Source organism: Babylonia areolata, chromosome 31 (genome assembly GCF_041734735.1).
Source record: "Babylonia areolata isolate BAREFJ2019XMU chromosome 31, ASM4173473v1, whole genome shotgun sequence".
Taxonomy (NCBI): Eukaryota; Metazoa; Mollusca; class Gastropoda; order Neogastropoda; family Buccinidae; genus Babylonia; species Babylonia areolata.
Window position 1 is genome coordinate 12,472,438 of NC_134906.1, and position 127,933 is coordinate 12,600,370.

The 127,933-nt window shown below is 42.3% G+C and overlaps 5 protein-coding genes across 6 annotated transcripts in view; 4 read left to right on the forward strand and 1 right to left on the reverse strand.

Annotated features, from left to right (window-relative positions):
• Positions 1-7,424: 7,424 nt before the first annotated feature.
• On the forward strand, positions 7,425-33,819 carry LOC143276157 (dipeptidyl peptidase 2-like). Its single transcript, XM_076580578.1, has 12 exons — positions 7,425-7,593; positions 8,519-8,658; positions 9,115-9,278; positions 10,678-10,813; positions 14,117-14,204; positions 15,195-15,367; positions 16,864-16,924; positions 21,902-22,011; positions 25,154-25,310; positions 28,086-28,150; positions 30,028-30,098; positions 32,624-33,819. The coding sequence occupies exons 1-12, from the start codon at positions 7,434-7,436 to the stop codon at positions 32,718-32,720; spliced, it is 1,422 nt and encodes a 473-aa protein (XP_076436693.1). The 5' UTR covers positions 7,425-7,433; the 3' UTR covers positions 32,721-33,819.
• Positions 33,820-39,170: 5,351 nt separating this feature from the next.
• On the forward strand, positions 39,171-69,344 carry LOC143275873 (eEF1A lysine and N-terminal methyltransferase-like). 2 transcript variants are annotated; one of them, XM_076580174.1, is made up of 14 exons: positions 39,171-39,280; positions 41,252-41,360; positions 42,863-43,088; positions 43,975-44,183; positions 47,511-47,634; positions 48,630-48,748; positions 51,066-51,200; positions 52,973-53,159; positions 54,754-54,943; positions 58,066-58,197; positions 59,931-60,007; positions 62,775-62,910; positions 63,569-63,697; positions 67,185-69,344. In XM_076580174.1, exons 2-14 carry the CDS (start codon positions 41,269-41,271, stop codon positions 67,586-67,588), a joined length of 2,160 nt encoding a protein of 719 aa, XP_076436289.1. In that variant the 5' UTR covers positions 39,171-39,280; positions 41,252-41,268; the 3' UTR covers positions 67,589-69,344. The 2 variants fall into 2 exon arrangements, with proteins under 2 accessions (XP_076436289.1, XP_076436288.1); XM_076580173.1 differs by having other exon boundaries at positions 39,181-39,280; positions 41,247-41,360.
• A 492-nt stretch (positions 69,345-69,836) lies between these two features.
• Positions 69,837-80,978, reverse strand: LOC143275943 (ribosome-recycling factor, mitochondrial-like). The gene is made up of 7 exons (XM_076580288.1): positions 80,882-80,978; positions 78,594-78,903; positions 77,683-77,832; positions 77,061-77,179; positions 74,313-74,404; positions 72,395-72,554; positions 69,837-70,723 (listed from the first exon to the last, which is right to left on the reverse strand). Exons 2-7 carry the CDS (start codon positions 78,895-78,897, stop codon positions 70,640-70,642), a joined length of 909 nt encoding a protein of 302 aa, XP_076436403.1. The 5' UTR covers positions 78,898-78,903; positions 80,882-80,978; the 3' UTR covers positions 69,837-70,639.
• A 5,789-nt stretch (positions 80,979-86,767) lies between these two features.
• Positions 86,768-92,064, forward strand: LOC143276125 (uncharacterized). Its single transcript, XM_076580534.1, has one exon. The coding sequence runs from the start codon at positions 87,225-87,227 to the stop codon at positions 88,545-88,547; it is 1,323 nt and encodes a 440-aa protein (XP_076436649.1). The 5' UTR covers positions 86,768-87,224; the 3' UTR covers positions 88,548-92,064.
• Positions 92,065-123,310: 31,246 nt separating this feature from the next.
• The window catches only part of LOC143275974 (uncharacterized), a 76,191-nt gene continuing 71,568 nt past the window's right edge, over positions 123,311-127,933 (forward strand). Inside the window, exon 1 of the mRNA XM_076580333.1 lies at positions 123,311-123,455. Coding sequence (XP_076436448.1) covers positions 123,362-123,455 — 94 coding nt within the window. The 5' untranslated portion in view covers positions 123,311-123,361. The remainder of the gene's footprint in view (positions 123,456-127,933) is intronic.

Genomic DNA, 127,933 nt, shown 5'->3' on the forward strand with positions numbered 1-127,933 from the left:
TAAACAGTAAACAGAGCACGTGTGTGTGTGTGTGTGTGTGTGTGTGTGTGTGTGTGTGTGTGTGTGTGTGTGTGTGTGTGTGTTTTTGTTTGTGTGTGTTTGTGCGTGTGTGTGTGTGTGTGTGTGTGCGTGCGTGCAAATGTTAATCTGGACATTCATACAATTAAACTGATGCTCCCATTTTGGCCTGATTATTCACAAACTATGATTTATGTTTCCTCTCTCTCTCTCCCCTCTCTCTCTCTCTCTCTCTCTCTGTCTGCTTTTCTCTCTCTTTTTCTTCCTCTCTGTCTCTCCCCCCTCTCTTAACTGAGATCATATAGGTATTTAGATATTACATGCACGCACACAAATACTACACACACACACACACACACACACACACACACACACACACACACACACACACACACATGTACTCAATATTTATAATAATCAAAAATCATCTGATATCAATTTACTTTTACGATTCAAACTTTATCAATACTTACATTTCATTTTCAAGATATAAATTTCCTTTGAAATCTGTCAAAAACATACAAACATAACACACCCGTGATTTCCCTGTTTTGTTACTGTAATGTGTAGCAATGATGACGATTGTAGAAGATTTCGTTATTACATGGATACAGTGACTGCATTAACTCTCTCCATACGAACGGCGAAAGAGACGACGTTAACAGCGTTTCATCCCAGTTACCATCATCAAAATATTGCAAGCGGAACGCTCTTATACTGAAGACGTGAATGTTGACAAAGAATACCACAATTCTGACGACGGAAGCTAAAGGTTGGGTCATTCAGACACCCACTGGACATCCGAGGGGTCTGTGTAGAGGAGAAGAGAGGACTGGCCGTACTGAGTGAGTTGAAGAAATATGTAAACGGGCAAACTGTGTCACACGCTTTTGTGTATATTTATACGAGTGTCTGTGTAGTGGTTCATTTAGGGACTTTTTTTTTTAACTCCTGGACAAACTTTGATGTTGGTTCGCCCATAGGATATATCGTTTGAATCTACCTGAAAAATGAAAGATCCTTTTCACTTCAAGGTAACAACACTAGTTTTGCTTATTTTCTAAAAACAAATTTATAAACCAAAAAGTCCAGAGAGACACAGCACTGAAACTTCATTGTGTGACTGAGAGGAAGGGTCAAAATCTTCAAAAATTGTCATGTGGAGTGATGGCCTAGAGGTAACGCGTCCGCATAGTAAGCGAGAGAATCTGAGCGCGCTGGTTCGAATTTCCCCCTCCACTCGACCTTGAGTGGTGGTCTGCGCGCTAAGTTATTCGTAGAGATGATAAACCGAGGTCCCGTGTGCAGCATGCACTTAGCGCACGTAAAAGAACCCACGGCAACAAAAGGGTTGTTCCTGGCAAAATTCTGTAGAAAAATCCACTTCGATAGGAAAAACAAATAAAACTGCACGCAGGAAAAAATACAAAAAAATGGGTGGCGCTGTAGTATAGCGGCGCGCTCTCCCTGGGGAGAGCAGCCCGAATTTCACACAGAGAAATATGTTGTGATAAAAAGAAAAACAAATACAAATACAAATGATGGCATGGTCTGATACGGGTACTTGTTCAGTGCCTCTCCTCGGTCAGAGACCAAGCGCTAAGCGCTTTACAAACACAACAGAAACGCCTTTCGGGTCGTTACTGCTGCATTTAATTTCAATTTGCATGCTTGCAAAGGTCCCCGTTTTCGATCACAGACATTTGTTATAAAGAGTTGGATGATTCATTACATCCCGATGACCTATGACCTATATTCCGTATATCTGTTAACGAAATAAACAGATGCACAGAGCAGGGTAATCATTGTAAGACCTAAGGTCGTACTTAATGTTAAGAAAAGTTGTGTCAGCTCAGTGTTGAAAAAAAAACTACTGAAACTTCAAGTGACGGGTCAGGACCAAAGATGGCAACAGTGACGGGTCTGAAGTCTTCATGATAATCAGGAAAATGTATACCTGTAGTTTTTTCTACACTAATAATAGTTGGGTCCTTGATCACAAGTTCTCAGCATACAACCACCGTAATGTTTAATTAAACAAAACATTTATTCCTCCATGTATTCACGACAAGACCGGCTGGGGTGAGTGTTCCCATATTCCCCTCCGTCGGACCCGAATATCGGAAATGACGGCAATGTATTCCAACGCGAACGAATGCGATTGACAAAGGCTCCAAACGAACCACGCTACAAACTATGGTGACTGCTGTGAATTAGTGCCGTTGTTAAAAGGCTTAATATGTTTCTTTCTGCTGATAATGTAACACAATAATCGAAAATATTGATTGACCTTTTTTCTTTTGGTGTATCTTCTTGATATGTTTAACAGCGCTTTTTTGTGTATTTCGGTTCAAAGTAACATTCACTGACAGACATAATTTCGTCTACATTAATAAAAAATTAAAATTAAAATTAAAATTAAAAAAGTTATTATACTACCACTACGACTTGTGATACGTTTTCAGGTGAATTGTTTTTGTAAATTATTCCAACGCGAACGAATGCGATTGACAAAGGCTCCAAACGAACCACGCTACAGTCTCCCCTCCTAGAACTGGGTACTGAAACAGGCATGCTAACGGAAATCAATAAAGTGGACAAAAGAGACAGAAAGAAATCGTTCAGATGTGATCATTGCAGATGACATGGTTGCCCTTGCTGGAAGCACTAAAGATCTTCAGCGTCTGTGTCAGCAATATTTGGTCCTACCACCAGAGTGAAAAACACTAAAAACATGCTCATTGCTGAACATCAAACGGCAACATATGCCTTGATGAGGACAAAGAAAATGGAGAGGCAAAATGATTGACAGTCTTTTTTGTAATGATGGAAATACTGACCATGGACTGAACTCCTGGATTAGGAAGTAGGAAAATCAATCTCAGGATGACAACTTCAATGTGTTGTCCAAGCTCCTTTAGAGCTGTGAAACGTAACAACTGAAGACTAGCCAAGAGTAAAATTGAATACCTTTGCCACCAGATGCCTGCACACACAAAAAAATCCTTGGTATCAAATGCAGCGAGATTAGACAGAAATCGAAGAGAATCCCTGTGTCAGCCATCATCTGCAAGAAGTGTCTCCACCGGACGGGCCCAGTACTGAGACCTCACACAACAACTGCTCACCAAGCCCTACCTGGTGTCCAGCAGGTCAAAGTGGAAGGAGAGGTGGACCCAAAATGACCTGGTGCTTGACATTGAAGAATGACCATGACCTTGTTAACGGACATTAGACCGACATCAGGAGACTGACAGAAAAGAGACCACAGCCAAGTTCTTTCGTCCACCGACACGGGAGAACCTGTATCAAGGTAAATGATTAAATCAAACACTGACCAATGATTGTGATTACACAAAATACTGGAAAACCTTGCTACGTCGAGCTAGATAAATGTTCTGTGAATGAAAACTGAAATCAAAGAGAAATCTCAACTTTTCTGTGCCCAGATTTTATCTGTACGAAACCAGCTTATCGTATTCTCCTTCACGTCTGTGATAGGGGAAATTCTTCTTTGCCCATTAACAACCACATCCCCAACTCGCCTTGGAACAAGACAAGGGGACAGTGACAGTGTGATCGACATCGCTCTAACATCTCCAAAATTCAGAGCAGGAATGAATGCAGAGACGCTTCCACACTAAGGCAGTGATCACCTCCCGGTAGTTTTCAGTCTACAGAAACTATCAGATAAACCCAGTATGAAGCCGCGTGATCCATTTCAGTATGAAACCAAAGAGACAACCATCATCGAAAAATTAAGACGCAGAAGAAACAAAAGAACGGCACCGAACCGGATGCAAACTATTCAGCCCCCATGGTGGAATACCGATACAGAGAGAGCTTGGATAGAAAAACATGCGGCCGTCAAACTTTGGCAAAAAGAAAGAACAAAACCTTCTCCGGACAAAGAAATTGAAACAAAAATGAAAGAAAAAACAAAACAGTTTGAAGTCATTGCTCAAGAGGCTAAAAATGACAAGTGGAAACAGTTTTGCGAAGCGCTCAGTTATGACACAACATAGACAGAGTGCTAGCAATTTTATCGTCGCATGGAAGGGAAAACGTGCACAACAACAGCCCCAGACATGTTAGATACTGACTGAACCAAAAGACAAATGAAGAATCTGCCGTGCTCAAACATTTCATACAACAGAGCGATCAAAGAAACTAAGATGATGAAAAAAAAAGTATGTTGAGGTGTTAAACCAAACCCTTATGCAGACTGGACCTGATGATGACTTGACAATAGATTATCTAAACGAAGCAATAGCTAAATGCAAGAAAGGATCGGCTCCTGGCCCAGACAAAGTTGGCTACTCGGACATCAAGGAGCTATCGGAAGAAGACAGAAGCAAATTTTTCAATCTGTATCAAAGAAGCAAACTTTTCAATCTGTATCAAAACAGTTTCCACAATGGACATGTGCCGGAGGACTGGGCACACAGCTTCTTAAAACCCATACCAAAACCAGGAAAGGACCATCGTCAGGTAAGCGGCTACCGGATCCTAACCATGCAAAACATTGCTGGGAAGCTCATGGAACGCATGATAGCCTGCCGGGAAACTTGCAAGGGATCTTGAACACAGGCACATTCTCCCTTCAAATCAAGGTGGTTACAGAACAGGTAAGTCCACATGGGAAAATGCGGCTGCTTTCGCATATGAGGTATATGAAGGATTTCAAAGAAAAGAAGAAACACTAGCAGTAGCAATCGACCTCGAATATGCCTACAATAAAGTCCAGTTTGCGCACCTCCTGGAGCTGCTACTAAGGTATGGAGTAAGTTTGACACTGACAAGATGGTTAGCAGCAGCGCTTCAGGAAAGAACCGTCGTCCTACGCCTCGGAGATTGGATGTCTGCACCTTCTAAACTATCCATGGGACTGCCACAAGGGTCCCCGCTCTCTCCTGCCCTCTACAACGTCTACACGAAAGGCTTTGCAGACTTAAACAACAATGGAAAAGCTCGGGTGCTTACTCTTGCGGTTGATGGCCTGGTCTTCAAAACTTCGAAAGATGTTCAAGAAAGAACTAAAGCCATCCAGAAACAACTGAACAATATCGCTCAATGGTGCAAAGACACAGGATCTTCCATCAATCCAGCGAAAGCTTAAACGTTGCTGTGCACCCTCAACAACAGAACCGCGAGCAAATCACCACCACCTGTGTCATTCGACGGAATTCCGATCGAGAAAACCGAATACATACGCTACCTAGGAATACAGTTCGACAGGATGCTGACCTTCAGAAAACATACGGAAAATACTGTTCTCAAAAGCAAAAAGAGTCTTTCAGTCTTAAAAGCAATGGCAACCAAAGGTATCGAACAACGCCACCTCTTCCTGCTATATCAATCACTCGTTCTCAGTGTGATCGACTACGCACTTGGGCTAACAACACCGTTTCAAAGCAGCCTCCTAAAATTAGAAAGAGTTCAAAATGAAGCTATGAGGCTGATCCTTGGAACAACAAAAGACACGCCCACGGAAACCATGCGATACCTGCTTGACCTTCCTTCAGTGCAGACCAGAAACAAGTTAAAACAGGTTAATACCTATTCAGAGCATTAGAAAATCTGTGTGTGTGTGTGTGTGCTCTTGCATCATTTATTGCTTTGTAGACAGCATGCTCATGGTTCATTTAGGCCCTATACACAATGATAAACTTTGATAAACACAACTTTTCCTAAAATTATGACTTTTTGTGGCATATCCCTCAAACTGGGCTAACATGATATTGTGTAATTAAAGTATTGTCACTAATTTCAGAAACCTGCTTAGACACACTTCCCTTTTTTTTTTTAATTTCTAAATGTTCCACTTATGATAGTTTCAATGACTCAAACAGCATCCCAAAATGTCATGGGTCGTACCTGAAAGCTTCTTTCAGGAGAAAACAACACTATGGAGAATGCCCAGTGACGATTTCTATTTTACACACATGTATTGACTGATTGCATAAAGTATTATTATCGATCGTCACATAGATTAGAAAGTTGACACATCCTCATTCATCTTCTGTCATATGCTTTTCGCGGATAACGTCAGGGCCGATATTTACTACAGTATTTTTTCAGTTTCGCTTTAAGATAAGGTTATGATCGTAACATGGATTTTCTACACCCTCATTAAGCATTATGTTTATTTATTTTACTGTCGGAAGAACCATGTGCTGAACGATGGTGACTACCACTGCCTACCGCATTTTCATCATTATCCGTTCATGTTGTCAATGTAAACCGGAACATGCCTGCATGCGAGCTATTTTTGTACGGGCTATGCCGCAGCGCCCTTTAAACCGGCCGAAAACGGCCTATACAATCGTGAAGTTGTGAATACGTCCGTGGATGGACTACATAGCGTGAAGAACGTCAGTGTCCTCTCTCTCTCTCTCTCTCTCTCTCTCTCTTGTCTCTCTCGGTGTCTCTCTCTCTCCCCTCCCCGGTCTCTCTCTCTCTCTCTCTCTCTCTCTCTCTCTCTGGGCTCTGTCTCTCTCGGTGTCTCTCTCTGGGCTCTGTCTCTCTCCGAGTCTCTCTCTACCCTCCCCGGTCTCTCTCTCTCTCTCTCTCTCTCTGGCTCTCTCTCCGGCTGAAATCCTCTCTCCAGTCATTCTCCTCTAGCTGTGTAGCGTTGTAAATGCCAAATTACCATTCATGTAGCATGTGATTATATGATTATAATGCGTATACTGTATTGATTTCCCACTTTGTTTATGTTTTAGTGTTTCCCCCGGTCCCGGAGGGCTGGATGTGGAAGAAAGCGTCAGTTGTCTTGCTTCCTCTACTGATTCCCCTCCGAAAATAAAATGATTTTAATTCAGTTATCTTCTCTTTCTCCACCTCTCTCTCTCTCTCTCTCTCTCTCTCGTGCACAAATTCACTGATCGTGCTGCACACGGGACCTCGGTTTATCGTCTCATCCGAACACGGAGACTGCCGGCGAGACTGACGCCGCGCTCAGTTTGATTTTCCAGTCAATCAAACGTGGGAGAAAGGGCGATAGCGGGATTCGAACCCACACCTTCTGCATTAGCAGATGAGCATCTTAACCATTCTGCCACCTTCCTCCTGTCGTGCAGCATAAAATAATGGACCAATCAATCCGTACTTTCTTCCACCTTGAATCTGATTCTGAACCCTGTCTCTCGGCAGTATCAGGCTCCTGTCTGTCTCTGTTTGTCACTGAGTCTCTGTCTTTCTCTGTCTGTCTGCCTGTCACACACACACACACACACACACACACACACACACACACACACACACACACACACCGCACCACATATTAAAGAGACCAGGAGATCAGGAAAAGGGCAAAATTATGAACGGTCTTCCCGTTGCCGCAAGTCACGTGACTTCACCCCATCACCATCACGTGATATCACATGACTTTGAGAAAAAAAAAACTTTGCAAAATGGCGACGACTTTCGCTCTTCTGTCGTGTATTTTGTGTGTGAGTGTGACTCTGGCTGACGTACCTCCTTACGAAGAGAAATACTTCAATCAGACCATCGACCACTTTAACTTCAAATCGTACGGGAATCAAACTTACCTCCAAAGATACCTTGTGCAGGGTAAGTGGATACATATACAGAAACACAATCTCTTCCCTTTCAATTACACACTTACGCGTTGGCTTCTCTCTCTCTCTCTCTCTCTCTCTCTCTCTCTCTCTCTCTCTCTCTTTCTCTCTCTCTCTCTCTCTCTCATATCCAAACCTTGGAGACGAACGACTGAAAAAAAGGCAAATTACCCCCTGTCACATGTACTTTTAAGCTAATGACAATGTGCCAAAGTGTCGTAAATCTCTTATCAGTTTCTGTTGTTTCAATTCTGGTTTTGTTTTTGGTTGTTTTTTTCTGTTCCATTTCATCTGTTTGCACCATTTTGTTCTGATTTGTACCTACTACGTCACCAGAGCTTTTCAGCTAATGACATTAAACATTTCAGTGTTCAGTGCTCTCATGCTCTCTCTCTCTCTCTCTCTCTCTCTCTCTCTCTCTCTCTCTCTCTCTCCCTCCCTCCCCAGGGCCCCCCCCCCCTTTTTTTTTCATGATGTGATCTATTTCAATAATAGTATGTGTCATATTTAATTAGTACATACTTCCATTTATGCCTCTGTTTTCATGTGTATGTGTGTGTGTGCCTGTCTGGTTGTCACTCTGTGTGTGTGTGTGTGTGATCGTACAGCACTGTTTGTCAGATTCAGCATTCCAAGATAAATGTAAATGCATATTATGGGATTATAAAATGTCAGAAATTTATAATTGTTCTAAGTGCTGCTGGCACTCGGAAGTAATTAACATGCAAACTATATTATATATGTATATGTGTGTGTGAGTGTATGTATGTATGTATTTATGTGTGTGCATGTTTTTGTGTGTGTGAATGTGTCTGTACACGTATGTTTGTGCATGTGTGAGTAGATGTGTGTGTATGCACATTTGTGTGTGTGTGTGTTTGTGTAAGATTCTTGAACTGATTATGAAATTTTTTCAGACAAATGGTGGAGTGTGGGGAAAGGCCCGATATTCTTTTACACTGGAAATGAAGGGGACATCACTGATTTCTGGGCAGCGACAGGATTCGTGCATGACATTGCGCCACAGTTTGGAGCCTTGGTCATTTTTGCTGAACATGTGAGATCATAATCATTTTATTATAGCATTTACAATAATCATTGTTATATATCTGTTCTCTAGAATTACGGGAAAATTTTGTTTGGTCATTTTTGCTGAGCTTGTGAGACTACAATAATTTTATTAACATGTCTGCAATGATGATTATATATTTATTCCACAACATTGCATGAATATTATATTTAGTCATTTTCGCTGAAGGTGTGAGATCATGATAATTTCATTGAAAATTTTAATGATATTTACAATAATCCTTATTGATATTATATTTATTCTGAAAGATTACTTGAAGATTTTGTTTCATTTTTGGTCTTTTTTTTCTGAATGGGTACATTGATTCTACAGTGTGCAATACTAATGATAACGGTAGAGCTGTACTGCTGAACATACTGCAGTAATGCATATAAACTGATTTTTTTTTCACCCCCCCCCCCCCCCCCCCCCTTTCTGTTTCAGCGATATTATGGGAAATCTTTGCCCTTTGGAGACAAAAGTTTTGAGGGGACAAACGTGGGTTTGCTGACGGTGGAACAAGCCCTGGCTGATTATGCTGTTCTGCTGACCACCCTGAAAGCTGAGCTGTCTGCCCCTAATGTGCCAGTCATCGCTTTTGGGGGAAGGTGAGGGCATGGAGGGAAAAAGACTGCTTTGATATAATTTACTGCTGCTGTGTATCAGTGTCAATGCTCAGCTGTATATTAATTGATTGATTGATATGGATACTTATATAGTGCCTATCCTCAGTCAGAGACCAAGCTCTAAGCGCTTTACAAACACGGAGTCATTTGCACAACAGGCTGCCTACCTGGGTAGAGCTGACTGACAGCTGCCATTGGGCACTCATCATTAGTTTCCAGTGTCATTCAATCAGATTTCAGGCATACATACATACACACTCAGACAAACATGTTAACATTTACTATTTTGCATGTATGACCGTTTTATTTGTTGTTGTTGTTTATTTACCCCGCCATGTAGGCAGCCATACTCCATTTTCAGGCGTGCGCATACTGGTTCTTGCTTCCCTAACCCACCGAACGCTGACTTGGATAACAGGATCTTTAACGTGTGTATTTGTGTATACGCACGAAGGGGGTTCAGGCACTGGTAGGTGTGCACATATGTTGACATCGGAAAAATCTCCACCTTTTACCCACCAGGCATCACCGAGATTCAAACCCAGGACCCTCAGATTGAAAGTCCAACTCTTTAACCACTTGGCTATTGCGCCTGTATCTATAACATAACATAACATGGTAATGTAGTGCAGTACTTTACTGTGCAGTACAATACAATACAGCACAGAACTTTCTCTCTTGCCCTTTCTCCAAAGTTTGACTGGAAAATCAAACTGAGCGTGTGGTCATTCGGAGTGGATGATAAACCAAGGCCCTGTGAGCAGCATGCACTTGGCATACTGAATAAGAACCCATGGCAAAATTCTGCAGAAAATATCCAGTCTGATAGGTACACAAATGTATTTGTATTGTATTTTGTATTTCTTTTCATCACAACAGATTTCTCTTTGTGAAATTTTGGCTGCTCTCCCCAGGGAGAGCGCGTCACTAAACTACAGCGCCACCCATTTTTTTGTATTTTTTCCTGCGCGCAGGTTTTTTGGTGTTTTTTTTCCTATCGAAGTGAATTTTTCTACAGAATTTTACCAGGAACAACCCTTTTGTTGCCGTGGGTTCTTTAACGTGCGCTAAGTGCATGCTGCACACAGGACCATGGTTTATCGTCTCATCCGAATGACTAGCGTCCAGACCACCACTCAAGGTCAAGTGGTGGGGGAGAAAATATCGGCGGCTGAGCCGTGATTCGAACCAGCACGCTCAGATTCTCTCGCTTCCTAGGCAGACGCGTTATCTCTAGGCCATTACTCTACATGCATTCAAGACCTGACTTAGCACGTTGAGTTATGCTGCTGTCAGGTATATGCTTAACAAATGTGGTGTAACGTGTATGGATTTGTCCGAATGCAATGACGCCTCCATGTGAAACTGAAACTGTTTTCAGCTACGGGGGTATGCTGAGTGCCTACATGCGTTTCAAGTATCCCAACGTCATCGCAGGAGCCTTGGCCGCCAGCGCTCCCATCTTCATGCTGGATCCAGACTTTGACCGCTCCTTTTTCTTCAGCCTGGTCACCAAGGTGGGTTAAGGTCTGAGGTAGTTTAACCCTTTCACCGCCAAGCTCACATTTATGCACAGGCATGGTAGAGGACCCATGTCACTGAAAGGTGACCCTTCATTGGTCTGTTATACAGGAACCTACTGCTCTTAATGTTCGGTGGTAGGATAGGCCATATTTTCTATACATCACAGGGGGAATGCCCAGCTATTCTTAGCCACTATCTTTTTTGTGTTTATACTCTAAATTGACTGGCGGTGAAAGGGTTAACTCACTCGGGACAACAAGTTTTCTCCCTTGCTTTTCCCCACAGATGGCCCATTCATAAGGGTTTGGAAATTGCAAAAAATACAAAATACAGAGTAAGAAAATGAAACTTTCAGAACTGGTTTATCACGTGTTTGACTATTACACATAAAAAAAATCAAATTTCTCATCTTATTTTTACAGTTTTGCCATTATGTAGAAAATAATGCAAATTTTTCACCCTGAATCACCATTCCTATGCTCGATTTCTCCACTAAATTCACTTTTTTCTTCTTTATCATCCGCCTCTTCAATGTCCGACTCTTCAGTTTGTAGCATTTCAAGTACTTCGGCAACACTAAAACGTTGCCGTGGCTGCCTTGTTTGCTCCAAAACATTTTGAGAAGAACCCTCTTTGCTAACAGGCTGGCACGGGAGCAGACGACCATTCAGTGACTTTGTCAGCGTGTGTGTGAGACAGGCCACACATGGCAGGCTGGCCAATCATACCATTCGGTTGTGGAGTGACCCAGAATAGCACACTCTGCTTGGCTAATCACAAAATCAAGTGTACAGCACGTGATGGATTTTTATTTTTTGAAAATGCTATTTCATTCCTTTGTCCGATTTTATGTAGAAATGTTCACGCATTCCGTCATCCGGAGAGAGTTAATCCTTTCAGTGCCAAGGCTATTTTATGCTCAGTGACAGCCATTTGCCAAGGGATTTTTTTGGTCACGCAGGGTAATAGAAAAATATTCTCTTCTGTCTGGTCACCAAGGTGGGTAAAGGTCTGAGGTAGTTTAACCCTTTCAGTGCCAAGGCTATTTTACACTCAGTGTCAACTATTTGCCAAGGGATTTTTGGTAAAACAGTGTAATAGTTAAAAACAAATTTGGCATGCAAACTTCTGAAAGGAAGTACACATAACCAGTGCTTTTCTTAAAGGAAAAAGAACACACTGTCAGTAATGATAATTTCACATGAATTCAGTGATTTTGTGATAAAGCAAAATATTTCTACAATGATGTGGACGGAGATTGCCGACCTGGGGCACTTTTTTGTACACCAGAAGGGGGTGGAAACTTCCATCCTGGGGCACTCAAGAGGTCAACAATTTGGGTTTTATTGTAGGTAGGGGGTGAGGGGGGAGTCTAGGGCGCCTCTAGTCTAATTGGTTTTTTCCCCCCATTTTCTGTTGTTTTTTGTTTTGTTTTTTTGGGGGGTGGGGCTCGTTTTTGTCATTCTGGTTGGGCCTCAAACTTCCTATATTTTCCCTCACTTTCTGTGTTTGTTTTTTGTTGTTGTTGTTGTGGAGATTTCAACCTCATATTCTGTCCTACTGTTGTTGTTTGTTTGTCTTTTGGTTAGGCCTCCAAACTGCTATTCTTTCCTACGTCCTGTTGATTTTGTTGTTATGTTGTTGTTGTTTTTTTATGGGGGGGGGTTCCTACTTCATATTATTACAACTTTCTTATGTTTTTTTTATGCATGTTCAAATATGTAATGTCTGGTCCTCTCTCTCTCTCTCTCTCTCTCTCTCTCTCTCTCTCTCTCCTTCTCCCTTTTTTTCTTTCCACGTTTTACTTTTTCATTCCAGCGCAATTCATAGATATCTTGGAGATAAAGATGAAACTGAGTGCAAAGAACAAGGACACTGAGGTGGATTAACTGACATAGGCTTTAAATGTTTTAGTTTTTATTCAAAGATATTGTTTAGAAGAGGGACATTTTTCAGATTAGCATTAGTGTACCCAGCTTTGCCCATTGATGTCACATGCAGTGTGACAACCAGCCAATGAAATTTTCCAGCTCAGAATTTGACCTTGACCTCAGCGTTGTGTATTTTCATGACTGATTAAATTTCTTAACTCACTGAGCCCTGCTCCCGAGCATTGCTCTCATCTCATTAACCCTTACATCACCAGCTGTGTTAAGTCTGCCAACATCTGCCAGCCAGCTAAGTCAGCTGCACAGTGCAACTGAAAGCCAGCTGTGCAGCAGAGCAGCTAGTAGGAATGTGGGGTACTCGTTTTTTTCACTGCCATGTGGCACGAACTCTTCTCCACTGTCACTGTCAGCAGCAAAATCATTTTCTGCCAAATGTTTTTTTAATTAAGACTTGCAGTTTGCTGTCCTGTAGAGCATAGTCTAAAGCGAGACTGCTGGTTACAATCTGAACTGGTTGAAGATCTCGCCATAGTTCAAACAAAGTTTTAAAAAGCTGCTGAGAATCGCTCCAAACCACACGAGAGATGGTTCAACAATGAGAAGGATGTTTTGTGTGGCAGGAAGTGCTGACTAAGTTTTGTGTTGTTTTAAGAGTAACGCAAGTTTGTTAACTCTGATGCACAAGTCGCCAACTGGTGACAGCAGTATTCTCCGTACAAGTCACCGTGCGGTGACTGTGGTGTTCTCACTGCAAGTCGCCAAGCGGCGACTACAGCAGCCAAAGGGTTAAAAACAGTTTTTACGTTTCTACATATGCATAAACTGCTCAGAAAGGGAATTAACATGTGCAGTATTTCCGGATGTGTCCACATGTAATTCTGAGAAGAAGAAAAACTGTATATTTTCTTTTCTTTTTTTTTCTTTTTTTTTTTTCACCCCACAGTGGAGTGATGGCCGAGAGGTAACGCGTCCACCTAGGAAGCAAGAGAATCTGAGCGCACTGGTTCGAATCACGGCTCAGCCGCCAGTATTTTCTCTCCCTCCACTAGACCTTGAGTGGTCATCTGGATGCTAGTCATTCGGATGAGACAACAAACCAAGGTCCTGTGTGCAGCATGCACTTAGCACACGTTCCTGGCAAAATTCTGTAGGAAACCCCACTTTGACAGGAAAAAACAAATAAAAACTGCACGCAGGAAATAATAAAAAAAAAAATGGGTGGCGCTGTAGTGTACCGATGCGCTCTCCCTGGAGAGAACAGCCCGAATCTCACACAGAGAAATCTGTTGTGATAAAAAGAAATACAAACACAAGTACAACTCAGTATAGCATGGAAGCTTGCTGGGGCTGTAAAGTTCCCAGGGGTTGAATGGGTTAATGCTTCAACTCTTTTTGTGGTGCCGGCAGGATTTTTTCCAGGCCGGTGTTGACTGTCTGGGAAAGGTGGAGGAAGGCTTCAGTGCAATGGATCAGCTGGCGAAACAGGGACCAGCAGGTAGTGATTCCCTTTTTTTTCTCTCTCTCTCTCTCTCTTCTTACCTCAAACCAAAGCTCATTTTTTTTCTTCTTTTTTTTTTTTTTTTTTTTTTTTTTTTAGGTTTGCAAATGATGACAAACTGCTTGAACCTGTGCAGAAAAAGCACGCTCACATGTACACATGCATACACACACACACACACACACACACACACACACACACACACACGTATGCACGCACACACACACACACACACACACACACACACACACACACACGTATGCACACACACACACACACACATATACACATGCATTTACGCTTACACATGCATGCATGCATGCATGCACGCACGCACGCACGCACGCACGCACACACACACACACACACACACACACACACACACACACACACACACAACCAAACACACATACACACACACACGTCTTTGCAGTGCAGCGTCACTCATTTTTGTGGGGTTTTTTTCTGTCTTTAATCTGTCTTCTTCTCTTTTTATCACAACATGGTTTCTCTGTGAGAAATTGGAGCTGCTCTCCTTTTGGGTAGAGCATGTTTTGTTTTACTTCATTTTTAGTAATTTTCCCTCAAGGCCTGAGTTAGCACTTTTGATAAATTAGTTTTAGTCATTTATCTGTTTAATTGTCAATGTACCTTGTTTTACTTCATTTTAAGTTGCTGTTTTCCCTCAAGGCCTGACTAAGTGCTTTTAATTAATCAGTTTTAATTATTTATCTGTTCATTTATTTATGTATCTTATTTCGCTTCATTTTAAGTTATTTTCCCTCAAGACCTGACCAAGCTCGTTGTTTTTAACAATTTATCTTCATATCTATTTATGTATCTTATTTTACTTCATTTTGTGTTTTAAGTCATTTTCCTTCAAGGCCTGACTAAGCGTGTGTGTTTTTCGTGGGGTTTTTTGTTTGTTTGTTTTTTTCTTTCTTTCTTTCTTTTTTTCCTTCTTTTATTATTTTTATTATTTTACAGGTTTGCAGAAGCTGTCAGAGTTACTCCAGCTGTGCTCGCCGCTGGCCAACAACGGCAGCGCCTACCAACAGCTGCAGGGCTGGGTCCGGAATGCCTTCACATTCCTGGCAATGTTGGATTACCCTTACCCCACTGACTTCCTGGGAACAAAGCTGCCGGCCCAGCCTGTCAAGGTGGGTGGGTGTTGATGGGCGGTCGGTCGGTCGGCATCGTTACGTTCTCATCCTGTTCAGTTCCAGTTCAGTTCAGTTTTAGTGATTGGTCACGGAGGCACACCACTGCATTGTGACTAATCCATATTATTATGAGGCTACGTCACGTATCCTGGGCTAGATACCTGAGCAGCAGCCTGACACAGTATCGTCAGGTTTTCATTCAGTTCAGTTTCAGCAGTGATTGCTTAAGGAGTCGTGTCACTGCGTTTGGACATATCCATATATATTTATACGCTACACCACGTATGCTAGGCTAGATGCCTGAGCGGCAGCCTGACCCAGTGTGGCCATGTTTTCATTCAGTTTCAGTTTCATTTTCAGTGATTGCTCAAGGAGTCGTGTCACTGCATTCTGATATATCCATATATATTTATACGCTGCACTATATATGCTAGGCTAGATGACTAACCAGCAGCCTGACCCAGTATCAGGTTTTCATTCAGTTTCAGTTTCAGTGATTGCTCAAGGAGTCGTCACTACATTCGGACACATACATATATATTTATACGCTACACCACATATGCTAGGCTAGATGCCTAACCAGCAGCCTGACTAATGTCGCCACGTTTATATTCAGTTTCAGTTTCAGTTATTGCTTAGGGAGGTGTCACTGCATTTGGACATATATATATATATATGCTACACTGAGTTCAATTTCAGTTATTATTCAGGGAGGCATCACTGTGTTCTGATATATCCATAGATATAGATAGATATATATATTTATATACATACACTACACCACATATGCTGGGCTAGATGCCTCAAACCAGCAGCCTGATCCATCCTGCTTTCGTCAGGCCTTGAGGGAAAAATGGATTGAAATAAAATGAACCTCAACCCCTCCCCCACGACCCCCTGATCCTTCTCGTCCCTGTCCCAGCACACGGCTGTACCCTGAAGACAGACCCCACCCAACCATGACAACAAACAATAGTAATGATAAAGATAATGATACTAATAATAATGATGATGATAATAGTGATAGTATTGATAATAATGAAAAAAAAAATATAACAATAATAATAATAATAATAATAATGACAGTAATAGTAATAATAATAATAATAATCTATCAACAACAATAATAATGATAATGTTGATAATGATAATGAAATAATAACAATGATAATAACAGGAATGATAATACTATAATAACAACAGCAGCAACAACAGCAACATTGATAATAATAATAGTGGTAATGATGATGATAATAATGATAACAAAAACAACAACACCAGTGATAATATTAATAATGATGATGATGATGATGATAAGAATAACAATAGTAGTAAGTAAATAACAGTAATAGTAATAACAAGAATAGTAGTAATGATGATAACGACGATGATGATGTGACAGCAACAACAATAATAATGATACCAATGATGATTATGATGATGATAATAATAACAATAATGTTCATGAAGTGTTATGGATTGTTGTTTGACAGGCAGCGTGCCGTGTTTTGATGAATGCTACGAACCCTGTCGTTGGTCTTGCCGAAGCATCAGGTACTTGTTCTCTGTCTGTCTGTCTGTCGCTCTGTCTGTCTGTCGCTCTGTCTATCTGTCTGTGTGTTTGTATGTCTCTCTTCTTATATCTTCATCACAGAAAATTAACGGAGATCCAGTTTCTCAAAAATAAGTGTCTGCACCATTCCTGGTAAATAATGCTCACCTTGAGTTGAAAATCACATATGTATGCTCGTACATGTGTGTGCACTCACACACACACACACAGACATACACAGAGATACACACACAGACAGACACACAGACAGACACACACACGCGCGCACGCACGCACGCATGCATGCGCGCTTTATTGGGTTTCATGCATCACACCACACACACACACACACACACACACACACACACACACACACACACACACATACATACACACACACACACACACACTCACACACATACATTTCCACACAAACACAAACACACACACACACACACACACACACATACATTTCCACACTCGCACTCACACACACACACACAAACACACACACACACACACACAGTCACTCACTCACTCACTCACACACTCACTCACAATACATATGCACTGAGAAAATAGATAATGAGAAGGGTTTATTTTGATTTAAAGGTCAAGACGTGCCGTATTATACCAGTCATGATGAATCTCTTGTTTCCATAGATAGTGTTTAAAGATAACAGCAACCTTCATTGTCATCTAGTTTCACATCATCACCAAGCAAAGAACAGGCACATGAAGGTCAGTCTGTATTTGAAGATTTATATATGATGGTCAGTCGTGTCCGACTATGACCATCAAAACAGCAGAGGAGTGATGGCCTAGAGGTAACACGTCCGCCTAGGAAGCGAGAGAATTTGAGCGCGCTGGTTCAAATCATTGCTCAGCCGCCGATATTTTCTCCCCCTCCACTAGACCTTGAGTGGTGGTCTGGACGCTAGTCATTCGGATGAGACGATAAACCGAGGTCCCGTGTGCAGCATGCACTTAGCGCACGTAAAAGAACCCACGGCAACAAAGGGGTTGTTCCTGGCAAAATTCTGTAGGAAAATCCACTTCGATAGGAAAAACAAATAAAAGTGCACGCAGGAAAAAATACAAAAAAATGGGTGGCGCTGTAGTATAGCGACGCGCTCTCCCTGGGGAGAGCAGCCCGAATTTCACACAGAGAAATCTGTTGTGATAAAAAAAAAAAAACAAATACAAAATACAAATACAAACTTCTGTCCTGACTAATCTGGACTTGAATGAATTTGATTGTAGTGAAGAGTGTCTTGCCCCAGGTTACTTCCCTACTGTCTTGGCCAAGATGGCTGGAGGACAGTCGGTGCTGGGATGGTCTCCAAAGGCCAACTCGCCCCCTCCCCCCCCCCCCACCCCCCAGACCCCCCACAAGGTTGCAGCTCTAAGAGCTAGTGCAGTTTTGCCCCCTGGTTTTAGATTTGTCGTCTTTCACAGAAGACTAAGCTGTATATGAATTCCCATTTCAGTGGAGAAACCATTGATCGTATAGCTCTCACTTTGCTGCTAGCCCAGCTGTAACTGTTAATCTGTGATATTTGTATTTGTATTTCTTTTTATCACAACAGATTTCTCTGTGTGAAATTCGGGCTGCTCTCCCCAGGGAGAGCGCGTCGCTATACTACAGCGCCACCCTTTTTTTTTTTTTGTATTTTTCCTGCGTGCAGTTTTATTTGTTTTTCCTATCGAAGTGGATTTTTCTACGGAATTTTGCCAGGAACAACCCTTTTGTTGCCATGGGTTCTTTTACGTGCACTAAGTGCATGCTGCACACGGGACCTCGGTTTATCGTCTCATCTGAATGACTAGCGTCCAGACCACCACTCAAGGTCTAGTGGAGGGGGAGAAAATATCGGCGGCTGAGCCGTGATTCGAACCAGCGGGCTCAGATTCTCTCTCGCTTCCTAGGCGGACACATTATCTCTGGGCCATCACTCCATATAAAACCAAGCATTGAAGTTTCATAAGAAATGAGGGTTGGTTGTGGATGTTACTGTGGTAGGTGTGTGTGTGTGTGTGTGTGTGTGTGTGTGTGTGCACATTTTCATACATTGCAGGATTTTCACCCACACCTCTGAATTTTGAAGAGGTGAAGAGTGTGTGTTTTGCTTGTATGATGAATCTTTGTTCGTCCCATGCATTCGCTCACCTTTGTGTCATTTTTTTTTGCAGAATATTGGACAGCCTGTTTATTTAGGTAACGCGGTGTCATATCCCATTGTACTGCTCATATTGTGTCTGCAGAGGGGTGTTAGGAATAGAAGATTTAATGTCTCCACCCTTTTACACAAATAAAATGAACACACAGACACACACACACACACACACACACACACACACACACACACACACACACACACACAAAGAGAGAAAGAGAGAGAGAGAGAGAAATAATTGAATAAATAAGCAGACACACACATAGATAAACAATCAAATTCCTCAACAACAAAAGAACCTCACTGATGAAGCAAGCATACCACACATACATTGCACAGTAACACTTTCTGATGGACACACATGTACACAAATTTAAGCACAAACAAACTCTAAGAGAAAAATATTTCTCTAGACAGTATGTCCTGTCACCCAAGGTGAAGTGCACAGTGAGTTGTGACAATTTGCCAGCAGTTCCTAGTGAGTTACAATATTTGTCAGCAGTGAATTATGTTATTAGAATCATCAGCAGTTTCTAGTGAGTTACAGTACAGTATTTGCCAGCAGTTTTTAGTGAATTATGTTATTAGAATCATCAGCAGTTCCTAGTGAGTTACAATATTTGTCAGCAGTTTCTGGTGAATTATGTTATTAGAATCATCAGCAGTTCCTAGTGAGTTACAGTATTTGCCAGCAGTTTCTGGTGAATTATGTTATTAGAATCATCAGCAGTTCCTAGTGAGTTACAATATTTGTCAGCAGTTTCTAGTGAATTATGTTATTAGAATCATCAGCAGTTCCTAGTGAGTTACAATATTTGTCAGCAGTTTTTAGTGAATTATGTTATTAGAATCATCAGCAGTTCCTAGTGAGTTACAGTACAGTATTTGCCAGCAGTTTCTAGTGAATTATGTTATTAGAATCATCAGCAGTTCCTAGTGAGTTACAATATTTGTCAGCAGTTTCTGGTGAATTATGTTATTAGAATCATCAGCAGTTCCTAGTGAGTTACAATATTTGTCAGCAGTTTCTAGTGAATTATGTTATTAGAATCATCAGCAGTTTCTAGTGAGTTACAGTACAGTATTTGCCAGCAGTTTTTAGTGAATTATGTTATTAGAATCATCAGCAGTTCCTAGTGAGTTATACTATTTGTCAGCAGTTTCTAGTGAATTATGTTATTAGAATCATTAACAGTTCCTAGTGAGTTACAGTACAGTATTTGCCAGCAGTTTTTAGTGAATTATGTTATTAGAATCATCAGCAGTTCCTAGTGAGTTACAATATTTGTCAGCAGTTTCTAGTGAATTATGTTATTAGAATCATCAGCAGTTTCTAGTGAGTTACAGTACAGTATTTGCCAGCAGTTTTTAGTGAATTATGTTATTAGAATCGTCATCAGTTTCTAGTGAGTTACAAAATTTGTCAGCAGTTTCTGTGAGTTAACAAAATCTATCAGCATTTTCTAGTGAGTGAGAAAATCTGTCAGCAGTTTCTAGTGAGTTGCAATATTGGTCAGCAGTTTCTAGTGAATTATGTTATTAGAATCATCAGCAGTTTCTAGTGAGTTACAGTATTTGTCAGCAGTTTCTGGTGAGTTATGTTATTAGAATCATCAGCAGTTTCTAGTGAGTTACAGTACAGTATTTGCCAGCAGTTTTTAGTGAATTATGTTATTAGAATCATCAGCAGTTTCTAGTGAGTTACAATATTTGTCAGCAGTTTCTAGTGAATTATGTTATTAGAATCATCAGCAGTTCCTAGTGAGTTACAATATTTGTCAGCAGTTTCTGGTGAATTATGTTATTAGAATCATTAACAGTTTCTAGTGAGTTACAATATTTGTCATCAGTTTCTAGTGAGTTATGTTATTAGAATCATCAGCAGTTCCTAGTGAGTTACAATATTTGTCAGCAGTTTCTGTGAGTTAACAAAATCTATCAGCATTTTCTAGTGAGTGAGAAAATTCGTCAGCAATTTCTAGTGAGTTGCAATATTGGTCAGCAGTTTCTGTGAGTTAACAAAATCTATCAGCATTTTCTAGTGAGTGAGAAAATTCGTCAGCAATTTCTAGTGAGTTGCAATATTGGTCAGCAGTTTCTAGTGAGTGAGAAAATTTGTCAGAAGTTTCTAGTGAGTGAGAAAATTCGTCAGCAATTTCTAGTGAGTTGCAATATTGGTCAGCAGTTTCTAGTGAGTGAGAAAATTTGTCAAAAGTTTCTAGTGAATTATGAAATTGGTCAGGAGTTTCTAGTCAGTTTTGTTTGGTGAATTGTCAGCAGTTTCTAATGAGTTGCAAAATTTGTCAGCAGTTTCTAGTGAATTATGAAATTGGTCAGGAGTTTCTAGTCAGTTTTGTTTGGTGAATTGTCAGCAGTTTCTAATGAGTTGCAAAATTTGTCAGCAGTTTCTAGTGAATTATGCCGTGAGAATCATCAGCAGTTTTTAGTTAAATATGTTACAAGAATTGTCAGCAGTTTCTAGCGAGTTACGAAATTTATCAGCAGTTTCTGTGAGTTACAGAATTTGTCGACAGTTTCTAGTGAGTTACAAAACTGGTCAGCAGTTTCTGGTGAATTTTGTTATGAAATTTGTTAGCAGTTTCTAGTCATTTTTGAAAAATGTCAGCAGTTTCTAGTCCATTATGTTTGGTAAATTGTCAGCAGTTTCTGTGAGTTACAAAATTTGTCAGTAGTTTCTAATGACTTACAAAATTTGTCAACAGATGCTAGATAGTTACAGAATTTGTCAGCAGTAGCATACCCTCAGTTTTTTTTGTTTTGTTTTTTTGTTTTATTTTGCAGCGGTGTATTATGGGTCACCAAAATGTAACAACATCACGGCACAGTTCATCGAGTGTGCTGACCCTACCGGCTGTGGGCTAGGACCTAACGCCTGGGCCTGGGACTATCAGGTCTGCCTGTACCTTGCTTTACAGACAACAAAGCCATGCATTGTTTCCTCAACTTCAGTCCAAGCTCTTTTCAAGTCAACAACTTCTCTTTTAGGAAGTCAGCCCATTAATCCATTCTTCTTCTTCTTCTTCTTCTTCGTTCGTAGGCTTCAACTCCCACGTTCACTCGTATGCACACGAGTGGGCTTTTACGTGTATGACCGTTTTTACCCCGCCATGTAGGCAGCCATACTCCGTTTTCGGGGGTGTGCATGCTGGGTATGTTCTTGTTTCCATAACCCACCGAACGCTGACATGGATTACAGGATCTTTAACATATGTATTTGATGTTTTGCTTGCATATACACACGAAGGGGGTTCAGGCACTAGCAGGTCTGCGCATATGTTGACCTGGGAGATCGTAAAAATCTCCAGCCTTTACCCACCAGGTGCCGTCACTGTGATTCGAACCCGGGTTCCTCAGATTGACAGTCCAACGCTTTAACCACTCGGCTATTGCGCCCGTCTAGAAGTTAGTTCCCTTGCAGTTTCTGCATGTGTAGAAACGAGAAAAGCGTTTTGATTGGAGGAAATTTTATGCCAGAGGGATACTTGGTTACAGGGCTTAATGAGTTCAGTAATTTTCTTTTATTGTACTTTGGTATTTATATCAAATATTCATCTGAGAATCCACCGCTCTTCTATCTGCTTTTCCCTGACGTACCATTCACTCCCACCCTGTTCTCCTTGGTAAAAGACAATATTCAAATGTGAAAATTAATACTCTAACAAAATGTCTGCGATCACCAGTATGTATCACTGGACATGAAACAAAAAATTCCACTCCACTCTGCAGTGTATAACACAAGTGTCCCTAGTGCATGGTTAAAATCTGTTTGAACTATTTGAACAGTAACATTCAAAAGTGAAAAATTAATGCTTTTAACAGAATGTCTACAACCACCAGTGTGTGTCAAGAGACATTAAATGAAATTCTTCCTCCTCTGTAAAATCTGCCAAAACATTATCATCCTCTTCTTCATTCTTCATCGTCCGTTGACTGTGACTCCTACGTTCACTCATTTGTATGAGTGGGCATTTTGAATGTATGACTGTTTTTATCCCTGCCATGTAAGCAGTCATACTCCATTTTTGGGGGTGCGCATGCTGGATATCTTCTCGCTTCCATAACCCACCGAACGCTGACATGAATTATGGGATCTTTAACATACGTATTTGACCTTAAGCACATGTTTGCACATGAAGGGGGTTCAGGCACTAGTGGATCTGCTCATCTTTTGAACTGTGAGATTAGAAAAACCTCCATCCTCTATCCATCAGGCGCTCGGTTGTTCTGCCTGTCAAACATTGTCATGAATCTGGAGACCCTGCGACGGGCGCAATAGCCAAGTGGTTAAAACGTTGGACTGTCAGTCTGAGAGTCCCGGGTTCGAATCACAGTGACGGCGCCTGGTGGGTGAAGGGTGGAGATTTTTATGATCTCCCAGGTCAACATATGTGCAGACCTGCTAGTGCCTGAACCCCCTTCGTGTGTATATGCAAGCAGAAGATCAAATACGCACATTAAAGATCCTGTAATCCATGTCAGCGTTCGGTGGGTTATGGAAACAAGAACATACCCAGCTTGCACACCTTTGAAAACGGAGTATGGTTGCCTACATGGCAGGGTAAAAACAGTCATACACGTAAAAAGCCACTCGTGTACATACGAGTGAACGTGGGAGTTGCAGCCCACGAACGCAGAAGAAGAAGGAGACACTGCACTGGTGCTGAGTCACTCTGATAATGTTAAGTTGTGCCTGTTGTGACTGAACACAAGGAGACCCTGCATTGTTGCTAAGCCACTCTGATAGTCTTCAGTAGTGCCTGTTCTGGTTTAAAACACACAGGATACCACCTACTAAGCCCCCTTACTGATAACAATTATCGCTTGGTTGCAGAGCCAGACTGAGTAGAGATGTTCCCTCAGATTTTTTTTTTTTGGAAGGGGGTGGGGGGGTGGTCTGTGTTGTTGTTTTTTTTGGGGGGTTGGGTGTTGTTTTTTTTATGAGTAAGATTCAGATCTTTTTGTTATAGTATCAAATGAATAAGGATTTGTGTATTTGATTGACAGCATTCCTTTTGTGTGTTATTATTATGTAATGCTGTTTGCTTGTTTGTGGGATAAGGGTTTTTGATTTTTGTTGTTTTTGATTGATTGATGTGGATACTTATATAGCGCCTTTCCTCAGTCAGAGACCAAGCTCTAAGCGCTTTACAAACACAGAGTCATTTACACAACAGGCTGCCTACCTGTGTAGAGTCGACTGACGGCTGCCATTGGGCGCTCATCATTCGTTTCCTGTGTCATTCAATCAGACTTCAGGCATGCACATATTCACGCTCAGACAGACATGTAACGTTTAACATGTTGTCTTTGTTGTTGTTGCTGTTGTTGTGGGAGGAGGTGGGGGTGTTGGGGTGGTCTCTGGACAACCAGGTTTGTCTGCGATGTCATGAATGGAGCAAGGGTTCGAGTCTCTTGCCAGTATTCGTTGCATGTATAATTACTGTTGTTGGTGTGATACCATGCATTTAGGATCAGTATTTGTATTTGTATTCCTTTTTATCACAACAGATTTCTCTGTGTGAAATTTGGGCTGCTCTCCCCAGGGAGAGCGCGTCGCTACACTACAGCGCCACCCTTTTTTTTTTTTTCCTGCGTGCAGTTTGATTTGTTTTTCCTATCGAAGCAGATTTTTCTACAGAATTTTGCCAGGAACAACCCTTTTGTTGCCGTGGGTTCTTTTACGTGTGCTAAATGCATGCTGCACACAGGACCTCGGTTTATCATCTCATCCAAATGACTAGCATCCAGACCACCACTCAAGGTCTAGTGGAGGGGGAGAAAATATCAGCGACCGAGCCGTGATTCGAACCAGCGCGCTCCAATTCTCTCACTTCCTAGATGGACGCGTTACCTCTAGGCCATCAAACATAGATATTGCTTTTTTTTTTTTTGGAGGGGAAGGATGGGAAGGGTTCATGGAAATCACATTTATTTTTGTCGCTCTCCTTTTTTTTGTGTGTGTGTGTGTGAAAACAAGAAATCAACAAAATAATAATCCGTGTTCATTAATTCACTCACCATCATCATGACCAGGCCTGCACGGAAATCACGCTGCCGTCAGGAAGCAACGGGAAGACGGACATGTTTCCGGACCTGCCCTTCACGCAGGCGATGCGGCGCGACTACTGCCTGAAGCGGTGGGGCGTGGCGCCCAGACTGCAGTGGCCCTCGGTTCAGTTCTGGGGACGGAGTGAGTGCTGGCTGTTTGCTGTTTGACTTTTTGGTCGTTGTGTTGTTATATTGTATTTGTATTTGTTTTTATCACAACACATTTCTCTGTAAGAAATTCGGGCTGCTCTCCCCATGGAGACTGCGTTGCTACACTACAGCGCCACCCATTTTTTTTGTATTTTTGTCCTGTATGCAGTTTTATTTGTTTTTCCTATCGAAGTGGATTTTTCTACAGAATTTTGCCAGGAACAACCCTTTTGTTGCCGTGGGTTCTTTTACCTGCGCTAAGTGCATGCTGCACATGGGACCTCAGTTTATCATCTCAGCTGAATGATTAGCGTCCAGACCACCACTCAAGGTCTAGTGGAGGGGGAGAAAATATCGGCAGCTAAGCCGTGATTCGAACCAGCGCGCTCAGATTCTCTCGATTCCTAGCCGGACGCGTTACCTCTAGGCCATCACTCCACTCCATTGTAGCATCATCAGTGGTTGTTTTATTCGTTTGTTTGGGGTTTTTTTTTAATGTTGGACACATGCTTCTGCCAAAAAGCAAATCTCTGTACTTAAGTGTAGACGATGAAGTTTGTGTACATGTGTCTAGTGGTGGAGTAGTCGCCTGCCCATGTGGTCAGGTGACCCGGGTTCGATGCTGAGTCGACGCACATATTATGAGAAGTAAGGTGGCAGAGTGGTATAGACGATTATCTGGTAGCACAGTGTTACCAGGAGGGTCTGGGTTCGAATCCCTCTCTTGCACTTTTCTCCCAAGTTTGACTGGAAAATCAAACCTGAGCGTGTAGTCATTCGGATGAGACAATAAACTCAAGGTCCTGTAAGCAGTACGCACTTGGCACAATGAAAAAGGACCCATGGCAACGCAAAAGCTGTCCTCTGGCAAAATTCTGTAGCAGAAATCCACTATGATTGGTACACTGGTATATATATATATGTGTGCATACATGCACACAGGGGCTGACAAAGCATGTTGGGTTACGCTGCTGGTCAGGCATCTGCCTAGCAGATGTGGTGTGGTGTATATGGATTTGTCCGAATGCAGTGACGCCTCTTTGGGAAACTGGAGCTGTTGTGATTACTGTGTGATGATTTTTTTTTTTTTTTAATCATCAAAGTTGTTGTTCTAATAACTGTTTCAGTTTCAGGAACTCGGTTTATCTCATCCGAATGATTAGATGCTCAGTTTTATCAAACTCAAGATGTCTTTTTGTTTTGTTTTTTTATCATTAATGTCGTTGCGGTTGTTATGGTAACTGTTGGAAGATAAGTGATATGTTTTTATCATTAATGTTGTTGCACTTGTTATGGTAACTGTTGGAAGATAAATGATATGTTTTTATCATTAATGTCGTTGCGGTTGTTATGGTAACTGTTGGAAGATAAGTGATACTAACTGTTGGAAGATAAATGATATGTTTTTATCATTAATGTTGTTGCAGTTGTTATGGTAACTGTTGGAAGATAAATGATATGTTTTTATCATTAATGTTGTTGCGGTTGTTATGGTAACTGTTGGAAGATAAATGATATGTTTTTATCATTCACTCACTCAGTACAGCCAGTCCTCTCTTCTCCTCTACACAGACCCCTCGGATGTCCAGTGGGTGTCTGAATGACCCAACCTTTAGCTTCCGTCGCCAGAATTGTGGTATTCTTTGTCAACATTCACCTCTTCAGTATAAGAGCATTTCGCTTGCAGTATTTTGATGATGGTAATTGGGCTGAAATGCTGTTAACGTCGTCTCTTTCGCCATTCGTATAGAGAGAGTTAATGTTGTTGTTCTTATTGTTGTGTGTTACTGTACGAGGAAGAGAAATGCACACTGGGTGCAGCGGCCTAGTGGTAAAAGCGTCAGACTTTCAGTCTGAGGGTCATTGGTTCGATCCCTGGTTTCAGTGCCCCAGGTGGATTAACTCTCTCCATACGAACGGCGAAAGAGAAGACATTAACAGCGTTTCACCCCAATTACCACCATCAAAATATTGCTAGAGGAAGGCTCTTATACTGAAGAGGTGAATGTTGACAAAGAATACCACAATTCTGATGACGGAAGCTGAAGGTTGGGTCATTCAGACACCCACTGGACATCCGAGGGGTCTGTGTAGAGGAGAAGAGGGGACTGGCCGTACTGAGTGAGTTAAAGGTGGAGATTTTTTCCTACCTCCCAGGTCAGTGTAAATTGAGAACCATCCCCAGTGCCAACTGTCTAAAAACCCTCTTGGCCAAGACTGAGAGAGTGGGTGATATAACTTGGGCAAAGACATTCTCCACAATAATCAGATTCTAGTACAGATTGATGGTCAGGACAGCAGTTACTTTCTCTGCTGTTCTTGTGGTCGTAGTTGGACATAACTGACTATCAAACATACATACATACATGATCGTATCAGATGCTACAGATTTTTTTTTCTTTTAGTCATAAGCTAGATTGTGTGTGTGTGTGTGTGCTAACCAGTTATGGTCAGTTACGAAATAGATATGTTCCTAAAAAATATTTGTCTCCAAAATCGGTTTTTAATTTTTGTAATGTGCTCAAAGGAGGCAAAAAATCATTTTAGTTTGAAGTAAGATGATTAGATTTTGCAAATGTTGCTTAGCTTCACTTTTGGAGTTAAAAGACGTTTGTGTTTTCTCGACTTTTATGTGACATTGTTGTGTATTTGGAAATGTCTGTTATGGGCATGAAAAGATTATATTGCAGCAATCCTCCATACTCCAATAGGAGTGAAAGGATGATTAAAACTTGAAACTTGTGTGTGTGTGTGTGTGTGTGTGCAGGGATTCATGAGACGTCCAACATCATCTTTTCCAACGGAGACTTAGACCCTTGGAGGGGTGGTGGGGTAAGACTTTGTTTTCTTGTCCAGTGGTTCTTAGTTTTATGCTCAGACTTAGAGAGCTGGATTCCCACCTGAGTTTCCTGAGTTCGATCCCCGGTTCAGTGCACCCGGTGGGTAAAGGGTGGAGACTTTTTGGGACCTCCCTGGTCAACGTATATTCAGACCTGCTATAGTACCTGAACCCCCTTCGTGTGTACATGCATGCTGAAGATCAAAAGTGCACATTGAAGATTTTCATGATCCATGTAACTGTTTGGTGGGTGGGGTAAGGAGATTTGAAAATACCCAGCATGCACATGCATCGACCTTGACATAGTCAAGAACTGTATTAAAGTGAATGCTGTAAATGGCCACAGTTCATCAGATTCACACATCTCTCTTTTTTTCTTGGATTTTTTGTTTTTTGTTTTTTTGGTTTTGGTTTTTTTGTTTTTTCTTGAGGCCTGACTAAGCGCGTTAGGTTACGCTGCTGGTCAGGTATCTGCTTGGCAGATGTGGTGTAGCGTATATGGATTTGACCAAACGCAGTGACGCCTCCTTGAGCTACTGATACTGATACTGATACTCAGCCTGTCTCCACGATGAAGCGATTATTGTTACGTGCAGCCAATGAAAGAGGTGACGAGACAGAAAAAGGATAGCTCAACTCACAGTAATAGTTGACAGAGTTGACGGACGCAATAGCCGAGTGGTTAAAGCATCGGACTGTCAATCTGAGGGTCCCGGGTTCGAATCACGGTGACGGCGCCTGGTGGGTAAAGGGTGGAGATTTTTACGATCACCCAGGTCAACATATGTGCAGACATGCTAGTGCCTGAACCCCCTTCGTGTGTATATGCAAGCAGAAGATCAAATACGCACGTTAAAGATCCTGTAATCCATGTCAGCGTTCAGTAAGTTATGGAAACAAGAACATACCCAGCATGCACACCCCCGAGTATGCCTGCCTACATGGCGGGGTAAAAATGGTCATACACATAAAAGCCCACTTGTGTGCATACGAGTGAACGCAGAAGAAGAAGAAGTTGACAGAGCCCAGTCCAAGTCGCCATTTCCATTTCAGTTTATATTTCATCACGTGGTGACTTCTCTGACGTGATTCTACTGTTACGTCGTAACTCACATCACGTGACAATTATTGTGGTCATTTTGGGGGGCTTTTGTAGGTGGTGTCCTCTAAATACATTAGATCAGAACAAGCACTACTGAACACCACTGAAGTGACTCATCAGCAGTGCAGGATCTCCACCAGCGTGTGGCTTCCTGGCGTCCTGCCGTCAGTAGTTCCCTGTGGACTGCTGACGCTGGGGCTGGGACAGAGGATACCAAGATCAGGCAGCGTTCCGGGGGGGGCTGGGAATGAGTGGTGTGAAAGTAATGCCGCTGAAACAGTGCACATGATGGGGCAGCAAAAAGACAACAAAAAAAAGAAAAAAAAAAAAAAAGAAGCCTTGTTTATGAATTAGCATGTATTTGTATTTGTATTTCTTTTTATCACAACAGATTTCTCTGAGTGAAATTCAGGCTGCTCTCCCCAGGGAGAGCGCGTCGCTACACTACAGCGCCACCCTTTTTTTTTTCTTTTTTTTTCCTGCGTGCAGTTTTATTTGTTTTTCCTATCGAAGTGGATTTTTCTTCAGAATTTTGCCAGGAACAACCCTTTTGTTGCCGTGGGTTCTTTTACGTGCGCTAAGTGCATGCTGCACATGGGACCTCGGTTTATCGTCTCATCCGAATGACTAGCGTCCAGACCACCACTCAAGGTCTAGTGGAGGGGGAGAAAATATCGGCGGCTGAGCCGTGATTCGAACCAGCGCGCTCAGATTCTCTCGTTTCCTAGGCGGACGCGTTACCTCTAGGCCATCACTGTGTGTTTTCAGGTGTTGTCCAGTGTGTCTGACAGCGTGGTGGCCATACTGGTGAAAGGGGGAGCTCATCATCTGGATCTCAGGTAGGACCACGTTTGTTTTTTCGTCTTGTAAGTCTTTGTAAGAAAAAAAAAAGAAAGAAAATGCATTCGCACATCCAGATGTAAGTTGCAGAGACATGCAATGATTTGTGTGTTTCTTATTTTGTATTCATGCATGCACAGGCACGCAAACATGCACACATACACACACATACACACACACACACACACACACACACACACACACACACATCTCTTGACTTCTGTTGATGTCGTTGCAGCACCACTGAAGTCTGAAGACAGCGCCACCACTTCCTCCACCTGTCTGTCTCTGTTCTCTGCTGTTCTCTGCCATTCTGCCAGGTTCATACCTGTCCAGTTTTGGGGATATTGTCTTTCTACCACTTCCTCTCTCTCTTCTTTGTCTTTGGCTTCCTTTGACCTGTCCCTTGCAAGATGGTCAGACCTGTTGACACACAAAGACACGTACTGCTTGTTGTTTGTGTGCATTGGATGTGCACCACGCTGTGTTTAACTTTCACCGCCACAGGCGACTTTAGTTGACTAGACAATGCACCGCCATAGGCGACTTTAGTTGACTAGACAGTGCACCGCCATAGGCGACTTTAGTTGACTACTAGACAATGCACCGCCATAGGCGACTTTGCACCACCATAGGCGACTTTAGTTGACTAGAGAGTGCACCGCCATAGGCGACTTGAGTTGACTCTAGACAATGCACTGCCACAGGCGACTTTAGTTGACTAGACAGTGCACCGTCATAGGCGACTTTAGTTGACTACTAGACAATGCACCGCCATAGGCGACTTTAGTTGACTAGACAATGCACTGCCACAGGCGACTTTAGTTGACTCCTAGACAATGCACAGCCACAGGCGACTTTAGTTGACTACTAGACAGTGCACCGCCATAGGCGACTTTAGTTGACTAGACAGTGCACTGCCACAGGTGACTTTAGTTGACTAGACAGTGCACCGCCATAGGCGACTTTAGTTGACTAGACAGTGCACTGCCACAGGTGACTTTAGTTGACTACTAGACAGTGCACCGCCACAGGCGACTTTAGTTGACTAGACAGTGCACCCCCACAGGCGACTTTAGTTGACTAGACAATGCACCGCCATAGGCGACTTTAGTTGACTAGACAGTGCACTGCCACAGATGACTTTAGTTGACTAGACAGTGCACCGCCATAGGCGACTTTAGTTGACTAGACAGTGCACTGCCACAGGTGACTTTAGTTGACTAGACAGTGCACTGCCACAGGTGACTTTAGTTGACTAGACAGTGCACTGCCACAGGTGACTTTAGTTGACTAGACAGTGCACTGCCACAGGTGACTTTAGTTGACTAGACAATGCACCGCCATAGGCGACTTTAGTTGACTACTAGACAGTGCACCGCCATAGGCAACTTTAGCTGACACGACAATGCACCACCAAAGACGACTTTAGTTGACTAGACAGTGCACCACCATAGGCGACTTTAGTTCACTAGACAATGCACTGCCACAGGCGACTTTAGTTGACTAGACAGTGCACTGCCATAGGCGACTTCAGTCAACATCAAGGGGTCATGTTAAAAGGACCATTTCTCACACTGTAACAAAGCTTGACAAATGCCGCCAGTTTCTTGCCAATAGAACAATGACTAACTTCAGCCCCTGATGGAGTTTGAAGTGATCTAGTTCATTGCGTTCTTTTGACATGAACTGAAGTCTGTGACTGAGAGCATAGTATCTAAAATATTGTATTACTCTTTTTTGTCACAACAGATTTCTCTGTGTGAAAATGGGCTGCTCTCCCCAGGGAGATCGCTTCGATACACTGAGCACCACCCATTTTTCTGTATTTTTTCCTGCCTGCAGTTTTATTTGTTTTCCTATCGAAGCAGATTTTTTCTAATTTTGTCAGGGTCTACCCTTTTGTTTGTCGTGGGTCCTTTTACGTGCGCTAAGTGCATGCTGCACACGGGACCATGGTTTATCATCTCATCCGAATGACTAGCGTCCAGACCACCACTCAGGGTCTAGTGGAGGGCGAGAAAATACTGGCGACTATGGGATTCGAACCAGATTCGAGCTCAGATTCTCTCGCTTCCTAGGCGGACGCTTTACCTCTAGGCGATCACTCCACTTGACTTTGTGCTGGGAGCGTTTTTCACACAGACACTTGGCGGTGAAAGTAGTTATTAATAGCTCACCATGCCTGATGGCTCATTTCTTGGCGGTGAAAGTAGTTATTAATAGCTCACCACGCCTGATGGCTCATTTCTTGATGGTGAAAGTAGTTATTAATAGCTCACCACGCCTGATGGCTCATTTCTTGGCGGTGAAAGTAGTTATTAATAGCTCACCACGCCTGATGGCTCCTTTCTTGGCGGTGAAAGTAGTTATTAATAGCTCACCACGCCTGATGGCTCATTTCTTGGCGGTGAAAGTAGTTATTAATAGCTCACCATGCCTGATGGCTCATTTCTTGGCGGTGAAAGTAGTTATTAATAGCTCAGCATGCCTGATGGCTCATTTCTCACCTGTGTGGTTTCAGGGGCAGCAACAAGCTGGACCCGCCAGGTGTGATCGAGGCCAGAGAGAAGGAGAGGTTCCACATCCGCCTGTGGGTCAACAGTGCCATGACCCCATGAACTTGGTTCTGTGCGGGTGGTTTATTTGCACCCTCTCTCTCTCTCTCTCCATCTCACTCTCCATATGTGTGTGTTTTTGCATGTATTGTTCGGTGTACATTTTTTTTAAAGTTTTTTTAGTGTGCTTTCTTTTAGAACTCCACAGAATTTAAAGTGGTCATTAGTTTCATTTATTCAAGCATGAACTAGGTTAGATACCATTGTGCTCAAGAATGTGTATGTATGTGTTGTGGGGTGGGCGGAGGGAGGAGGGATGGAGGGAGATGCAAGTGCATGTGCCTGTGTGCATCTGTGCTGGGAAGTGTGCTGTATGTTTGTGAACAGGGAGGGGGGGAGGGGATGGGTGGGGCTGTGACTCTTCCCACATTATAAATGAGTCGGCTTTTTACGAGCATGACCGTTCTCACCCCTGCCTTGTAGGCAGCCATCCTTCCAGACTGCCTTGTTCCAGGAAGGAAGTGACCAATAAAAAGAGGGGGTTCTTCCTCTTTGTATTTTGGGCTGCGGCTCTCCCACATTATGAACGCGTCGGCTTTTTACGTGTGTGACCACTTTCTCTTTTCCCCGCCACGTAGGCAGTCATGCTCCATTTTGGGTGGGTAGAAAAAAACTGAAGGGATTTATCCCTAAGGCGTCTGAATACATCCAGTAGACTTGGCGGACACTTCTGGAACTACATAGGCGCATGAAAAGATTACACTTCTGTGATGGCATGACAGCTGTATTAGTACTTAGTACTCCGCAACAAGAAGGAAGGTGGCAGAATGGTCAAGACGCTTAGCTGCCAGTACAGAGATTCCGTGAGGGTGTGGGTTCACGCACTGTAAAAGACCCATCACAGCGAGAATGTAACATTATGTGAAAAAGAAATACACTCAGATAGGTATACAACAAATATATAAGCATGCACTCAAGGCCTGACAAGCCACGTTGGGTTATGCTGCTGGTCAGGCGTCTTGCGGTGGATTTGTCCGAACGCAGTGACGCCTCCTTGAGAAACTGAAACTATTAGCAGTGTAGACCCCCCATGAAGCTTCAGCTTCTGTATTTTCCTGTCTCTTCCCCCCGCCACCACCCCCCCCTCCCCCCCGCCCCCCTACACCCCACACCCCTCCTGCCACCACTTCTCACCCACTCCTGCCCCCCTCCCTGCCCCCCTCACCCCCTTCCCCGTCCCCTTGTTTCAAACCTTGTGTTTCATACATTCCTTTGACTGCTTGAACGTTGTTGTAGTTGAGTGGTTTGATAAACATCAACAACAACTGCTTTAATGTTGTTGTATTTGAGTGTGTTTTAATTTTTTTTTTTTTTTTTAACATACATGATGCACACACACATACACGTGCATGCACGCACACACACACACACACACACACACACACACTATTGCTTTAATGTTGTATTTGAGTTTTCTTTAAAACAAACGTGTTTTTTTTTAATTCACTCAGTGGACATGGAAAAAAAAAACCCAACAAATGATTACTTTATATTCAAACTTAGTTCACACATGGTTTTTGTCTGTTTGTTTATTTTTTACATATTTTTTTTTTATTCACTCTGTGCACAAGAAGAAAGTGCCTTATGACAGCATGTATACAACTGAACATATGTCACACAAAGCTCTTTTTTTTTTCTCTCTCTCTCTCTCTCTTTTTATGGGAGAGATGAGAGAGTGGGAGAGGAGGGTAGGGAACCATTCAAACTCTGTAGATATAGTCCTTGGTAGTGTTTCTCGTACAAATATAAATACAAATCTAGCTCTTTTAATGTTGGAAGGCTTGTATTTCAGGTTCGAAAGCCCCCCCCCCCACCCTTACCCCCATCCCCACCCACCCCACCCCTCCCCTCCCCCTTTGTGTGTGTGTGTGTGAGTGTGTTTGGGAGAGGGGTGTGTGTGTGTGTGTGTGTGTGTTTGTTTGTTTTTTTCTTTTTGTTTGTTTGTTTGTGTTTTTAATACTCTCTTATCAACTTGTTTGGGCCAATTTTTTTTTCTTTTTTTTTTCTTTTTTTTTACAGGTGAAATCTGCTTGGAAAGATCTTGTATGAATATCTAAGTAGCTGTATCTTGATAAAACGAATGGTTGGATATATGAATGAATGGAGTGAAACAGCGGATTGTTTAAATCCATAAAATGAGTACCTGATATATCTGATGATAATGAAAAAAAAAATATATATATATATATGTTTCTCTCAAATAAATTTGGTTTTATTTTCTATTGATTTTTGTACTCCATGTCATGAGGTCTTCATTGTCTCCACAATGCAGCTCCGCCTTTTTACTCTTTTTTTTTTCTTTTTTTCTTTTTTTTTCCTATGAAACTTGGATTTTTTTTCTGCTGAATTTTGTTAGGAACGACGTACCCTTTCGTGGCTATGGGTTCTTTTGCATGCTCCAAGCCAAACACGTGCAGCACACAGGACCTCCTCTGTTTATCGTCTCATCCGAATGACTTTGTGAAGGTGATCAGCGACTTTGTGTGCGGATGCTGATGAGAAATCTGTTTTTGAGGCGACACAGGGTGAATGAATGCTGTTGATACTCTGGTGGCTGATGCTCAATTGATACATGTACACACACTTTATATAAATATATGTAATGCATGTGCGTGTGCATAATGTATGCATGTGTTTATGAGGTGTATTGATGCAAACTCGGCCAGACATCTGTTTGAGAGTGTGAATGATGAACAAGAGAAATAAAGTAATCTTTTGCAGCTTCTGTTTCTCTGTGTGTATGTGTGTGTCTGTCTGTCTGGCTTGCTGGCTGGCTGGCTGGAAGTCTGGAGGGGCTTTTCCTTAACCTCACAATGAACCAGTATCTTCTTCTTCTTCTTCTTCTTCTTCTTTCTTAACTCTATAAAGAATCACTGGGACGCCACATAATGAGAACCGTTCACCAGATTCCACCAGGTCTGTCAGTTGTGTTTCAAAGCCTTGGTCTCTGCAAACGGTGTTCCTGTCCTTGGCATAGTTTCTGCAGTCTTTTTCTTCACGATGCCGCCTGTCTTGACGGGCACAATAGCCAAGTGGTTAATGTGTTGGACTTTCAATATGAGGGTCCCGGGTTGGAATCTCGGTAATGGTGCCTGGTGGTTAAAGGGTGTTATTTCTTTGGGGCTTTTTTTCCCCTACCGAAGTTGATTTTTCTACAGAATTTAGTCAGGGACAATGTGCCCTTTTGTTGCCATCAGTTCATTTACATGCACTAAGTGCATGTTACACACGGACCTTGTTTTATCGTCTCATCCGAATGACTAGTATCAAGACCAGGTCTGGTGGAAGGGGGAGAGAATACTGGTGTGGGATTCAAACCTGTGCACTCAGATTTTCTTGCTTCCTAGGGGGACGTGCTGCACCTCTTGGTCACCTCTATGGTAGGTTCATTGGGTGGACTGCTGGTGGAGAGGTGTGATGGCAGACATCATCATGTCCTTCCATGGGGAGGGGGCGGGGTGCTAGAACTATGTTATGGTGGCTGTACGACACTGCCATCGCCATTGACTACTTCTTCTTCTTCTGTGTTCGTGGGCTGCAACTCCTACATTCACTCATATATACACGAGTGGGCTTTTACGTGTATGACCGTTTTTACCCCGCCATGTAGGCAGCCATACTCTGCTTTCAGGGGTGTGCATGCTGGGTATGTACTTGTTTCCATAACCCACCAAACGCTGACATGGATTACAGGATCTTTAACATGGGTATTTGATCTTTTGCTTGCGTATACACACGAAGGGGGTTCAGGCACTAGCAGGTCTGCACATATGTTGACCTGGGAGATCGGAAAAATCTCCACCCTTTACCCACCAGGCGCCGTCACCGAGATTCGAACCCAAGACCGTCAGATTGAAAGTCCAATGCTTTAAACATTCGGCTATTGCTCCCGTCATCGCTGTTGACGAGTGTTGTGGTTTGTTAGAGTGCGCGGTGCAGCCCAACGTCTCCATCTTCAGCACTCGGGGTTTCTGTCAGGGTTACCTCACCCTTAGCTAATGGCCCAAAGACCTGTGGGAGATTGTTTCTCCAAAGATCCCACCTCGCAGCTAGAGGTTACAGTGTGCCTCAGTCTTGATCGCATGACTGATGAACCCGTTGCAGGACACATCGTGTATTTTAGTGAGTGCAAATGTGCCATCTGCTGCCCCACCCCATCCTGAAAGGAACATCGCTAGTTGGTTCGGGACCACGAATATCGAAGCTAACCCTCATACCTGGGTGCTGTCCCCCTACCCGCCATCTGAGGCTTAGGATGGTCGTCCCGCTACAGAGTTTGTAGTCAGTAGCCTGTCCCCGGAGAACTATGTGATGAAGCTCAACCATTGCATGGTGCGGACATGGCTGAGCCCACCACACCAGCCGACGATCAGCACGCACACTTTGAGTTTGACACCTTCTAGAAACTGAAACTGACACTGACGACGTAATTGAACTGATGACATCACGATGTCGCTCCGTCATGCAGACGTTACACTGACTCTGGGTCATCCTTTTCAAAGAACAAAGCATTCACAGGCAGATAGCAACCAGCTTGGGGAGATTATGTTTAACACTTGCTTCAGTGCATAGTCTAAAAATGGATCTTATTGCCGGGTCTGAGTGGAATGCAGTGGTGGCAGGGTGATGTGAACATCTTCTTTTGGGAGCTTTTAATAGTACAGTGATTTCATTTATGTAGCGCCTTTCCACGTAAAGCATGCTCCGCAGTTGAGCTGAACAATGTAAAAGCCAATGTGTAAAGCATACATTTAAATACTAAAATTACAATTAACTTCTAAACATAATCCAGCAAAGCCAACAAACAAAAATTTATGTACACCCACCTAGCCCTGATCTGAATCTGAAACGTTTTGTTTTTGTTTTCTTTCTTTTACCCATTAAACTTCAAGTAGGAAAGCGGTAATCTTTTAAGGTTTTTTTGTTTTTTTGTTTTTTTAAAGATTATCATGTTTTGTGTGTGTGTGTGTGTGCGCGCGCGCGCGTGTGTGCATGTATAAGTGCCAGTGTGTAAACGTTTGTGTGTGTGTCACACTAAAGTGTTTGTGTGTGCGTGCGTGAGTGCACACACACACACACACACACACACACATACACATGTACGCGCAATCACACACACACACACACACACACACACACACACACACACACACACAATCAGTAAAAACATATTCCACTTGGAAAAGCTGTTTGGAAAGGAAAATAACGATGCAATGAAATACGAAGCAGACAAGGGAAATAATCCAAAAAAAACTCATGATTACACCTAGTCATATGTAGTTGTTCCCCTTCCACCGTTTGGCTAATGCGAGACAACGAGGAGTTTTTATAGAGGAATTATCGGTTAATTTAGACGGGCGCCATAGCCGAATGGTTAAAGCATTGGACTTTCGATCTGAGGGTCCCGGGTTCGAATCACGGTGACGGCGCCTGGTGGGTAAAGGGTGGATATTTTTACGATCTCCCAGGTCAACATATGTGCAGACCTGCCAGTGCCTGAACCCCCTTCGTGTGCATACGCAAGCATAAGATCAAATACGCACGTTAAAGATCCATGTCAGCGTTCGGTGGGTTATGGAAACAAGAACATACCCAGCATGCACACCCCCGAAAGCGGAGTATGGCTGCCTACATGGCGGGGTAAAAACGGTCATACACGTAAAAAGCCCACTCGCGTATATACGAGTGAACGTGGGAGTTGAAGCCCACGAACGCAGAAGAAGAAGAGAAGAAGATCGGTTAACGATCTGTCTTTTCTCCACCCAGATCCAACCCTGCCTCCTTAAAAAAAAAAAAAAAAGAATTTTAGAAAAACCCATTTCTTTTTCGCATTGTGTCGTCTTTTCCATGTCTCCTTCTCTTCGCCGTGTACGTGTACGTGTGTGGAGACTGGATGGTGGGGGGACTGAACGAGGGGCGGCGGGGTGGGGAGGTGCATGATGTATGTGTGGTGGGTGAAGTGTGGGTGTGGGTGGGTGGCCAGGGTGGGAGACGGTCAGACTTCTTTTCTGTTCCAATCACTCTACTTTCTTTTTCTTCTTCTTCTTCTTCTTCTTCTTCTTCTTCTTCTTTTCCATTCCTTTCCTTATTCCTGTCTTTCTTTCTATCAATCTTGTTTATTCCCTTCCTTTCGCGGTCTGCATCTACAGGCAATTTTCTGGCAGTTAACAAACCAAACAACAACAACAACAATAACAACATTAAATAAATAACTTAATTAATTAATCAATTAATCAGTGATGATGCTGAAGATAATAAGGATAATAAGAATAATGATGATGATGATGATGATGATGATGATAAAGCTAATTCAAGGTAAAGGCCATAGCCTTTTACGGCCATTGGGGCAGTGTCAAGGACTCTGCTTAGGAAGTCAAGTACCCAGCAGATACTGCAACGACGCCGTCTTTTCAGCAGCAGTTATGTAAAAAGATAATATTCCAAGGGAGTTTACTCTCACGCACCTTGTGTTAGAAAGTTGCACATGGTGTGTGGTGTGTAGTTTGTTGAATTTTGTTATATTGGGCAACAGAGGAAAGGAAAAAGTCCTCGATCAAATTCGGGTTGGTAATGTTCTTTGGGTTTTTCACAACTGTCCCCTCGCCCACTGTTATTTCTGTTAGTGCGTCGCACCACCCTGTTGCTTGACTTGAACGTTGGGTTATGTTGTTGGTCAGCGTATTTGCCTAGCAGGTGTCGTGTAACGTATGAATTTGTCCGAACGCATTGGCACCTCCTTGAAATCCTGTTGAACTGTTCTGGTGGTGGTACATTCAGTTCTTTTTCGGGAACGAAACAGCAAAAATGTGTGGGTGAGAGAGAGAGAGAGAGAGAGAGTGATAGAGAGAGAGAGTGGGTGTGTTAGTGTGTGAGAGAGTGTGAGTTAAGAAGGAAGAGTGAAAGGCCACTCGCTGTTTCATCACATGTTAAGATTTGTTATAATCTTACCCTTTCTGGCTGCCATGGCAGTCCTCAGGGTAGAACCGGCAGTAAATCTTGACTTGCACATCCCAGGCCAATCAATCCTTTATCAAAATGCAAGAGACACATTTCTTAATTGCAAGAGCGCTTGCATGCTAGTGGGGTGAAGGTGAGGAATACATGCACAATGATACTAATGCGAGGTGGGAGGTAGATTTTATGCTTACCTCACAGCAAATTTGCTCTGAAGGCCACCTATGTTTATCTCACGAGAACCTAATCACTCTTGCCTCGAGGTCGAGAAAAGAAATGCACCATCCTAATCCTAGCGTGTCTCATGAAAACCTTGCCTAACTAACGTGTAGGAAACACACCTCTGCTTTTGGAGAAATCTGGCCAGTGGACTTCCCACTTAAATACATTACCAATCCATTGAACTCCATATTGAACTGCATGTGATGATGTACTCATGTAGTCAAGCCTTTCCAGTTTCCTACTCATTTGAGACTGATTGTGGTCTGCTGCAGAGAAAATCTTTCAAATGAGCAACCTATTACTAGTTACAGGTGATATCCACCTCTGTAAATTACAGCCTGTAATGGGTGAGTGGTTTGGAGGGTAAGGATGTGGGGGAATGCCAGAACATGGTAAAGCTTAAAGGCCTTCAAGAAACTGAGGATTGTCAGGGAATGGTGTCTTATTAATTGAACACTGTTAACCCCTTGACTGCCATAAACCTATTGCATATGTGCATAGTGACAGCACTGATGATGTCATCAGAAAAAGGGAAATAGCTCTGGAAGGCAGAAAATTCACAGTTTGTCCAGAGTGGTATATCTCCAGACCATTTTCTCAGTTTTAGGCTTATTGTTTTGGATAATGTTTTATGACCTGAAACACCACTTTCTACTGTTTTCCCCCTGGCTACTGAAGGGGTTAATGTCTATTTCCAATTCTTAATTTGGCATGTCAAATCGGAATGTTTTCCTCTTTTCTTTTCTTTTTTTCTTTTTTTTTCTTCTTTTTTTTTCCGGCAGATATGGTGTACCATATATTTATATGGATCAACTGCATGCTTTCACACTTCCTTTAACCTGAAACTTCTGTTTAGTAAACTTACAAGGCTATCATTTTGTGTGTATACTTGCAGACCTGAGAACATGATGAGATAGATGATCAAAAGATTTAAATGATCATTATTCATTGTGTTTTTCCTTACCAAGCTATGGAACAGGAAAGTATGTGTCCATTTTGTTCTTTTCTTGTCAAGAACTCTTCAGGAAATGACCAAAAATGCACACTTTATTCTGCCTCAGTAACAATAACAGTCAACAACAATGTACAGCAATGAGCAATGCTTCTAAATTCAAATCAGTAGTTAATGACCTGATCTGTCTAAAATGAAATTGCTCTTAATAGAATTATATCTGGTATGTAGCTGTCAGAATTGTCTGATACACACACGCACGCACGCACGCACGCACACACACACACACACACACACACACACACACACACACACACATATATATATATATATATAATATTTATATATATATATACTTTTATAACAAAGTTGAAAGTCAGTTGTTTGATTTTTCTGTTCAGTTCAGATCATCTCTGTGTGGCCATGAACCTGCTACCCAGGAGTCACACGGAATTCACCTCTCCAGAATACTGGGACTCATTCTTCAAGAAACGTGGTCGTAAGGCCTTTGAATGGTATGGAGTAGTTAGTACAATGCTGATATTGAAATGTAGTGCAGTCTGTGTTCTTCTAGTTCCAACTTCTGTTGTCAGTTTTCACTTTATGAAACAACAGTTTAGTGAGGTGGATTTAGTTTGTTTGCTGTGTCAGTATGACTTTGAGAGAGGGGTAGCTGTAAGTTTAGAATGGGTGTGGGTGCCAGCTGTCTTGTGTACAGAAAATTGCAAACTCTCGTTGATTGTTGTGTAATTATTCATCATAACACTGCCATTGAGTTGCTTTTCATGGCCAGTAAAAGCTGTTTTTGTTTGTTTTGTTGTTGTTGTTGTTGTTGGGTTTTGTTGTTGTTGCTGTGTTTTTTGTTGTTGCTGTGTTTTTTGTTGTTTTTGGTGTTGTTGTTGCTGTTTTTTTTCAAAATAGTTCAAGTCTCATTAGTATTGCCCCCTGACACACATAAACCATGATCCTTGCCCAGCTGAATTACAATAGCTCCATGGGCTGGTCACCCACGTCTCTGGCTTTCCCTCTCTTGTTTTGGAGCTTCTTGCCTGCCGCATGCCAGCACATGTTTTACAGAGTTTACTGCAGTTTTCTGGCTCTAAGTTATTGAACTGGTGTAAGGCAGTTTTTTTCTTATTCTTTTCTTTCTTTCTGGATTCATAGGCTGCAATTTCCATGTTCACCCACATGCAGCTACCAGTGGATTTTTATGTGTTTGATCATTTTTGCCTGCCATTAACTTAATCATAAGGCAGTTACACTTCATTCTGGGGATGTACCTGAACAGCAGAATCATGTTTCCATAACCCACCAAATGCAGACATGGACTGCGGGGTCTTTGATTGTAATGTATGTTTGATCTTCTGCATGTGTTTGGATTTACATATGAGGGGCATTGGTTAAGTCATCAGCTGACCTGAACACTTGTCATATGTTGACCTGGAAGATCGGAAAAATCTGCACCATTTTAACCCACCATGTGCTGGTACTGGGATCGAATCTAGAACCCTGGGATTGGAACTTCAAAGCTTTAGCCATTCAGCTACCGCGTTTGTTGCTGTACGGAGGCGATCACTGTCTTTCAGTTTCTGGCTGAGTCACCTAATATAGTTATAATCTGATTGTATTGTATTGCATTGTATCACTCCTTTCTCACAACAGATTTGTGTGAAATTTGGGCTGCTCTCCCCAGGGAGAGAGCATCACTACAATGAGAGTGCCTTTTTTTTCTAGAATTTTTTTTAGAATTTTGCCAGGGACAACTCTTTTGTTGCCATGGGTTCTTTTACGTGCAATAAGTTTATGCTACACACAGGACCTTGGTTCCATCCAGACCACCACCACTCAAGGTCTAGTTGAGGGAAAGAGAACACTGGTGAGTGTGGGATTCGAACCATTGTGCTCAGATTCTCCAGTTTCCTTGGCAGATGCATAGCCACTCGGCCAACACTCCACATTTCAGTTTAATTTTGACATCCATCCACACAGCTGGGATTTCCCCTGTTTCAACATTCAGGTACGGAGAATACAACAACTTGTGCGGCATTCTGCACAAGTACATCAAGCCAGCGGACAAGGTGTTGATGGTGGGGTGCGGGAACTCGCGACTCAGCGAAGACATGTACGATGTGGGTTACCACGGCATCGTCAACATTGACGTCAGTGACATCGTCATCCGACAGATGACAGAGCGCAACAGGAAGAGGGAGGAGATGAGCTTTGTCAAGATGGACGTTACTCAGGTTTGGAGTGAGGATGTCATTAATGCTGATGTTATCTCTGACAAAAGGCCAAGCCTTCGATAGGTCACATGTGATATTTGCTGATTTGAAAACAAGAACAAAATTGAAAAACCATGAGAAAGGTGAAGGGGGGGGAGTGGGGGGGGGGGTTACTGCTGATTACAGGTATCCTTCTTTTTTTCTTCTTTTTTTTCTTTTGCTCGCCATCTGAAGAGAGTTTGTCAAACCAAACAGATCAGCATTTCATTGTTGTTTAACAATCACAATGTAGATGTGGATCAAAGTTTCAAAATGTTCCTGTCTTCTTCTTGACTTCTCATCTTCAATAAATCATTTACAAACACTCCATACAGAAACTGATTTTTGGTAGTCTGTTCTACTTCTAGGGTCTTTTTCTTTCTTATTGCTATTTGACTCTGCATTTAGATGCTGCATAAGCTGATCCACATGGACAACTGACTCAGAATCAGGGTATACTCTGTCAGCACACATAAGCCAAAAATAATGGTGATGATGATGATGACAAATACAACATATTTTATGACTAATCAGCTGATTCTTCTGCTGATAATGTTGATGACTCTACCAAAGGTTTATAATTCCACCTAAAATTACCTAAGAAAAAGAAGTGTTGTGCCATGTCAGTAATACAAATTATCCAAATTTTTAAGTAATAATGTATCCCTTGTAACATCGAATCAGTAGAAGTAGTCAGGACTCTTTTTGAATTTAATGAGATTCATATTATGTTTATGAAAAAGAAAAAAAAATCAGCCCATAAAATAGACCTTTGTGTGGTTTACAGAACAGATAATGAGTTGTTTTCATTTGACGTTGATAAAGATACTGTTATATAACGATAGCCTAACAGTATTTCTGATTACAGATGTCGTATGAGGAAGGGACCTTCTCTGTGGCTGTCGACAAGGGAACTCTGGACGCTTTGGCTGTGGACCAAGAGGAAGCAACCCTGGCGACTGTGAACGCCATGTTCAGAGAGGTCTCCAGGGTGCTGCGCCTTGGTGGACGATACATCATTATCTCCCTTCTTCAGGAGCAGGTTATTCAGGCTCTTGTGAAACATTTTGCAGAGACGTGAGTGTCACTTTATATCGATAACATTTTACTAGTGAGTGTGTCTGTATGTGGTACAGGACCCACCTTGTCTGGTTTTTGTTCAAATACAATTACAGACATAACGACGTTTGCATGTTATTGATGCAGGTGATGCTTCTGATTTCTGTTATTTTCATCTTTTAGGTGCTCTGAGTCCATTGCTATCAGGTGGGCAAATTTCGCCTGAGGCACTGTTCGTGTAGTCAGAGTTTGATATAAGGTTCACTTTCTCATGAAGAGCATTCTTTGCATGCTGGACATTTTATAACAAGGCTTGGTGTAGATTTTTAAGTTGGTTTTTGTGGTGTGTGGTTTTTTTTAGATAAATGATCTTGTTAAAATTTCATTTCACTACACATACTTTACCGTGACCCACTAGTGTAGACTCCAGCAGGGAGTCCGATTCCTGTCCTGTGCAGACTACTATCCGCCTATGCGGAGAAAATGAAAGTAGCTACAGCTGATAACCTCCCGGAAGTAGGTTACCTCCCCTCTGTATCCCTGACTAGCTTCCTCTTTTTCCGGCAGCCATCTTGACTCCTGATCCTGTGCTCTTCTATTGGTTAAGTTTTTACGTATTTCTGTCTGTCTGTCGATTCTTTGACTCTCATGTTTTGTATCTGACGAAGACTGGTATCAGGTCACAAACTTACTTAGCTCGTTTGGGCAGTCGAGCTAAAATTATAGCGCAGTCACAATCGTAAGGGCCCTCTACCTGTGCATCATTACTGAGGAAGCATCACAAAGGAAGCAACACACTCTTGTCCTTTTGATATAAGACGGGTATGAAAGATGTCTTGAACAATATTCATGTGATAGTCAATCATGTCAGACTATGACCATAAGAACAACAGGGGAGGCAACTTCTGCCCCCCGAGTATCTGAGCTAGAAATTGATTATAGTGGAGATTGTCTTGCCTAAGTTTTATCCCGGCCAAGAAGGTTTGTGGATTGTCAGTGTTGGGATGGTACCCATAGGCCAACTGCCCCCCAAGGCTGCAGTACTTAACCCCTAGGCTGCCTATATGACGAGATAACTCGTCATGGCAAGCATGTACGCTTCGCTGCCACAATGACGAGATAACTCATCATCGAAATATTCTGACTTTTCCCTGCTTTGCGTTCAGTTCGTTGACAAAAATGCTGGTAGCTTTAGCTTGGGAAATCTTTCAGGATTCTATTCATAGCTAGAAACCCCATCTACGTCATGAGGCAGACCTTTATTTGAACGTTTTGGTTGGGTTACTGTCCCAGTGTTTGCCTGGCTCCTCTCCTCGCTCGCTCAGCAAAATGTCGGACTGACGCTGTGTTCAAGACATGCGATCGTAGTGAACTAAATCAACCAAGATTTCTTTCTTTTGCTGATGCTCAGAAAGAATTGAAGCGTAAACTCAAAGAAGACAATGATGAACATTTTTTGGACGATTTGATAGAAAATAAAGGGAGCAATCAAGAAAGTGGCCAAGATACGACTATCAGTGAGTGATGCTGGCTGTGCAAACCTTAGCAGACGACAGAACATGACCGAATTATTACCAGGACAGTGTGAGCGATTTTCTTGCACTCAGCCAACGCGGTCTGATGAGAACTGGATAAAGTGACCATGCGGGAGGGGTGAAGAGGAGGGGGGTGGAGACTGAGGGGGCGTGGCCTCTCATCCACATTATCACTTGGAGAAGTCACAATGCATTGTATATCTATCTCTTTTTAATTTTTTTTAATTGTGGTTGTTCTAGTATGATTTTGTGTATGCAGATATCCATTTGTTTAGAAAATATGATATTTTAGTGCAAATTACCTGACTAATGTTAGTAATGAACAAGTTGAAAATGTGACAGAAAAAAAAAAACCCACTGATTTCAAAACAATAGCATACATGCCACTAAAAATATATAAAATGGGAAAACATCATGTGTTTTGTGTTCTTTATTCATTTACCTTTCAGAAAATATATACTTTTTTATGGGTCTTTCTCCAATAACAAAGAGCACAGAATTTTTTGAAAATTTATACCCGTTTTTTTGTGGAAAAAACCCTGGCAAATAGATTTCACTTAAATCTTATTTTCCTGGCAGCGAAAGGGTTAAAAGCCAGTGCTATCTTGCCTCCTTGTTTGAGAGTCATAGCCCTTCACAACAGACTGAGCTGTAAATGAATTCCCATTGCAGCGGAGAAACCATTGACCGTACAGCTCTCACTTTGCGTTTGGACCAAATGTAAAGCTTTTGTCAAATTCTGATATATGCTGTGTATTATATTATCACATATATGTCAAATTATAGAACTGACCAGAGTGTACAGTATTACTGTAAAATTTGGTATTGCTCCTAATGAGTTCCACGATTAGCTATTGATAATCTTTTTTGTATATTTTTGACTTTGACGTGTTGCTAGGTGTTACCATGTTTCTGATTTACCGTAGGGTATTGAATTTTGGGCTTGGGGTTTTGTGGAAGGTTGCAGAACAGTTAACATGCTCATCTACCAACACAGTGTCCACGACAGCGTAGGTTTGAACCCCAGTCTTGCCCTTTCTCCTAGATTTGTCTTCAAAATCAAACTGAGCATCTAGTCATTTATTAGATGAGATGATAAACCAAGGTCCTGTATGCAGCACGCTCTTTCTGCACTGAAAAAGAACTCTTGGCAACGTTAAGCATTGTCCTCCGGCAAAATTCTGTTGAAGGAATCCTCTCAGATAGGTACACAAATATATATATGCATGCACTCAAGGCCTGACAAAACGCATTGGGTTATGCTGCTGGTCAGGCATCTGCCTAGCATGATGTGGTGTAGCGGATATGGATTTGTCCTAATGCTGTGACAGTTCCTTGAGGAACTGAAGCTAGGCATAGGACAGACCGTTGACGACAGACCGTATTTGTATTTGTATTTCTCTTTTTGCCACAACAGATTTCTTTCTGTGAAATTCGGGCTGCTCTCCCCAGGGAGAGGCGTGTGGCTACACTGACAGCACCACCCTTTTTTCTTTTTCTTTTTTGTGCCTGTGATTTTATTTGTTTTCTTATCGAAGTGTTGTTTTCTGTAGAATTTTGTCAGGGGCAACCTTTTGTCGCCGTGGGTTCTTTTACGTGTGCTAAATGCATGCTGCACACAGGACCTGAGTTTATCGTCTCATCCAAATGACTAGCGTCCAGACCACCACTCAAGGTCTAGTGGAGGGGAAGAAAACACTGGCAAGTGCCGATGTGATTCATTGGAACCAGTGCGCTCAGATTCTCTCGCTTCCTTGGTGCATGCGTTGCCTCTAGGTTAACACTCCGCTCCACTTCTCATGGGTTGTAGATCCTGGCCCATCCGGATTCACCGCGTGGACATGGAGAAAGGGGACGGAGACGATGGGGAGTTCAGCCTACCTGTGTTCGCTGTGGTGCTCACCAAGTTCAAGGCCTTGCCCAACATGAAACAGGTGAGAGACTCAACGGCGGACTCACTGTCCAGTCAGTCAGTCTCTGAGTCAGTCAGACTCAGACTCAGGAGACCGGGCATGCTGTTTTGCAAATGACCCCAAGTTTGTAAAGTGCTTAGAGCTTGGTCTCCGACCGAGGATAGACGCTATATAAGTATCCATATTCATTCATTCATTCATTCATTCATACTCACCTTGTCAAGGGAAGTAAATCAGTGAGTGTAAACACAGATTGGTTGATCATCTCCCTTACTGTGTGAAACAAATCTCTCTCTGACTCATATTGCACACATTTCCAGTACAATATCTGATTTAAAATAATCACACATAACTGACACGTACATTCATATGCATACAGTAAGTAAGTCCAGCCACTATGTAAGGCTGTGTAACTATGACTATGTTGCAGATTGTGGATGTGGTAAACAGATGAATAAGGCGAGTGTTGCAGATTGTAGATGTGATGAACAGATGAATAAGATGGATGTTGCAGATGGTGGAAGTGATGAATAAACAGATGAATAAGACAGATGTTGCAGATTGTGGGGGTGATAAACAGATGAATAAGGCGAATGTTGCAGATGAGGTGACAAACAGGAATGAAATGGATGTTGCAGATCGTGGAAGTGATGAATAAACAGATGAATAAGATGGATGCTGCAGATTGTGGACGTGGTAAACAGATGACAGACAGATGTTGCAGATCATGGAGGTCATAAACAGATGACTAAGGTGCATTCACAGATCATGGAGGTGATAAAACAGATGAATAAGATGGATACTGCAGATGGTACAGGTGATAAACAGATGAGTAAGACGGATGTTCAAAATAAGACGGATGTTCCCAAGATAGCCTCCGCCCTTTGCCTCTTCCTTGTCTTCAGTTTTAGAGTTATACATGCACCTGAACGACTGGTGCGAAAGCGCTTTGATTTGTCTCTGCACAAGATTCGGCGCTATACAAATACTGTTGTTATTTCATTATGATGCTGCAGATCGTGGAGGTGTGCAGCGGAGAGGACAGCCCCCAGAGACTGGAGTCCAGTGACCACCTGCTGACCACAGTGAAGGAGATGCAGTACTACGGCCTGGTCAGGCAACAGCTGGCACACAGGTGAGTGACCACTGTCACTTTTTTTTCTTTTTTTTCTTTTTTTTTCTTTTTTTGACTCACTTGTGTAAACAATGTGAGTCTATGTTTTAACCCGGTGTTTGGTTGTCTGTGTGTGTATTTGTCTGTGTGTCAGTGGAAAACTTTAACATTGACATTTTCTCTGCAAATACTTTGTCAGTTGACACCAAATTTGGCATAAAAATAGGAAAAATTCAGTTCTTTCCAGTCATCTTGTTTAAAACAATATTGCACCTCTGGGATGGGCACAAAAAAATTTAAAAAAGAAGCCTAATTATATGCAAACTGCATTTACTGTTATATTTATATTTTTGGTATTCTCTAAACTTGGCACTTTGACCTCTTATTCTGACACAACAACAAGAGCAGTCATTATTATCATTTTTTGTTCAAACAGGAACTTCTTTTGCTAAGCATGGAATTTTTATTTATTTTGCAAACGTTTTGGTGCAGATAGTAAAAAAAAGGGAAATTACTCTGTAATTAATGCTAGGGGACTTAATTTATCACAAGTGAGTCTTGAAGGCCTTGCCTTTCTTGTTTTGTTTTTTTTTCTGCCCAATCATCGGCACAGTTTCAGTGGCATTACTCCCTACGCCACTCATTCGCAAGTCTCCCATACACAGCCACACCCGGGTTCATCTGTCGCAGTCCCATTGCCGACAGTCAGTAGGGAACCATTGATGTTAGGTCGCCAGGAGGCCACACACCAGAGGAGACCCTGCACTGCTGTTGAGTCACTTTGGTGGTGTTCGGTAGTGCCTGTTCTGATTTAGCATACTTAGGACAGCGCCTACTAAGCCCCCTTCTGACAACAATACTGGCTTAGTCACTGCCATCACTTCCTCGTATTCTTAACCTGTTGAGCACCAGTGGCGTCTGTTTATGTATGTCCACTAAAATGCTTCACTGTTTGCCAATAACGATGTGCATACATCCGCTAGAATACTTCACTGTTTGCCAAGGGCGTGTGAGTGTGTGTGTGGTGTGTGTGTATGTATGAATGTATGTATATGTATATATGTGTCATGCCTGCAGCATTCATTATTGTTGTGTCATTACTGCAGCATTCATTATTGTTGTGTCATTACTGCAGCATTCATTATTGTTGTGTCACGCCTGCAGCATTCATTATTGTCGTGTCACGCCTGCAGCATTCATTATTGTCGTGTCATGCCTGCAGCATTCATTATTGTTGTGTCATGCCTGCAGCATTCATTATTGTTGTGTCATTACTGCAGCATTCATTATTGTTGTGTCACGCCTGCAGATTCATTATTGTTGTGTCACACCTGCAGAATTTGTTATTTTTGTGCCACGCCTGCAGCATTCGTTATTGTTGTGTCAAGCCTGCAGCATTCATTATTGTCGTGTCATTACTGCAGCATTCATTATTGTTGTGTCATGCCTGCAGCATTCATTATCGTTGTGTCACGCCTGCAGAATTCATTATTGTTGTGTCACGCCTGCAGAATTCGTTATTGTTGTGTCACGCCTGCAGCATTCATTATTGTTGTGTCACACCTGCAGCATTCATTATTGTTGTGTCATTACTGCAGCATTCATTATTGTTGTGTCACGCCTGCAGAATTCATTATTGTTGTGTCACGCCTGCAGAATTCGTTATTGTTGTGTCACGCCTGCAGATTCATTATTGTTGTGTCACACTATTATTGTTGTGTCATTACTGCAGCATTCATTATTGTTGTGTCACGCCTGCAGATTCATTATTGTTGTGTCACACCTGCAGCATTCATTATTGTTGTGTCATGCCTCCAGCATTCATTATTGTTGTGTCATGCCTGCAGCATTCATTATTGTTGTGTCACGCCTGCAGAATTCGTTATTGTTGTGTCACACCTGCATAATTCGTTATTGTTGTGTCACGCCTGCAGATTCATTATTGTTGTGTCATGCCTGCAGCATTCATTATCGTTGTGTGTCATACCTGCAGCATTCATTATCGTTGTGTGTCATACCTGCAGCATTCATTATTGTTGTGTGTCACGCCTGCAGCATTCATTATTGTTGTGTGTCATGCCTGCAGCATTCATTATCATTGTGTGTCATGCATGCAGCATTCATTATCGTTGTGTTATGCATTCATTATCATTGTGTGTCATACCTGCAGCATTCATTATTGTTGTGTCGTGCATTCATTATCGTTGTGTGTCATGCCTGCAGCATTCATTATCGTTGTGTGTCATACCTGCAGCATTCATTATTGTTGTGTTGTGCATTCATTATCGTTGTGTGTCATGCCTGCAGCATTCATTATCGTTGTGTGTCATGCCTGCAGCAAACCCCAGGCGGAGCAGCTGCAGATCAGCCTGTACAGCCACCTGGGGTCGTGTGCCCGCTACACCCTGTGGGTCGTCGACAGTGACAAACGGTGCAGCAACAAGTTCGCCATCTTCATCGTCCCTCAGGGCAGGTGAGAGGGGAGGGGATGAAGAGGGGAGGGGAAGGGGTGTGGAGCAGCTGTATCTATATGCTGCTGGTGTCGAGACTACTGTGAAATCCTGGCTCCATGGGTGCAGTAGGATTGTGAAATCCTGGCTCCATGGGTGCAGTAGGATTGTGAAATCCTGGCTCCATGGGTGTAATGGGATTGTGAAATCCTGGCTCCGTGGGTGCTATAGGATTGTGAAATCCTGGATCCATGGGTGTAATGGGATTGTGAAATCCTGGCTCCATGGGTGCAGTAGGATTGTGAAATCCTGGCTCCATGGGTGCACTAGGATTATGAAATCCTGGCTTCATGAGTGCAGTAGGATTGTGAAATCCTGGCTCTATGGCTGCAGTAGGATTGTGAAATCCTGGCTCTATGGGTGCTGTATGATTGTGAAATCCTGGCTCCATGGGTGCTGTAGGATTGTGAAATCCTGGCTCCATGGGTGTAATGGCATTGTGAAATCCTGGCTCCATGAGTGCAGTAGGATTGTGAAATCCTGGCTCCATGGGTGCAATAGGATTGTGAAATCCTGGCTCCATGGGTGTAATGGGATTGTGAAATCCTGGCTCCATGGGTGTAATAGGATTGTGAAATCCTGGCTCCATGGGTGTAATGGGATTGTGAAATCCTCACTGTATTGTTGCAGCAGGATTGTGAAATCCTTGGTCCATGGGTACAGTGGGATTTTGAATTTGTCTATTGGTACAGAAGGGTGCATGGGGATTTTGAAGTCCTCCATGGGTGTAGTAGGATTGTGTTGTTTTCTTTTTTTTTTACAGTATAGATGCAGTGGGATTTAGAAATCCTCACTCCATGGGTGTAATGCGATGCTAATTCCTCACTCCATGAGTGTAATGGGATGCTAAATCCTTGCTGCATGGATTTAATAGGATGCTAATTCCTCACTCCATGAGTGTAATGGGATGCTAAATCCTTGCTGCATGGATTTAATAGGATGCTAATTCCTTACTCCATGAGTGTAATGGGATGCTAAATCCTTGCTCCATGGATTTAATAGGATGCTAATTCCTCACTCCATGAGTGTAATGGGATGCTAAATCCTTGCTCCATGAATGTAACAGGATGCTAATTTTTTTCTCCATCACCACCACTAATGACAGTGACATCTATGACGATGATCATGACATTACCACCACTAATGATGGCGGCATTTAGAATGATAATCATGATATCACCACCACTAATGACAGTGACATCTATGATGATGATCATGACATTACCACCACTAATGATGGTGGGATTTAGAATGATAATCATGACATCACCACCACTAATGACAGTGACATCCAGAATGATAATTATGACATCGCCACCACTGACGATGGCTTCTAGAATGATGATCATGACATCACCACTAATGACAGTAACATCTAGAATGATAATCATGACTTCACCACCGCTAATGACGGTGACATCTAGAACGATAATCATCACATCACTACCACTAACCACAGTGACATCTAGAACGATGATCTTGACATCACTATGAACAACGAAGACATCTAGAACAATGATCATGACAACACCACCACTAATGACGGTGGCATCTAGAATGATGATCATGACATCGCCACTACTTACGACAAAAATATCTAGAATGATGATAATGACATCACCACCACAAACGACGAAGACATCTTCCAGAACGACAATGAGGATATCATATCAGCGCCACTAACGATGAATGACTTCACTTCTTCCTCCTCTACCTTCTCCTCCTTTTCTGACAGAGAGACGGAGTGGACGTTCTGCACAGACGCAGGGCGCTCATCGCTGAGCAGCAGCGCAGGGTTTGAGCGCCTGGTGGTGGTGGCGCTGAGTCGCGAGCACGAGTACAAGGACATGGAGTCCGTCAAGGCGGAGCTGTCCTGCAAAGTCATGGAGCTGGCGCCGTCCTCCTACAGAAAGGGGGTGCAGGTGATTTTATCTTCTTTTTTTTTCTCCTTCAATCGTGGGCTGCAACTCCCATGTTTACTCATATCCACGAGCGGGCTTTTATGTGTATGACCACCATCAAAAACGGAGCATGGCTGCATACATGGGAGGGTAAAAAAAAAAAAGTCATACATATAAAAGCCCACTCGTGTACGTAAGAGTGAACATGGGAGTTGAAGCCCACGAACAAAGAAGAAGGAGGATGTGTATGATCGTTTTTTACTCCCACCATGTAAGAGGGAGTGGGGTGATTGGAGGGGGGTGGGTGGGGTGCAGGTTATGATGATGATAACGATACCGATACTTTCTGTATGAGGATGGTGCCAGTTTCATGTCTTGATACCAAAACAAAAGTGAAATAAAGGCAGAAAAAAACTTTGCTAAAAAAAAATAGATAAATAAGTTTTTTAACCACCATAAAGCCAACATGGAAATCCTCATAATATGGAAATCCCAGACATGAAACACATGATGATGATGATGATAAGTGGAGTGATGGCCTAGAGGTAGCGCTTCCACTTTGGAAGCTAGAGAATCTGTGCGTACTGGTTCGAATCACAGCTCAGCCACCGATATTTTCTCCCCCTCCACCAGACCTTGAGTGGTGGTCTGGACGCTAGTCATTCGGATGAGACAATAAACCGAGGTCCCGTGTGCAGCATGCACTTAGTGCACATAAAAGAACCCATGGCAACAAAATGGTTGTTCCTGGCAAAATTCTGTAGAAAAATCCACTTTGATAGGAAAAACAAATAAAACTGCACGCAGGAAAAAATACCAAAAAATGGGTGGCGCTGTAGTGTAGCGACGCGCTCTCCCTGGGGAGAGCAGCCCGAATTTCACACAGAGAAATCTGTTGTGATAAAAAGAAATACAAATACAAATGATATTGATACTTACATAGCACCTGTCTCCAAACTCTAAGCACATTACAAACACGGAGTCATTTGTACAACAGGCTGCCTACCTTAGTAAAGCCCATCAACAGCTGCCATCGGGCGTACATCATTCGTTTCCTATGTCATTCAGTTGGGTTTCAGTCATGCACATTCGCACACACTCGCACAGACGTGTAGCATTCTCTGTGTGTGACCATTTTGGTTATCTACCCCGCCATGTAGGCAGCCATACTCTGTTTTCCAGGGTGTGCATGCTGGGTCGGTTGTTGTTTCCATAACCCACCAAACACTGGCATGGATAACAGGATCTTAACATGCATATTTGATATTCTGCATGTGTGTACACAAGAATTGAACATGTAAAAGAACCCAAATTAATAAAAGGATTGTCTCCGGCAAAATTCTGAAGAAAAATCCACCCTGATAGATACACTTGTAGTCAGAAAAAAATACCAAAGAAAGGGTGGCACTCTCACTGTAGTGATGCACTCTCCCCTGGGAAGTGCAGCTCAAATTTCACCCAATTTTTCTGTCCTGCATTCGTGGAAGAATTACTGTGTTAAACATATCTCTTTATTGATATTTTAGTTAAAAATAGAAAAGAGATTTTTTTTCCCCCTTTATTACTTTTGTGTTTCAGGCAATAAACTAAGTGAGTGATTGATTTGATTGGCCAGGTTCCGTTTCTCAGCATCGGAGAAGACATCGGCAGTCGCACGGTGCGCCACAGAGGTCACAGCGAACTGAGCGGAGATTACATCGTAGAAGACACAGATGGGGACGGGGGTCACATCTTCCGCCGCCTGATCTTTCTGACCAATCAGAACGTCGTACAGAGCGAGGTCCGCCTGTTGGGATCGTCGTCAGGTGAGGTTTCAGGTTCGGTGCCTCAGTAAGGAGGCGTCACTGCGTTGTAAAAATGGCATTAAAGGCAGCACTGACCTGAGTGTGGGGCAACAAACCTCTAGAAGTCACCAGAGGAGGTGGTGGAGGTCTGGAGTCAACCGGAGGGAGCGGAGGAAGTGGAGGAGGCGGCGGGTTGGCGTTGTTGAGAGGGCCAGGAGTAGAGGGCCCAGAGTGTCAGCAAATCGATTGCGATCGTGCCTTAATTTTAGCGCGATCACCCAATCGAGCTATATAATTATGTGACCTGGTTGGAGACATAATTTGACAAAAATCAAGAACACCAGAGAATCGACAGACAGACAGAAAATACAAAAAAAAACTTAGCCGTATGAAGAGCACAGGAACAGGAGTCATGATGGCTGCCGGAAAAAGAGGGCGCTAGTCAGGGGGGCAAAGGGGAGGTAACCTACTTCCGGGAGGTTATTGGCCGTAGCTACTTTCGATTTCTCCGCATAGGCGGATAGTAGTTTGCACAGGACAGGAACGTCAGACCCCTGCCGGAGTCTGCACTAGTGGGTCACGGTAAGTATGTTACTTAAACATAATTTTAGGTAGAAAATTTCCTTTACGTGACACCACAGATGCGCCCAACGTGCTTGTCAGGCCTTCAGGGCTTGCATGTGTACCTGTCACAATGGATTTCTTCTACAGAATTTTGCCAGGGGTTCGTTTTTCAGAGCGCCAGGTGCATGCTGCACACAGGACTTTGGTTTATAGTCTCGTCCAGATGGCTGGAGGCTCAGTTTGATTTTCCAGTCAAACTTGGGAGAACGGGCGAGACTGGGATTCAAACCCAGACCTTTGTGGACATTGTATGAGGCAGATAAACGTCTTATCCTTTCTCGCCATCTGCCTGTAAGGGAAGCAGTGCTGTGTAGTGTGCTGTTTAGGTTGGTAGCTCTGTATCAGTTCTCTGTCACTTTCTCTTCTGTCTTTTTTTCCATGTATACATTTTTTATACATAATCGTACATACACCCATACATATACGTATATCTGATAAGTATATAGATAGATAGATAGATAGATAGATAGATAGATAGATAGACAGACAGACAGACAGACAGACAGACAGACAGACAGACAGATAGATAGATAGATAGATAGCTCCTTTTTTATTTTCTTCTGTTTCAATTATGTTCTTAGATTAATGCCAATCTGCGTGGAATTCAGTAGAACGGAAGTTAACAAAAGCAAGTATACTTTTCAGTTTGGTGCCTGGTTTTTCAAAACTGACTAAATGCATTGAGGTTGGGTATTTCTTCTCTCATTCTGCATTTGTAAATATAGAATTTTGCAAAAAGTAAAATGAAGTCTTATATTCTCTGTCACTTTTTAACTTTCCCTTCATCCTTTCTCTCTCTCTCTCTCTCTCTCTCTCTCTCTCTTTGAGTGGGTAATGGTTTGATTTTGTTTGGTTTTTTTTTGTTTTTTATATTATTTAATTGTTACTGATAGAATTCTAAGTTGTTGGGTTTTTTTTTTTGTTGTTGTTTATTTTTTTTACATCATGTGTTTGGGGGTTATAGGAGATGCTTGGCACTTCCTTTGTCAGGGATGTATTGTATGGTATGGTATGGTATTGTGTGGCATTACGTTTTTGTCATAACAGATTTCTCTGTATGAAATTCAGTCTGTTCTCACCATGGAGAGCTTATTGCGGCAGTGGTGAGCAACCCATATTTTGTTTCTTTGTTCTGTCTCCAAGTGGTCATCCTTTTTCTTTTTTTTTTTTTTTTTTTTTTTTTTTTTTTTTTTTTTTTTTTGCTTGTTTTGGTTATGTTTTTGCTTCCTTTTTTTTTTCTTTTCTGGTTTTTGTGTTTATTTGTGTGTTTTTTTTATCTTTCTCTTATTTTTTTTACACTTTTTTGGTTGATTTCAATAGGTCAGCATTTCACAAAGCAGTGAACAGTATTTTATTATCAGCATGGGTGGGTGTTTTTTTTTAATGGAACTTTGCCAGGAACAATGCTGGGTATGTTCTTATTTCCATAACCCACCGAATGCTGACAGGGATTACGGGATTTCAAACATGCGCGTTTGATCTTCAGAAAGATCTCCACCCCTTTACCCACCAAGTCACCGTGACTGGGTTTTGATCCCAGATTGAAAGTCCAGTGCTTTAACTCACTCAGTACGGCCAGTCCTCTCTTCTCTTCTACACAGACCCCTCGGATGTCCAGTGGGTGTCTCAATGACCCAACCTTTAGCTTCCGTCGTCAGAATTGTGGTATTCTTTGTCAACATTCACCTCTTCAGTGTAAGAGCCTTCTGCTGGTAATATTTTGATGGTGGGTATTGGGGTGAAACGCTGTTAACGTCGTCTCTTTCGCCGTTCGCATGGAGAGAGTTAACCACTCAGCTGTTGTGCAGTGTCAGCTTCTTGTACTGACACAAGGAATTTTCAGAAGGTAATTAGTCAGAGGAAGAGCAGAGAATTGTTCAGAGGATGTAAGCACTGATAAGGTCAGAAAGATAGGTTTTGGTGGACAGTCCTTTTTTTTTTTTTTTTTTTTGCTGTCCCATCATCTGCACCGTTTCAGTGGCATTACTCCCACGCCGCTCATTTAGATTCCCCCATACACAGCCATACCCGGGTTCGTCCGTCGCAGTTCCAGCGTCGGCAGTTCACAGGGAACCATCAGTGTTAGGTCGACAGGAGGCCACACACCAGAGGAGACCCTGCACTGCTGCTGAGTCACTTCGGTGGGGACAGTCCTTTTTTTTTTTTTTGCTTGTTTGTTTGTTTGTTTTTCTAACTTTTCTTTTGCTTTTTTTTTTCTCCCTGCTGCCCCATCATTGATCTGCATCATTTCAGAGGCATTTCTCCCATGCCACTTGGAATATTCCAAGTCGTCTGTACACAGCCACACCTTGTTGCAGTCCCAGCATCAGCAGTCCACAAAGGAACCATCAGTGTTAGGTTGCCAGGATGCCACACACCAGAGGAGACCCCTGGTTTTTTTTTCTGACATTTTGTGTGTACCGTACAATTTTTTTTTTTTTTTTTTTTTTTAATAACACCAGCTAACCCATGGACGCTGACATGAGTATGGCATCGACAGCCTCTCTCTGACGTTTCAGGGAAGAAGAGGAAGCAGAAGAAGGGATCAGGGGGAAGGAAGTCTGGTGGCGGTCAGCTCATCGATCAGAGTTACCTGGCCTGTCAGCACCACCACGCCATGCTGGCCGGGCTGGCCTTCCTCCCGCCCCAAGGTGAGGGGGTGGGTGAGGAGGGAGGGAGGGGGGGGGGGAACACTCAGCTCATATCACAGATTGACGTCAGTTTACAGTTGTGTTTATTCATGAATGTGTTGGTGGAGGTTGACAGGTGAAGTGTGTTAACAGTGGCTTCAACAGGTGAAGTGTGTTAACAGTGACTTCAGCAGGTGAAGTGTGTTAACAGTGACTGAACAGTTGAAGTGTGTTAACAGTAGCTCAACAGGTGAAGTGTGTAGATTGTTACTACAGGTGAAGTGTGCATTAACAGTGACTTTACAGATAAAGCGTGTGTTAACAGTGTCTTTACATATGAAGTTTGTTGACAGTGACTTTACAGATGAAGTGTAGTGTGTTAACAGTGACTTTACATATGAAGTGTAGCGTGCTAACAGTGATTTCACAGATGGAGCATGTTAACAGTGACTTTACAGATGGATCATGTTAACAGTGACTTTACAGATGAAGTGTAGCGTGCTAACAGTGATTTCACAGATGGAGCATGTTAACAGTGACTTTACAGATGGAATGTGCTAAACATGATTTCAGACGGGCGCAATAGCCGAGTGGTTAAAGCGTTGGACTGTCAATCTGAGGGTCCCGGGTTCGAATCACGGTGACGGCGCCTGGTGGGTAAAGGGTGGAGATTTTTACAATCTCCCAGGTCAACATATGTGCAGACCTGCTAGTGCCTGAACCCCCTTCGTGTGTATATGCAAGCAGAAGATCAAATACGCACGTTAAAGATCCTGTAATCCATGTCAGCGTTCGGTGGGTTATGGAAACAAGAACATACCCAGCATGCACACCCCCAAAAACGGAGTATGGCTGCCTACATGGCAGGGTAAAAACGGTCATACACGTAAAAGCCCACTCGTGTGCATACGAGTGAATGCAGAAGAAGAAGAAGAAGAAGAAACATGATTTCACAGATGGAGCATGTTAACAGTGACTTTACAGATGAAGTATAGCGTGCTAACAGTGATTTCACAGATGGAGCATGTTAACAGTGACTTTACAGATGAAGTGTGCTAAACATGATTTCACAGATGGAGCATGTTAACAGTGACTTTACAGATAAGATTGCACCGGCTCTTAGTGCTGCAGCCATGGGGGCTAGTTGACCTTTGGGGACCATCCCAGTACCGACTGTCCTGAAGCCTTTTCGGCTGAGAGAGATGGGATGTAACTTGGGCAAGACACTCTCCACTTAAATCAAACTCCAGCCCAGATTGTCGAGACAGCAGCCAGTTCTGATGGTCACAGTCGGTCACAACTCTCATACACATATTTGTATTTATATTTGTATTTCTTTTTATCACAACAGATTTCTCTGTGTTAAATTCGGGCTGCTCTCCCCAGGGAGAGCGCGTCGCTACACTGTAGCGCCACCCATTTTTTTGTATTTTTTCCTGCGTGCAGTTTGATTTATTTTTCCTATCGAAGTGGATTTTTCTATAGACTTTTGCCAGGAATAACCCTTTTGTTGCTGTGGGTTCTTTTACGTGCGCTAAGTGCATGCTGCACACGGGACCTCGGTTTATTGTCTCATCCGAATGACTAGTGTCCAGACCACCACTCAAGGTCTAGTGGAGGGGGAGAAAATATCGGCGGCTGAGCCGTGATTCAAACCAGTGCGCTCAGATTCTCTCGCTTCCTAGGCGGACGCGTTACCTCTAGGCCATCACTCCGCTTATACATATACATACAGATGGATTGTGTGTTGACAGTGACAGAGCCGCAGGTACTGCTGGTGGGTTTGGGTGGAGGTCTTCTTGCTGCCTTCCTCAATCAGCACTTCCCTCAGGTGAGATACACTCACACATACAGACATACACATGCGCATGGGCACACACATGCACATGCAGACACACTCTTAGAGGCATACATCATGCACACACAAACATACACACAGACACACACACACACTCACACTCATGCTTCTCACACATACACAGACATACATCACACACACATGCACATGTGCACATACACAGCCACACACACACACACATGCAATGCACATGTAAATGTGTGCACACACACATGCACACAAACATAGAGAGAAAGAGACACACACAGACACACACACACACACACACACACACACACACACACACACACACATATGTAGAGTTCTGATTAACAGCAGCGTTTCTTTTTGTCCACTAGAGTTTTACAAAACATTAGACATACCATTTTATAAGGTGCATGGGTCAAAGCTGAGGGGAAAAAAAGGTATATGCTTGTGTTCAGTAAAACATGGTACAGTGTTCACTGAGCAGGTGTGTGATGGTCTGGAGGGTTCAGAATCATAGTGCTTCTTTCACCATGATTTGTTGGTGTCGTGCGTTCGTCTTCAGTTTAACGTCTTTCCACTTGAAGTAATATTAAACGACACAAAAAACAAAAAACAAAAAAAAACGTGGGGGTAGGGGTTGTGGGAGGGGGGTGGGGGGTAAAAGTGTGTGTATCTGTGGAGGGTGAATTGGGAGAGACAACGCTAGGGAAAATGGAAACGTTATAAACGCCAGCATCAAACAACTATAACAAATGTCCTATTGGACTACGCAGCAAACCTTCTGTTGTGCGTGCATGTGTGTGTGTGTGTGTGCGCGCGTGTGTGTGTGCGTGTTTGTGTGCGTGTGTGCATGCACGTGTGTGTTTGTGCGCGCATGTGTGTGTGTGTGTGTGTGTGTGTGTGCGCATGTGTGTTAGGGAATGTAGCTCACTGTTAAGATGCGGTATTTGTGATGCACTTCTTCGTGTTGTTTTGTTGTCGTTTTTTTTCTTCTTTTGAATCTGGGGGTGAGCTTATACACCAGTGTTTGGGTGGGTTGCTGTTTAGGCTTGCTAGATAAGAGTGAGGAGACAGCAGTGACACAAAAGTCTGTCACATTCACAAATAGTAAAGAGTGGTAACTCGCTCCATTACACAAGGTACACAACTTCAAGTCAGTGATGCTTACGCTACCGGTTCAGCTAGCACACAGGTAAATAAAAGGTACATTGGAACAAACCCAGACACTTCCTCGAAAAGGAAGTGCCGGGCCTGTTCTTATACCAATCATTTGACATGTGCACACAGCTGCAAAGACAGAAAAAAATGTGCAAACACAAATTAGCTTTTTATTCAAGACTGGCATAGCCTCTTTAATCCTGAATAAGCCACACAGAACACATGGACAATACAGAACAAATACATGGTTGCCTCGGTAGTTTATCCACTGGAAATTAACAAATAATGAGGCCAGGAGACGATTAACTCCGAGAAACTCAGTTTTGTTAAGTTTACCGTGCAGCATGTTGTCCGTCAGTGACTGACTTTTAACAGCGATTGACATGTACAGTTGGGCCAGAAGCAAAGTGAGAGCCGTGTGACCGATGGTTTCTCCACTGCAATGGGAATCCATTTACTGCCCAGTCTTTCGTCAAGGACTATTGACTCTCAAGCTAGGAGGCAAGGTTGCTCTGGCTCTTAGTGCTGCAGCCTTGCGGACTAGTTGGTCTTTGGGGACCATCCCAGCACTGACTGTCCTAAAGCCCTGTTGACAGGTGAAATGCTGACAGGTGGATGGTTGACTGTTGACAGGTGGATTGTTCACTGTTGACAGGTGAAATGCTGACAGGAGGATTGTTCACTGTTGACAGATGAAACACTGACAGGTGGATTGTTCACTGTTGACAGGTGGATTGTTCACTGTTGACAGGTGGATTGTTCACTGTTGACAGGTGGATTGTTCACTGTTGACAGGTGAAACACTGAGAGGTGGATTGTTCACTGTTGACAGGTGGATTGTTCACTGTTGACAGGTGGATTGTTCACTGTTGACAGGTAAACACTGAGAGGTGGATTATTCACTGTTGACAGGTAGATTGTTCACTGTTGACAGGTGGATTGTTCACTGTTGACAGGTGAAACGCTGACGTGTTGATTGTTCACTGTTGACAGGTGAAACACTGAGAGGTGGATTGTTCACTGTTGACGGGTGAAACGCTGAGAGGTGGATTGTTCACTGTTAACAGATAAAAAGCTGACATGTGGATTATTCACTGTTGACAGGTGAAATGCTGTCAGCTGGATTGTTCACTGTTGACAGGTGGATTGTTCACTGTTGACAGGTGAAACGCTGACAGGTGGATTGTTCACTGTTGACAGGTGAAACGCTGACAGGTGGATTGTTCACTGTTGACAGGTGGATTGTTCACTGTTGACAGGTGAAACGCTGACAGGTGGATTGTTCACTGTTGACAGGTGGATTGTTCACTGTTGACAGGTGAAACGCTGACAGGTGGATCGTTCACTGTTGACAGGTGAAACGCTGACAGGTGGATCGTTCACTGTTGACAGGTGAAACGCTGACAGGTGGATCGTTCAGTTGACAGGTGGATTGTTCACTGTTAACAGGTGAAACGCTGACAGGTGGATTGTTCACTGCTGCGATGTGACTTGGGCAAGACATTCTCCTCCATTATTAAATCCTAGCCCAAATACTAGTCAGGACAGCAGTTGGCCCCTTCTGCTGCTGATCGTAGTCAGGCACGACAGACTATATCGTACAGTCTTTGTTCAGGTATGCCTGGAGGTGGTGGAGATTGATGCGGAGATGTCCAGAGTGGCCTCAGAATGGTTCGGCTTCCATCACAACAACAAAGTCAACGTGCGCATCGCTGATGGCCTCGACTTGATCGCTCAGCTGGCAGAGAAAGGTATGTGGAAATTAGTGTTCAGTGTTGACAGGTGGAAAGTTGATGGGATAGTTCATTGTTGGCGGGTGAAATGTTGATTGGATTGTTCACTGTTGACAGGTGAAATGTTGATTGGATTATTCACAGGTGAAACGTTGACATTAGATTGTTCACCGTTGACAGGTGGATTGTCCACTGTTGACAGGTGGATTGTCCACTGTTGACAGGTGAAACATTGACATTGGATTGTTCACTGATGACAGGTGAAATGTTGACAGGTGGATCGTTCACTGTTGACAGGTGGATTGTTCACTGTCGACAGGTGAAATGTTGACATTGGATTGTTCACTGTTGACAGGTGAAACGTTGACATTGGATTGTTCACTGTTGACAGGTGAAATATTGATTGGATTGTTCACTGTTGACAGGTGAAACGTTGACAGATGGATTGTTCACTGTTGACAGGTGAAACGTTGACAGGTGGATTGTTCACTGTTGACAGGTGCAACACTGACAGGTGGATTGTTGACTGTTGATGGGCAGATTGTTTACTGTTGACAGGTGCAACACTGACAGGTGGATTGTTGACTGTTGACGGGCAAATTGTTTACTGTTGACAGGTGAAACGCTGGCAGGCGGATCGTTGACTGTTGACAGGTGGATTGTTGACTGTTGACAGGCGAAAAGCGGCAGGTGGTGATGTTTGACGTGGACAGCAAGGACACGTCCCTGGGTCTGTCGTGTCCTCCCCCCGCCTTCCTCACCCCCCAGTTCCTGACCACCACTGCACAGATCTTGGATGATGGGGGTTAGTGCGCTGTGTTGGGTTGGGTTGGGCAACATTGTCTTTTGCGGTGTAGTGTTGTGCGGTGCGGTGGGTTGGGTCGTGGAGAGATGGCCTAGAGGTAACGCGTCCGCCTAGGAAGCGAGAGAATCTGAGCGCGCTGGTTCGAATCACGGCTCAGCCGCCGATATTTTCTCCCCCTCCACTAGACCTTGAGTGGTGGTCTGGATGCTAGTCATTCGGATGAGACGATAAACCAAGGTCCCGTGTGCAGCACGCACTTAGCGCACGTAAAAGAACCCACGGCAACAAAAGGGTTGTTCCTGGCAAAATTCTGTAGAAAAATCCACGTCAATAGGAAAAACAAATAAAACTGCACGCAGGAAAAATACAAAAAAAAATGGGTGGCGCTGTAGTATAGCGATGCGCTCTCCCTGGGGAGAGCAGCCCGAATTTCACACAGAGAAATCTGTTGTGATAAAAAGAAATACAAAATACAAATACAAATACAAAATAACAGTGTGTTGTGCAGTGTCGAGTTGCGTTGTGGTGTGTTGTGTTAACGTTGAGTTGTGTTGGGTTACATAGTGCTGCTGCCCGGTGTGTTTTGTGGTGTGGTGTGTTTGCATTGTGGTGTTGTGTTGGGTTGCGTTATCATGTGTGTTGTGTTGTGTTACATAGTGTTGCGCGGTGTGTTGTGTTGTGTGGTGTGTTTGCATTGTGTTGGGTTGGGTTGCGTTGTGTTTTGCTGTGTGTTGTGTTATGTTGTGTTGAGCTGTGTGTTTTGTTGTGTTACGTTGTGTTGAGCTGTGTGTTTTGTGTTGTGGTGTGTTACATTGTGCTGTGCAGTAGGTGTGTTGCTTTATGCTGTGGATGTGTTGTGGTGTGTCACAGTTGTGTTGTGCTGTATGTTTTGTTGGGCGGTGTTGTGTGGTGTTTTGCATCACATTGTTGTGCAGTGTGTTTTATGACATTGTGTTGTCCTGTGTGTCGTGTTTTGCAATGTAATGTGGTGTGTTGTGCTGTATGTTGTTGTGCAGTGACAGGCGCCATAGCCGAATGGTTAGAGCGTTGGACTTTCGATCTGAGGGTCCCAGGTTCGAATCACGGTGACAGCGCCTGGTGGGAAAAGGGTGGAGATTTTCACAATCTCCCAGGTCAACATACGTGCAGACCTGCCAGTGCCTGAACCCCCTTCGTGTGTATATATGCAAGCATAAGATCAAATATGCACATTAAAGATCCTGTGATCCATGTCAGCGTTCGGTGGGTTATGGAAACAAGAACATACCCAGCATGCACACCCCCGAAAGCGGAGTATGGCTGCCTACATGGCGGGGTAAAAACGGTCATACACGTAAAAAGCCCACTCGCGTATATACGAGCGAACGTGGGAGTTGAAGCCCACGAACGCAGAAGAAGAAGTTGTGTGGTGTTGTGTTACAGTGTGTTGTGCTGTGTGTTGTGCTACAGGTTTTGTTGTGCATTGTTGTGGCAGGTTACATTGTGCGTGTCACAGTTGTTTTGTGCTGTGTAGTGTGTTATGAGATGTGTTACATTGTGTTGTGCTGTATGTTGCGTGTTGTGCTGTTACATTGTGTTGTGCTGTATGTTGCACACTGTGTTTTTGACTCACTTGTGTAAACAAAGTGAGTCTATGTTTTAACCCGGTGTTCGGTTGTCTGTGTGTGTGTGTGTGTCCGTGTGTCTGTGTGTCCGTGGTAAACTTTAACATTGACATTTTCTCTGCAAATACTTTGTCAGTTGACACCAAATTAGGCATAAAAATAGGAAAAATTCAGTTCTTTCCAGTCATCTTGTTTAAAACAATATTGCACCTCTGGGATGGGCACAAAAAAATAAAAAAAAGAAGCCTAATTATATGCAAACTGCATTTACTGTTATATTTATATTTTTTGTATTCTCTAAACTTGGCACTTTGACCTCTTATTCTGACACAACAACAAGAGGAGTCATTATTATCATTTTTTGTTCAAACGGGAACTTCTTTTGCTAAGCATGGAATTTTTATTTATTTTGCAAACGTTTTGGTGCAGATAGTAAAGAAGGGAAATTACTCTGTAATTAATGCAAGGGGACTTAATTTATCACAAGTGAGCCTTGCCTCTCTTGTTACATTGTGTTGTGCTGTATGTTGCACATTGTGTTGTGCTGTATGTTGTGTCGTGAGGTGTGTTACATTGTGTTGTGCTGTATGTTGTGTCGTGAGGTGTGTTACATTGTGTTGTGCTGTATGTTGTGTCGTGAGGTGTGTTACATTGTGTTGTGCTGTATGTTGTGGCGTGAGGTGTGTTACATTGTGTTGTGCTGTATGTTGTGTCGTGAGGTGTGTTACATTGTGTTGTGCTGTGTTGTGGCGTGAGGTGTGTTACATTGTGTTGGGCTGTGTGTTGTGTTGTGAGGTATGTTACATTGTGTTGTGCTGTATGTTGCGTGCTGTGTTGTTACATTATGTTGTGCTGTATGTTGCGCGCTGTGTTGTCACATTGTGTTGTGCTGTGAGGTGCGTCACATTGTGTTGTGCTGTGTGTTATGTTGTGAGGTATGTTACATTGTGTTGTGCTGTATGTGTTGTGAGGTATGTTACATTGTGTTGTGCTGTATGTTGTGTTGTGAGGTGTGTTACATTGTGTTGTGCTGTATGTTGTGTTGTGAGGTGTGTTACATTGTGTTGTGCTGTATGTTGTGTCGTAAGGTATGTTACATTGTGTTGTGCTGTATGTTGTGTTGTCAGGTGTGTTACATTGTGTTGTGCTGTATGTTGTGTTGTCAGGTGTTACATTGTGTTGCGCTGTATATTGTGTCGTAAGGTATGTTACATTGTGTTGTCCTGTATGTTGTGTTGTGAGGTATGTTACATTGTGTTGTGCTGTAAAAGGCCTTTCAAGACAGCAGTGTCGGGACTCATTCGAGCAAATTGTCAGGGCACAGAGAAGTATGTCACCTACTCTGAACAGATGACCGCCTTTTGGTCTGTTCACTGCTCTCTGTGTTTGTTGTGAGGTTTGATGGGTTTTCTTATTTATTTGGGGGGTGAGGGGGGGGGGGGGGGGTTGCAGATGTGGTGGTGGTGGGGTAGGTATACACATCTCTTTCTTCTTCTTCGTTTGTGGGCTCCCACGTTCACTCATACATACACGATTGGTCTTTTACATGTATGACCGTTTTTACCCCCACCTTGTAGGCAGCCATACTCTGTTTTCGGGGATGTGCATGCTGGGAATGTTCTTGTTTCCATAACCCACCAAACGCTGACATGGATAACAGGATCTTTAACGTGCGTATTTGATCTTCTGCTTGCCATATACACACGAAGGGGGTTCAAGCACTAGCAGGTCTGCACATCTGTTGACCCGGGAGATCAGAAAAAATCTCCACCCTTTACCCACCTGGCATCCGTTACCGAGATTCGAACCAGGGAGCCTCAGAGAGGAAGTCCAACGCTTTAACCACTCAGCTGTTGCACCCATCATTTCAACATGTGTTTCAGGGGTGTTTGTGCTGAACCTGGTGTGTCGCGACGAAGCGCTGCAGAAGAGCGTCATGGACAGAATCGGTGCGGTCTTCCCCTGCGTCATGGCCGTCGACATTCCCCAAGAGGTCAACAGGGTCGTCTTCGCCTACAAATCGGCTCAGTTTTCTGCTGCTGCTGCTGCTGCCGCTTCCAGTTCCATAGCAACGCCGGACGCTGCTAATGGGACCTGTGATGGGGGTGTCAGTCAGAAACCAAACGCTGTGGCGAAATCGGAATGTGTTGCCGGTCTGCAGAGGGAGCTGTTGGAGAGGCTGGGTCAGTCGGCGAAGAGACTGGACCGTCAGATCAGGTCGGTGTCCGCGTCCTGTGACGTGGTCTTGGCGGAGTGCGTGGCCGACCTGCAACAACTGACTGTGTAGTGGGTCTGGCAGGGGAGTGGTGTGTGTGTGTGTGTTATGTATGTGTGTGTGTCTGGGTTTTTCTCTGTGGTTGTGTGTGTTTGTGTGTGTGTGTTTCTTTGTGGTTGTGTATGTGGCTTTGTGTGTGTGTGTGTGTGTATAACCGTGTGTGTATGTGTGCTCATTTCTTTGTGGTTGTGTGTGTGTTTGTGTGTGTAGCTTGTGTGTGTGCTTGTTTCTTTGTGGTTGTGTGTGTGGTTTTGTGTGTATGTGTGTGTGTATAACCTTGTGTGTATGTGTGCTCATTTCTTTGTGGTTGTGTGTGTGGTTTTGTGTTTGTGTGTGTGTGTGTATGTGTGCTCATTTCTTTGTGGTTGTGTGTGTGTTTTTGTGTGTGTGTGTGTGTGCTTGTTTCTTAGTGATTGTGTGTGCGTGAGTGTTTGTGTGTGCAAAGGTTCGTGTGTGTGTGTGTGTGTGTGAGCAATAGATGAGAGAATGTAAGAGGCAGACATACTGTTGTAAAATAAATAGCACTGGGAAAGAATGGGTATGTGTCTTAAAAGTGAATGTGTGAGTATCACAGATAGTGTGCGTGAGAGAGAGAGAGAACCTGTGAATTAATAAAGTGTTTTTGATTGATTTGATCGATTGACTTAATGATTTTGATAGGATTGAAGACCTCCCAACCACAAGATACTGTGATGGCATAAAAGGCTTCAGAGATCATATCTACTTGTGTGATTAAGCTGCATTGAGATGCATAATATATGCCTGTGTAAAACTGCCTTTCACCGAATGCTTGGTTTCTGTAGGGTCAGAATTATTACCAAATTCTGGTCACTGTGTATATAGTATGTATGATAGTTGTGAGTGACAACTGCTGCCCCAACTATCTGGGATATAATTTGATTATAGTGGATAGTGTCTTGCCCAGCTTACATCCCTACTCTCTCGGCTGAGAGAACTTTAGGATAGTCGGCATTGGGATTGTTCCCAAAGGCCAACTGTCAATATATGTAATAAAAAGGATGTTTTTTTGTGCCTGAAATTATATTTACTCCAACATACTTACTATGATAATAGTGGAGTAATGGCATAGAGGTAACGCGTCCGCCTAGGAAGCAAGAGAATCTGAGCGCGTTGGTTTGAATCACGGCTCAGCCGCCAATATTTTCTCCCCCTCCACTAGACCTTCAGTGGTGGTCTGGACACTAGTCATTCGGATGAGACGATAAACCGAGGTCCCATATGCAGCATGCACTTAGCGCACATAAAAGAACCCACAGCAACAAAAGGGTTGTTCCTGGCAAAATTCTGTAGAAAAATCCTCTTCAATAGGAAAAACAAATAACACTGCACGCAGGAAAAAAATTTTTAAAAATGGGTGGCGCTGTAGTGTAGCAACACGCTGTCCCTGGGGAGAGCAGCCCAAATTTCACACGGAGAAATCTGTTGTGACAAAAAAGAAAAAAAATACAAATACAAATACCCTCCTGTTCTCCCTGCTTCTGTTTCCTGCATGACTCACTGGTCACATAAATTTCAACTGTTGTCAAGGAGGACGCTGCATAGGCACACGGAAGGGAGGTAATATAGTAAGGGAGGTCACTATGCCCACAGCTACTTTCGGTTTCTCCACCTGCATGGTACAGGAAAGAGTCCCCTGCCAGAGTCCCCACTAGTGCGTCACAGCAATTATGTTACATTAAACATCATTTTAGGAAAAATATTTTCCAATTTGACAGATAAATGCACATTGAAATAAATCAAATGGGAAAAAAAAACCATATTCTTCCATGCATATCCTGAATGTGTGTGTGTTTGTGCTTTTATTAAAATATGCAGACTGCATCAAGATGGAGGTGTGTTTGTGGGGTTTTTAATGCGTAAGTAATTTTAATGTAAGACATTCTGACAAATTTCAGAAAAATAAGAATGTCTGTACATAATACAATACATTCCAGCTTTGAACTATTAGCGTTGCATTCACACTTTCACATAACATATGCACGCATGCACGCACCAAAAACAAAAAACACGGGCAGGCTGACCGAGCAATTTCTGATTCTGTAACATATCAAAAATCATTTGCTTTTCTTTCAGATAGTTGTGCATATTTAGGCATACAAGTTAATACCAAGTGTACATTTGTGTCAGAAGAGAGAGAGCGTGTGTGTCAAGCATGTATGTGTAATGACTGTTGCATGAATGTGTTTCTCACAGCACTGAAACAAAAGGGGGTTTTTTTGTGTTTTTTTTGGGGGGGGGGTTTAAAAGCAGCAGATCACCCTGGTCTGTGTCACAGGCACAACAACCAAGCGGTTAAAGCGTTTGGACTTTCAATCTGAGGGTTGTTGGTTTGAATCCCTATTGCACTGTGCAGCCTGGTGGTTTGAGGATGGAGAATTTTTCCCAGTCTCTGAGGTTCAGCAGATGTGCAGATCTGTTAGTGCCTGATGAAGATGTATCACACATAGCAGACCACAAAACAGTTGATGCCATTTCATTTTCAAAGGAAATATGCTGAACACACTCAACACATACTTGGTAAAGTCTTGACAGAAGGGATATGCACCCACAACTAAAAATACCCTTTAAAAAAAAACACACACACAACCACCAAACAAATCTGCCACTCCTTTTTCAAAACACAACCTATCAAGGACATACACATCACCCACCCATTGTACATAATCCCTGACTCCACTAAAGACACAAAGAGTTCAAGTTTCTTCAAGGTGTTAAAGCATGTGAACTGATCCATATATGATACACCACATCCACTTGTAAAAAGAATACAAAAAAAGAGATTAAAAAAACAACAACAAGGAATACATCTATGAAAGCAACACCAGGAAGACTTGCTATACGTCATCAGAACAAACTTCAAGATTCAGGCATTGAAAAAAACTCGCAATAATGATGGGCATTGTTCCAACAAGCTCTGACTGTGAGCTGCAGAACTGTAGAGTTGGCCCAAGTTTCCCAGTGCTCTGTGAAGGTGGAGGAAGCAGGCGTGTGTGGGGTGGGGTGGGGTGGGGAAGCGGGGAGGACAGAGGAAGGGGTCATGGGTCACTTTCCTCCCAGCAGTTCCTGTTGTTTGGCCGCCAGCATGGCGTCCAGCTGTTGTCCATGGCTGTGCATCTCCTCCAGTACCTGGTGCACACACACAGATATGCACGCGCACACACACACGCACGCACAAGCGAGCACACACACACACACACACGTTTGTAAGTCATATTTGTTGATATGCATACACCTACGTTCCCTCCTACAAAACTTCATTTATTACACACCACCATCTCTTTAAACTTTTTATTTCTTATAATAGACTTTTTTTTTTCCCAGACATACATGAACACTTTCCTACACTAATATTCACAAGCATTCCCTCTCTTTCACCCTCTACCTCTCTTCTTTCCATCTTAAGAACATTTCTAGTGAACAGACGTTAAACTAAAGACCTCACACACACACACACACACACTCAAACACACACACATTCACACACATTTTCAGTTTCAGTTTGAAGATGTCAAAATATGCAGACTGATCCGAATACACTACACCACTGCGACAAAAGGGTTGTGCTCTAGCAAACTCCGACAGGCGTAAAAATACATATGACAAAGTGCGCTGGGTCATGGTGCCGGTCAGGAATCTGCCTAGCAGACGATGCGCATCATATATGAACGTAGTGACGCCTCCTTGAGAAACTGAGACAGAAAGAGCCTGCAGCGTCCCCACAAGGGGAGGCAGAGGATATTATCTTGAGTACGATGACAATGCTGCAATGGGGAATGGGATCCATCTGGGATTAGGACCACACACAAGGCAAGGCTGTACTTCATGCCTCTTTCCTAAAACGTCCTGACATAAAAAGAGTATTTTATTTTATTTGGAACATGTCACAATACAACACAGATATCGATGAACAAGACAACAAGAAAATCTTATATAAAGTCCTGTCCTGATACATGTACAAACTGAATATGTGATGGGTTTCATCATAACTAGAAGTTAAGACGTGAACATACATGAGTTTTGAACAAAACTAAGCTGAGATATAAATAAAGTGAAGAAAATTAATAATAAACGTGTGGTGGAGAAAGAAGTCAATAGAGAGAGAACAAGAAGTATCAACGCTGGGGCCCAAGCACAGCAAGACTGAACTTGGCCGACAAAGCAGCGAAGGCCAAAACGTCCTGACATCTTCAGAGCAGGAGTGATTCAGTATCAGTTTCTCAAGGAGGCGTCACAGCATCCAGACAAATCTATAAAAAAATAATAACGCTTCACCACATCTGCTTGCCAGATTGCTGACAGCAGCATAACCCAACATGCCTAGTCAGGCCTCGAGTGCATGCTTATTATGATTATATGTGTCCCTGTCAGAGTGGATTTCTTCTACAGAATTTTGCCAGAGGACAACCCTTTGTTGCCGTGGAATCTTTTTCAGAGGGCCAAGTACATGCTGCACACGGGACTCAGTTTATTGTCTCATCCGAATGACTAAGACTTTCAGTTTGATTTTCCAGTCTTATTTTGGAGGAAGGGCAAGAACAGTGCTCAAAACCAGACCCTCACAGACACACAGTGTTGGCAGAGAAGTGTCTTGAACAGTCTGACATTCCATGAGCAGGAGAGATACAGGCACCTGCAGATTTAGTCTTTCATTTTGTGTGGGCAGGTAGGCAGGCTTAACTTTTGTAATTTCATAATGCCTGTAAAATTATTCTGTGCAGCCAAAGGTAAGAAACAACACTACTTTTTCCACTAAAAAAAAAAAGAATTATTAAAACACACATGAGTTCATATACTGACCAAATCCTGCGCTGCCCTGACAATGTCCTCAGAGTGATGGTCCTTGGCAGCCTTGACCTTCTTGACAAACTTGTTGTGGATGTCTCGTAGCCGTGTCTTCGCTTTGTCGTGAATCATCTTCGCATTCTTCGCCAACCCCTCTCTGTGTTCACGGGTGATCCTGAACGAACAAATGAACACATGAAATCTTAAGCGGTTAAAGGAATAAGCACAAATGATTTTTTTTTACATCCACTCCAGCTCTTTTGGCAAAAACTGAAAGAAGAATACACACCCAAAAAAGTCGATTATTCATGATAGCAGAAAATGTGAAATAATATAAGCATGAACACTGCATAACTATTTATACTGATAAGTTTATACATATAGTACAGGTACATGTACAAACAACACAGTGATGAGAGGAGGAGCAGAGATAGCAACGATGAAAGGAGTGAAAGAAGGAAAAAGAGTATTTTTAAAAATACTTTTTAAAAGACTGGGTGGAGAAGGTTGGGGGGGAGTCGATAATGATTTCAAACATTAACAGCATTAAACACACACACACACACACACACACCAGCAAAACTGGTGCTGGATGTGACATGTCCTCAGACTGCTGAGCAATTGTAGAATTAATGGCAGTCTCCTCGGAATACTTTCCTCAGGCCTGCTAAAAAAAATATATATATATATATCTTGAGAGTTTGTGTCCAAGAAACTGCCAGCAACGAACAATTTCAAACTACTGTTTGCCCCCGAAAACGGAGTATGGCTACCAAGATGGGTGGGGCAAGAACAGTCATACACGTAAAAGCCCACTCATGTACATGCCAGTGAATGTGGGAGTTGCAGCCCATGAATGAAGAAGAAGAAACTATTGTTTGTCTCATGATATACATCAAATGTGGTTGGGGGAGACCGGTTCGTTAATTTCAGAACCCAGAAGCGGTTTAATGAAATCATGCATAGGCCTTCTTCTTTGTTCGTGGGCTGCAACTCCCACGTTCACTCGTATATACACGAGTGGGCTTTTACGTGTATGACCGTTTTTACCCCGCCATGTAGGCAGCCATACTCCGCTTTCGGGGGTGTGCATGCTGGGTATGTACTTGTTTCCATAACCCACCGAACGCTGACATGGATTACAGGATCTTTAACGTGCGTATTTGATCTTTTGCTTGCGTATACACACGAAGGGGGTTCAGGCACTAGCAGGTCTGCACATATGTTGACCTGGGAGACCGGAAAAATCTCCACCCTTTACCCACCAGGCGCCGTCACCGAGATTCGAACCCGGGACCCTCAGATTGAAAGTCCAACGCTTTAACCATTCGGCTATTGCGCCCGTCGATGCATAGGCCAAATTGTATATATACAATGAAGAATGCAAACCAGCCTGGACTGGAACAACACTGATTTCATACGTACATCTTACGGAGTCCAAACAAAGCATGGCACGTACATTTCTCTTCCTAATCCCACATTGACTGAATGTCCTACGTGGCATATAATACAAGTGTCTTAACCAAACAAGTATCATATATAAACCCCAGGGCATGACACGATATTGAGAATTTTTTTTTTTTTTACACATTTATATATTAGTGCATTGTACAACACAAGAGCACATCAAGACATAGAAGTGGAAAACAATATAACAAACTGCAGACACATAAATAATCACAGGAACCCCCTTCGTGTGTATACCCAAGCAGAAGATCAAATACGCACGTTAAAGATCCTGCAATCCATGTCAGCGTTCGGTGGGTTATGGAAACAAGAACATACCCAGCATGCACATCCCTGAAAGCGGAGTATGGCTGCCTACATGGCGGGTTCAAAACGGTCATACACCTAAAAGCCCACTCGCGTATATACGAGTGAACGTGGGAGTTGCAGCCCACAAACGCAGAAGAAGAAGAAGAAGAAGACTCACTTGGGCACAGGAATGAAGATGGTGGTTCCTTCCTGCTGTGGGTTGACGTTCAGGCCAGACCCGGTCAGCGCGTCCTTCACCGCTTTGATGTACTGCACACACAGTTCCAATTTCAGTTTTTTCAAGGAGGCGTCACTGCGTTCCGACAAAGCCATACGCGCTACACCACATCTGCTGGGCAGATGCCTGACAGCAGCACAATCCAACGCACTTGTACAGCCTTGGGTGCATGCATATATATATATATATATATATATATATATATATATATATTTGTGTACCTATCAGAGTGGATTTCTTTTTACATATTAAATTGGCCAGAAGACAACGCTCTCGTTGCCATGGGTTCTTTTTCAGTACGCCAAGTGTGTGCTGCAGACGGGACCTCTGTTTATCGTCTCATCTGAAAGGCATGATGCTCAGTTTGATTCTTCATTAAAATCTTGGGAGAAAGGACGAGAGCAGGATTCGAACCCACACCCTCACAGACTCTTCAGTATTGGCAGCTGAGCGTCTGAACCATTCTGCCACCTTCCTCCCCACAACAGCAACCAGCCACTCTACATGTCCATGTGAATGCCAGCCATTATCTTTGTTATTATCATCATTATCGTTCATAATATTTCCACCTAATCTTGAAAAATAAGCAAATAAGAAAAGACGTAAATACCAAAAAGGCAAAATTGAACACAAAATGCAAAACTAAGATACATAAAAAAAAAAAACAATTACAATAAATTGAATTATTAACACACACACACACACACACACACAGATGCATGCACGCATACACACACAAAACAACACAACACACGTGCGTATGCGTTCGCAAGCACATGTAATAGTACACAATTATAATCAGCACACACTGAAATTTTTTTTTTTTTTTTTAATCAATACAACCTACAAATTCTGCAGAAAAGCACTCACTCACTCACTCACTGATAGTCATGATAGTTCGTGATACTGGAAAGGAATAAGCTTTGAAGTGTTATTCAGGAGAGGAAAAGGTGAGTCTCCTGACTGGATTTGAAAGACTGCAGTCAAAGTCAAAGTCAAACAAATGTTTTAATTGTCAGGCCTCTGGCCCATAACAACAGGAGTCACAGCAAAATGTAGCATGCAACATGTGTTCATTTACATACCATTCAGGCATTTGTTCCTCAGAGTTCGTGCTTTATAGATATACATTGACTGTTTCAAGATTGTTTCAGAATTTTCACTAGCTAAGATAGAAGAGAGTCTGGACAATGATGGGCTTCTGAAGTACTTAAGCGGTATTAATTCATGTCTCAATTCCGTATACTTAGGACATACAAAAAGAAAGTGTATTTCATTTTCAATCGTGTTGGAGCAAAAAGGACAGCAACTATCAGCATTATTCAAATTTGGCTTGTACTGTAAATAACTATGTTTAATTGGAGACATACCCATTCTAAACTTAGCAAGGCAATTTCAAAAGTTAACATTCCTAAGCTCGTATATATAAGCTTTAGGAGTTACTGTTCGGTTGAAGCTTGCATACATTTAAAAGAAATCGTGACCTTCGAGTGCAGCAAGAAAGACTGCAGTGAAGATGGGTGACAGAGGGGCTGAGGAAGTTGACTGAGTGACCAAACAAAGCTGTCAACTTTCCACAATAAAACAAAACCCTGTGAATCTTCTGGCCCACTGCTGTCTCCAGTCAACAGCTACTCGCCCTAACGAAATGTAAAACGCTTTGAGCAGTGTTTCTGGAAAAAATGCACTATATTATTTGTATTTGTATTTCTTTTTATCACAACAGATTTCTCTGTGTGAAATTCAGGCTGCTCTCCCCAGGGAGAACGCATCGCTATACTACAGCACCACCTGCGTTGCAGTTTTATTTGTTTTTCCTATCAAAGTGGAATTTTCTTCAGAATTTTGCCAGAAACAACCCTTTTGTTGCCGTGGGTTCTTTTACGTGCGCTAAGTGCATGCTGCACATGGGACCTTGGTTTATCTCTCTCATCCAAATGACTAGCGTCCAGACCACCACTCAAGGTCTAGTGGAAGGGGAGAAAATATCAGCAGCTGAGCCGTGATTCGAACCAGCGCGCTCAGATTCTCTCGCTTCCTAGGCAGACGCGTTACCTCTAGGCCATCACTCTAGGTTTCTGAGACATACAGGACTGAGGGCACATTTGATTTTGTAGATTTTCACTTTGGAGTTGGTCTGCAAGAGTGATGTTTTCCTGATGTTCTGCAGTGTATTGAAGGCCCGTGCTGTGAGATTCATACTGAAGATCTCCTTTTCTCCTTCTTCTTCTTCTTCTGCCTTCTGCATTCCCAAGCCACATTACAATTTCAGGACGGCAAATTCTGCAGTCCACCGCAGGGACCTCACTGGTCCCCACAGTTTCTCATGGAGCTCCACAGGGCAGGGCCATTCCTGGCATCTCAGAGCATCGAAGGTGGGGGCAGGACTGCAGAATATGGGAGGGGGTCTGTGGGCCTGTGCCACAAGGGCACTGGTCAGTATGGGATATCTTCAGACGGCAGAGATGGGAGAGGACCTGACAGTGTTCCGTTCGCAGTCTGAAGATTGTGACCTGTGCCGCTCTGTCCAGCTCATAGATGCTGTCTTTTTCATCTTCCAGACGTTGGCGCCATGCTTTCCAGAATGTGTTTCTCGGTATCAGATCTCCTTTTCAACTTTGCTGTCAGCTGAGATACTCCCTTCAGCTTTACCTGTGAACAGTGACAGTAAAACAGTACTAGCCTTACTTGTGGGGAAGATGCCATGTTGACCAGGATGAGAGTGGGGTTCTTTTGCACCACCTGACCCAGCTGAACCAATGGAAACACTCCGTCATCAGTTTTGACTGGCAGGTTATCGTACACACCTGAGCACACAACCCGCAGAATAAGGTTCTGTGTGTGTGTGTGTGTAAATGTGATATGCATATAACAGATATATAAAAAATTTCCATAATGACTTTTGTATGCTTCACACATTGAAAATTCCATGACAATAAACTTTATCATGTTTTATTCACACACACACACATATACACACACATGCACATAAACATCATACAAAAATACATGATGCATACATAAATATGCTAAACAGATGCACGCGCCCACACACACACGCACACACACGCGCACACACACACACATGCACGCAACACAAATATATGCGCAAGCACACACACACACACACACACACGCACATACAACACAAACACACACATACACACACACGCTCACTAACCACACACACACACACACACACACACACACATACACACACACGCTCACTAACCACACACACACACACACACACACATCAACACAACCAACACACATGTATACATACATGTGTACGTAAATACACACGCACCGATATTGGTCCGTATGGACACCTGCTGAATCATCTGCATCTTGAGGTCCTCGGCGACACTCATCATCTCCTCCTGCAGTCTGGAAAGGTCCAGAACCCCATCCAGCTCCTCCGCGCTAAGCGTCACCTTCTTCTTACCTCCCTTGGCCACTGCAACAATTAGCTCTGCTTATCTCCCTTGGCCACAGCAACAATTAGCTCTTCTTACCTCCCTTGGCCACTGCAACAATTAGCTCTGCTTATCTCCCTTGGCCACTGCAACAATTAGCTCTTCTTACCTCCCTTGGCCACTGCAACAATTAGCTGCAACAATTAGCTCTGCTTATCTCCCTTGGCCACTGCAACAATTAGCTCTTCTTATCTCCCTTGGCCACTGCAACAATTAGCTCTGCTTATCTCCCTTGGCCACTGCAACAATTAGCTCTTCTTATCTCCCTTGGCCACTGCAACAATTAGCTCTTCTTACCTCCCTTGGCCACAGCAACAGTTCACAGACACATTCCAACCTTCGCCCAAGCAATCATTTGAATCCTGATTCATCAAACAGGTCTGCTCCGTTTTGAACAGCGTGTATGTGTGTGCGCACACATGCATGGATGTGTGTCTGTGAGCATGCACATACTGCTTGTCTACGTTCACACCTATCTGTTTGCAAGAGGAAGCTCCTTTCTCTTTTCTTTTCTTCCTTTTTTTTCTTTTTTTTTTTTTTTCATTTTTAAAGCTATACAGCAGCAAACACACAAACTCACACAAACATGCAACAACACACACACAAGTGTATGCATATGATATACATATGCATGCATTAATATCAAAGTAGCTGTTTGTGTGTGTGTGTGTGTGTGTGTGTGTTTTAAGTAACAAATAATAAACACACTGTATCTTTTTTTTTTTTTCAAACCTGCACTTACCTTTCTCTTTTTTGGATTTTTTGGCATAACCACGCGCCACACACCACGATAATGGCGAATGCACCTCAGGTTGAAACAGTCCCCCAGTACCACTCGCCCGTCGCATTCGCTCTGTATTACACAGTAACAGCTGAGTTCGTCCAAAGCTAGCTCTTCTGTGGAGTGGATGATGGGCACGGTGGCTGTAAAAATGTTTGTGCACTGCCCCACATGACGCTGACGCAAGCCCCGAATGAACCGCAAATGCTTTGCCGCTCAGAAATCCTCGACATGACAGGACAGTTGTCAGACTTCGTGCTGCCATGTTTCTCTGAAACACATTCCAGCCAAAGTTGAATACAAGAGGGGTGGAAGCTCTGACAAAGAATGTGAAGGGGTCTGGGGGGCAGATGGAGTAAAAGAAAGACTGATGTCAGTGTTGAAGAAGAGAAGAGCATGGATAAAAACTTCAATCAGTTCAAAATCTGAAAATACAAATCAAGCCATGCCATTTCAAGAGGGCCATTTCCCTTCAGTGGTAAACTAAATATCTGGAACACCAAACTGTCACATCTATTGGTACTGCAACCTGTCACAAAGAAAAATACTTCTGAGACCAATATCAAACTTTTCAAATAAAGAATCGTTAACCAATATCAAACATTTCAAATAAAGAATCGTTAAGTACCTAATAAAGACTTTGATACAGCAGTTGTTATTTTGGTTGCTTTGTTTTCTTTGTACAAAAGAATAATAAATTGTATTAACCCCTAGGCTGCCTATATGACGAGATAACTCGTGTACGCTTCACTGCCACAATGACGAGATAACTTTTCATCGAAATATTCCGACTTTTCTCTAAAGCATTAAGTTCATTGACAAAAATACTGGTAGCTTTAGCTTGGGGAATCTTTCTAGATTCTATTAATAGCTGGAAACCCTATCTATGTGATGAGGCAGTCCTTTATTTGAATGTTTTGGTTGGGTTACTGCTGCAGTGTTTGCCTGGCTCCTCTCCTTGCTCACCCAACAAAATGTCGCACAATGTGCTCAAGACATGCAATCATGGCATGCTACATCAACCAAGACTGTTTTCTTTAGCTGATGCTCAGAAAGAATTGAAGCAAAAATTCGAAGGAGAAGACTCTAATGAACTTTTATAGGATGATTTGATAAAAAAAATAAAAGAAGCAATGAGGAGATTGGCCAAGATACTACTATCAGTGAGTGATGCATGCTGTACAACTGTAGCAGATGACAGAAAGTGACCAAATTATCAGCAGGACACAGTGTGAGCGATTTTCTTGGCACTCAGCCAATGAAGTTTGATGAGAACTGGATGAAGTGACCATGTGTGAGAGGGGTGAAGAGGAGAGGGGTGGACCGTGGAGACTGAGGGGGTGTGGCCCCACATCCATATTATCACTTGGAGAAGTCACAATACACTGTGTATCTGTCTCCTTTTCTTTTATTGTGATTTAGTACAAATTACCTGACTAATGTTTGTAATGAACAAGTTGAAAATATGACAAAAAACAAAACACTGATTTCAAAACAACAGCATGTCACTGAAAAATTATAAAATTGCAAAACATCATGTGTTTTGTATTCTTTATTCATTTACCTTTCAGAAAATAATATATTTTTATGGATCTTTCTCCAATAACAATGAGCACAGAATTTGTTTTTTAAACATATACCTGTTTTTTTGTAGAAATAAAAACCAGGCAAATAGATTTCACATAAATATTATTTTCCTGGCAGTGGAAGAGTTAATGGAAGAGATCCTCATTCTAGATGCAACATACAAAACACCAGTCTATATATTTATGGTTGGTGTGTTTGTGTGTGCGTAAGTGTGTGTGTGTGTGTGTGTGTGTGTGTGTGCAAGTGTGAGTGTGGTTGTGCATGTGTGCCCGTGTGTGTGTGAGAGAGAGAGAGAGAGAGAGAGAGAGAGAGAGAGAGAGAGAGAGAGAGAGAGAGAGAGATTGTGTAAGTTACACACACGCACACACACACACACACACACACACACACACACACACACACACGCACACACACACACACACACACACACACACACACACACACACACACACACACACACACACTTGACAGGTTGAGTGCACACGCACACTCAAGTACACACACCTACACACGCAGCACGACAGTCACACACATCCCCACGGCTACACTTTTTCCCACTGCTCAGGTCACATCAAAGCATGCAAGAAACAAAGATCGTGGGAAGAGCATGTATTATATGAATCATTCACTGACAGCTGTGCATATAAAGGAAATGTACCAACCTTATAACTGATAACTCCCAAACAAACATAGGTCGTCTGCAAGCGCGTGTCCTTCGGTGATCAATGTTGTTACAGAGTGCTCTCCCCCGCTCAATGTGCTGTTCACTGAAATCTACCAAAAGGAACACTATTCGTGCGAACACTTATTGCTTTCGATACCAGAAAGATGGAATTAACCACGGAGTTATAAGTCCGTTGAATTAACTGATTATGACAAATAGGAAAAATGCTGAGGAAGTTAACTTTCTAGAAGTGATGATAACGTGGTGGAAGCCATACATGGGGAGAACATCAGTGGACCTCGGCTGAGGGAATACTGATGGCTACCTACCAAGTACGTTTTTTGTTGTTGTTGTTTGGGGGCGGAAGGGGGGTGGTGGCTTAGACTGGGGGGAAACTTAGACTTAGGGAACCTAGACTTGCTCCCAGCGTCATCACATTCTAAATCTCAGCAGCGCTTTTCGGCTTTTCTCTTCTTCTTCTTCTTCTTCTTCTTTTTCAGTTTTTTTTCCCTGGGCTATATCTGTCGGGGAAAATACCAAAATGGTTTATTCTCCTTTTTTTTCTTTTTTTCTTTTTTTTCTTTCTTCTTCTTCTTTTTCGAGTGGTCGGGGAGGGGAGTGCGTCGGAAACGGCGAAAAAGTCGAACTTGATATTATTCACCCCTGTGTGTCACATAGCACCACCTAGCCTGATCCTTGGCAGTTTCAAGTGTTACTGCCGGTGTCATGGTTCATTTCTAACGCTTCAAAGTTAACCTTTTTAGTCTTTGAAAGCACGGTACGTGTAGGGTACCTACCGGTTTAATCCGAGCTGCCACCAGGAGTTCCGCGCGGCGCTCCTTTGTTGAAATTCACCACAGAAAGTCTCTTGTAGTGCGCAAGTGAAGCTTGGACTCAGTGGGTCAAGATGGCGTAGATGCTCGTCAGGTCACTGGCTGTCTGCTTTACCTAGCATCTCAGTGTGTGATATCTTGTCCTACCAGTTGATGATGAGAAGCTTTCTGAGACGGGTTGTGTGGAAGTGGTTAAGCTTCTGGCAGTTGGTCGCGCATGGCGATGGTACAACCACTGTCCAGGCATTATGTATAGGAGTGTAGGAAGAACGGCACGGCCATGTACACCTCCAGCTTCGTCTCTGAAATGGTGTGCCCCTTTTGTTTGTGGCACTGACGTGCTGTCACGGTCTGCCAAAGGTTCAGTGTACATGCTCTCGCAAAACTGGCGCTCACTTCATCAGTCGCCGGGCATCAGTGATGACGTTCTGGGACTGGACTGACCGGAGAGTGACATACTCATACGGTGAACTTCTTCACTTGAGTACCGTGGCTTGAGTCTCTGACCAGTGACTGTGATATTGGGCTTAGCCTGACAGGTTTTTTTCCGTCCCTGAAGTTGGTTGGTGCAAGCCGGCGGAGTATGCAGTTACCCACTGTGGTAACCCGTCCGTCCGCCGCCACTGAAGGAAGTGGGAATCTGAGTGAATGCGGGGATCGGCGAATCCCGCACTTGCCAGTACTGAGTAGTTTTCTCAGAGTCCCCCTCCACTAGAACTGTGATCGAGATCCCCATTGTGTACATGCACTTTGCGCACGTTAATGAACCCACGGCAACAAGAAGGTTTATGTTCCTGGCAAAATTCTGTAGAAGATCCACTTTGACAAGAAAACAAGCCACACATAATATAGTGTTCAAGGCGGCCGACAGTATCAGCTGATTATTTTAACAATACCCAATTTGATGATGCCCTCAAAAAACTTTCGAGAATCTCAAGTTCAGCGGCAAGGCTATGGAACTGCCTTCCCCTCATCTCAGTGCCGCTTGTTCAAAGGGAACTGCTATGACTCGGGAACCAATCACAACTTGAGGGGACAAATCGAGGGAATATGAGAGATATGCGACCAGCTGCAAACAATCCCAGTATTTCCGCCCGTGAGAAAAGTTGCTGCTGTAGTGAGTGCGTTGTCATGATGCAAAGTGCATGCTACACAACGGGGATCTCGATTACAGTTACAGTGGAGGGGGACTCTGAGAAAACTACTACTGGCGAGTGCGGGATTCGCCGATCCCTGCATTCACTCAGATTCTCACTTCCTTGGCGGACGGACGCGTTACTACTGGGTAACCGCATCACTCCGCTTGCACCAACCAACTTTAGGGAAACCCTATGCTGATCGGAGTCCAGTATCACAGTCGCTGGTCAGAGACTCAAGTACTTAATGAAGAAGTTCATGACAACGCACTCACTACAGCAGCAACTTTTCTTTTTTTCTTTTCTTTTTTCTCAAGGCCTGACTAAGCGCGTTGGGTTACGCTGCTGGTCAGGCTTCTGTTTGGCAAATGTGGTGTAGCGTATATGGATTTGTCCGAACGCAGTGACGCCTCCTTGATACTGATACTGATGCAGTATACTGATACTGATACTGATACTGATGCAGCTGGAGACTGACCGTCGGGACCGAGGGTTCCACGGTGCAGGGATTCTCTCTGAGCCATGCCTTAAACAGGCCAGGCAGGCAACTGCATGGTTTATATCCACGAACCTATGTATGTCCGTGATTTACATCCCAGAGTGAGATCATTGTCTTTCCGTGCTGAGGCGGTATCGGACTACACTGATGGCCGGATTTTGAAAATTGAGACATTCACGGCCACCATTTGTTTAGTGATCACCAGATGAATAGGCCCATAATAACATAGTAGTTCAGTGATACTTCCAATTAAAACTGATGTTCACCATGTCAGTTTCCTGTTTCATCACATATAATTCTTGGATTCTCTTCAGTCATTGACCTTACCTATCAGTGACACCTCTTGAGAAATGGTGGTTAGGTATACTGGACGACCGAGCGTTCATATCCCACTGAAACTTTAATCCGTGTGCCTGACTGCCGGCTTGCCAAAACTTAAAATATAAATGATATGGTGAAAAAGGGAAATCAAATTTCTGGTCTTCTTGTGAAAAACTTAAAAAGCTTTCATTGAACACAAGCTGTTACCACACAGGAGGAAGGAGGAAGGTGGTAGAATGGTTAAGACGTCCATCTGCCAATAGAATCCGTGAGGGTGTGGGTTCGAATCCCGCTCTTGCCCTTTCTCGGTCCCGGCCAAGTTTGCCGACTGGAAAATCAAACTGAGTGTCTAGTATTTCGGATGAGACGATAAACCGAGGTCCCGTGTGCAGCATACACTTGGCGCACTGAAAAAGAACCCATGGCAACCGCCGAGAGTGTTGTCCTCTGGCAAAAGTACATATGAAGAAATCAGTCCACTCTGATAGGTACTTAAATATATATGCATGCACTCAAGGCCTGACAAGTGTGTTGGGTTATGCAGCTCAGCTTCAGACATGATCTGTCCAGCAGATGTGGCGTAGCGTATATGAATTTGTCCGAACGCAGTGACGCCTCCTTGAGAAACTGACTTGAACTGTTACCACGCATTTTGTCTTACCGAACTTGGCAGTACATGTTTCCGGGAATCAGAGGGGTTATTTATGTTTGGCATCATAGTTTTCCGTACCATTGCTCTGTTCGGTTCGGCGTAAATTATGATTCCATAGTTCTTGTAGTTCAGTTTTTAGTCAGTCTCTGTTCAGCTACATACCGCATAATGAGCCGCCACGCCCCCGCCCCCCACGCCCCCCTCTGCTGCCCCACACGTGGCCGTGGCCCCGGCCCGTCCCAGGGCCCCATTCCACGCACCCCACTCCTCGTATCTGTGTATGCGATTGTTCATGTGAATGTGTGTGTGCGTGCGTGCGTGTGTGTGTGTGTGTGTGTGTGTGTGTGAGAGTGCCCGGCCCGGGCGCTGCGCCAGCGAGTGCGTGCGGTGCGAGTACTGATGTCTGTGTCCGAATAATTGTGTCCGAAAAATGTGAGTCTGAACAATTTGACACCGCACGTCTGCGGAACTGTTTGAGCTGCAAAAGACAATGAGCAATTGCAAGATGTGGTGCCATTCAGACTTTTAACTTTGAAACCAACGAAACAGATTTTTTGCTAGTGTTTTTACCGAGGAGAGTAACGTAAATGTTCCAGAGTTTTCATGTAAGATAGAGGTTACTGAAATTTCCAACGTGGAGATCACAGTTGAACAGATGGAAAAAGCTCTAAAGAGCCTAAACCCATCGAAGTCCCCAGGACCTGATGAGATACACCCACGAGCATTAATAGAGCTTGCTGAACTGAGTTATTGCTCACCCACTGGCTTAAGATCTTGTTTGATAGAACACAAGATAAGGGTGAAATACCAAAAGCTTGGAAAGAAACAGAAGTACGACCTATCTTTAAGAAAGGTAACAAGAATTCTGCGGTAACTATCGTCCAGTCAGTCTAACATCAGTTGTCTGTAAAGTTTTTGAGGGTTTTATTCGAGACGCTCTCTGCCAACATTTAACCAAACATGATCTGTTATCTAGAGAACAGTTTGGATTTACCAGAGGGCGCTCGTGTGTTACTCAACTACTTGTTACATTACAAGATTGGTTAGTCATGCTAGATGAGAAGGTACCAGTCGATGCAGTCTACCTTGATCTAAGGAAAGCTTTCGATACAGTTCCCCATCACAGACTCATGAATAAGCTAGGAGGCTATGGGATAAAAGGCAAGCTACTATTGTGGATCAGAGACTTTCTAAATGGAAGATCACAGTTTGTAAGTGTAAATAGTAGTAAATCATCAAAGGTTAAGGTAACTAGTGGTGTACCACAAGGTAGTGTTCTTGGCCCGACCTTGTTCATATACTTTATAAATGATATGCCTGGTGAGGTAGATTGTAAAGTAAAAATTTTTGCAGACGACACTAAGGCTTACTCTGCCATCCGAAATATAGAAGATAGAGATCACTTGCAAATGTGTATACATAATCTGGTTAAATGGACAAATACTTGGCTGTTGCAATTTAACAGCGAGAAATGCAAAGTTCTGCACCTTGGAAAGAATAATCCACAGTATCAGTACACGATACAGGAAAAGGGGGTAACTCGAACAATGGAAAGTACAACAGCGGAAAGAGATTTAGGGATCACGATGGATCCAGAACTAAGCTTTGAGGCACATATAAATGATATGGTGAAAAAGGGAAATCAAATTTCTGGTCTTCTTGTGAGAACTATAACTAATAAATCTCCCGAAATTATGATTCCATTGTTCAAAGCTCTGGTTAGACCCATTATTGAATATGGAAACTCAGTATGGTGCCCTTACCTTAAAAAGCACATAAATATGATTGAAGGAGTTCAACGCAGATTTACCAAGTATATAACTAGTAACACTAATAGTACTCGTGATCTTAGTTATGAGGAGCGCCTGGCTCTTTTTAATATGCCTAGCCTAGAGTTTAGAAGATTAAGAGGTGATCTCATTGAAGTATATAAGATCATGCACAATATTTATGATCCTTGCACCACCTCTTCCTTGTTTACTATGGCTAACTATGATAAAACTCGAGGGCACAACTTCAAAATAAACAAAACTAATTTCGTAACTAACCAGTTCCGCAAGTTCTTTACTAACCGTATCATAAATCTGTGGAATAACCTTTCCTATGACACCATCAATGCACCATCGGTAAACGCCTTCAAAAATTACGTTGACAAAAAGTTTAAGGACCATGTATTTTCCACAGAGTTAAATCTTTATTGAGCTGTAGAGAAATGTAGTATACACTATGCCAGATTTAAACAAGGGTCTGTTCACAACAAGTGATCCAAAAGCACATAAATGGACACTGATTATGAGGGCAAAAGGCTTTTAGCCTATAGCCAAACATTTCTGTGATTCTGTGATTCTGTGAAACAATAATTTTATGAAAATGCTGTTCATTGTACTTTCGGTTCTCATGCACCGGAAGTGTTTATGAAAACATCACTTCCGTGAAATGGAAAGAGACGCGTCTGCAACAGTTCCTGACTGCTGGAATGTAATGTTGAACATCTTGTAGGTTGAAAAGCAACTATTTCTTGAGGTAGGGTAACTGACTTTGCTGGAGTTTGTAAAAGCATCATTGCGCTGTTTCAGTTTAAAAGTTTCGAGTGTAAAACTGGACTAAGTCAATGGTCTCGAAAGAGTTGACAAAGTGATAAAACAGAGTGCTCGATTCTAGTTCGACCCGGCAACCGTACACGATTGGGTCCGTTGAATTTCTGTATCAGTTTTGAATGCATGCTTGTAATGGTATAGACGATATTAACTGTCACTCATTTTGTTCAAATAATGAAAGAATTGCCGTATGTTTAAAAGCCTGCAGAACTAAAATAAAGCGAGCACCAGCGGAGGAAATAGTGTTGCAATGTGCACGCAAGCATTCTTGTATGCATTGGATGACACCGAGCACAGCTAGCAATGGGCGTTTTCCAAACAACGTTCGACACATTTATGGGCGTTTGTTCAACATTTGCTTTGTCTGTTACCACAGTTTCAGAATGGACTGCCTACATATTACATGCAAACTATATTTTAGTGACTAGTCTGTATACATGGGCATGCTATATTGTGGACATTGTCGTCACCACCTTGCATTGGATTGTGCAGTCGGTGATAACTGTTCTGCTGTATGTGTTTGATTTTCTGTCAGAGATCTATGCTTGTGTCTGTGCTCTGTTAGTGCTCTTGTGGCGCATCTGCATTTTGGTGTATAAACTTTTATGCTTGCTCTTCACGGGCGTGGAAACATTGGTGTTGGGTTTGTGGAATGGCGGCGTTCTGACCTACAAGGCTCTGCATCAGTCTGCGTTAGATGTTGTGGAGACATGTGAATCAACCAGGGATTACATGGCCATGATGGCTCAGGACTTTGTGGTTTATGTTTGTGACATTTTTACAACAATCGGCAGTTTTTCGGCGTGGCTGATCAGAGGACTGTGGATAGGCATTGGATATGTGCCAGCCACACTATCCATCATTCCATCCTATATCACACAGTGGGTGGCCAACCTGTGGATGCGTCTGACTATGTGGGTGTCATTTGCTTTCATGGGTGTCACTCAGGAAACATACATCGGCATCGCCATCTGCTGTATGCTGTACATGGTTTTATCAAGACTGGTACACATTTTGCACAGGAGAGGTTTCATGTTTTTTTCTTTTAGGAGACAAAGACAGAACAGTGCCAGGCAGACTAACCATGTGGTTGCTCACATGACATTTGACAGAGGTTTTGAAAGTGATTTCGAGGACGATGATGTCGACAACAGTTCTCCAGAGGCCAGTGACAATGAAAACACGGATGGAGGGGAGGAGTCAGATGCCCACTCAGAACTCACACTCAGTGATGGAGATTCAGATGATAATTCTGCTGAATCAGAGTCTGATGCCTCTCTCAATTCTCAGACGTTCACATCTGAAGACAGTGATCATGAAATAGACGTCCAGCTTCCAACGTTCAGTGGTGACCATTTACTCCACAGCCGTTCCTCAACACCATCCAGAAACGTTTCAAAAGACATGAATCCAGACGATTTTGAACGTGAACTGGAACGAGAGCGAGACAAGAGAAAGTGTGTCGTTTGTCAGGATGCTAACAAGTCTGTGCTTATCCTGCCATGTAAACACATGTGTCTGTGTGTGAGGTGTGCCAACCAGATTGTGCGATCAACTTTGGTGGGACGACGTGTTTGTCCATTGTGCAGAAGGAGGATTGAGAGAGTGATGGATGTATATGTGTGACACAAATGACTGAAATATATGTGTTAGAACTGCACACTACTCCATATATATATATATATATATATATATATATATATATATATAACAACACCATTAAAATATGATTGTTACGAGGGTCATTCAATAAATAAGGTGAATTTTTCGGTATAAGGACTAATACAGATAGAAGCTTACTTTTTTTTCTTTTCTTTTTTTTTTACTTCTTTTTCACATGGATTTAATGTGTTTTGCAGATTTAAAAAAACTTTGAGAGTTTTGGCTATTAACAAAGATGGCCGACCAAGAAGCATGCTCCAGGATTGAACAGCGGTCAGTTATCAAGTTTTTGGTTGCTGAAGGGTGCAAACCAGTTGAAATTCATAGGAGAATGTCAACTGTGTATGGTGCCACATGTTTCAGCCGAAAAAATGTCTACAAGTGGGCTAAATTGTTTAAAGAAGGACGGAGCAATGTTGAGGATGAAGACAGGCCTGGAAGGCCTACAAAAGTGAGGTCTCCTGAGGTGATTGAATCAGTCAATGACCTCATTCAGTCTGACAGAAGGGTGACAGTGGATGACATTGCAAGGACTTTGAGCTTATCTGTTGGGACAGCACACAAAATTGTCCATGATGACCTTGGCTACTCGAAGGTCAGCTGCCAGTGGGTGCCAAAGATGCTTACTCCAGAGCACAAACAGCTGAAACTGAAAGTGAAACAAGGTCAAAAACAATGATTCGTATAAAAGCAAAGTTGTGTTATCAAAATACTAGTTAACAAATGAAATGTTCAATATAGAAATTTTATTATTATAGCATCTTAATTCTTATTTGATTATCATAATAATTATATTGAAGTAATAATTCTTAGGTGTTGTTTATTTAATAATACAAAACAAACCCATTACAAAATATTGTGACTAGCTGCAGGAATGGATAATGTCAAATGAAAGATGCAGTGCATTAGTACAATTTATACACTGCAAGAACAAGGCAATATTATAGAAAAAGTACATTTTGTATGGTTCTCATGAACTGGTACTGTATTGTATTTCTAATTTTTGTCACATCAGATTTCTGTGTGTGTAATTCGAGCTGTTCTCCACAGGGAGAGCGTGTTGCTGCGCTGAGAGCACCACTCTTTTTTTTTTCTGCATGCAGTTGTTTTATGTTTTTGTATTGAAGTGGATTTTTCTCAGAATTTTGCCAGGGACAACCCTTTTGTTGCTGTGGATTCTTTTACGTGCGTTAAGTGCATGCTGCACACGAGACCTCAGTTTATTGTCTTTTCCAAATGACTAGCATCCAGACCACCACTCAAGGTCTAGTGGAGGGGGAGAAAATAATGGCAACTGAAAAACAAAACAAAACAAATCATTATATGGCTTTTTTGCACTGTAAATGACTAATATAGTAACTTTTCATCTTAAGACCATCTGCTTTGCCACTGACAATATGCCACAACAATTTAGAAACAGGCTTCAACAAAGGTATAACAATTGAATACTCATATTAATAGTCATCATAGATTTTGTTTTTCATCTTTGGTTATTTTTGCTTTGTCACAGATTGTGGTCAGCTTGGTGCATTGCTGATTGTGTGAGTGTGTGCTTGCGACCCAGTGTTTGTGTCAGTGTGTGTGATTCACTCTGTGTATGTGTCACTATGTGTGTGTATGCATGTCTGTGTGTCACCTCTGTGTGTGTTGTCATACATTAAGTCTTCACCTGGAAAAGTGTTAATTTCAAAAAGACTATCCTTCACCAACCAATACCCCCACCCCAATGCACCCCATTCAGACCCAACTCAACTCCTCACTTTGTTTCTGAGCATTAAGGTTTTAATTAGCATTCATAATTTGTGTGTTGTTGCAGGGAATTAGGGTGTGGTGTGTGGATGAGTGTAGTGTGTTGGATTGATTTCTTTGTTGTTTCATTTTTCTGCCAATAGAGTACAAGTGTTTCATTCATGATGTTGACTTGGAGGGAGGGTAGGGGAAATGGCTATTGATGTACACCCAAGGTTGTTTTTCTTTAACAGTTTAAAGTAATTAAAAACTTGTTGCTGTTGTTCAAATAAAAACTTTCTTTTGTAATGTGACATTTCTCATTTTTAAGGGAGCTGGTGAGAATGACCTAAAACAGACTGCAGAAAACAGTTGGGTTTTTTTTCTTGTGTTGACTGTCAGGAAATGTGATGCTGTTTCTTCTCTTTGTTTTGAAAATGGCACTTACACACACACACACATGCAAGATGGCTTGATGTATAAAAATAAAAAAAAGCAAAAAAAAGAAAAAGCAGTCGTTGCTTATTCAACTACCATCTTGAAATAAAAATTTTGACTTGACACACGCACACACAAGTTTAAAGTATAATTTATTGATTCAGTTTATTCATTATTATTATCTTCTCTCTCTCTCTCTCTCTCTCTCTCTATATATATATATATATGAGTGTATTCACACTTGGATGAATATAAACTTTTGTAACAGTGTGGATATAACATTAAGGTTTGTGTACTGTTAACATTGCATTATTTTAAGTTTTATTTTTGAAGGTTTTGATGTGGAGATAAGGAAAAACAATGCCTTTTATGTGTGTATCAGTCATATCATTAATACCCAATATGAGCTCAGTGACTTGATTATCACTTACCATATGTTTGTCATTGCATTTTTTGTGTACCACAGCTTTGACAGGGGAAAAAACAAAACAAGAGATGAGAAAACAGTTTAGAGACCTGGCTTTTTGTTGCTTTTTTTTTTTTTTTTTTAAATAATATATAATAATATATAATTTGATCAAATGATAATAGTCCCTACACACATGTATATCCAGAGTTTTACAGTTTTGACCTGAAGCTCCTATCACAGTATCAGCAGAACCAAAATGAAGTATACATTTGTGTTTCTATATGTGAACACTGTACATAGAACTCCAGACTTTTGTTCTTTCTTTCTTTCTTTTTTCTTTTTTTTTTTTCTTTTTTTCTTTGTTTTTTGTTAACGTTGTCTTTTGTGGAGGGGAGGTCCTTTTCTTGTTGAGAGCTGAACCTCTTTTGTCATGGAAAAAAAAGAAGAAAAGGAAATATGGTGCTGATCTGCTATTGAATGCATACAATATGTACAGTTTCAAATTTCCTTTAAGGATGTCAGGTGTTTTGTGCGTTTGGTATAACTCATTCTATAACTTAAGTACTGAAACACAAGATGCTAAAACAAATATTTCGGTGAAAATCACTTCAGAGTTTGGTAATATACTAGTATTGATTTCAGAATTTAATGTTGAGATTTCTTTCTCTATCTTTATTGTGTTGTTGCATTTGAAAATAAAACTAAACATATTTTGTTTGATCAGTTTATTTTTGTAAGAAGTGGGGACCACATTCTTCTGTTGATGTAATTTCTGTTTTTGCATTTGGTGATTTTATTTTAATGTTCTCAGATGTTTAAGTTCAGAGTTATTTTATCTTGTTGTTCTCAGATATATCTCCCTATCTGTATAGAGAAAAATAAAATAAGATGTCCAGTTGAAGAAAATGCTTTGTGTGTGTGTGAGAGAGAATGAATGAATGAATGAATGAATCTTTATTTTCCAACGGTGAAGATATTAGCACTTTGGCCGACTTACACATCTGCCGTTGTTCTAAGAGACACACAAACATGTAAGTATATAAATGTAGTTATACTGAATACTTAATACATGTATAATGTACGAGTATAACACAGCGTCAAACTGAGAGACACAACATCGCTCACATCTGTACTGAACGGAAGCGAGTAACACACGCACACACACATACACACACACACACAAACACACACACACACACCAAAGGAAAAACAACAACAAAACCCTAGCATGAGAGAGAGAGAGAGAGATACATGTGTATACATGTTCATGCAAACAAGCACACGTGCTGTAGACTTCAATTGGTATACCAGTTCTTTCTTCATGTGTGTGTGTGCACATGTTCATAAGCTCATGAGTATTTAGGTATACATGTACACATATGCACTCTTAGTTTATTATTATTATTATTGCTATATGGCATTTCTTTATCATGGATCTTTTTCAGGGCCTCACTAGGTATACTCTGCCACAGGATACGTACAGCCCACACATTTACTGAAGAACAGTGATCCAAAAAGTGAGATGAGTTGAACTAACTTTGTAATCAAAGAACATTCTTAAAGTTGTTCAGTTTGGTGAAAAAGTTGACCAAATGCCATGCAAACTCTAAGCACACAGAGATTCAACCTAATCTATGTATGCTTGGCTGTTTATGTGTTGTGTTTGAAGACCTTGTATAATCTGAGGATACTGTGCGCAACAATATCCATGACAGCCTTTAAAGTGTTAAAGAAAATCTTTTCATGGGAAATCCACTGCATGATGCATCTGAACATGGTCTGTAAAGAGTGCCAGTGCAGTGTCTAAAGAATAACTGTGTGAGTTCAAGAGATACAACCCATCACATGTTCACTGCAGCAATCAATTGTCTGCCTTATTCGCTTTCCTGAAAAGGTAACAGAAGACCACTTTCATCGGGAATTTGATGTGTGGAACAGAGGTAAATAGTAGACTGATCACAGTAACCCTCAAAATAAAATAACAGTTGCTAAAAATGATCCAGAGGGCAAGGAAACCCACCCAGACTGCCTATCTTTTGTTCTATATTCACAAGCCTTTGGCCTGTGCTTACACACTCTCTCACACACACATTGCTCACCCAGTAGCAGTCTTTTCTTAACAACACACAACAAATGTTTGTTTCGCAAACTAAACCAGTTTTATTTTTCTGCTTTATTTTGTAAATAACCCAAACAACTGACAACAATAAAACAGCTCAAGCAGCACCTCATTCAGTTACAGAATTTTTAAAATGAAAGAAAAATAATTTTTAAAAAAAGAAGGAAGCTTGTATCTGTGAACATACAGAAGTCAATATTTCCCACCATCTTTTTTTCTTTCCCCAAACCAGCTCTGCACAAAGGAGATTGGGTCATTTATTGGTGTGTTATTTTTCCCTCATTTATCTCTCAGATAAATTCTAAAATTACCATTATTGCCTATCAGCAATTGCGTGACACAGTATCCTTCTCTGTGGACTTTGGGGGTTATACAGGCCAGCACAACCACATAAATTAAAAAAAAAAAAAAAAAAATGTTAAGGTGTGTGATTCAGGTGTAAACTTTTGGCTTTTATTACTAGAGCTACGGGTGGGTTGCATGTAATCTTGGCAGCACTAAGTCTGCTCAGAGTTAAGAATGTTCCAAAGTATATGTGGAATTTACTGCGAAGCTGGCAACATTCTTAAATGATAAGCAAGCCACCCCTGATGACTGCTATTTGAATCCTTATAGCGTCTGGTGGATTAAGGGTGGGTCAGCTTGTCTGGATCTGCCACTGTACGTGTGTCTTGAGTATAATAAACAGAACATCACATACTGAAGATCCCTAAATTCTGGACAGGACTTAGTGTGTTAAAGAAATAATGAGCACAGCCTGCATATACCAAACGTAGAAAATAGAGTGCAGCTAACAAAAACAGCAACATATTTTAAGTCCGTTTCAAAAAAAAAAAGAAGAGAAGACAACGAAAAAAAAAGTGAACCTGAATCTAGGATTGCAGTCCTTGAGTGCAGAAGGAGCTCTAAGGATTTGACAGAGTTTTTTCCTTAAAATGGAAGATAATCCTTTTTTAAATAAAGTTTAGCTTTTTATGTTCATAAATATTGTTAAAAAATCTCAGGCAGCCAGTATTTCACTAATCATCTGCAGATCTACCACAACGCAAACCAGTCTTTTCCCTACATAATTTTTCAAGATGACTATACTGTACCGTTGATGTTGTCTTCATATTCACAAACATTCTTCCTCTCTGTATGCTCACTAGATTTTAGCTGATGCGTTTTGACCAACATCAACAGATGTACCTCAACCATGTAATTAGTCATTATTAATTTCTTTTAAATTGTAAGTATCATAAATTTGTGCTTGAAATTCAAACAGAACATAAGAACTTAAATTCCTGACAAGTTTCAGTACCTTTCCCTGGCAACTGATGTTTGAAAAAGAAAAGAAAAAAAACAACATGTCCTCACAAATAAAAAGAGTGGTAAAACCCACCGTCTCACACTTGTACAGAATAAAAGTGCAATTGACATTCTTCCAAAACCAAAAGCAAACGCACTTTTGATAATGACACATAATAAAAGAGCACTCCATCTTCTTTGACTAAAATCAATCTTCTTCTCTGGCTAAAATCAATCATGAGTTAAAACTGATCACAACTGTGCATGGGCGTTTCGAAGCAGGGCAGCTGTCTGATTTAAAACAAGGAAAGAAAACTCCTTGGTGAGCACCTATATGTCAATGGTGAACATCACCCATATGTCATAGGTGAACATATTCACTGCAGATAACACAAAAACTAAAGAAGCACATAAACAGAAACAACAGAACACAATGACTGACAGTGAATGAGACACAACTAAAGTTTTATCAGCCTTTTCACAGTATGGTTTATAATCCTCAATCTTGAAAATAAAACCTGTAACTAGATAACCTTGACTGAAAATGCAGGATCACTGTCCAATATAAAATATATGACAGACACACCAATCGAAAATGCAATTGATATGACTACAGTTTAGTTTTCAACAATGAACCACACAAACTTAATATTATCACTGGATACAGAATGGACAACAGCTGAATACACATTTCACTTTTTACAAATGTAAATATTCAAGTATCAGTATCACTATTCATGTGTTTAAACATGGCAACAAATCCACCAACTGTTGATGAGAATAAAGCAGTACTGTTTAAAAGCAAAAAGAGAAAAAAAAGATTTGCCCTAATCAATGCCATATACAAACTTAGGTATTAACCGACATCTACAGATATGGCACAAAGAACATATTCCTTTTACACAAACAACAAATTTGAGATTCTGATCTTGGAAAGATAACGTGCCCTCTGCCCCCTCGCGTGTCTACCAAGCGAGCAGAACAAAAAGCAGAAACAGTCAAAAAGACCCACAAAATTCAAATCACAAAAACTTCAGAACCCTGAACAAACATCACACACACCACATGCTGTAATGATTTGTAGGAAATACTTTATATCTGCTTTGCAGACACATCAACAGTGAACCAACCCATGAATGAAAAATTCTGAGAAAACACAAAGCAAGCAATATAAACAAAACAGCACAAAACACAAAGGTAATTATACATGTATTCACAAATGCTTAAAACAGAAAACAAAAATCCCCAAACATCTGCATCTTTCAGAAAGACATAAAACAAAATATCCCAATCAAGTTACAGTCGGCAGAGATCACAGGCCTGACAAGTGCCCAAAGGAAGAAATGACCTTCACTTGCACAGCTGCAATCAGAACATTTACCTCCCTTGTGAAGGACCACGAGAGACACTGAGTTCCCTTCAGAGTTTTATAATCTTCTTTTGTCCTCTTCTTTCAGACTTCAGTTTAGTTCCTGATAAACCCATAATTTTTACTCTTCACGGTACTTTTTCGTAGGTTTAAACCAACTGAAAAGACTGTGATGGTGATGTTGTCTGGTGACAATGACAGGAATTGAATTTTTGTTTTTCTTGCTTTTGATAGACTCTTGAAACATCACTCTGCTCATTTCTAAGTTTGGAAACTTTTTTTTTCCAAATAAATTGTACATACTGTAATGTGATAAAAGGACTGGCTCAAGTCCCCCCCCCCCCCCCCCAAAAAAAAAACAAAACACTCTACAGCAAATGCATATGGGCATCAGTGTCTGTAATCACAAAACCAAAACCAAGCTGTAAAACATGCAAAAGACTAAATATATGAACAGAAACAATGTCATAATAACAAAACATACAAATACACAGATGCCATCACCAACTCTTCTTCCTGAATGCAATCTACTGTAAAACCCTAATCAACTGTATCTACATTGAATAGTAGCATAATTCACTGTAAATTCTTTTGAAGTCAATCTGAAATAGCTTAAACCTTGGAAGTCTAATCTTTAAATACCTCAATGTTTTAACAACAGAATGACCCTGAAAAGGACAAGGCCGTAAAACTTGCAGAACTCACAAATATTAAGAAAGTAAATATAAATCTGACAACTTTACCAGCTGCTGGCCAGAAAGGAAATATCTGCCAAATTAATTCTGAACAGTTTCCTGTCAGTTACATCTTCTCAAAAGTGTTTGTAGTGGATACACGCAACGGTCAGTTCAGGGTGGGTGGGTGTATCACAAAAGGACACCAAACTCAATGGCTGCTAAAATTAAGCTAGGTATCAAATAGCCATCTGTACTGCTTTGAGTATGTGCCTCTTCCCAAAATAGCCTCCCTTGCCTGCCCTTCCTTGTCTTTAGTTTCTACAGGTTTAGAGTTTTGCATGCGTGTGAATGACTGGTGCGAAAGTGCTTTGATTTGTCTCTGCACAAGATTCAGCGCTATATAAATACCATTCTTATTCTTATTATGAACCAAAAGATGGAAATGCATTACAGTGGCTGAGTGACTGTGGCGGTCATAATCCATAGCTCATGGGAGAAGGGGATACAACAGACATGAACTGAAGGCATGTTCGCAGGGGACTTGGGGGTGGGGGCTGGGGGTGAGTAAACCAAGTTGCTCTCACCACTGCAGTCAGACAAGACTTAAAGCCAAAGTTACTTCATCTGCATGGAATAAAAAGAAACCAGACACTACTACATTTCATTTGGGGTAATAAAAGTACAACAACAACAACAAAAAAAGAACAGGAAAAACAACATGGAAATTCTTACTTGTTACAAAAATTGATTACTTCAAACTGTAAAAAGGGTTTAGTAGAACTGAATGCTTCTAGCTCAAACTTGATCTAGCAAGCATGCCACAAATATTCTGCATAAGGCTACCTTATGCACCAGCATGTATATAAAAATTAAACGCAACTTGCCACTCAACTGATGCCTGTGCCCATGCAGATGACATTCGTGGACTTGACCAGGATAACTGCATTCACATGAAACTCTTTGACAAGAACATGCTTCACACTTCCAGACACAATCCGGAAACTGAAATGAAATGAAGCAATTAACACAGAAAACATGACAACATATAAAAACTGCTAATATATGCATCGAACCTGAGTACATGCACTCAAAGATGTAAAGTCCAACTTTACAAGATCACAGACAGACAACAAGAATCATTACCATGGCAACCTAGTCAGTGTAGCAAATGGAAGACAAGGTAATCTCCATAACAAATCACACATCAAACTCAAACATTAGCACAAACATTGCTACACAGACCTCTTGCCTAATCCATTAAAAAATAATAAAGTGCAAACATAACAAAAGTTTTCATGTGATCTTGCACCAAAGTCATGTTTAACATAACCAGTCATTTCAATAGGTGTTGATAATCTGTTAATCCATGCTTCCAACCGTTTGTGTACTTCTTTGAAATCTGTCCAAATATTTTGGGAACATGAGTGAAATGAGTCCAAAAGTTTGAATACTTCATCTTCATTCTGTCTACGTTATCAGTCACAGTCGATAATCATGAGTTCAATGAAATAATTATGTAAGTGATACCACTGAGAGTCAATCAAAAATTCAGTTTTATGTCCATATGAAATATGTCATTTACAGTCAAACTGAATGCTCTGAGATGTTCAGCAGATACATTTTTGTTCATCATTATCTGGTTGTCATTTTCTCATTTACTGGGATGCTTCTTTCCGTCAAAGTGCCCAAAGCATTTAAACTGCAGCACAGTTCTCTTATCTTTTTGTCTTCTGTACAATGTCTTAGCTAATAAGCAACAGAACTCAACTGTCTGCAAAGTCTGTTAAGTAAAGGAGAACTTAAGAAGTTCACCCCCTTCCACACACACACATTATTTCAAAACAGTAGGTGAATGAAGAACTACAGCAGCAGATGCTTTCGATGATCTTAGATTCCACTTTCCACTCTTTACTGAGGAAGTTCCCTTTGCTGTTTTTTCACAGGAAAGATCTGAAAAAAAAAATTACAAAATTTACTGAAGCTTTGTTAATAATCGAAACAGTGTGGATCCAGAAGCAATCCACCAAGTTAAGCTTTTAAATATAAAAGTCTTAATCATCCTAAAAAATGACATGCTAAAATCTTATTATTGGGATGTTTGAAAATGTCTTGTTCGTAACATCAATTCTTACAAGTTTGGTTCCAACAAGAACATACCAATGCTGCTTTGTGCAGTTTGCTAAGCTATAGTAAAAGCTAAAAATAAAATGATAATAATTCTAACAACACACAAATGTCATTAAAGTTTAGTATGGACACACACAGACAACCAAGACAGAGTGATTACACACACACACACACACACACATTTACTTTGATCAATGTTTACAAAAAGTGGGAAAACAAAACTGTGGTCTTACAATTTTGTAACAGAACACTGACAAAGACAATGAAGACACATTTCTGGATGGTGCCCCCAAATCCCCTATTGCAATGAGCGCTGATGCACTGATGTGGAGCAACATAAGACATTAAATAATGTATTTACAATCATTCTTACCCATTTCTTAAAAGTTAATTTGAGTGGCATTCAAATTCTATTTTTATAACCAAATTCTTTCCAAGAAAATAAAACAAACAAAAAACCAAAACATATTCACATACACACACATACGTATGTGCACAAGAGTGTACAAACCTCAATAAACAAGCATTCTGAATTCTACTCACCTTGTTTTAAATACTTGTTCTTTGACTGAGGTGTTCTGTTACGCTTCCGCTTCCCACTGCATGAAGATGAATCAAGGTTTCCTGAAAACATAGCCTCATAAGTACCATACACACGAACCCCAGTTCAATTCTGTTCACAACATTCTGCAGCCCTGAAGACTTACTGCTAATGTAACAGATGACAGAGCTCAATCAGAACAGAGGGATATGAGTGGTTTAATTCAACCCCTTGCTTGTCTACCGCCGATGAGAACACCCTGTAAAGTTGATAGTTCCCTGAGGAATGCCAGAACTGGGACTGTGACAGATGAATCCGGGCGTGGCTGTGTATGGGGACTGGGAATGTGCAGTGTGGGAGTAATGCCACTGAAACAGTGCAGATGATGTGGGAGCAAAAAGAAAAAGAAAAAGAAAAAAACAAAACAAAACAAAAAAAACCCCACTCTGTAAAGGGCTGTCATCTCACTGAGATAAGACACAGAGCTTGCAGGTCAGGGTGTAAGTGACCATTATGTATCTGGACTTCTTCCTCTTGGGAGTGCATCACTCTTGACCTTTAACGATATCAATTACACTGCTGATGAGTGCACAACAGGTAAAAACAGAACTTGAAACTGATGCAACACTGATCTTATTTCACCAAGCCTCAGCACTCAAGGGGTTAACATGCTATAAAAATTTTGTCAAATAGTCAAGTGCATGCCAGGGAGAACACAGTCTCACAACATAAGCGAAGCACACACCTCCAAATTGACAAGTGTGGACAAAGAAAACTCGCCAAGAAAGCGATTGCTTATTTTTGTCTCAGACTCAAATAGTTATACCGTCAAACAACTGATTTTTTTTTTTTTAAGGGGGAGTGTGCAGGGTGTGTGTGGGGAGGGTGAGGAGAGGAAGTAGAACAGTTGGGTTAGGAGTGAATTTGACATGATCAAAGAAAATACTTTTAAGACATTCATGATCAATGCTTATTTCTACAACGGAAGTGTTCAGCAAAAATTTAGTTTGCAAAGATGTGTCAAGAAAGTCTCTCAAAGAGAAATTCTCACTTCATTTTTTTTTTAAACTGCAGTTCTTGAACATTAAGCAGACTGCATCCTTTTGAACATTTTCAATTTCAATCTGCATAATAATGAGAAAAAAAGACTAATAAAAAAAAAGAACAAAAAAAAAAAGAACAATGCATCAGAAACGAGAAGGGCTCACTCATAATGCATGTATGTTTGACATCTGGAAGTTCCAATACATGTATGTATGTATGTGTGTGTGTGTGTGTGTGTGTGTGTGTGTGTGTGTGTGTGTGTGTGGTGTGATGTGTGACACCCAATAAAGTGAAAACTCCACCTTTGGGCTTGGGGCTGCTGCTCTCTTCCGCCAGAGAGGTGTGGCTCCCAGATCCTGCGTCCTTCACCCCCTTCACCTCCATGGTACCATCTGTCTCCACCTCCACAGTCTCTGACAGCATGATAGCCGTATCTGAGATGACCTCCTGACCCGGGCATACCCCATCCTCATTCTCAGCCTGCTCAGCCAGTACTGTCACCGTGAACAGGTTGATGTCGCTCTGATCACTGTGGAAAACGGTCTTTGCCTCTGACATGCTTGCTTCGGTGCCAACACCACATTGTGTGTCAGTTTTGTTGTCCTCACTGTGGGGCACTGTGTCCAGGTGGATTGGGTGTCCTGAGGATTTCACGTCCGAATCACAGATAGTGGACTGCCTGATATCATCAGGGGAAGGAGGATCTGCAGCAAAACAAGCATCCTCTGCAACATCAGCCAACGCTGTTTTCACTGGTACGTCGTCCTGGGTCTCAGGCTGTTGGGGTGGTTCATCTGCGTCTGTGGACAGGATATAACTTACGGTGGTGGCGTCAGCGCAAAGTTCCCCTGAATGATCGTCCCCTGCGAGATGGGACACGGCGTACACAATATTCTCTGCACACACTTTTTCCTCACTGCTGCAAGATGCCTGTGCTGCTGTGATGATGTGGAAGTCAGAGGTGATCTCGTCGATCAAAGGTCCTTCCACCGTGTAGTACACTTCCATTTCGGTCTGCTCTGCAGACGGACTCGACATGGCCACCAATGAAGGCTTCTGTGTGTGCACACAATCCGAGACGGATGAGGGTTCTGCTGGCTGCTCTGTGCTTGCTGCCCCTGAACCTTCACCACAATGCTCCATCCTGCCTGCAGTCCACACAGGAGCCCTGCTTGAAGAAATTGGACTGATATTTGTATTGTTCCCACTACAGCGTGAGTGCTGTGTGTCATCCGGGATGCTGGACACATAATGATAGACCACACTGGGGGCAGCCTCCTGTTCTCTGCTTACTACACTGATCTGGTCCTCTTGTGAGTGGCCAGCATCGCTTGAATACATCTCTGACTGCAGGATGGCTGGACTGTCATCTCCATACTGGCTAAAAACTGATGGGTGTGGAACATAGGTTTCTGGGAGGTCCGCAACGACTGTGCGAATCGGGTTCTCCAAGCACTTGGCAGAAGAAAAGCAATGGGCTTCAACATAGCCAGAGACATGTGGCTGTGAGTTTTCCACAGCTGTGCCGTAAGATCCTGACTGTCCTACAGCCGTTCTCAATCCCTGTGACTGACTTTTAGGAAACATGCTGCCAGTGTACCCTGACTGGCCATTAGAAGATGCCCGACGCTGGTACTCTGTGTAGGCACTGTCAAAGGATGTTGGTGGACAAACCAGCGTTTGACTGTCACCGATTGCCGACACCTCTGCCGCAGCCCTGTCAAAAACCTCCTCCTGTGCCCCCACTCCATCCCCAGCCGTGCACACGTGGTCCAGGTAGAAGGTGATGACCTGGGTCAGACTGTGCATGCTGTGGGTGAAGACACTGGAGGCCAGCATGGCCATCTCTGCCCAGCGCTCGCTGCTGCCGTCCCAGCGGTGGGGGCGACACCACCAGCCGTACTGCACAACTACCTTGCCCAGGGTCAGGATGCAGCGCCACAGGTGGTCCATGTCCCGCACCTCCCAGCCACTGCCCCCTGGCACTGCAAGGGGGTCATTGTTGTGGTGGTGGGCGTTTCTCTCTAACAGGGCCAGGCACCCCTCCAGCCTCATCAACACACTGCTGTCTATCTCTTTGTTCAGCTCTCCGACCTGAAGCAAACATTTAAATTTTATGTTAAAGGTTAAAGGTCCCACAGTCTGTTATGGCCATCAGGGCGGTGAGCTCATTCATGACCACTGTGTCTAGGGCTTGGCATATGAAGGTGGGATCCAATCTTCTCCTTCTGCCATTTTAACCCTCTTATCCCCAGGTCGCCCAGCACTAATCACCCATGAAATCCCATGCCAAGGGGATAACTCTTGCGATTTTAGATAGTTGGTAATTATAAAAGTTGATTAAAAATATAATGACCTTCTTTTGTTGCACATATTTATTTTTCCTGCATTCTACACATAATAAGATGGGAAAGAATTTTTGTTTCCAGGCTCATGTTGTTTTGTACTTGCAAAAAAAAAAAAAAAAAAGTGTAAAATTTGATGGTCAACTTTGAAAAAAAATCTTTTAATTACAGTATGATCTTTTGGGGAATAAGTTTGTGTGGTCTGCAGTGTCTTCTAATACACCTTCTTTTTATTCTTTTTCTTACTCAACTTGAATTGCAACAATGAACATGCTGATGTTTATGTTCTTTTCATTTTTAGGGATCATGTGTTTTCCTATGATTGAGGGGAGAAAATCAACAGCAAACAAAGAAAAACAAACTACAAACCTACCTCACATGTAATTTCTCCATAACGAAAAGAAAAATAGAATCCACTGAAATATCAAAATCAGGAAGATCATGCAGAATGCCAATAAGTATTAGTGAAATCAATGACTGACTCACTAACAGTATCGGTTCCAATGGTCAGGCGATTGATTCATGATTTCGGAGGTCCAGCGATTGATTCACAATTTTGGAGGTATGGCAATCAATTCTTGATTTTCTTTTTTTAGATCCAGCGATCGATTCACGATTTCGGTGATCCGGCGATCGATTCACACTCAAGTACCGACTCCACTCTCAGTATCAGTGAAACTCAGTCAGTTGATATCTAGGTCACTCAGTATGATAGATTTTTACAAGATTTTTCATGCAAAAATCATTAAAATGGTTCAAAATCATCTTCAGAATCATCACTCAGATTACGCTAAAGCTCTCAGCAGTCATCAAACTCATCTTGCAACTTTAAAAATTCACAACTTCGTCAAAATTCAAGCAAATCCGACTCTGAAAAGTGCTAAATGCACAACAGGAAATGCTGAAAACGAGGCTGTGAATCTCGCGAGAGTCTTGTTTATGTAAACAACAATGGCTGCACCCATCGGGCGTAAATGTTGAAGGAGGGTTAACCTTCCCCAACTGAGGCGCTATGGCAGGATAAGGCGTTTGACTTCTGATCCAGTGTGTACCACTGATCAGTGTTCAATGCCTTGTTTGGGCAAGGTGTTGCGCCATTGGGAAAGACACTTCACTCTGATTTTCTTCACTCCACCCAGGTGTGAATGGATACCTGACTTTGATTGGGGAAGGTAAATATGACGGGAGGAGAGAATTGGGCCCCACCTTCCTGTGTCAAGCCTTAGACACAATGGAAAAAATTCACTGCTATGATGGCTGTAAAAGGCTTTGAGACCTTTTCAACATTAAGTCAAGTATGTCATCACTGCATCAAAATCAAGCCTGCTCAGTTCAATGTTGGCTTTAGAAGGGCAATCACCCTGACCATACATTTTGCCTCGCTGTTCAAAATTCAACTGCTGAATGTTTTTGAAAATACATGTGAAGTGAATACTATGACCAAAGTGGTTATCATGATGTAATGAATTCTTTCATTACTTGATAGATCAAATCTCAAAACTTACTGAAAAGCCCTCATATCACTCAGGTTACTGACCAGCTGAAACAACAAGCACAGACAAGCCACATTTGCTTCCAAACATAGCACATCTTAGTGACTTAAATCACTCACAACACTATAAACATATAACATATTACAACTGTTACATGTACGAAAACCAAAAAAGTCAGACTTGCATACCTCCTGCTGGATCCAGTGGACTGTATCCAGGTCCTGGGGAGGGATTCTGTGATGGAAGGAGACACTTTTCCCAGCACTGCCGTCTCCTGCACTATCTCCCTTGTCTGGCCAGAAGCGCAGTCGCCTGACTCCGCCTCCTGATGTATCATCCTCCGAATTGCTGACCCCATCTGTTTTGAGTCCCAAGGCACTGTCTTGCTGATAGTCCTGCTGTGTTTTTGGTGATGGGCACACACTGGATGTGTTGCTGTAGTCTCCCCTGCCCGAGCTGATGTAGCCTAGAACATCAGGGTAGGAATGTGGGAGAGAGGATGGAAAAGCGTGTGAAACAGGCACAGAATACTGAGACTGGGGCCTAAAGGACGGGTAGACAGGCATGTGAGCTGCTGCTCCATGGTGCAAGGGGTACATAGTGCCTGCCTGCCTTGGTGCGGAGACATCACCAGCAGGCATTCTATACGGATAGTCCCTGGGCTTCTCTGCATTCGGCACTGAGAAATACTGCTGGTATGAGTGAGGATGTTTGTAGTCCAAGGCTGTATTTTGTATGTTGGCAAGGTGGTTGTGATAATACGACCTTGGTCCATAGCTGAAGGGGTAATCGTAAGGGTATGGGAATCGCTGTGAGTTGCGAAAGGCAGAACCGTACTGACTGTACTTTGAAGGGTACCACCTTCCATTCCTGCCATACGATCTTCTCTCTGTCAGCTGGCCGTCAGCATGGTAAGTGCCTTTGATTTCCATATCAGAGTTGTAAAACTCGGAGCTGAGGTTCCGTCTGGGTCTCCTGCTCTGAGTGACCCCTGTTCCATTCTGCTTAGGAAACATGATGGCTGAGGGGAGGGAAGATCTACCTTCCACAACTTCCACTTCATTCACAGAAGCGATTGTCTGGGTGTCTGCCTCAACCTGTGTTGTCAACTCTGAAGCTAAAGGATCATGTACAGTTTTGTTGCTTGGCCCTCCATTCAAGGTGGCTGAAGTGAGAGTTAACGCAGAGAAGTCCACTCTTTTCTGAGAACACTTGGCAGCACCTGGTCCAAAAGATGCATCATGTGTGCTGTGCTTCCATTCAAAATGCCCATCCAGTTTTTTTACTGGCGCCGATGGAACCTGCCCAATACTGCCTTCCCTGTGAACATCATCTGTTGTGATGGCTGTATCCCTGACAGGAGTTTCCGTGCTGTGTGTCCCCACAGAAATCCCACTATCACTTACCAGAGGGGCAGCTGTCATGGTGCTGGAGTGAATGAGGGAAGGGGGTGGCAGATCCGTTGTGTCTGGTGCTGTTGTTTCTGCTTTGGGCTCAGACGACGTCTCGGGTTTGTGGACAGAAATGGTGGTCACAACGGCTACAGGCTTGAAGCCTGTGTAATCACTGCAGTCCTCTGTTATGTTTTTCTCCTGTGCTCTTTCTGGCAGGCAGGCGGTTCCTACATCAGAAACCTCAGGAGTATCTGACACTTCATGAACCTGTTCTGCATTAGGTAAACTGACCTTAGTGCCAGCAAAACCTGGAACGATCACATTGCTGGAAGGTTCACTGTCATAACGTTCTGCAACGGCTAGTTTCCCTGGAGACAGCCTGGAAGAAGGTGGGTTCACAACACCTTGGTCTACAGCAGACATGGGCAAGGCAGAGTGGTCAGAGGAGCTGAGGGGACTGTCTGCAAGATCTGCAGGGTAGGGGCAGGCAGGACAGCCACTCTTCTGGGAGGGCTCTGTTGCCACAGGGCCTTGTCCACTGCTCAGCCACACCTGAGGGACCACGTAGATGTCTTCCACCTGAGTGCCGTGGGGCATGTCTCGCGTCTTCATCAGCGCCACTTCGGCTTCCGTTTCTTCCTGTGGTTCAACAGCTGACACTTCGTTTTCCATGGTCTCCTCATCGATCCTTACTGATGCTGTCGCTGCATCCTCCTCCACCCTGGAGAGTTCTACAGCTTCTGATCTGGGGCGCACCACTTGCACAAAGCGAATCTGAGGTGGTGCTGAGGATGTAGATGGGGGAGGTGGGTTCAGAGCTGTACCACAAGCTTTGCTGGACCAGGAGGACTCTGAGGGCGTTCTGAAAGACGAGGGAGGGAAAGCTGTGCCACGCTCCTTTCCTATCCCCCTTCCCCTGTGCGGGACATATTGGGGAAACCTTTGAAAGGGGCCAGGCTGAAATGTGGGAGGTACTCTAGCGTAGGGCTGTCCGTACTGACCATACCATGAATAATGAGGATGCTGAGCATACGGAAAAGGGTAACTGCCATAGGGCCCACAAGATCCAGAAAAAGCACCAGACTCTGGGAGCTGAAAATTCCTCTGAGCAGGATAGCTGGGTAATCTTGCACCATTTCTGTTAGCACTGCTAAACATCTGAGGATGGTAATTTGGTTGGTACAGACTTGGGGAAGAGGAAGTCTGATATGTCATGTCAGCACTGGGAAGAAAGGAGCTGCCAACAGAAACAGGGGCCTGGAAGGCTGACACTGACTGTTTGGGATCTGGGCCATAGTTGTACTGATCTGCGTCAGCCACAGTGTTCTGACAGCAAAAGTCAGACTGCACCGCTCGGCTCTGTAAATCGGTGGAACTCAGTTGAGAAGCCTGGCCCTCCCCTGACACCTCTACCATCCCATTGGGCAGGCGTGATCTGTTTTTCCCATTATGAGGAACCCTGCAGTCCCCTTTATTCCCCACCCTTCCGAGCTGCATGTGCTTCAAGTTCTGCTTCCTCATCTCTATGGCCTCCGCTTTATTCTCTGATGATATTCCCCGATTCTCTTCCACCCCCGTGTCCAGTCCAGTCTGCGCAGCACTGTCAACAGTGGTCAGCAGCCCCGGCAACCGGGGTCCCCTTCTTTCATCCACTGCACTGGCCGCCTTGTCCTGAGGGGCAGCTTTGCTGACCAGGTACTGCAGAAACTGTTGTTCAAAACTGGACCGGCTCAGATTCTCCCCCTGACCGGCAGACTCTCCTGAAAAAGAGGTGGCTGCAGACTCCGGCACTGTCATGGCGACATCCTCGGTCTTGGGTGGAGAGGAGATGACCACAGTATTGCCATTGCTAAGCACAAAGCTGCTGCTATCCAGGCTGCTGTCAGAGGTGCCAGTGCCTGTGCCCACCATTTTGAAGATGACGTGGTCAGGAACGTTGGCCACGATCCAATCGCGGATGAAACCCTCATCGTGCTGAAGCAGTCGCCAGGCGTCATCCTGGGACTGGATCTTGTCCAAGACCAGTGGAGAAGACAGAGCAGATGTGATCCTGTCCATGGCATACCCAACAGAACTGTTCTGCTTTCCTGCACAACACACAATCAACAGTTTTTTGTTCTGTTTTGTTTTTTGTTTGTTTGCTTGTGTCTTTTTTCCACAGTTTAAACCTGTTGTGACTAGACATGAAGTCAATATAACTGCAACAAGCAGCTGTTTCACCCCACTAAGGGTAGGTTGTAATTGTCGTCCACCACTCTGAAAGCGTTGTCTGAATTTCAAAGTGGGGTAGGCTTCTATACAAAGATTTCACTCAACATGAAAAATCAAAGCAGACCTATCAAATTTTCCCATTTGTGTACTGGAAAAACCATAATCTAAAAACAGAGGTAGGATAAATCCTGCTATGATGACCACAGATTTATCTGTCATGGGACGCTTTCAAGCACTTCAGAACTTGATGGAAATTTCCTTCATTGGGCACTGAAGAGATTAAGAAAAAAGGTTTCCTAACATTGCCACATTCCCGAAAACAAAGAAACCAATCTTCTGTCACAGTCAATTCTCACACCAGTTGTCATCTCCACCTCTTCTTCTTCATTCATGGGCTGCAACTCCCACGATCACTCACATGTACACAGGTGGACTTTGACATGTATGACTGTTTTTACCCTGCCATGCAGGCAGCCATACTTCGTTTTTGGGGGTGTCCATACTGTGTATGTTCTTATTTCTATATCCCACTGAATGCTGACATGGATTACAAGATCTTTAACATGCATATTTGATTTTCTGCTTGTGTATACACACGAAGGGGGTTCAGGCACAAGCAGGTCTGCACATATGTTGACCTTGAGACTGGAAAAATCTCCACCCTTTACCCACCAGGTGCCGTTACCAAGATTCAAGCCTGAAAGTCCAAGACTTTAACCACTCCGCAATTGTGCCTGTCAACTCCACCTCAGTTCTTCAGCCAGCTCAAACTCAGGAAGTGAAAGTGGAAGACTTCTAAAGGAAAATTTATTTGAAAAAAAAAGAGAAGAAGAAAGCTTATGAAAGATGGGCCGCACCCAAATAAAATAACGCCAAATGGAACAGCAGCTTGTCTCCTGATCCTCTCTATGCAGGAGATATAGCTTTTACCACATCCATTTCAGCATTCATGTACTTGACAACAAAAATCTGGTAATATGTTTATGTAACAAGACTGTTTCTTGATAAACAGAGAGAAGAGGGGCACAGTAAAAGTTACACAAGAGTCAGTGAGAAGAGAGGCACTCTGGAGAGTTACACAAGAGACAGAGAGAAGATTGGTACTGTGGAGAGTTACACAAGAGACAGAGAGAAGATTGGTACTGTGGAGAGTTACACAAGAGACAGAGAGAAGATTGGTACTGTGGAGAGTAACACAGGAGACAGAGAGAAGGGGAGGTACTGTGGAGAGTTACACAAGAGACAGAGAGAAGAGAGGCACTGTGAGAGTTACACAACAGACAGAGAGAAGAGAGGCACTGTGGAAAATTATACTACAGAGAGAAGAGAGGTACTGTGGAGAGTTACACAAGAGACAGAGAGAAGAGAGGTACTGTGGTGGGTTACACAAGAGACAGAGAGAAGAGAGTCACTCTGGAGAATTACACAAGACAGAGAGAAGAGAGGTACTGTGGAGAGTTACACTACAGAGAGAAGAGGGGTACTGTAGAGAGTATCATAAGAGACAGAGAGAAGAAAGACACTGTGAGAGTTACACAAGAGACAGAGAGAAGAGAGGTACTGTGGAGACATACACTACAGATAAAGAGAAGAGAGGTACTGTGGAGAGTTACACTACAGACAGAGAGAAGGGAGACACTGTGGAGAGTTACACAACAGAGAGAAGAGAGGTACTGTGGAGAGTTACACAACAGAGAGAAGAGAGGTACTGTGGAGAGTTACACAAGAGACAGAGAGAAGAGAGGTACTGTGGAGAGTTACACAACAGACAGAGAGAAGAGAGACACTATGAGAGTTACACAACAGAGAGAAGAGAGGTACTGTGGAGAGTTACACAAGAGACAGAGAGAAGGGAGACACTGTGGAGAGTTACACAACAGACAGAGAGAAGAGAGACACTATGAGAGTTACACAACAGAGAGAAGAGAGGTACTGTGGAGAGTTACACAAGAGACAGAGAGAAGACAGACACTGTGAGAGTTACACAACAAAGAGAAGAGAGGTACTGTGGAGAGTTACACAAGAGACAAAGAGAAGGTACTGCAGAAAGTTGCACTACAGAGAGAAGAAAGGTAGACACCGTGGAAAGTTACAAAAGAGACAGAGAGAAGAGAGGCAGGCACTGTGGACAGTTACACTACAGACAGAGAGAAGAGAGGTAGGTACTGTGGATAGTTACACCACAGACAGAGAGAAGAGAGGTAGGTACTGTGGAGAGTTACACTACAGACAGAGAGAAGAGAGGTAGGTACTGTGGAGAGTTACACATGAGACAGAGAGAAGAGAGGTGGGCACTGTGGATAGTTACACTACAGAGAGAAGAGAGGTAGGTACTGTGGAGAGTTACACTACAGAGAGAAGAGAGGTAGGTACTGTGGAGAGTTACACTACAGAGAGAAGAGAGGTAGGTACTGTGGAGAGTTACACAAGAGACAGAGAGAAGAGAGGCAGTGTGGAGAGTTACACAAAAGACAAAGAGAAAAGAGGCACTGTGGAGAGTTAGACTACAGACAGAGAGAAGATAGGTACTGTGGAGAATTACACTACATAGACTATGATAGAGAAGAGTGGTAGATACTGTGGAGAGTAATACAAGAGACAGAGAGAAGATTGGTACTGTGGAGAGTAACACAAGAGACAGAGAGAAAATAGGTACTATGGAGAGTAACACAAGAGACAGAGAGAAGATAGGTACTATGGAGAGTAACACAAGAGACAGAGAGAAGATAGGTACTATGGAGAGTAACACAAGAGACAGAGAGAAGATAGGTACTATGGAGAGTAACACAAGAGACAGAGAGAAGAGAGGCACTGTGAGAGTTACGCAAGAGACAGAGAGAAGAGAGGCACTGAGGAGAGTTACAGAAAATCAAAAACCAAATGGAAATGTGATGGAAAGGGCCCCTTTCTTTTTTTGACAAGAGGTTAAAACAAATACAGCACTGAGGCAGAAGACACACACAGACGCTGTCAACATGGGCACAGACCTTCCGAGCTGTGCTGCTGGATCACTTCAGCAGATGATGGCAGATGACTGGGGGTCTCCTGCACAGGCTCTGGCACTTCACTGGCACTATGTCCATCTACTGCTGCCTCACATTCCACTGCAGCCTTGCCTGAGCTGGTGGGGGTAGTCTGCACAAAACCAATGAAGGCCAACTGCTAGACATGAATTCATTCATTCAAAGGTTGACCATCCCTCATCTCATCTTGAATGCTTTGAAATCTTATTTCAAGAATCACGTGAAAATGATTTGAATGTCAAGATTTCATGTATCATGGAACTCTTGGGAATGGACTAACACTTAAAAAAAAAAAGTTTTTTATTTTAATTTCGCAGTTTACAAAAGCATATAATTCAAATGTAAGACAGAAGAAGACATGCCAATTTTATCCATTTTTCAGAAGCTGATGACTAGATGAGAGTTAAATTTTGCAAATCAACTTCATTATGCCAAGCTAAAATAATATTCTGTTCAGTTCCCTACCGGTCTGTGTTCCCTCTAGTGAAATTTTGCAATGCAGTAACAAAAAAACAAGCTAAAATAATATCTTGTAAAATTTTCTACAAGTCAATGTTCACAGAGACTGAAATTTCCAAATTAGTTTCAAAAGTACCAAGTTAAAATAACACCTTAAATTTTCCACAAGCCCGTCAGACAGACCAGGTTCCTTTGTGTGATGGTCACAGCTGTATACTTAAGGGGCAATGTCTATAAATGTTATGATTTGTGTTTGCGAACACTGTCTCATTCTTTATTGAGAAAGGCAATGTGTAAAATCTCTTGTAACCGATGTGAAAATAAAATCTAAAAAAAAAGAAAAAGACCTGAGATCTTAGCTGTAAAGGTGAAGACCTTCAGAGACTGACTCTTGAAAGTGATGTAGCCCAGACCATGCAATTCATGGATCTTTGTTGAGTTGTGAAAAATACTTAATGGGACATAGCCAAACTGATGCCCATTGCTTCCCTCCAGGTTTGAAGATGGATTGCATCCATTCAATTACATTTCCCCTTCAGGCAACACTGACAGAAGGTAAATTTCCAGTTTTGTTGTTGTTGTTGGGCAAACTGTCTCTCCAAACATGGACTGTGCAATCCCAAGATCTTTATGGATTATTCTGTCAAGTTTGCCTATTAGAAATACAATGGTACACAAAGACAGAAACAATGAGACAGACACAGACAAATCTTCTCAGTACTTTGGTAGTGTCGCTGCAAAGGTGCTAACAGAAGATGCTGGATGGAAAGAATGAATGACTGGTGTGGTGTAGATAGGGGAGACAAATAAAAATTCTTGCAAGTTAAATCAAACATTTTGTTCAGTTTGTATTTGTGCTTTTTTTTCTCTCTCTCACTTTTTACACTGGTATGTTATGTATAAGAACATGTTCTGATATGCAATGTAAAAATGTTTAAAATTTGAAAAAAAAAAACACACAAAAAACAAACTCCTAAACAATGGGGATAAATAAAAGAAGCTGGAATCTTCAGACTCTTGATCAGATAAAATCTTTTTTTTTTTAGCTCTCACAAGGTTAGAAGTAGTTGTCATAGAACCATCAACTCTCTTTGCATTATTCTAACCAATTATTCACTCTTCAAAGAGGGTTATTAGGTTTGTACAATTTTTCTTCTTATCCGTGGGCTACAAATCCAGCATTCACTCCTTTCTTCGAGTGTGTGACCATTTCCACCCACACATGTAGGCAACCCTGTTCCACTTTGGGGGGCAAAGGCCTGCTGGGTGTGTTTGAGGTTCCACAATACACCAAACACTAACAAGGATTATGGGATCTTTAACAATGCGTACTTGATCTTCTTCTTGAAGGTACACACGAAGTGCTAAAACACCACATGATTCACACATGCTGACTGGAGAGACTTAAAAAACAACAACAAATCTCCATCCTTTACCCACCGAGTGCTCATGGGACTTGAATCATTGATTCCAAACACCCATGATGAGACACAATTCCAACACTGTAACCACTCGACCATCAAGCCCCTCTTTGTAAACAGTCTCCCCTGACCCCTGCTCTTTCTGCCTCCACTGACCTCTGGCCTGGCTGTTGGGGCAGGTTTGTAACTGGTGACCGCCACATGTGCAGAGCAGGTGACACACAGCACTGTCGATTCCTCTGACCCAGTGTGGCACCACTGGTTTTTGGCACACTGAAATAAGAATCAGGTGTGTGTGTGTGTGTGTGTGTGTGTGTGTGTGTGTGTGTGTGTGTGTGTGTGTATTCTATTATTGTTGTTCCTATGACTATCAAATGTGTTGTTTTTCCCCAAACCCCATCTCTCACCTCCCACTCTAGACCTTCTTCCCCCAACTCCTGTGACTCTCTCTTAATGTCCATAACCCAGTCTGTACTCACATCTCTGTCCATCCTTGCTTTCTTTCCTGACTTAGGTCTTGCCTTTACTTCCACTGTCATTTCCATTTAACAGTCCCTGAAGAAAGACCTGTAATCTGAAACGCTGGATGTTTCTTATCACATGCGAGTTGTGTTTTACAACCTACACTGGCTACAGTTTTCTTTTTAACTTTCTCTGATTGTGAAAATAATACTGTGACCAAGCTTTCAGCAAATTACACTTTGAACTTTTGAGGGCATTTACCTAAATGTTGTTGAGACTGATTTTCAAATTTTGGTAGTGGTTTGTGGAGGGGCAAGGAGGCAGTCTATTTAGCCATTACCCTTAAACATATTGTGTGTCCACAGCTAAGCGATGTTGGCATGGAGTCTTCCCCAAACACCCAGCAGTACATTTCCTTGCAGTTAGGGCAGTGCTCAGCTTGTCCCTCTGACTCCACGGGTTGAGCAATGAGGGTCTGCTCTCTTCTTGCATTCTCTGTGTCTGCCATGGTTGTTAACTGGGAGGATTGCCTGAATGTTGAAACACATGTTTTCATTTGGATTTGTGAAACTTAATATACACAAACCAAAGTGTACAACAATATAAAACATACACAATACTGCTTTTTTTTCTCTCTTTTTTTCTTTTAGCTAAACTGAATTTATCTGCACCCATGAGATTAACACAAAAGCAATTTAGTGTTTTAGCCTGCCTTCAAATTTTCAACATAATCTACCAGTTTATGCAATGATCACAGACATGAGCCATTAGTCAACACCGAATAGCAGCTGCATATCTAATTAATCTGTGGTAAGCATTTTGTGTAATACTAATGTCAACACTAGTAAGTCAAGTTAATACTTCTATTGTTTGATGTGTGACACATGTAAAACACACACAGAGGTTCTTTTTTGTTTTGTTGTTGTTTTTAAATGCACACATGAAAGGACAATACATTCATTTAAATATTATGAAACACAAGTTGGTCAAACTGCTGTCTTTTTCAGACCGGGAGAACTAAAGGGAAGAAAAAAGAAATATCAAATAAGGAATGAGTACTCTCATCCTTGATAAGACAAAGGCACACAATTCACACCACTGTTGTTTGATCTACCCATCAGCTGGCATACAAGTATATAAAGGGTTCAGAGAAATACACCCGCAGCAGCAATGGTTTGAATTATTTCCCTTTGTCTTTTAAAAGTCACTGAATTCCTTGTTTCATTGTTTGTTTTTTTCCATTTATTTACAATGTCTACTGTTTACTCTATATAGTTTGAATAAATAAGACAAAAACATGCCCAAAATGACCACAACCTTTATTCAAGGTCACTCCACCAATCTTTTCTTGCTGTTGAGAAGCTGCCATGTTTGGTAATGCTGTTAAGTTTCATTTGTCAGAGAATGTTTGTATAAATAAGACAAAAACATGCCCTAAATGACCACAACCTTTATTCAAGGTCACTTCACCAATAATCTTTTCTTGCTGTTGAGAAGCTGCCATGTTTGGTAATGCTGTTAAGTTTCATTTGTCAGAGAATGTTTGTATCTTTAAAAAACAACAACATTAAATAGAATAAAAATCAAAGGCAAAGGATTTGACCATATAATTCTGATGCAGCTCAAAGTCAATCATTGATAACTGAAATGCCAGTAATCCAAGTCACATTTAAAGTAGACTGTAATGTTACCTCTGACTAAGGTTACTCAGATATGCTTTTTTTTTCTTTTTTAGTTGAATTTTTAACAAGAATTCTCAGTTTTGCAAAGGTTTTTTTTTGGGTTTTTTTTTAATCACTGACAAGAATTCAGAAAAATATACACAAAACATCAAGAACCAGTTTCTTTGACACTGTTATCCTAAACCAAGGTCAAAGGTGTTTTTAAAAACTTTTTTAATCAACAATTTTTCTTACCTTTCATGCAAATATATGTAGAGATCTGCCTAAAAACCTGTTGTACACTATCTACTGAAAGGCTGTCCCTATTGTAACGTTGACCTTTGGCCAAGGTCAGAGATCAACTTAGGAAAAATATTTCAGATTAAATAGCTATTCATCTCAACTCCATTAAAATTAACCCAAAACTTCATCCAAAGGTTGCGGGCATCATTTATTTTTCTTCTGCATTCGTGCTCTGCCACTGTCACATTTATCTGCAACCTATCATTGTTTTTGCCCCCCATGGTTAGACAGCCATACTCTGTCGTCTGTAATGTGGATTCTAAGTATGTTTAAGTTTCCCAAACCCACCAAATGCTGATATGGATTATGGGACTCTTAATGTACATATTTGATCTGCACGTTGAAACAAATAAAGGTGAGGCACTAGCAGTTTTGCCAATATGTTGACTTGAAATGGCACAAAAAACAAAGAACCAAAAACAAAAAAAAAAAAAAAAAAAAGTTTCCAGCCTTCACCCACCAGGATCTATCCCAAGACCCTTGGACTGAAAGTCAAACACTCTCATCAATTGGCAATTTGATGTTACTAAACTTTCATTACTCTTAAGAGTTAGAGCCAGTACAAATGTTACAATGGTTTCTTTCACTTCACATCTTTCAACTAAAAAATCAACATTTTCAACTGATTTTGATATTCTATCCCAAACATCAAAAACTACATGAAAATTGGTCAAGAATAATATGAATCTGTCTCTGGCCCTGTAGTGGCTTTAATTCTTAGGTTTAGCAAGAAACAGGATGCTCTAACTTTAACCTTCAGTATGTCCAACAAGAAGCTCGGAAATCTGCTGGCTGGGTGAAGGTCAGCCAAAGAAGCTCTGCATTCTTTTGCTGACTTTGAGTAAAGGTCAATCAGAAGCTCTACATTCTGTTGCGGACTCTGAGTAAAGGTCAGTCAAGAAGCTCTGCATTCTGTTGCTGACTCTGAGTAAAGGTCAATCAAGAAGCTCTGCATTCTGTTGCTGGCTTTGGGTGAAGGTCAGCCAAGAAGGTCTGCGTTCTGTTGCCGACTTTTGAGTAAAGGTCAGTCAAGAAGCTCTGCATTCTGTTGCTGACTCTGAGTAAAGGTCAATCAAGAAGCTCTGCATTCTGTTGCTGGCTTTGGGTGAAGGTCAGCCAAGAAGGTCTGCGTTCTGTTGCCGACTTTTGAGTAAAGGTCAGTCAAGAAGCTCTGCATTCTGTTGCTGACTCTGAGTAAAGGTCAATCAAGAAGCTCTGCATTCTGTTGTTGGCTCTGGGTGAAGGTCAGCCAAGAAGGTCTGCGTTCTGTTGCCGACTTTTGAGTAAAGGTCAGTCAAGAAGCTCTGCATTCTGTTGCTGACTCTGAGTAAAGGTCAATCAAGAAGCTCTGCATTCTGTTGCTGGCTCTGGGTGAAGGTCAGCCAAGAAGCTCTGCATTCTGTTGCTGACTTTAAGTAAAGGTCAATCAAGAAGCTCTGCATTCTGTTGCTGGCTTTGGGTGAAGGTCAGTCAAGAAGCTCTGTGTTCTGTTGCTGACTTTGAGTAAAGGCCAATCAAACTCTGCATCCTGTTGCTGACTCAGAGTAAAGGTCAATAAAGGAGCTCTGCATTCTGTTGCTGGCTTTGGGTGAAGGTCAGCCAAGAAGCTCTGCAATCTGTTGCTGACTTTGATGTTTTGTACATGTCAGTCAGCCAGGAAGCTCTGCATTCTGTTGCAGGCTCTGAATAAAGGTCAATCAAGAAGCTCTGCATTCTGTTGCTGACTTTGATGTTTTGTACATGTCAGTCAGCCAGGAAGCTCTGTATTCTGTTGCAGGCTTTGAGTAAAGGTCAATCAAGAAGCTCTGCATTCTGTCACTGGCTTTGGGTATGGTCAGCCAAGAAGCTCTGCATTCTGTTGCTTACTCTGGGTAAAGTCAATCAAGGAGCTTTACATTCTGTTGCTTACTTTGAGTAAAGGTTAATCAAGAAGCTCTGCAGTCTGTTGCTGACTTTGATGTTTTGTACATGTCAGTCAGGAAGCTCTGAAGCTCTGTGAACGACTTTTTTTTTTTTTTTTTACAACTGATTTTGATACACAGACAAAAGTAGAAGAAGAAAAAAAAGAAGAAAAAACAGAAAGGCCACCAGTCATTCAAATAGCAGGAGCAATATAAATGTTGATACAAACAGTTCATCATAACAATACTGGCCGCAGGAAGAAGAAGTCACATTTTTGCTACATCTTGTTATCTTTGAACCAATTACAAACTTCTTATATTTTAAATGAAAAATCATATGAAGAAAATTCACAGTAAAAAGTTTTTTCATCATTTTGTTACCTTTGAACTATTTGTTTCCTTCTTTTTTTTCATTTTTATTTCACGAAGCCATATAATAGAAATTTACAGTATTTGTTTTGTTTTCTATGTGATATCTGTAACTGCTGATCAGACTTCTAATGATTCTCCCATTTATATTACACACAAGAGCTGAATGATTTTCAGCCACATTTCCCTCTGTAACACTAGTGAAATATTTCACTGTAATATGCTGCAATTCAGTTTCTATATTGCAATTTTGTTTTTGTAAAAAGTACTTTCAAGCTTTCTAAGAATCACGTTCGACCGTGTTCTGAATCTTTGAATAAGTCAAATGGTGCAGTTTACTGCTGATGCCGACGGAAAAACTGTTGCACTATGAGTAACTGACTGACCTGTACTCAGTATAATCGTATTTGAAAAGAAAATGTGTCTTTTCTAAATATGAATTATTGCCAAACATTTCTTCACCAATACTGGACAACAGAAAATAGAAAAATTCAGCTTTATGATACGTTTTACCATGACAAGTTCAATCAGACAAATCGTTGTGCTCAGCAGTTCAGCTCTAGATCTAGTTTAACCACAACTGGAATTCATTTAAAAATTTCCAAAAAACACTGTGTTTGAAGTCAATAAGAATGCCTGACTCAAGCAGTACTGCTCGAGATTATCTGAATCAATTTCAAACTGACATGCATTTCCGATGCCGTTTACTCCTGATAGGACTGAAACCGGCAAAGATCGTTTAGGTGAGTTAGAAGTTTGTCATGAAGTGTCATTTACCGAATGAAATCAATTGAATGTTTCCTTGAAAATGATTGATAAGTTACATATTACACCGACTAAATCCGAGACAAAAATACCCTTGATTAAATGAATGGAAGAAATCGTACGCATGTTGAAAAAATCTTGAAGTTGAGTCCTCTTGAAGACGTTTCTCTTGGATGTGACGTTTTGGATCACGAGCCTTTTGAAGGGTGATAACTCTCATTGCAAGATGCAAGTGGCTTGGAGGCGTGGCTCATATCTCTATCATCATATCACTTCATATCAATTAATGCAACGGCTCGGTAGTCTTTAAAGACTTTTTGCAGTCATTTAATAAAAATTGTAGTCCATTATATGAATATCTACAATGATCGAGTTTTTAAATATTTTATTTTATGTCCACATAGTGCTCTTATCAGTTGATAGACTTACACAAAATAACGCCCACTCACTTTTAGTGGATGTACCTTGTATGTGTTGTCATTTTGAAAGACTCAAAAATATCGAAATGTCTGCAAAACGCTCTCCTCTCTCTCTCTCTCTCTCTCTCTCTCTCTCTCTCTCGGGGTCAAGGGGAAAAACCGGGTAGGGGATGGCAAAGGAACGGAAAATTGTGGAACCAGAAGTCCAATCCCCGATATACCTTAAGTGTTGTTCTCAGCGGGAATCTGGACGTTGATCAGTACATAATTGCTGTTAAAGCAGTGATTTCAAGAGGACTTTATCAAGTTCGGGAAAGCAGCCGTTTGACCTCTGTCCACATCTCTCAGTGTACGAATAGCTGCCACAGTTGCTCAGTTGTTGGAATACGGAGGACATTGTGTGTGTGTGTGTGGTGTGCGCCGTGCGTGAGTGAACTGAATCTGAATCTCCCGTCAGTGCAACTGTAACGGGAGCACAACGTGCTGAACAACTTATAGGAGGTGCAGATACTTTCAGGCAAAAGTGCTCTGTAATTCTTGCTGCCACGGAAGCCTGAATAGCCCCAACAAATAAATTCTATCTTGTGATTTTAATGTGGTGTCATCAGTTTATATGGACTGATGAAAGCTGAACTGATATATGTATGCTATCCATAACTTTTATTGCGACCTTTACTTGGTATCGCACAGGCATATTACACGTAATTCAGCCGATATAGCCACTAACATGTCTTTATGGATTATATAAACTTTGTCTGTGCACACTGGACACACAACTTCTTAAAACCCATACCAAAACCAGGAAAGGACCATCGTCAGGTAAGCGGCTACCGAATCTTAACCATGCAAAACATTGCTGGAAAGCTCATGGAACGCATGATAGCCAGGAAACTTGCAAGGGATCTTGAACACAGGCACATTCTCCCTTCAAATCAAGGTGGTTACAGAACAGGCAAGTCCACATGGGAAAATGCAGCTGCTTTTGCATATGATGTATATGAAGGATTTCAAAGAAAAGAAGAAACACTAGCAGTAGCAATCGACATTGAAGATGCCTACAATAAAGTCCAGTTTGCGCACCTCATGGAGCTGCTACTAAGGTATGAAGTAAGTTTGACACTGACAAGATGGATAGCAGCTGCGCTTCAAGAAACTGACCGTCATCCTACGCCTCGGATATTGGATGTCTGCACCTTCTAAACTATCCACGGGACTGCCACAAGGGTCTCCGCTCTCTCCTGTCCTCTACAACGTCTACACGAAGGGCCTTGCAGACTTAAACAACAATGGAATAGCTCGGGTCCTTACTCTTGCGGATGATAGCCTGGTCTTCAAAACTTCGAAAGATGCTCAGGAAAGAACCAAAGCCGTCCAGAAACAACTAAACAATATTGCTCAATGGTGCAAAGACACAGAATCTTCCATCAATCCAGCGAAAGCCCAAACGTTGCTGTGCACCCTCAACAACAGAGCCGCGAGCAAATCACCACCACCTGTGTCATTCAGTTCGACGGGATTCAGATCGAGAAAACCGAATGCCTACGCTACCTAGGAATACAGTTCGACAGGAGGCTGACCTTCAGAAAACATACGGAAAATACTGTTCTCAAATGCAAAAAGGGCCTTTCAGTTTTAAAAGCAATGGCAACCAAAGGTATTGGACAACGCCACCTCTTCCTGCTATACCAATCACTCGTCCTCAGTGTGATCGACTACGGACTTGGGCTAACAACACCATCTCAAAGCAGCCTCCTAAAATTAGAAAGAGTTCAAAATGAAGCTATGAGGCTGATCCTTGGAACAACCTGAAAAGACACGCCCAAGGAAACAATGCTTGACCTTCCTTAGTGCAGGCCAGAAACAAGTTAGAACAGGTTAAGATCTACTTCAAAGCATTAGAAAACCCTCAAAACCCACTGCATGACGCAGTCAAAGAACCAAAAGGCAGCCGTCTAGGACGAGGAAGATCATGGATGGGGCAAGCAGAAGACACAATCCAGCTAGTATGCCGACTACAAGACCTGAAAGAAACAAAAGAATGGGAGAAAAAACCCGAAAACCTCAACCATCTATTCAACACAGCCATTTCACCCACTCTAGGGAGACATTGTCGGGAATGGACAGAGGGCAAAACTGGTGCGGAAGTGAAGCTACTCATAGAAGAAAACAGTAAAGAAGAGGACATCATCATATACACAGATGGCTCAGTCACCAAAGACCAATCTGGCTGGGGATTCACTGCGAAACAAAATAGAAAAAAACAATTAGGAAGAGAATGCTGCCTACAAAGTCACAACCTCCAGCCTGACGATGGAAGTTGAAGCTGTGACACATGCCCTCCAGTGGCTATCGTCTATCCATATGCCCGGAAACCAACATGCCATGATTCTAACCGACTCAATGAACCTCATACAGAAAATTGAAAATGGAATGGGAAGCCCAGAGTGGCATAAGGCAATGCGCAACTTTCAGATTAAAAAACTCACATGGTCATACTGCCCGGGACATGCAGGTGTTAAGCGAGCTGACAGACTTGCTGGTAACGCAACACCAACGAGCGGCCTACATCTAGGAAAATCGGAAATCCTCAGAAAAGTCAAAGAATATAAAAAAGAACAGGTACAAGGCCATCACACCATCGATCGCCTCAAAGAGATAAAGGCAGAGAGAGGGAGCGGCCGTAAGTCTAGCGTGAAACGGGTCACGGTAGAGCACGATGCTTTGCAAATCAAACAAATATCGGCATCATTTCCAAACCAACATTGTGCAAATTTCTTCAAAACGGAACAGAGTCTCTGTGGGCTTTTCCAAATACAATAGACTTGGCATCGCAGAGATCTTTTCCCATCCCTCTTGCGGCCAATCAGTGGCAACCTCTGTGCGTGTGTGTGTTTGTGTGTATGTGTGGGTCTGTGTGTTTGTATGCGTTTGTGCATGCGCGAGGGTGTAAGTGTACACAAGTGTCAGGAGAATTCTGTTCACGTGCGTATGTGTGTGTGTGTGTGTGTGTGTGGGGGGGGGGGGGGGGGGGGGGGGGGGTGAGGGGGGTAGAGGATGAGGTATGTGTGTGTCTGCATGCCTACACTGTGGAAGCAACGGCATATTGGAACGTGCGGGTGTGCATATGTATCTCTTTGTATATATGTGTGTGGGGTTTGGGGTGGGGGATATGGGCGTATGTGTGTGTGCTTGTACAAGTAAGTGTGCCTTTATATGTGTGTGTGTGTGTGTGTGTGTGTGTGTGTGTGTGTGTTGGGGCTCATGTACGTTTATGTGTATTTGACTGTGCTTTCATATCTGTGAAACTGCATGTTTGGTGCATATCTGTTATGCATAATTTTTGTTTATGTGTGTGTATGTGTGAATGTGTGTCTGCTTTTTTTTTTTTATAGATAATTTATTTTATTTATTTATTTATCTATTTATTTATTTTATTTTCATTATTATTATTATTTATTTATTATTTTAATGATATTTTTTATTATTTATCTATTTATTTTATTTTAAAAAAATTAATTTATTCTATTTCATTTTATTTATTTATTATTTTATTTATTTATTTATTTATTTATCTATAATTATATATTTAATAAAATTTATATATATATACATTTTTTTTTTCAAGGCCTGACAAAGCGCGTTGGGTTACGCTGCTGGTCAGGCATCTGCTTGGCAGATGTGGTGTAGCGTATATGGATTTGTCCGAACGCAGTGACGCCTCCTTGAGCTACTGAAACTGAAACTGAAACTGTCTGGTCATTTTGAGATTTCATCATGAAATCACTGAGAGTTTTCGTTTTTCTTTTTCTTTTATAAGTCAGCTGAGAATCTCTGACGGCCACTGTACGTGGTTACACCGTGACGGCACGAAATAACTTAAAATTTTCGGGGAGTTCATGAACTAATTTCACAACCTCAGTTACTGTAACATGTATATATACACTCTTACGGCCAGGAGGACTTTTGGACAGTCACTGGGCGTAAGGATGGTGGTCCCCAAAGCTGAGATAACTGGCCCACAAGACTGCAGCAGAAAACCTGTCGGACGGACCCAGTGCAATTTTGCCTCCAGGGTGTGTTCAGGCAGCGGTTGCGGGGAGGGAGGGAGATAATGTGAAAGGGGATGGTAGGTAGTTTGATCGGAAAAGCAGGGAAACTTCCATTTCAATTACAGCTTCTCTCAGAGAGTGCTGCCCATATTGTTTACCAGTTCTATGTGCCGGCAGTGGTTACAGTAGCTGGCCACAGGCCAGAAGACTTTCAGATGTAATCGTTTCCAGTTCGTTTTCCACTGTTGTCTGTGGTTGAGATGGAGATGCTTGGGGAAGGGGAGGGGAAGGGGGGTGAGGGGTAGGGGTGGTGGGGAGGCGAGGGGAGTAGGAGTATGCATCGATATAATAATCCATTAGGTGCTTACGGAACTTATAAATAATTCGATCAAAATATGTAAGCAGGCTTTGCTGCCCTTTTTCTCGCTTGTTTTCCTTATGGTCGACCTTTTTTCTTTAAGATAATGAAAACCCTTCATGTCATCATGAATAACACTTTTCATTTCGCTTAGAGACGTGAAAATGCCCTTAATAGTCAGCACTACTTATATACGTGTAGACAGATTTAGATCATTCGCGACCTTTGTATCGTGTTAAGTGCGGAAAGGGCAACCACAGCGACTTTCGTTTTCGGTCTCTGCATTGACGTCATCGTCGCGCGAGATATGCAAATCACACGAGAATGATATGCGATTGACACACTCCGGAGAAGATGGCATGCGGTTAAGGTCCGTCACATCCACAGATCGACATACATTTCTAAAATGAACTGGAAGTGTCTACTTGTCGGTCTGATCCTGGTTTTCCCAGGAACTTTAATCAGCGTTGAGGGGCGATATTACAGCGATGAGAGCACAGGTAAGTGTTCAGTGAGCAGACGATGTTCTTTTTTGACTGGCAGCAGCTGTCTGCTTCGCCTTGCCTCAGAGGGCGGTAGGCGGAATGTAAACATTAGGGGGATGAGAGATCGATCGATTCGATATAGGAAAAGAGCGGTGATCGCAGCAAGGATGACAGAACGAACGTAGTTGCCATACCGTGCCCTGCCCTTTTTCTTTTTTACCTAACAGTATGAGACGATTTTTCAAATTTGTTAGTCCTTGTAAACAGAAGATTGTTGTTGCTGGTGTATATAATAGTTTAGTGTTGTAACTCCAGGCAGCATAACAGTATTTTAATTGATAATGATATTTTGAAATGTGGTGGTAATATATTGATAATCAATGGGTTTATAATTATATGTTGAAAAAAAGTTTTTCAGATGCCCTTTTGGGAGATTTCATTTAAAAAAAAACAAAAAACAAAACCAAATCAAAACAAAATCATCAGCTCCAGTAATTCTCCTCAGATATCAACTCACCCAGTCAATGCAGTAACTTTCTCAGAGTTATGGAATTTTAGCCAGCTCATTCCATGGAGTGAAAGTGAAATGTTTCTCTACCTTTACCTACTACCTTTCAATTTTCACTACGTTTCATACCAGTTACCTTTTAATTTTGACTTGTGTTTGTCATGCTGCACCTGGTGTAAGTTTGAACTGAGGCCAGATTTGAACTGAGATTTTATTTGAGCGTGGTGAGTAGGGAAGTTTATTCCAGGTAACAGGACCAAGAGATGAAACGGCACGCTGTCCATGTAATTTCTTTTTACGAATGATTGCAATGAACAGGAACAGGTTGAATGAACAGGTTTAACAAGATCTGACAAGTACTGTGGGGGCATACCAGAAAAAGTATGAAAACACATGCCAAAAAGATTTGTTATCAGTTCTCTGAATTCTTTGAGCAATAGGCAGCCAGTGGGGTTTCACCAGCAGAGGTTTGGTGTGGGTCTGTCTTCTAAGAAGCCTGGAAGACAAGGCCGCTGCAGCTTTCTGAACTTTTAAAATACCATCAATCAAAAATTGAGGAGATCTGGCTAGAAAAGAGTTACAAGGTGAGTAATCAAGGCAAGACATAATCAGGGAAGTGACAAGAGTTTTGGTTGCTTCAGCAGTGAGGACACGTTGAACTGAACTTATTCTATAATCTATGTAAATCGAGGTTTGCACTTTGGCAGAATTTAGTCACTTGTCATTTGATTGAGAGTCTGTCATCAAGCATGATGCCTAAATTTCCAACTGATTTAGAGAAGGGGCAGAGGATTGATCTTTCACCCTATGCTTAGCCCAGCTTGACTCTGTAACAGTTTGAGTTTTCATTCTCCCCCCCCCCCCCCACTCCCCTCTCTCTCTGTGTCTCTCTCCCTCCCGCTCTCTCTCTCTCTTCGTCTCTGTTTCTCTCTGTCACACACACACACACACACACACACACACACACACACACACCCCTTTCATCACCCCTTCTCTCTGTTAATGTTATTATAAGCTATCTCTCCTTTCTTCCCTTACTTTCTTATTTCCCTCTCTCATTCATGCGCATGTGTACTGTGTTTATGTAGAGAGCATTGTATTTATCTGCAATTTATTCTGTTATTTTTCTTGCTATTGTTCTTGTTGCTATGTCAGTATGTGGTGTGTATGTAATTTTTCTTTTCATTTTTCTTGCTTTTGTTTTCATATATTTCCTTGACTGATTTATATATTTTTTCTGTGAGGGTAGGATGGAAATAGGTCAATAACTTCAAGTGCTTATTCTTTTACTCTCAAGAAAAAACAAGTTTTACTTAGACCTCTCTCTGTCTGTCTCTGCCTCTGTCTCTCTTTGTCTCTCTCTGTCTCTCTCTGTGTGAAAGAGGCTGGAAGAATTATGGCTTTCCGATTTTAAAAGCACTTCCAGTTGTAAAAAGTGATAATAAAAGTGGCGTTAATTTATACAGTTGATAAGACACAGGGAGAGAGAGAGGGAGACAGAGAGAGAGGTATTCAGAGAGAGACAATTTCTGATAAGAGAAAGAGGAACAGTGACAGAGACACTGTGAAAGAAAGAGAAAGAGAGAGCAACAGAGACAGACAGAAAAAATGGAGAGAGAAAAACAAACAAAAACACATACACACAAACTAGGTACATGTAATTTGTAGGTGTGTGAGCATTCACACCCATGTTGCCTTAACAACAACAGAGAGACCCTGACTGTAAACCAGTAGTCCAACAGACAGAAAAAATGGAGAGAGAAAAACAAACAAAAACACATACACACAAACTAGGTACATGTAATTTGTAGGTGTGTGAGCATTCACATCCATGTTGCCTTAACAACAACAGAGAGACCCTGACTGTAAACCAGTTAGGCCGTTGACGTCATCCGCGAGCTGTGTGTAGGGTCGGGTGGAGGGTGTCTTGTGGCACAGGGTTCCCTCCCATCCATGGCGCCATCGGAAACAATACTTTACTGGCCTAACTTGGTTACATGGCTATCTTGCTCCACCACAGTTCCTGACTCTATTACCTTTTGTTGCCTTTTTTTTGGAGGGGGGCGGGGGGGGGGGGGGGGGGGGTTCTTTCATTTTGTTTTGTAACTCTCATCATCTTTCTCCTTGTTCTTATTTTTTCATTATTTTTCTTTGTCTTTCTTTTCTTTTTCTTTTTCCCCCCAGCAGATGTGATGTAGTGTTTATGGCTCAGTCTGCATGCTTAAAAAAAAAAAAAAAAAATCAGCGCTTATAGCTTTTAGAGGCATTTGATTGGCTGAGAGCGGGCGGGCCCGTCTTTTCACTGTTAGCTGCGCGAAATTTGGCCAAGCAGAGCAAACCAATAGGCCCAGTTTGCATCAGTTTGACATGGTAAGTATATGTAACACCAAACATGGAGTATAATACAAACTCCTCCTTTTTACACTTCCTTGGAATTGAAACTGAACTTCTTTTTCTTTTTTTTTTTTCTCTTTTTTTTCTTTCTTTTTTTTTTCTTTGTGTGTGTGTGTGTGTGTGTGTGTGTGTGTCTTTTATTCCATTCTTTCTTTTTCTTTTTTCTTTTCTTTTCTTTTTCTTATTACTTGTTTATTCTTTCTCTTATGTCACCCTTTCTTTCAATCAGGAGGGGCAAAGATCTACAGATAGGAGAAAAAGAACCTTGCTTGAATTTTTTATCCTCCAAATGAATTGAATATGTATTCAATAAATTCTTGGGTATGGGAATGATTTTTCTTTTCCGTATTTTCTTTCGCTTAGTTGACCCCCCACCCCCTCCCCCAACCCCAACCCCCCAAACCCCTCAGAACTCTGGTTAAGAATTCTTTGAAAAAAGTAGTGATGCATTTTTTGGGGAAAAAAAATTAATGACGCAGAAAAGATTGAAAAGAAACAAACTTGCTTTTCAGTGTGATGATTACCTTTGGTTTTTGGGTTGATGATGTAAAAGTTTGCCACCTAAGTTAAAATATGAAAAAAAAAACACACACAAAAAAAACAAAGAAACAAACTGCTATGTAGGGTCATGCAACTTGAACAATACAGACATGGTGCATAAAAACTTCAGAAACTCTTCATAGATAAGATCCACCAAAATACTTGGGTCCTGCCATGTGTAGCCATGGTTTCTGGAGCTGAACTTTATTTACCATTGTCGTGGATCTGCATTATGTGTGGGCTGCCCTTTACAGTGTGCTATTTACCATTGTCGTGGATCTGCATTATGTGTGGGCTGCCCTTTACAGTGTGCTATTTACCATTGTTGTGGATCTGCATTATGTGTGGGCTGCCCTTTACAATGTGCTATTTACCATTGTCGTGGATCTCCATTATGTGTGGGCTGCCCTTTACAATGTGCTATTTACCATTGTTGTGGATCTCCATTATGTGTGGGCTGCCCTTTACAATGTGCTATTTACCATTGTTGTGGATCTCCATTATGTGTGGGCTGCCCTTTACAATGTGCAACTAGGATCCCAGTAAGGAACAACTAATGGGCAAACTATTTAAAGCTTTGCACTGGGCAAAACTTACCAGGGAACATTGTTAACTGCCAAACTGACAAGAGCTTTGCACAGAGGAAAACTTACCAGGCCATACAACCTTGTGATCCACGCATGGGTGGGGGAGCATATTACCACAATATCAGCACATTACATTTACAGTCAGCAGTTTGATCAAGAAGTGATGGCCGCGACGTTAGAACCATTACTGACAATATGACTGAACCCTCAGTATGCCTGGAGGCTTAAAGGTGCATATTATCACCTGAGGACATTATTATAGAACTACTTTCTCAATTGAATAAGGATGTGATGGACATGACATAAGAATGCTTGCTGAGAAGACAAACAAACTACCAATTTCAAATTGGAAGTGAAGAGTCACAGCCAAAAAAAGCACAAAGTATGCCCTACACATGCACACACATGCTGACATGCCCACACACAGAACGCAAACACATATATGCATATATGCACACACACAC

Bases quoted from the DNA above. Each gene is read 5' to 3' on its own strand.
- LOC143276157 (XM_076580578.1), top strand. From the start codon at position 7,434: ATGGCGACGACTTTCGCTCTTCTGTCGTGTATTTTGTGTGTGAGTGTG. The intron at 8,659-9,114 runs GTGAGATCATAA...TTTCTGTTTCAG, and splicing joins TGGTCATTTTTGCTGAACAT to CGATATTATGGGAAATCTTT. The intron at 9,279-10,677 runs GTGAGGGCATGG...AACTGTTTTCAG, and splicing joins GTCATCGCTTTTGGGGGAAG to CTACGGGGGTATGCTGAGTG.
- LOC143275873 (XM_076580174.1), top strand. From the start codon at position 41,269: ATGAACCTGCTACCCAGGAGTCACACGGAATTCACCTCTCCAGAATAC. The intron at 41,361-42,862 runs GTATGGAGTAGT...TTCAACATTCAG, and splicing joins GGTCGTAAGGCCTTTGAATG to GTACGGAGAATACAACAACT. The intron at 60,008-62,774 runs GTGAGATACACT...GTCTTTGTTCAG, and splicing joins TCAATCAGCACTTCCCTCAG to GTATGCCTGGAGGTGGTGGA.
- LOC143275943 (XM_076580288.1), bottom strand. From the start codon at position 78,897: ATGGCAGCACGAAGTCTGACAACTGTCCTGTCATGTCGAGGATTTCTG. The intron at 77,833-78,593 runs GTAAGTGCAGGT...TAATTGTTGCAG, and splicing joins AAAATCCAAAAAAGAGAAAG to TGGCCAAGGGAGGTAAGAAG. The intron at 77,180-77,682 runs GTGCGTGTGTAT...TTGTGTGCTCAG, and splicing joins GTCCATACGGACCAATATCG to GTGTGTACGATAACCTGCCA.
- LOC143276125 (XM_076580534.1), top strand. From the start codon at position 87,225: ATGGGCGTTTTCCAAACAACGTTCGACACATTTATGGGCGTTTGTTCA.